This window comes from Carex rostrata, chromosome 33 (assembly GCF_964058835.1).
Source record: "Carex rostrata chromosome 33, lpCarRost1.2, whole genome shotgun sequence".
In the NCBI taxonomy this organism is placed as follows: Eukaryota; Viridiplantae; Streptophyta; class Magnoliopsida; order Poales; family Cyperaceae; genus Carex; species Carex rostrata.
The window spans coordinates 2,767,681-2,911,859 of record NC_135950.1 but is presented as its reverse complement, the minus strand read 5'-3'; the positions used below and the strand labels follow the sequence as shown (position 1 = coordinate 2,911,859).

General features: G+C 33.4%; 13 protein-coding genes, 1 long non-coding RNA gene and 2 pseudogenes across 16 annotated transcripts; 6 read left to right on the top strand and 10 right to left on the bottom strand.

The window, feature by feature from the left end:
- The first annotated feature begins 1,030 nt into the window (after positions 1 to 1,030).
- LOC144548354 (TPR repeat-containing thioredoxin TTL1-like) lies at positions 1,031 to 2,403 on the top strand. The gene is made up of 3 exons (XM_078297022.1): positions 1,031 to 1,299; positions 1,919 to 2,114; positions 2,221 to 2,403. Exons 1-3 carry the CDS (start codon positions 1,031 to 1,033, stop codon positions 2,401 to 2,403), a joined length of 648 nt encoding a protein of 215 aa, XP_078153148.1.
- Positions 2,404 to 11,760: 9,357 nt separating this feature from the next.
- Positions 11,761 to 14,105, top strand: LOC144548353 (TPR repeat-containing thioredoxin TTL1-like). Its single transcript, XM_078297021.1, has 6 exons — positions 11,761 to 12,029; positions 12,596 to 12,791; positions 12,922 to 13,106; positions 13,357 to 13,615; positions 13,724 to 13,735; positions 13,863 to 14,105. The coding sequence occupies exons 1-6, from the start codon at positions 11,761 to 11,763 to the stop codon at positions 14,103 to 14,105; spliced, it is 1,164 nt and encodes a 387-aa protein (XP_078153147.1).
- A 6,966-nt stretch (positions 14,106 to 21,071) lies between these two features.
- On the bottom strand, positions 21,072 to 21,309 carry LOC144548496 (uncharacterized). The gene is made up of 2 exons (XR_013509370.1): positions 21,236 to 21,309; positions 21,072 to 21,142 (listed from the first exon to the last, which is right to left on the bottom strand). It is a non-coding gene; the product is annotated as an uncharacterized LOC144548496 (long non-coding RNA).
- Positions 21,310 to 22,494: 1,185 nt separating this feature from the next.
- On the bottom strand, positions 22,495 to 25,144 carry LOC144548704 (G-type lectin S-receptor-like serine/threonine-protein kinase At2g19130 pseudogene; annotated as a pseudogene). The gene has a single exon (XR_013509428.1). The product of XR_013509428.1 is annotated as a G-type lectin S-receptor-like serine/threonine-protein kinase At2g19130 pseudogene (transcript).
- Positions 25,145 to 45,945: 20,801 nt separating this feature from the next.
- Positions 45,946 to 47,597, top strand: LOC144548729 (uncharacterized). The gene has a single exon (XM_078297454.1). The coding sequence runs from the start codon at positions 46,072 to 46,074 to the stop codon at positions 47,272 to 47,274; it is 1,203 nt and encodes a 400-aa protein (XP_078153580.1). The 5' UTR covers positions 45,946 to 46,071; the 3' UTR covers positions 47,275 to 47,597.
- A 6,250-nt stretch (positions 47,598 to 53,847) lies between these two features.
- Positions 53,848 to 59,751, top strand: ECB2 (Tetratricopeptide repeat (TPR)-like superfamily protein). The gene is made up of 2 exons (XM_078297361.1): positions 53,848 to 56,528; positions 58,992 to 59,751. Exon 1 carries the CDS (start codon positions 53,883 to 53,885, stop codon positions 56,451 to 56,453), a length of 2,571 nt encoding a protein of 856 aa, XP_078153487.1. The 5' UTR covers positions 53,848 to 53,882; the 3' UTR covers positions 56,454 to 56,528; positions 58,992 to 59,751.
- Positions 56,826 to 60,224, top strand: LOC144548646 (chlorophyll synthase, chloroplastic-like). Of its 2 annotated transcripts, XM_078297362.1 has the most exons (6): positions 56,826 to 57,331; positions 57,448 to 57,507; positions 57,703 to 57,769; positions 58,104 to 58,180; positions 58,465 to 58,513; positions 58,665 to 58,998. In XM_078297362.1, the coding sequence occupies exons 1-5, from the start codon at positions 57,239 to 57,241 to the stop codon at positions 58,492 to 58,494; spliced, it is 327 nt and encodes a 108-aa protein (XP_078153488.1). In that variant the 5' UTR covers positions 56,826 to 57,238; the 3' UTR covers positions 58,495 to 58,513; positions 58,665 to 58,998. The 2 variants fall into 2 exon arrangements, with proteins under 2 accessions (XP_078153488.1, XP_078153489.1); XM_078297363.1 differs by lacking the exons at positions 58,465 to 58,513; positions 58,665 to 58,998 and adding an exon at positions 60,030 to 60,224.
- A 9,846-nt stretch (positions 60,225 to 70,070) lies between these two features.
- Positions 70,071 to 71,836, bottom strand: LOC144548744 (protein SLENDER RICE1-LIKE 1-like). Its single transcript, XM_078297462.1, has one exon. The coding sequence runs from the start codon at positions 71,738 to 71,740 to the stop codon at positions 70,187 to 70,189; it is 1,554 nt and encodes a 517-aa protein (XP_078153588.1). The 5' UTR covers positions 71,741 to 71,836; the 3' UTR covers positions 70,071 to 70,186.
- Positions 71,837 to 77,818: 5,982 nt separating this feature from the next.
- Positions 77,819 to 80,837, bottom strand: LOC144548352 (uncharacterized). The gene is made up of 4 exons (XM_078297020.1): positions 80,284 to 80,837; positions 78,811 to 79,683; positions 78,229 to 78,367; positions 77,819 to 78,063 (listed from the first exon to the last, which is right to left on the bottom strand). The coding sequence occupies exons 1-4, from the start codon at positions 80,443 to 80,445 to the stop codon at positions 77,819 to 77,821; spliced, it is 1,419 nt and encodes a 472-aa protein (XP_078153146.1). The 5' UTR covers positions 80,446 to 80,837.
- Positions 80,838 to 82,722: 1,885 nt separating this feature from the next.
- Positions 82,723 to 84,957, bottom strand: LOC144548517 (pentatricopeptide repeat-containing protein At1g11290, chloroplastic pseudogene; annotated as a pseudogene).
- A 3,296-nt stretch (positions 84,958 to 88,253) lies between these two features.
- On the bottom strand, positions 88,254 to 89,678 carry LOC144548351 (UPF0481 protein At3g47200-like). The gene has a single exon (XM_078297019.1). It carries the CDS (start codon positions 89,676 to 89,678, stop codon positions 88,254 to 88,256), a length of 1,425 nt encoding a protein of 474 aa, XP_078153145.1.
- Positions 89,679 to 99,219: 9,541 nt separating this feature from the next.
- LOC144548264 (molybdate transporter 2-like) lies at positions 99,220 to 101,766 on the bottom strand. Its single transcript, XM_078296951.1, has 2 exons — positions 101,466 to 101,766; positions 99,220 to 100,640 (listed from the first exon to the last, which is right to left on the bottom strand). The coding sequence occupies exons 1-2, from the start codon at positions 101,683 to 101,685 to the stop codon at positions 99,451 to 99,453; spliced, it is 1,410 nt and encodes a 469-aa protein (XP_078153077.1). The 5' UTR covers positions 101,686 to 101,766; the 3' UTR covers positions 99,220 to 99,450.
- Positions 101,767 to 111,694: 9,928 nt separating this feature from the next.
- LOC144548486 (rust resistance kinase Lr10-like) lies at positions 111,695 to 113,967 on the bottom strand. Its single transcript, XM_078297173.1, has 2 exons — positions 113,249 to 113,967; positions 111,695 to 113,008 (listed from the first exon to the last, which is right to left on the bottom strand). The coding sequence occupies exons 1-2, from the start codon at positions 113,931 to 113,933 to the stop codon at positions 111,861 to 111,863; spliced, it is 1,833 nt and encodes a 610-aa protein (XP_078153299.1). The 5' UTR covers positions 113,934 to 113,967; the 3' UTR covers positions 111,695 to 111,860.
- A 10,247-nt stretch (positions 113,968 to 124,214) lies between these two features.
- LOC144548487 (rust resistance kinase Lr10-like) lies at positions 124,215 to 126,542 on the bottom strand. The gene is made up of 2 exons (XM_078297174.1): positions 125,731 to 126,542; positions 124,215 to 125,484 (listed from the first exon to the last, which is right to left on the bottom strand). The coding sequence occupies exons 1-2, from the start codon at positions 126,401 to 126,403 to the stop codon at positions 124,400 to 124,402; spliced, it is 1,758 nt and encodes a 585-aa protein (XP_078153300.1). The 5' UTR covers positions 126,404 to 126,542; the 3' UTR covers positions 124,215 to 124,399.
- Positions 126,543 to 132,608: 6,066 nt separating this feature from the next.
- On the bottom strand, positions 132,609 to 134,993 carry LOC144548485 (rust resistance kinase Lr10-like). The gene is made up of 2 exons (XM_078297172.1): positions 134,179 to 134,993; positions 132,609 to 133,938 (listed from the first exon to the last, which is right to left on the bottom strand). The coding sequence occupies exons 1-2, from the start codon at positions 134,942 to 134,944 to the stop codon at positions 132,791 to 132,793; spliced, it is 1,914 nt and encodes a 637-aa protein (XP_078153298.1). The 5' UTR covers positions 134,945 to 134,993; the 3' UTR covers positions 132,609 to 132,790.
- An 8,035-nt stretch (positions 134,994 to 143,028) lies between these two features.
- LOC144548545 (histone deacetylase-like protein) lies at positions 143,029 to 143,614 on the top strand. The gene has a single exon (XM_078297240.1). It carries the CDS (start codon positions 143,081 to 143,083, stop codon positions 143,495 to 143,497), a length of 417 nt encoding a protein of 138 aa, XP_078153366.1. The 5' UTR covers positions 143,029 to 143,080; the 3' UTR covers positions 143,498 to 143,614.
- The last annotated feature ends 565 nt before the right edge of the window (positions 143,615 to 144,179 follow it).

The window sequence follows — 144,179 nt, the reverse complement described above, 5'->3', positions numbered from 1 at the left end:
CTTCAATTCAATATGCGCCCCCCCACCCGAATGAGGTCGTAGATTGAATTGGCGGCCTGGGTATTTTTGGAATTCTTCAATTTCAGAGTTTTTTTTTTCTTGAAATGGTATTAATAAAAATTTTGACATCTAATATGCCAATTTGTTTGTTAATCGAAAATAAAATAAAACGCAATTGAGTGGTTGTTCTAGTGGAAATCGAAATATAAGTAAAATGAGATCGTTTATCTCGTCTCACGAGACATGACAATTTATTCCGTCCCACTGATGCAAATCCATAACTCCATTAATCTAATTAACTAAGTAGAGAAAAAAAAAATTGTGGGACTAGTTAGTCTATCTCATCCCACAATTTTCTTTTTTTCTCTCTTCATAGTTAAGCAAAGACCGTGCCAAAATATATTACTTACTGTATGTTTCCAATTATATAATTACTATGAACACAAAAAATATATATATATATATATATATATATATTTTTCAAATATTTCATATATTGTGATCGAGCATTAAAAAATTGATGCATGAAGATTGTTTTTAAAAAAAATTCCTGGACAATTAAAAAAATTGTTTTTATATTACTTTTTCACTATCTCGAGAAAAAAAAGAAAAAAAGAAAAGCAAATTGGTAAGCAAATACTAATAAAATTTCTTGTTTCCTATTTTGACAACTAACAATCTAAAGTTATATATTGATCAACAAATTAATGTATCTCATAACCAAAAAGCTGTTACGAAAAAGTAAAGAAAAAAGAAGTAAAGATCTTTGCAATTTGCATTGTCCAAAACAATATACACAGTTACATCAGAGCCCCTGTCTTAATGCCACGTGTATTCATTTTTTTTTTTACAATTTTGCCCCTGATCCTTCGTTCGTTAATCATTATATAACGGCCTCTCACTGCTCTGTTTCACATCATTCTTTGTTTTCTTTCTCTATCAGTTGCCATCCAAGAAAACAATCCTTTCTCATTCTCTCCAGTGATCCATTCAAAACCTCTCTTGTCTCTCAACCCCTGTTCAAACAAAAATGTTTCCAAATGGACGTCTTCCCACATGGAAAGAGACGGTAGAGTATGGAGATCATGCGTTCAACAAGGGCAAGTATGAAAAGGCATTGCAGGAATATGACAAGGCGTTAAAAACAACACCCAGAAATGCAAATTTGAAGATCTCTCGGGCTCAAACTTTAGTTTGTCTGGGCCGGCTTACGGATGCTTTGGATGAGTTTGGTGACGCATACAAAATTGATTCAACAAATGATAGACTTTGGTATCGAATGTCTTTGTTCCATCTAAGGCAAGTAGAACACTATATATATATACACACTCATTTCTTCTAGTTATTGGTACCATTCCATTTTTCTCTGTCTCTGGACTCAGTGGAAAATTAAAGAGATAATCTTTAAATTGAAGTGATTCTTGATATATTGTTAAACAAAGATTTGAACTTTATGATTCTTGATATATTGTTAAACAAAGATTTGAGCTTAATGCTTATTGATATTGTTGGAGTGCACAGAAATTTTATTTATTACATTGATTTAGCATTATAGGATTTACACTTTGGGCGAATTGAGTTACCGGAAACATTTTAGTGGTTCAGTTCTGTAAAAGTTTGATCTTTATGTAGTACTGGCATAAATATCTGTAATTGTCTCTTCCGGGTTTTATTTATTCTGATCTCTAAATTTGACGCTTTCCCAAATTGATGAAAAAAAGTGCAATTGAGATTTTTGTTGTGTGCAATATTTTGTTTTTCTTGGGACTTGTCTCTGGATATAGTCCAAAGAGGTTAAAAAATTTAAAGGCACCAAATGATTCCACATTTTTTTATGCAATCCAACGTTCTCCTAATTCTTCTTTATGAGTTATTAAGTTAATTTGTTCACATCATTGTTTTTAAATATCAATTACAGGCTTGGAGCGATTGTTCTGGCAGAATTTTTCATGCGTAAGGCAAGTGAAGCATCCAGGTTGGACCTACATGTAAAAATAGCAAAAGTGAAGGACCGCCTGGTAAGGGCTGAAAAGGCAAGAAAAGAAGACAACTGGATTGCCGCTCTCAGAGAAATCAATGCCATAATAGCAGAAGGAGTCGACTATTCTCAACTGGTAATTAACATGAGTTTGTGTACCGTGCAGTATTCAGTGGTACCAAAGCAAAATATACAAGTCTCTAAATCCTTTTATTAATTGCCAATTTATTTGAAAATTTCAGATCATGGCATTTAGGGCTGAGATGCTTCTTAGGATGGATTTAGTTGAAGAAGCCATGGAAACATTGAGAAGAGTGCCCGATCTTTACATGCAGCTTCTGCCATACGTATATTTTTCTGGAATGCCGCTTCTGGCATACTTATGGGCCGTTTCTGCGCAAATTCAGTTGGCACGAGGAAGGTAATTAATTAGGCAAACTATATATATTACCATTTGTTTAGGATGGTACCAGATTTTTATTGAATTAACAGAATTCTAATGTTGTTTTAAACCCTTTAGCTTATTTTATATATATATATATATGTACTAAGAACTTTACCTTCATGTACAGGCCTTGATAAATTAGCATTGGAATTAGATAAACAATTAGTATTGAGATGAATTGTTTTACTCTTGTACTGTACAGGGGTGAGATTGCAGTTGCAGAAGTAGCAAAGGCCCGAAGGATAGCCTCCTCGAATGATGAAATCTCTGCCATACATAAACATGTGCGACTGGTACACACGGGAAACAAGCATTACAATTCGGGAGATTACTTGATAGCACTGAAGGAATACACTGTTGCATTGAAATATGCCAAGCCTAATGTATCCTTGCTAATCAATCTCGCAACTTGTCACTGGCAATTGGAGATGTGGGAAAATTGCATTGAAATTTGCAATCAGGTCCTTCAAATTCGGCCGGACAACAACAACGTTCTCGCCCAACGTGCTGACTCATATGCCAAGGTGACTTATTGATATCCTTCTGTACTCATTTTCAAAACATTGTAGTTGGAACAAATGGTATTATACCATATGTTTACATGGCAGATACACACACAGACCCAAAACACAGTTCATAATTCCTGAATCTAGAATTGTTGGATAACAACTAATACTTTCTGTTGCCTAATTGTTGGATCATGAAAATGTGATTGTTCTTTTTTTTTTTTGTGGGGGGTGGAAATAGCTTGGAAAGTGGGCCGAATCTGTGAAGGACTATGAGGCAGCAAAAAAGATTTATCCTGGAAATGCGAAAATTTTCAAGAAAATTATCAAGGGATTAAAAGAATCACAAGCTGCGCTAAGGAAATCACAAGTTACCGAACTTGCCGAGACACTGGTTGAAGCTCAAGATGCAGTAAATGAACCACAAGTTACTGAACTTGCCGAGACACGTACCGGTTGAAGCTCAAGCTGCAGTAAAAGAATCACAAGTTGAAGATGTCCAGAGGATTGAATGACAAGACAAGGAGGATTTTCATTCATCTCAGTTTTTTGTTATAGTTTTTCTTCTTAATTTTTTTTTTTTTTTTGTGCCTGATAGATCATGAAATTTTATGAAGGTCACTCGTTACTAGTTACTGGTACATTGTTGTTTGTTGGATATTGTGGAAATATAAGTAGAAGTAGAAGAATTGTTTTTGGCATCAGTGTTGTTCTTATCCTATATAGTATAATTTGTTCATGGTTATACTAATTCAGAGGATTCATTTATTCAGCTTCTTACCCTGTACATTTTTTTATATTGCTCTACAGTTTACACACTGTATATTTATGTTAGTTTTTGAATGCATTGATACAGATATCCATCAATTCCTCCCAATACTGAGTAATAATTACAAAAATGGAATATTGAAAATATTAGTGTCTGTTCCTAAATAGTAGGAGACTTTGTGTAAGTCAACTAATTAATTAAATAAGAAAAATTGATAGCTTATAACTTTAAATTTCTAAGTAAAATTAAGGAATAATACCATTTCTAGTTATATAGTTATTCGAACATAGTTGGAGATTAATTTTTGGCAAATTACTTGTAAGCTATCAGAAGAAAATGGAATTATTATTTTGCTTGTGGAAAACTGATCGTCATAACAATGCGTACATATACGGTTGCAAAACCTGTGTGGCTTCAGTTTTTCTTACAGTGTATAGTCACCTTTTATGTAGTAGTGTATAACCAATGCACCGGTATTTTTAACCTGAATATATAATAGAAAATATTAAAATGTGTTAATAGATGAAAACATACAAGTAGTTAGATATGTTATTTAAATTTTATTATGAGAAGCTTTTACAATATATCGTTTTTTTTATACATGATGCATACATATACGGTTGCAGAATCTGTCTGGCTTTAGTTTTTCTTACAGTGTATAATCACCTTTTATGTAGTAGTGTATGACCAATGCACCGGTATTTTTAACTCGTATATATAATAGAAAATATAAAAATGTGTTCATAGATGAAATCGTACAAGTAGTTAGATATGTTGTTTAAATTTAATTATGAGAACTTTTATTTTGTATAAATAACTAAAAATATAATTGCAATTAAATAAGGAGTAGAAATATGTCGTTCTTAAGCTCACCAAATTCTTTGTGATATCTTAGCTAAAAAATGACTGGAATGACTTCATACGACGAATTTAAACTGTTGAAACCGATGTACTTCACAAATGATGTGTTTGCATACTAAATTTAAAAAGTTTCAAATTAATTTAGTATAAAATTAAGCAGTCAAAAAATAAATGCATGAAAGTTAACTTATAAATCTCTTTTTCTGTTCAAATAAATATTAATTAAATAAGGAACTTGAATGATAAAAAAAAATTATAATTTGTGAGCAACTATCATATCTAGCAACAAGAACCATAAATGTCAATGTCTTAATTCTTGATGTTTTCATTTGTTAATTAAACTTCAGCATTGATATGTTCTAAATAAATAGTTTTTTTTCCCTCTAAATTATTATTATATGAGGAAATGCCTTAATTTTTTTGGTTTCATCGTGCCTCCATTTTTAAAAAACTTTAATAACTCAAAATTTAAAACTTAGAAGTCAAAATAAAATCATTGGATATGATCTATATCATTTTATCTATGTCGTGTAAAAAAATATGACATTTCAACTTTGTTTTGATTGTCATCAAGAGCTTGTAAAAACGTACTAATGAAGATAATTCGTAGACGTTGATTTTTCAACTTATTGATTCACATATGAACAAAACTAATATGTGATAATATTTTATTTTGACGTTTCAACTTATTGATTCACATATAAACAAGAGCCATAAATGGCAATGCACATAAAGAAGATAACACATATAACATCTAACGCTTTTATTTTGACGTTTTATGATTTAAATTTTGAGTTATTAACGTTTTAAAAATAGAGGCATTTCAACCCTTCTCTTCTTATATATATGTACTGACAGTTACATCAGTGCTCCTGTCTTAATACCACGTGTATTCATTTTTTTACAATTTTGCCCCTGATCCCCCCTTTGTTAATCATTATATAACGGCCTCTCACTACTCTGTTTCTCCTCATTCTTGTTTTCTTTCTCTATCAGTTGCCATCCAAGAAAACAATCCTTTCCCATTCTCTCCACTAATTCATCATAACTTTCTTGTCTCTCAACCCCTGTTCAAACAAAAATGTTAGCAAATGGGCGTCTCCCCACATGGAAAGAGCTTGTACAGGATGGAGATGAGGCGTTCAAGAGACGCGACTATGGAGAGGCATTGCGGCAATATGACAGGGCGATAAAAACGAATCCCAGAAATGTAAATTTGAAGTTTGCTCGGGCTGAAACTTTAGTTTGGATGGACCAGTTTGATGAGGCTTTTGAAGAGTATGGTAAAGCATACTCAATTCATAAAACAAATGGTAGACTTTGGCATGGACTGTCTCTGTTCCATCTAAGGCAAGTAGAACAATATATACACACTCGTTTCTTGTATTCCTTGGTACCATTCCATTTCTCTCTGTCTCTGGACTCAGTGTAAAATTAAAGAGTTGATCTGTTAAAATGAAGTGATAAATGTCAGTATATTTAATAATCTCAGAATTGGGTTACAGTGCAGTCTCCTTTTGGTCATATTATTAAACAAAGATTGGAACTTTATGATTCTTGATATTGTTGTAGTGCACAGAAATTTTGTTTATTACATTGATTTAGAATTATAGGATTTACACTTTCGGCGAATTCAATTACTGGAAACTTTTTTAGTGGTTCAGTTCTGTAAAAGTTTTATCTTTATGTAGTACTGTTATAATTATTCTGATACAATGATTTCTGATCTTTAAATTTTGACACTTTCTCAAATTGAGATTTGTCTCTGGATGTGCTAAAAAGATCAGGTTAAAAAATTTAATGGCACCAAATGATTCCACATTTTTTTTTCATGCAATCCAAGGTTCTCCTAATTCTTCTTTATGAGTAATGAAGTTAATTTGTTGCTATCATTGTTTGCAAATTTCAATTACAGACTTGGAGCTATTGATGCGGCAGAATATTACATGCTTTGGGCAAGTCCTCCGTACAGGGAGGCCCTACGTGTAAAAATAGCGAAAGCAAAGGACCATCTGGTAAGGGGTGAAAAGGCAAGAAAAGAAGACAACTGGTTTGCCGCTATCAGAGAAATCGATGCCATGATAGCAGAAGGAGTCATCTCTTCTCAACTGGTAATTAACTGCTATTCTTCTAGGATACATGAGTTTGTGTACCGTGCAGTATTCAGTGGTACCAAAACAAAATATACAAGGTCTCAAAATCTGTTTATTAATTGCCAATTAATTTGAAAATTTCAGATCATGACATTTAGGGCTGAGATGCTTCTTAGGCTGGATTTACTTGACCAAGCCGAGGGAACAATCTGGAGAGGGTTCCAGCTTCGAACAATGCATATCCATTTATCCCAATTTCTTGGTATGCCGCTTGAGGCATATGTATGGGCCGTTACTGCACAAATTGACTTGGCACGAGGAAGGTAATTAATTGGGCAAACTATATATTTTTTAATTATACTATATATATTACCGTTTGTTTAGGATGGTACCAGATTTTTATTGAATTAACAGAATTCTAATGTTGTTTTAAACCCTTTAGCTTATTATATATATATATGTATGTATGTGTGTAGTATGAACTTTACTTTCATGTACAGGCCTTGATAAATTAGCATTGGAATTAGATAAACAATTAGTATTGAGATGAATTGATTAACCTCTTGTACTGTACAGGGGTAAGATTGCAGTTGAATCAGCAGCAAAGGCCCGAAGGATAGCCTACTCGAATGATGAAATCTCTGCCATACATACACATGTGCGACTGGTACACACGGGAAACAAGCATTACGATTTGGGAGAATACTTGACAGCACTGAAGGAATACACGGTTGCGTTGAAATATGCCAAACCTAATGTATCCTTGCTAATCAATCTCGCAACTTGTCACTGGCAATTGGAGATGTGGGAAAATTGCATTGAAATTTGCAATCAGGTCCTTCAATTTCGGCCGGACAACAACAACGTTCTCGCCCAACGTGCTGACTCATATGCCAAGGTGACTTATTGATATCCTTCTGTACTCATTATCAAAACATTGTAGTTGGAACAAATGGTATTATAATTGTTTACATGGCAGATACACGCAGAGACCCAAAATACAGTTCATAATTCCTGAATATATAATTGTTGGATAACAACTAATACTTTCTGTTGCCTAATTGTTGGATCATGAAAATGTGATTGTTCTTTCTATTTTTTTGGGGGGACATAGCTTGGAAAGTGGGCCGAATCTGTGAAGGACTATGAGGCAGCAAAAAAAATTTATCCTGGAAATGCGGAAATTATCAAGAAAATTATGAAGGGACTAAAAGAATCACAAGCTGCGCTAAAGAAATCACAAGTTACCGAACTTGCCGAGACACCGGTTGAAGCTCAAGATGCAGTACATGAACCACAAGTTACTGAACTTGCCGAGATACTGGTTGAAGCTCAAGATGCAGTAAGAGTACACCACAAGTTACTGAACTTTCCGAGACACGTACCGGTTGAAGCTCAAGCTGCAGTAAAAGAATCACAAGTTGAAGATGTCCAGAGGATTGAATGACAAGAAGACTAGGAGGATTTTCATTCATCTCAGTTTTTTTTTATAGTTTTTCTTCTTAATTTTTTTTTTGTGCCTGATAGATCATGAAATTTATGAAGGTCAGTAGTTACTGGTACATTGTTGTTTGTTGGATATTGTGCAAATATAAGTAGAAGTAGAAGAATTGTTTTTGGCATCAGTGTCGTTCTTATCCTATATAGTATAATTTGTTCATGGTTATATACTAATTCAGAGGATTCATTTATTCAGCTTCTTACCCTGTACATATTTTTTATATTACTCTACAGTTTACACACTATATATTTATGTTAGTATTTGAATGCATTGATACAGATATCCATCAATTCCTCCCAAAGCTGAGTAATAATTACAAAAAAGGAATATTGAAAATATTAGTGTCTGTTCCTAAATAGTAGGAGACTGTGTAAGTCAACTAATTAATTAAGTAAGAAAAATTGATAGCTTATAATTTTAAATTTCTAAGAAAAATTCAGGAATAATACCATTTCTAGTTATAGTTATTCGAACATAGTTGGAGATTAATTTTTGGCAAATTACTTGTAAGCTGTCAGAAGAAAATGGAATTATTATTTTGCTTGTGGAAATCTCAAATTACAAATCTATCTATGAGAGCCTAACGGGGCTGAGAATAAACAGATCGAAGAGCTGCTTTGTGCCAATATCCATTTCAGATCAATTGGTCCCAGTGGTAGAAACCATCTTGGGATGCTCAACTGCAAACCTACCGATCACGTACCTGGGATTGCCGCTTTCGGCAAAGAAACCAAGAAGAATTGACTTCCTTCCGCTAATTGCGGCTGTGGAGGCAAGGGTCGAAAGTTGGAAGTCGGTGCTATTGTCCTTTGGTGGCAGACTCACTCTCATTAAGGCAGTGCTATCGGCGTTACCGCTGCATTTTATGCAGGCGCTTCTAATACCAAAATGGGTATTCAACCAAATAGACAGAATTCGAAGGAATTTTTTATGGAAGGGAAATGAGCCGTGCAAGCCAATCAATTGCTTGGTCAATTGGAAAAAAACATGCTCGCTAAAACATAGTGGAGGATTAGGGATAATAAACCTACGGACGCAAAACGAAGCGCTGCTAACAAAATGGATTTGGCTAATGCATTCCAACAAAAATAGCAATTGGGCGAGGGTTCTGAGACTACTATATTGGTATCAGTTAGGTCGAGCAAATAGGAACAGGGGTGGACAAATCATTCTTTCTCAGGGAATTGGTAGAATTCAAATCCTTCTACGAAGTTTCAATTAATGTGCAACGGGTCTCATTGGAGATAACATGGAAATGGGAGACCACGGAGATTTTCTCAACTTCATCCGCAAACAGAATTTTACACGATAGGGGAATTCAATGCCGGTACCAAAAAAGAATTTGGAAGGCCAAAGCACCGACAAAGGTAAAAGTCTTTCTTTGGGTATTGTTACAAAATAAATTGCTAACTAGAGACATACTGAGGAGAAGGGGATGTCAGGTGCCTGAGGGGTGTGTATTATGTGAGGGGAATACTTTGGAGACAGCAACTCACTTGTTCTGGAAATGCGGCTACTCGGTGGGATACTGGGATGTACTGCTTAATACAATGAACTTGGGAGGAAGGCCTGATGGAATGCGGGACAATCAGTATCGACCATCGCCAAGAGAAGGATATGGAAGACAGCATGGGCATCGGGCCTGTGGGCCATATGGCGAGAGAGAAACAACAGAATTTTCAACCAAAAGATGAAATCAGTTCACATACTGGTAGACGAAACAATCGGGGATACAAGGAGATGGATACAAAACTGCTGAGTTAATTTAAACTGATTGAGAATAGGACAATTAAATTTATCATTAATCTATGTATATGAATAGGATTTTACTTTAAACTGTGATGTAAATATTCTTTTATTATCAATGGAAAATTGTAAGACGACATTTGCCATCTTACCATCAAAAGATGGTATAAATAAATATTTCGGGAGTACGTGGGTTGATATTCAATGCTGGTACACGCTTCTATTAAGTCACCCCTCTTTGTTTAGCTTATTTGGTTCATCGTCACTATTGGCAGATCTATGTTCAAATTGGGGTAGGCAAGTACCTACTCCTGGATTTTGAATTTTTTAATTCGATTCAGTACTAATTATTAAATGTACTTACTCCTGATTTGATGTAGTGCCTATGTTCAAGTTAGTCCGATTTTGAACCGATTTCTTCTGAATTTTGGTCGATTGTGTGTATTTTCTCATATGTGATACTTTATTTCGTAAATATAATTAAAGAGAATTTGAGAACAAGAAAGATTTGACGGTAGAATCTATTATTACAATTCTAAAAAATGGATTGGTTGAACTTTTGTGCTTTTTATTATTCAACACTAATATTTCGGTTAAATTTTTATTTAAACTTTGATTTCATTTTGCTAATTGGCTCAGAACAGTCCCACTTTAAATTATTCCAAACAAATTTTTGATTAGCTTACTATAAGTATTTCAATATTGCCTCACTCGATTTTATGATTATAACATATTTTATAATAAACATAGTTATATGGATGAAGTTCTAATTGTCTACCTAATAAAGGCTAGCCAGGCCTAACATTAAATTTTAATGGATTTGAATCCGATTAGTTATATGAATCCGATTAGTGCCCTACCTTGACATAAATCTTGAATCAGCCCATGATCGTCACTGTATTTTAATCTCCCCCTCTTGCAATTTGTACAAGATGAAGATGTATGAGCATAGTTTTTAAGTATGAAAACATTGATGCTTCTTCAATTAAAAGTTTCTCTGGTTTCAGAATTTGTGTGAATGCTTTTGGTTGCTTTTCAATATTTTTTTTGCTAAATTTGGTGCTCATATGGTTTCAGAATTTGTGTGAATTGCTAAATCTAATTTATTTATTTGTAGTAACTGTTTTCCGTGTATATAACTCTTATATAATGTTTAACAATACTGTGTATAAATCGCATATTTTAGCATCTTTTTTTGAGATATGACACGGTTCTTTTGTATGAATTGTGTATGTAAATTGTATATAAACACGGTTCTGCAACTGTGTACAATATATCAATTTTTTTGTACACAATGCATACATATACGGTTGCTGAACCTGTGGGGCTTTAGTTTTTCTTACATTGTATAGTCACCTTTTATGTAGTAGTGTATGACCAATTCGTAGACGTTGATTTTTCAACTTATTGATTCACATATGAACAAAACTAATATGTGATAATATTTTATTTTGACGTTTCAACTTATTGATTCACATATAAACAAGAGCCATAAATGGCAATGCACATAAAGAAGATAACACATATCACATCTAACGCTTTTATTTTGACGTTTTATGATTTAAATTTTGAGTTATTAATGTTTTAAAAATAGAGGCATTTCAACCCTTCTCTTATTATATATATGTACTGACAGTTACATCAGTGCTCCTGTCTTAATACCACGTGTATTTATTTTTTTTACAATTTTGCCCCTGATCCCCCCTTTGTTAATCATTATATAACGGCCTCTCACTACTCTGTTTCTCCTCATTCTTTTTTTCTTTCTCTATCAGTTGCCATCCAAGAAAACAATCCTTTCCCGTTCTCTCCACTAATTCATCATAACCTTTCTTGTCTCTCAACCCCTGTTCAAACAAAAATGTTAGCAAATGGGCGTCTCCCCACATGGAAAGAGCTGGTACAGGATGGAGATGAGGCGTTCAAGAGACGCGAGTATGGAGAGGCATTGCGGCAATATGACAGGGCAATAAAAACGCATCCCAGAAATGTAAATTTGAAGTTTGCTCGGGCTGAAATTTTAGTTTGGATGGACCAGATTGATGAGGCTTTTGAAGAGTATGGTAAAGCATACTCAATTCATAAAACAAATGGTAGACTTTGGCATGGACTGTCTCTGTTCCATCTAAGGCAAGTAGAACAATATATACACACTCGTTTCTTGTATTTCTTGGTACCATTCCATTTCTCTCTGTCTCTGGACTCAGTGTAAAATTAAAGAGTTGATCTTTTAAAATGAAGTGAGAAATGTCAGTATATTTAATAATCTCAGAATTGGGTTACAGTGCAGTCTCCTTTTGGTCATATTTATTAAACAAAGATTTGAACTTTATGATTCTTGATATTGTTGTAGTGCACAGAAATTTTCTTTATTACATTGATTTAGAATTATAGGATTTACACTTTGGGCGAATTCAATTACTGGAAACTTTTTTAGTGGTTCAGTTCTGTAAAAGTTTGATCTTTATGTAGTACTGTTATATTTATTCTCATACAATGATTTCTGATCTTTAAATTTTGACACACTCTCAAATTGAGATTTGTCTCTGGATGTACTAAAAAGATCAGGTTGAAAAATTTAAAGGCACCAAATGATTTCACATTTTTTTTTCATGCAATCCAAGGTTCTCCTAATTCTTGTTTATGAGTAATTAAGTTAATTTGTTGCTATCATTGTTTGCAAATTTCAATTACAGGCTTGGAGCTATTGATGCAGCAGAATATTACATGCTTTGGGCAAGTCATCCATACAAGGAGGCCCTACGTGTAAAAATAGCAAAAGCGAAGGACCATCTGGTAAGGGGTGAAAAGGCAAGAAAAGAAGACAACTGGTTTGCCGCTATCAGAGAAATCGATGCCATGATAGCAGAAGGAGTCATCTCTTCTCAACGGGTAATTAACTGCTATTCTTCTAGGATACATGAGTTTGTGTACCATACATGCAGTATTCAGTGGTACCAAAGCAAAATATACAAGGTCTCAAAATCTGTTTAGTAATTGCCAATTAATTTGAAAATTTCAGATCATGACATTTAGGGCTGAGATGCTTCTTAGGCTAGATTTACTTGACCACGCCGAGGGAACAATCTCGAGAGGGTTCCAACTTCAAACAACGCTAACGCATATCTGTTTTTCCAAATTTCTTGGTATGCCGCTTGAGGCATACGTATGGGCCGTTAGCGCGCAAATTCAGTTGGCACAAGGAAGGTAATTAATTAGGCAAAGTATATATTTTTAATTATGCTATATATATTACCATTTGTTTAGGACGGCACCAGATTTTTATTGTATTAACAGTATTCTAAAGTTGTTTTAAACCCTTTAGCTTACTATCTATCTATCTATCTATCTATCTATCTATCTATATGTGTGTGTGTGTGTGTAGTAAGAACTTTACTTTCATGTACAGGCCTTGATAAGTATTGAGATGAATTGATTAACCTCTTGTATTGTACAGGGGTGAGTATGCAGTTGAAGCAGCAGCAAAGGCCCGAAGGATAGACTACTCGAATGATGAAATCTCTGCCATACATACACATGTGCGACTGGTACACACGGGAAACAAGCATTACGATTCGGGAGATTACTTGGAAGCACTGGAGGAATACACCGTTGCGTTGAAATATGCCAAGCCTAGTGTACCCTTGCTAATCAATCTGGCGGCTTGTTACTGGCAATTGGAGAAATGGAAAAATTGCATTGAAATTTGCAATCAGGTCCTTCAATTTCGGCCGGACAACAACAACGTTCTCGCCCAACGTGCTGGGTCATATGCCAAGGTGACTTATTGATATCCTTCTGTACTAATTTTCTAAACATTGTAGTTGGAACAAATGGTATTATAATTGTTGAATCTATAATTCCTGAATCCATAATTGTTGGATAACAACTGATACTCTGTGTTGCCAAACACTGGATCATGAAAATGTGATTATATTTTTTTTTTTTTTTTTGGGTAAATAGCTTGAAAGGTGGGCCGAATCTGTGAAGGACTATGAGGCAGCAATAAAGATTTATCCTGGAAATAAGACAATTATCAAGAAAATTATCAAGGGACTAAAAGAATCACAAGCTGCGCTAAAGAAATCACAAGTTACCGAACTTGCCGAGACACTGGTTGAAGCTCAAGATGCAGTAAAAGAACCACCAGTTACTGAACTTTCTGAGACACCGGCTGAAGCTCAAGCTGCAGTGAAAGAATCATAAGTTGAAGATGTCTCAGAGGATTGAATGACAAGAAGACTAGCAGGATTTTCATTCATCTCAGTTTTTTGTTATAGTTTTTCTTCTTCTTCTTTTTTTGTGACTGATTGATCATGAAATTTTATGAAGGTTACTAGTTACTAGTTACTGATACATTGTTGTTTATTGGATATTGTGGAAATATAAGTAGAAGTAGAAGAATTGTTTTTGGCATCAGTGTTGTTCTTATCCTATATAGTATAATTTATTCATGGTTATACTAATTCAGAGGATTCATTTATTCAGCTTCTTACCCTGTACATTTTTTTATATTACTCTACAGTTTACACACTATATATTTATGTTAGTTTTTGAATGCATTGATGCTGATATCCATCAATGCCTCCTAAAACTGAGATAATAATTACAAAAAGGAATATTGAAAATATTAGTGCCTGTTCCTGCACGTTAAAAAAATCATGAAATTGTAACATCCTAGTTTTTGTGCATTTCAATATTATCCAAGTTGAAGTAGCAAATATTTCTAAGTATTTGACATATCTTTGTACTTTAAAATTAATTGAAAATATATTGCAAATATATAAAGTCGTTTTAAATGTCTGAGTCTTATTTCTAAATAGTAGGAGACCCTGTGTAAGTCAACTAATTAATTAATTAAGAAAAATTAATAGCTTATAACTTTAATCGGCGATGAAGAGAACAATGTGCAAAAGAGCAATGAATCTCTTGTAATATCAGATGAAGCCATATGTGCTACTTGATCGGCGATACAACTGAAATTAATTACCAGCATCCGCTAAGAAACAAACATAAAATCAGAGTTTCATATTCTGGCACAAAAAATGTGTTGTTGATGGAAATATACCTTTTTTTGTTCCAGTTGTTACAATTCTCTTTTTTTGTAGACCAAATATGATTCTTGTTATGATCCAAAAGAGCCATATTTCCAGTGGGTAAAATTCTAAGCTCACAAGTGTTTGGGTCTGAGATTGGTATATTTCTATTTGCAATCCAAACAGGAGTAAATTGGGACACCTTCTTGTACCAGATACCAAGGTAGTAACTTGAAGATATTGATTTGTTACCTAATGAGAAGAAACCGAGCTCAAATATTCCACCTTGAGAGATTATAGTCTTGTTTCCTGAGAGAGAGTTGTTGAAGGAGATATTTGTAACCATATTTGTAACCTAATCTTTACAACCACTGAGTCTGGTAACGTTTGGTTTCTTAACTTTACAATTTCAAATCTGGTAACACTCATAGATACAATAACATGTATCTGTCGTGTCAGGGCTTATACCATTCTAATTATTTGTTAACAGAAACAATACGAAATCAATATAACAATACTGTCATTATTGAAAAGAAAATCAATGATAAGACAGTAACCACAGTTCATTAGTCTCACAATCACAAATCACAATTTATTCAATATCCCCTATCCAACCGGTACTGGATTCAGTTGGGGTCATTCACCATATGCGCATAAGGGTTCTGGAGTAAAGTCTAGTAGCTAGCTAGACTTTACGTATAATAATCTTTTTTCTCCACTATATGGAGGTTCAAGGATTTCAGTATTCAATATTCATTCAATTCAATCACTGTAGTCTCAATCAATTATTTGCAATAAGAATCAACCAATCGATAAACAATATCAACATGACAGTCAACAGACTTACCTGTAATTCAGTTTCAGTTGCATTGGGCTATGCATATGATGCAACAGTTCAATCAATGCAGTCAATCAAATATTCAAAATGCACAGCGAGTTACGATTTAATTCCTAATTATGAATCTCAGACTAATCCAATAACATCGCACCTGATATTGTAGGGCAACAAGTGAGGTCACCATCAGTATGTTTGTCCTGAACATTCTATCTCATCAGTCTCTTTCATAATTATACCTATATCATAAATATATATTATGATCAATATTATCATTTAAATCCTCCTCCATATATTTAAGTACCTTAATAATCATATTTATTATGATATCTTTTGATTAATTATTTAATCGCTTCCTTAATTCTTTTCATATAAATTTCATTTCGGTAATTCTTTTCATATAAATTTCATTTCGGTTAAGTCTAATGTGTAAGTATCCAACAATACAATAGCATAATAAATCAAGGTCCAATTCTAAGTCCATGCTCAAGTTCACAGTCAAGTTCAATTTACTTTTATATCCTGAGCAGATCCTAACAGAGCTTAATCCAATTTACTCTTTAATTTATGAATTAATCTTGAAAGTCCATAATTTAAATCACCTTTCACCCTTAATTTCTAACTGGAATTTAATGTTCTCTATTTTATAATCTAATCCCTTTAATAAGAGTATATTACATATACATGACAATTTTACAAATTACCTCACTCTTTATTTCTATTCTTATAAATCCATCCCTAAACCAAAACAGTGTTTAGGACCTGCTGGCACCGATCAGTACTAGAGTCAAAATTTCCAAATCATTGATCGCGTAAGAGTTTTATAATCAACATAATAAGTAACCAAGACATTAGTACAGTGCTATATGGGGGCCGATATCAAACTTGAGTTTAACTCTATAAAGAAAACAAGAAGATAAGAAAAGGTATCACAAAATCTCTAATATCAGTCATGAACAAGCTTCCCAACTTAGTTCAACAGAAAATAGCATTGAGAGCTCAATTTATCAAAAACTATATAAAGCAAATACTAATCAAGTGAAAGAAGAAATCACAACTAATAAGAGAAACACAGGAGGTTACCAATAACGGAGAAGAGTACCATGGCCAATAACTCTAGAAGAGAGAGCCTTGTCAACGAGAGAGAGAGATTCCTCTCTGCTGTTTTCTGTTTTTTCTAGAGAGAGAGAGAGAAACCCTAATACCCTATGTTACTTGACCAAAGGAGAAATAGGAATAAACAAGAATGTTCCAGGAGTAAGAAGAAAAGGATACGTAGATGGTGAGAAATCAAAAGAGAAAACAAAGAATAAAATTGGATCCGTGGGTCCTATTTGCCAATTTATAATTTCAACCTTCAAACTTTCCGATTTTATAAAGCAGCCCAATTCATTAGATGACAATCAAAGATGGAGTAGAACAAAATACGGGCCCTATATTTCATATTAAGATTTTGATCTATATTAACTAACTTGAAAATTCTTATACAATCTATTTATTTAAGACAAATTCTTAATAATTGATTCTTGATTTGCTACAAGTTATACAATTCTACATATTATAGAATATCAACTTAATTGTACATATTATAGAATTTCTCAGTTGATAGCATATGTGTATATATATATAACAAATTTTAAGTAATCAATTTTATAGTAATTCAATCTTAAGTAACTTAATTATCTCCCTAGTATGTATAGAACAATGATATTTCACTTTAATTATTATTTATTTCACTGAAAAACACGTATAGATATTTTCTATGATATTTTGAATTATGAATTTTATAAGCATATTTGCATAGTGTTACAAATGCACGTAAAGAAGATAATACATATCACATCTAACGCTTTTATTTTGATATTTTATAATTTAAATTTTGAGTTATTAACGTTTTAAAAATAGAGGCATTTCAACCTTTCTCTTATTATATATATGTACTGACAGTTACATCAGTGCTCCTGTCTTAATACCACGTGTATTCATTTTACAATTTTGCCCTTGATCCCCCCTTTGTTAATCATTATATAACGGCCTCTCACTACTCTGTTTCTCCTCATTCTTTTTTTCTTTCTCTATCAGTTGCCATCCAAGAAAACAATCCTTTCTCATTCTCTCCAATAATTCATCAACCACTGTTCAAACAAAAATGTTAGCAAATGGGCGTCTCCCTACATGGAAAGAGCTGGTACAGGATGGAGATGAGGCGTTCAAGAGACGCGAGTATGGAGAGGCATTGCGGCAATATGATAGGGCGATAAAAACGCATCCCAGAAATGTAAATTTGAAGTTTGCTCGGGCTGAAATTTTAGTTTGGATGGACCAGATTGATGAGGCTTTTGAAGAGTATGGTAAAGCATACTCAATTCATAAAACAAATGGTAGACTTTGGCATGGACTGTCTCTGTTCCATCTAAGGCAAGTAGAACAATATATATACACTCGTTTCTTGTATTTCTTGGTACCATTCCATTTCTCTCTGTCTCTGGACTCAGTGTAAAATTAAAGAGTTGATCTTTTAAAATGAAGTGAGAAATGTCAGTATATGTAATAATCTCAGAATTGGGTTACAGTGCAGTCTCCTTTTGGTCATATTATTAAACAAAGATTTGAACTTTATGATTCTTGATATTGTTGTAGTGCACAGAAATTTTCTTTATTACATTGATTTAGAATTATAGGATTTACACTTTGGGCGAATTCAATTACTGGAAACTTTTTTAGTGGTTCAGTTCTGTAAAAGTTTGATCTTTATGTAGTACTGTTATATTTATTCTCATACAATGATTTCTGATCTTTAAATTTTGACACACTCTCAAATTGAGATTTGTCTCTGGATGTACTAAAAAGATCAGGTTAAAAAATTTAAAGGCACCAAATGATTCCACATTTTTTTTTCATGCAATCCAAGGTTCTCCTAATTCTTGTTTATGAGTAATTAAGTTAATTTGTTGCTATCATTGTTTGCAAATTTCAATTACAGGCTTGGAGCTATTGATGCAGCAGAATATTACATGCTTTGGGCAAGTCATCCATACAAGGAGGCCCTACGTGTAAAAATAGCAAAAGCGAAGGACCATCTGGTAAGGGGTGAAAAGGCAAGAAAAGAAGACAACTGGTTTGCCGCTATCAGAGAAATCGATGCCATGATAGCAGAAGGAGTCATCTCTTCTCAACGGGTAATTAACTGCTATTCTTCTAGGATACATGAGTTTGTGTACCATACATGCAGTATTCAGTGGTACCAAAGCAAAATATACAAGGTCTCAAAATCTGTTTAGTAATTGCCAATTAATTTGAAAATTTCAGATCATGACATTTAGGGCTGAGATGCTTCTTAGGCTAGATTTACTTGACCACGCCGAGGGAACAATCTCGAGAGGGTTCCAACTTCAAACAACGCTAACGCATATCTGTTTTTCCAAATTTCTTGGTATGCCACTTGAGGCATATGTATGGGCCGTTAGCGCGCAAATTCAGTTGGCACAAGGAAGGTAATTAATTAGGCAAAGTATATATTTTTAATTATGCTATATATATTACCATTTGTTTAGGACGGCACCAGATTTTTATTGGATTAACAGTATTCTAATGTTGTTTTAAACCCTTTAGCTTATTATCTATCTATCTATCTATCTATCTATCTATCTATCTATCTATCTATCTATCTATCTATCTATCTATATGTGTGTGTGTGTGTGTGTGTGTGTGTGTGTGTAGTAAGAACTTTACTTTCATGTACAGGCCTTGATAAGTATTGAGATGAATTGATTAACCTCTTGTATTGTACAGGGGTGAGTATGCAGTTGAAGCAGCAGCAAAGGCCCGAAGGATAGACTACTCGAATGATGAAATCTCTGCCATACATACACATGTGCGACTGGTACACACGGGAAACAAGCATTACGATTCGGGAGATTACTTGGAAGCACTGGAGGAATACACCGTTGCGTTGAAATATGCCAAGCCTAGTGTACCCTTGCTAATCAATCTGGCGGCTTGTTACTGGCAATTGGAGAAATGGAAAAATTGCATTGAAATTTGCAATCAGGTCCTTCAATTTCGGCCGGACAACAACAATGTTCTCGCCCAACGTGCTGGGTCATATGCCAAGGTGACTTATTGATATCCTTCTGTACTAATTTTCTAAACATTGTAGTTGGAACAAATGGTATTATAATTGTTGAATCTATAATTCCTGAATCCATAATTGTTGGATAACAACTGATACTCTGTGTTGCCAAACACTGGATCATGAAAATGTGATTATATATATATTTTTTTTTGGGGTAAATAGCTTGAAAGGTGGGCCGAATCTGTGAAGGACTATGAGGCAGCAATAAAGATTTATCCTGGAAATAAGACAATTATCAAGAAAATTATCAAGGGACTAAAAGAATCACAAGCTGCGCTAAAGAAATCACAAGTTACCGAACTTGCCGAGACACTGGTTGAAGCTCAAGATGCAGTAAAAGAACCACCAGTTACTGAACTTTCTGAGACACCGGCTGAAGCTCAAGCTGCAGTGAAAGAATCATAAGTTGAAGATGTCTCAGAGGATTGAATGACAAGAAGACTAGCAGGATTTTCATTCATCTCAGTTTTTTGTTATAGTTTTTCTTCTTCTTCTTTTTTTGTGACTGATTGATCATGAAATTTTATGAAGGTTACTAGTTACTAGTTACTGGTACATTGTTGTTTATTGGATATTGTGGAAATATAAGTAGAAGTAGAAGAATTGTTTTTGGCATCAGTGTTGTTCTTATCCTATATAGTATAATTTGTTCATGGTTATACTAATTCAGAGGATTCATTTATTCAGCTTCTTACCCTGTACATTTTTTTATATTACTCTACAGTTTACACACTATATATTTATGTTAGTTTTTGAATGCATTGATGCTGATATCCATCAATGCCTCCCAAAACTGAGATAATAATTACAAAAAGGAATATTGAAAATATTAGTGCCTGTTCCTGCACGTTAAAAAAATCATGAAATTGTAACATCCTAGTTTTTGTGCATTTCAATATTATCCAAGTTGAAGTAGCAAATATTTCTAAGTATTTGACATATCTTTGTATTTTAAAATTATTTGAAAATATATTGCAAATATATAAAGTCGTTTTAAATGTCTGAGTCTTATTTCTAAATAGTAGGAGACCCTGTGTAAGTCAACTAATTAATTAATTAAGAAAAATTAATAGCTTATAACTTTAAATTTCCAAGTAAACTTAAGGAATAATACCATTTCTAGTTATAATGTGCAATGTGCTACTTAATCGGCGATGAAGAGAACAATGTGCAAAAGAGCAATGAATCTCTTGTAATATCAGATGAAGCCATATGTGCTACTTGATCGGCGATACGACTGAAATTAATTACCAGCATCCGCTAAGAAACAAACATAAAATCAGAGTTTCATATTCTGGCACAAAAAAATGTGCTGTTGATGGAAATATACCTTTTTTTGTTCCAGTTGTTACAATTCTCTTTTTATGTCAATGCAAAATTCTGTTTGGTTTTACTTCTTTTACAAAGAATGGGGTTTGAGTTTAATGGCCCAAAAAGGCCCATAAAACCAAACTACAACTATAAAAACACTTCTTCAACCGCCATTCCTCTAAAAGTCTAAACATATCTACAGCTCAAGCCCTAATTTGGTGTAACCTACTGTGCAACAAAGACATTAAATAAGAGTGCTTTCTGCCATAGTGACAAATGAATTATTCGGGTTTGGTTCGGCGAGATCAAAAATTCGTGATTCGGGTATAATTCGGGAATTATTCGGAATTATCCGGATCAGAAATCTCAGTCTTGCAAGGGAGCAAAAGAACAAAAAAGTAAAAAAAATAATTGTTCTTGGAAAAATTCAAGAAAAATTCATGAATAATTCGTAAAATTCGAAAAAAGTTCGTAAAATTCGGGAATTATTCGGGTTTAATTCGGTCAAAGTTCGGTGAACCGAATAATTCGGCATTCGGTTCGGCATCACCCCAAAAAAGAATTAAACGGGTATAATTCGGATATCTTGTCACTATGTTTTTTGCACCTAAGATCGTTTGTTAAAAATTAAAATGCCTCTCATGAGATGTTCTGCACCTAAGGTGTTTGTTAAAATGCCTCTCATGAGATGTGCTCCTAATTCAAGTCTGGTGTCACCGGGGCAGCAATGACGTTCAATAAGAGTGCTGTAAGTAATCACGGATGTGCTGCTAATTCAAATCTTGATTATTTACAACACTCTTATTAAAGATCAAGGCTGCAAATACCTTCAATAAAAGTGTTGTCTGCAGATAAGGTGTTTGCTAAAATGCCTCTCATTGTATATGCTCCTAATTCAATAAGAGGAGTCCGGATTCTCAGAGAAACTCAAAATTTGATTTTAGATCCGGGCCGTCCGATCAGATCCCGGACCAATCCAACCCAAAAACAGATCTAAGGGTCAGGATCTAAACTTAAAATTTGAGTTGGTTTAGGTGATATGAATTCTCTCTTATTGTAAGTGATCAAATTAGGAGTGCATCCCATGAGAGAAATTTTACCAAACTTAATTTTGAATTTTGAATGGATAGATATCTAATTAAAGAAATTGTGACGGGTATATATCTAAATTTCTCATTTTATAATTGTAATTAATTACAATCTAATTTAAAGGGCACAAATGCTCTAACTTCACCGTACAGAAAAGAAATTAAAACAAGAAAAAAACATTCAAGCCACACTAATTAATGTCATATATGTAAATATATACAACAATAACAACATTGTACTACATAATATCAGCTCAAAAAGCCAAACAATAAGCATAGATTTAATACAATAGCTATAACAACAAAATTGCTATAAATAAAAATAAAAATGTGCATACTGATATTATATAGGAACAACAAAATTGCTATAACTAAAAAGGAGGCGATTTAGAATTGGAAACTACAAATTGGACATCTTTACCCTCCCAGGGAATGCTCTTCAAAGAAAACCAAATCCTCTCGGCTCTCCATCAAAGCTTTAAGCGATCTTGGTATAGGTGGTAGGCTCACTTCCAAAACACCCTCCAAAATTTGCACCACTTGACGCATAGTCGGTCGGTTGTTCTCTTCTTCTTGAATGCACCAACAAGCAACTCTACACACTCTCTCAACCTCTTCTAAATTAGCATCTCCATTCAATCTGGGATCAACTATTGCGAGCATATTTCCTTTGTTTAATTCTATTGCCGCCAGCAGAGGGAAGTAATTAACATTTTTTCCTTCTAGTTGCTCTGAATTTCTTCTTCCTGATATCAGTTCAAAAAGAACCATGCCATAGCTGTAAACATCTGCTTTTACACTAATTGGCACTCCGGATATCCATTCTGGAGCGAGATATCCAATAGTTCCCCTTAGAGTGGTCAAAACCCTACTGAATTCTCTCCCGACAAGTTTCGCCATACCAAAATCAGCTACCTTTGGAGCAAAGAGTTCATCGAGCAATATATTCTCAGGCTTAACATCACAATGTATTATGCAATCTCTACAACTCTCATGGAGGTATGCTAATCCCCGTGCTACTCCGAGGGCAATTTGGTATCTTCTATTCCAATTCAAAAAAGTAGAATTTACTCGGAATAGTTGCATATTTAGTGATCCATTGTCCATGTAATCATAAACTAGTAGCCTTTTGTCCCCCTCACAGCAAAACCCCCTCAAACGAACTAGATTTACATGATGAACAATGCCAATTGTGTCGACTTCATTTCTGAATTGTTTTTCCCCTAATTGAAGAAGCCCATCTAGCCTTTTCACTGCAACAGAAAAAGAATTTGGTAATGTTCCTTTAAACACTGAACCAAAACTACCTCCACCAAGCCTTTCGGAAAAATTATTTGTCATTCTTCGCAGATCACCATATCTATATGCAACCAAGCCATTTTCTGATCCACTTGTGGCTAGAACAAACCTTCTCCTTTGGTAGTTCCTGACCAATAAAAGAATAACTACCGTGCAAGATAGAAAGCCTATGAGAGATCCAAAGATAACACAAATGATCTCCTTTTTCATATGGCTTGGCTTCTTGAACTCAGATGCTGCCAGACGAAGAAATAGAATGTCTCCAGTAGACCCATTTGTTTCTTGATACAGATCAAGCAAACTACGGTACCAAATCGAGCAAGTATTACTATTATATGCATATGCATTGCAAGAACAATTTTGTAAACATGCTCTTTCACAATCTTTCATACTAGCATTGTTTAAAATATGCGGCTTATCTGGTAGGCTTACGCCTGATATTTCAAAGAATTGATCGTTTTCTTCCTTTGGCGTCGAATCATTTGTCATGCCACATTGCAAAGGAGAGTTTCTTTGGCAACCTTCACTTGGATCCCCAAGCTCCCAGTCTATGGAATTTACTTCTTTAAAACCTTTTAAACAACTGCAAGGCTGTAAGCTATTTGTATCACAATTCCGAAAAGGACCGCATAAAGCATAGACATCACACTGTGCTTGTGGTTGAGTCCATAAAAGGATCCATTGTTGTGATTCCTCCAGCCATATCAGTTGCTTTATTTGCCCCGATAAATCTATTATAAACATCGAAGTTATACTGTCATCCTGCAATGAATATGTAAAATAGGTCTCATTTTCATTTGAGACATACTCAAAGTTGTATAGATAATGTGAACTCATTTCTGGTAATTTACTATATATTTTTCCATTCCACTCACCAGTTGTCCAGTAATATTTCGATCTGTTCCAAGATAGGAAATATTGACTAGAGCCACTTGGGTCTATCCCATATGAGAAAATCCCTTCTGCTGGGTCATCAGAATTCTTCCATGAAATCATACTCTGTTGGCCCAATTCTTTGCTTCTCCCAAGTTTACCACCGGGCAACAATGTATTGGTCGGGTGATCCATGCTTTGCCATAAGTATGTAGCAGTTTGATTGGAACTATATTTTAACACAAGGTTTCCAGTATCTAACAATGTACAAATTGTGAAGTTTGAGCTTAGAGAGGTCACATTTGTAGACCAAATGTGATTCTTGTTATGATCCAAAAGAGCCATATTTCCGGTGGGTAAAATTCTAAGCTCACTAGTGTTTGGGTCTGAGATTGGTATATTTCTATTTGCAATCCAAACAGGAGTAAATTGGGACACCTTCTTGTACCAGATACCAAGGTAGTAACTTGAAGATATTGATTTGTTACCTAATGAGAAGAAACCGAGCTCAAATATTCCACCTTGAGAGATTATAGTCTTGTTTCCTGAGAGAGAGTTGTTGAAGGAGATGCGATCAGAAGCAAACGAGATAGAAGGTACGTTAAGGCAGAGGAAGAAGAGAAAGGGAAGAAAGCTGTAAGGTTTTGGAGAAGTCATGGCTAATGAAAGAAAAACTATAAAAATAATTGTATTGTTTCGGAGTGCATGCAACTTTGTAGGAGGAAAGTGAATTCAGAGCCATAATATTGAAATACATGCATTCCTTGAAGTCTTGTTTTTTCTACTTTATTGTGATTATTAGGAATTGGTTGGTCTCTATCATAAAGTTGTCCTTCCTTATATGTTGCCTATATATAGCAATTTTCTTTGTTTTTATTCTTAATTCTCTTACCAAAAGTTTGAATTCCACAGACAAAACAAATTTTCTCATCAAATTGATGAGTTTGTTTTCTTTTGAAAGTCGTTAGAAACTTAATTAGGTGTCACTATTAGGGTCAATTATAGATACATTGACCTCGACTCCCTAAATTTAAATCCACCGTTGCCTTGAATAAGACAAATATAATGTCTTTGATTTAGAATAATCAGCCATTGTAACAAAATTCTCAAGTTCAGAGTTTACAAAAATCCTCCACATCTCAAGTTCACGTGTTTAATTATTGGATTTCGAGATGTGAAAATTATTGAGGATGCATTTCTGAGACATTTGGATCATCATTTTTAATGGTTTGGATTAATGCAAGGTGCATCGAATGATCAAAAAGTAAAACACATAATGCAAGGTGCATTTGGATCAAATTATATATATATATGATCGAGAAGGAAATCAGAGATTTGAGGCAAGGAGTTTGGTACGTCATATTGGGATCGACATTCAATTGTTGACTTGGAGCTTCTGACTTTTCTGTTTAGAAATTCGGATGGACTACGTGTTGGAAATATTAAACTTAATTAATTAGTCAATAGTTAAATGGTCAGAGTGAATGTATTTGACTTTGTTTTAATCAATATCAAAAACTTACAAAAACACATTGATATAAATACACTTTATGTTAATTTTTCAACTAATTATGTCATATAACAACAAAATCAAAAAGTGATAATATTTTATGTGAAAATACAAAAATAATATACATCGCATCCAATAATTTTTAATATATAAATTTTAAAAATATTATTAAAAATAAAAAATAAAGATACAACATAGACACAAAAAATAAGATATTTAAATCAGAGTAAGGCTACGGTGCTATGGATTGTATAGAGGGCTACAGTGCTACGGCTCAATATTCAAGTTTTTAAAATCTTAACGGTCGATCCGAACCATTTATCTTGTTTCCATATTAATATGTGTTTGGAGACCAAATTTTACAATTTTTTTGAATTTTTTTACTATTTTTTTAGATAGGTGGAAAATCACTTGATCTAAAAAATTCTGCACCATTAAGATATTTGATTTTCTACCTATTTAAAAAAATAGTAAAAAATTTTCAAAAAATATAAAATTTGGTCTGCAAACACATATTAATATGGTATACAAGATGAACGGTTTGGATCAACCGTTAAGATTTAAAAAACTCGAATATTGAACCGTAGTACTGTAGTCCTCTATGCAATCCATAGCACCGTAGCCTTACTTGTTGAACCATCTCTAAAAGATTTCTCCTATGCTAATCTCCTCCTAAAATTGAAGGTAGCCTGTGTAGCTTTAGGCCTGATTTTCATGGGCCCAAAAACGGCCCATAAAACCAAAGTACAATTATAAAAGCACTTCTTCAGCCGCCATTTCTCTTTAAGTCTAAACATATCTACAGATAACGTAGGGTAGTGTATTGAAAACAGACCGGATCGGGCGGGTACGGGTCCAACCCACATTGACGGGGAGTTGGCATGGGTATGGATTTTTCGGGTCCATGGGTAGCTCGGATAGGGTATTACGGGTTTATTTTCAAAAACCCTTACCCGGCCCGGCTCAACCCCGAGTAGCACGGGTCCGCAAGTTTTTTTTCAAAATACCGGTCCCGGCCTGTTTTAACCCCTACCCGGATTACCCGTGTATCCGTTCCAAACTCGGCCACGAGTACGGTCTAGTCGAATGTGGACCACGAGCGGTCCGATCAGAATCCGACCCGGGCGGGCTATTTCAATACACTAATGTAGGGCATCTCAAAACCTAATTAATCTGGTGTCACAAGGGCAGGGCAGCAATGGTCTTCAATGAGAGTGTTGTAATGGTTACATAATTGATAACAAAATTAATATGTTTAAATACACCTATGTTAAAAATTGTATTTTATTTGTAATGTTTCTAGAGGAGGGTTCACATGTCTCCATTTTTTGTGCCTTCATCATACCTCCATTTTTAAAAACTTTAATAACTAAAAATTTAAAACTTAAATATCAAAATAAAACTGTTAAATGTGATCTATGTTATTTTCTCTGTATGTCAATAAAAAATTATCACATTTTGATTTTGCTTATATATGAATCAATTAGTTGAAAAATCAACGTCTAGAAATTATCCACATTAGTATACATTTTTACAAGCTCAAGATGATAACCAAAACAAAGTTGAAATGCCATAATTTTTTACACGTGCATAGATAAAATGATGTAGTTCATATCCAACGGTTTTATTTTAAATTTTAAGATTGAAATTTTGAGTTATTATAGTTGTTAAAAATGGAGGCATGATGGAGGTACAAAAAATGGAGGCATTTGAACCCTCATGTTTGTATTACATTATGTAATAAGTGGATATTTTGAGTGTAATATTTTGTTTTAACATAGTTTTTATACAAATTATTTTTTTATCAATTTGTTTCCTACTTTTTGGCTACAAAACAAGCTTCTGTCAAAAAAATCTGAGTTACCAATCCAATTTTTCCGATTCCAACCAATTCATCCGATTCCGATTTTACGGTCAAAAACCCGATTCTGATTCTGATTCTAAGTTTCAGAACCATGCATGCCTTAAATGACAAATTACTCTTTTTTTACTTGCACAAAATTAACTTTTCAATTGGTGTGTGAGTTGACTAGACGCTGATTACACGCCATAATATTTTTAGTTACAACTTCAAATTTTTATAATTCGTATTTTATCATTGTTTGATGTAAAATTCACAACTTGTCGCATGCGTAGACTGAGTTTCCGCATTATTTTCTGAGTATCCGTATTAATTTTTTTTCTCTCTTTCCTCTTCTGTTTTGTTCTATTGAGAAAGAATAATTGTGCGCAAACCCGGTCTGTGCACAAAATAAAAATGGTGTGAAGACTGGATCTGTACACCTGATAAGATCTGAATTTTTGAAAAAACAGTGATAAACTGTAAATTATGAAAGTTTGAAATTATAATTATAATTTTTTGGAATTACACGATACTTTTGAATGCATTGTTCATTGCATTGCTCTCTGTGATTTCATTTAATTGAATCATTTGATAAGACATTACATTGCTTTATTTTAAATCTCTCGTTGAGTAGTTCAATTAATGCGAAGTTTCTTACTACTAATTTTTCACATAAGCAAATTAAAAAACGAGGACACACCTTAAAAAGTAATATAAAACTATACGATGATTAAGAGATGCTGGTTCAGTCGTCAATTAGTACTGACAAGGGACCAGTAGTTCTCAGATTAAATCATATTTAACTCAAGAGGAAAAAAAAAATACCAACAATTGTAAAAGGTTTAGCCCAAGCTAGGATGCAAAAAAAAATATTCCTAGTCATAATTAATGTGTTAAACTTTTCAAGGGACATTTGGTAGATAATGTTCTTAATTCCAAAAATTTGTATGCTACTAGCGTCACCTTTTTATTATATTTTAAATTTTGGAGTAAAATTGAAAATGTTGTTTATTTAATGAGAAATGTAGGTAAGTACGTAAAATTATATAATTATAGAGTTTGTTTTGTACTACATCACAATAGTAGTCGATCATAAAATAAAAAAATTTATTGCATTTATTTTTCAACTAATTAATTAAGAATAAATTATCTCCAAAATTCATAACATTTTATATAGACAATCTTTCATGAAAATAAAGAAAATAATTAGTAGTTAGTATTTAATATCTAAATTTTAAATTTTAAAATAATATAACAATAAGATTAATATTTTATAATACAAAAACCTATAAAATTAAATTCTACTATACAAGTTTATTTTTTATAAGATATCTATTAATTTATTGGTAATATCTTATTGAGTTGGATTTTTTTTTTCTATCATTCGTTTTACTGATTGAATTAGTTGATAGTATTTGATTTACATCTCTACTGCTTATATAGACTAATTAGTCTACTAATAACCGCCTAACCATATCTCTAACAGCTTCTAACTATATTTCCTGTTCAACAGACTAGCTAATTATAATTAATGCATAACTAACTATCTAATCATAGTTTGACTAATTCGGTTCCTCTTTGACTGGAGCTCCAGGGACATTTGCTGTATTAGCCCCCCTACAAGCTAACGGTAACTCAGTGACAGTTAGCTTGGATCTGAGATGAAGAAAACGCGGGGAAGCGAGTGGTTTGGTAAGAACATCGGCAATCTGATCACGAGTGGAGAGAAACTGAATTTGCAAGGTCTTGTTCATAACTCGTTCACGCACAAAGTGAAAGTCAATTTCTACGTGCTTCGTTCGTGCATGAAACATCGGGTTGGAAGCTAAAAACGAAGCCCCAATGTTATCACACCAAATAGTGGGAGAAGAAGCTAAGAAAACTGAACCACAACCATATCTATTCCGATTTATTAGCTCTCTCCAATATCACAAGCACCCAATGTGCATCAAAATTTCGAAACCTCCGTTTAATTAAAACTAAAATTATTTCACTACTTATTTTCAATATTTGTAAAATATAACGAATTTTTTTAAACTCACACATTCTAATTTTCTATTTAAATATGAAGAGGTTAACTACCATTTAACTACATGCATGCATGTTTTATCTTCTTATTTGCAAAGAACCGAGAATTCATGCAATTGCTGTGAAAAAGATACAAAACACATGAAAGCACAATAAAGGCCAAGTGGGACCAGGTGGCCAATAAAGATTTTCCTATGATCTGAACCAGTGTTGTAAATAAAAGATATGCACGCATTCGATGGACAAGGTACTACCAAATAATTAATCGAAATGATTGGGAATAATTGAGTATAATCGAAAATAATCGATCGAGTAGTAGGAAAAATCCATGACAGTGATTACCGCCAACAACTAATAGGTCGATTAATCGGTCTAAACAAATGTTTTTTACAACACTGATCCGAACAGTTAGTTTCAAAAACTTGATGTGGGCTTAAGTTTAATCCCTCGTGGTGTAAAAATGTTGGAATCTTGGTGTATTTTTCTGCCTTTTTTTTAATTTATTTGTACAGTTGTCATTAAGTAACTTTAAATAACTTTATCTTTTTAACATTAATAACCAAGGTTCTAAATAGCGATTATAGCGGCATAGCAGGGAGACAAAAAAAAAAAGCTATTGCGAATAGCGTAGCTATAGCGGAAGCTATCACACATAGCAATTTTTTCTTTTCAAACTTTATATTCTATATTTCTACTAAGAGGAGGGTTCAAATGCCTCCATGTTTTTTGCCTCCATCATGCCTCCATCTCTCTCCATCATTTTTAAAATTCAAACAGTCGATCCGAACCGCTCAACCTAACCTCCATACTAAAATATGTTTGGAGACCAAATTTTATATTTTTAGGAATTTTTTTACTATTTTTTTAGATAGGTACAAAATCAGTAAATCTGAACCATCTAAAAACAGTATTTTTGTACCTATCTAAAAAAATAGTAAAAAAATTCCTAAAAATATAAAATTTGGTCTCCAAACATATTTTAGTATGGAGGTTAGATTGAGCGGTTCGGATCGACTGTTTGAACTTTGAAAATGATGGAGAGAGATGGAGGCATGATGGAGGCACAAAAACATGGAGGCATTTGAACCCTCCTCTTCTACTAATTATCAACATAATCAATATTAGAGAATTGATGTAACAACTAAATGACAACTAATCTAAGTCTATACTTTTTATCAATTACGCAAATAAGAATGAAAAAAATCTAAAAAGTAACATTATTTAATAGTTTATACTTCATAGTATTACATGTTATAATAGACAAAGAGCAATTAATTTTATAAGGTAAATGAAGTCAATATACATATTTAAACATTTTATAATTATAATAATAATCAAAATCAGCTTTCAATTGAAACGAACGATAATAATTTTACAAATGAATACTATAAAAAGAGTAATCAAAATGAATAATTAGTATTTGAATATTTCTCAATATAGAATGATAGAATAAATCACAAATAAAAATAGAAGCATATAGTTTGGTTTAGTATACTTATCGTAGAAGACCGTGTAGCATTAGAAATAAGAATAGAAGTACAGAAGTCCATATAAATTGCAAAAAAAAAAATCATGTAGCATAGCGGTAGCTATAGCGGGTCTCATATAGCGGTAATAGCAGTTAGCTATTATAGCTATAGCGGTCGTAGCTGAGTTAGCGCAATTTTATCTCATAGCTTAGCGTTTATGGTCCAGAAAAGCTATAGCGCCGCTATAGCTAGCTATTTAGAAGCCTGTTAATAACTTAACATTTAAACTTAAATATTAAAATAAAATCGTTAGATTTGATCTTTATTATTTTTGTTATGCACATATAAAAAATTACGATATTTTGATTTTGTTTTAATCACTATCAAGAGTTTGCAAAAATTCATTGATATGAATACCTTTTAAATGTTAGTTTTTCAACTGATTAAGTCATATAACAACAAAATCAAAAGTGATAATATTTTATGTGAAAATACAAAAAAAAAAATTACATATAAATTTTATAAAAATTTATTATTAAAAATAAAAAATAAAGATACAATAGAAACAAAAAAATATATATATTTGAACCATCTCTAGAAGATTTAGGCGAGATAACTAGAATGTCGGTGCGTCAATTGCTTAATGCAAGACTAATGGGCTCAGATTCTTTTATTAGCACCTTTTCTTATGTTGGCGAGGCCTGATTTTCATGGGCCAAAACACGGCCCATAAAACCCAAGTACAACTATAAAAGCACTTCTTCAGCCGCCATTCCTCTAAAAAGTCTAAACATATCTACTAGATAACGTGGGGCATCTCAAACCCTAGGGGCAGCAATGAGCTTCTTCGATGAGAGTGTTGTAATGGTGCAACTGTGCAAGTAATCACAGATGTCCTCGTAATTCAAGTCTTGATTGATTATTTACACCATTACAACACTCTTATTCAAGATCAAGGCTGCAAATTAAGATCTTCAATAAAAGTGTTGTTTGCAGGCATGCAGCTAAGGTGTTTGCTAAAATGCCTCTCATGGTATGTTCTCCTAATTCAATAAGAGGAGTTCGGATTCTTAGAGTAAGTCAAATTTTCATGTTAGATCCAGACCGTCCGATCATAATCCAGACAGATCTGAGGGTCCGGATCTAAACTCAAAATTTGAGTTGCTTTAGGTGATATGATATATGAATTCTCTCTTATTGTAAATGATCAAATTAGGAGTGCATCCCATGAGAGAAATTTTACCAAACTTAATGGGAGAGCTGCAATATATCTCTGGTACACTTCAAGCGATTTGCTAGTGTACCAGTCAGGTCTGTACCAATGCATTGTTATCTTGTCATATGATTAAACCTTTTTATTTTTCATTTATCTGAAATTACTCCTTAGTTCAAGAATTTTTTAGAACTAAGGTAATGATTGAACAACACAAGGCAAAACAGTAGGCTATTAATTTGCTGGTTTTTTTGTGGAAAAGAATGTAGGGTTAATGTGGTAATGAAGAAAATAGCGCAGTAAGTTAGGATTTGTTTGCTGGTATTAGACTATTAGGTCAAAACTATATTTGGGTTGCTGGTTTATGATTTTTGTAATTGTTGGTTTTCAAAAATATGTTAGGGTTGCTGTTAAAAATTGCGTTAGTGTTAATGTGGTAATGAAGAAAATAATGCACTTTTGTGATTACTGGTTTTGCAATCTCAGATTATGGATCTTGTTTAATATACTTGATTATGAATTCTGGCATGAGAGAACCTTAGTTGAGCACACTTATTTATTCCTTACAATTACTGGTAAATGGAAAATTGGCTTGTCCTTGATTGATGCAAATTGTAATGGAGGGCTATGGTAAAAAGGGCAGCAATTACAGTATACTGCTTTTTGCTTTTAAAAAAAATACAGTATACTGTTTTCAGTTGTGTCAGAAAATGTTTCATGGAGATAGACTTAAGTCTATCCCTTGTTTCTTTTTTTAATTATATGTATTCAGTAATCAGTATACTGCTTACAGTAAAATGTTTTCAGTTATTTCAGTGTTTAATATTTTGCATATATAATGTCTTCTCTTATTCCAAAATGAGGAGGGTTCAAATGCACCCAAATTTTTGTACACCCAAATTTTTGTGCACCCAAATACACCTTATCATTTTTCTTCGTTTTCAAAGTCCGAATAGTCAATCCGAACCGTTAGATGCGATCTATATATTAAGATGTGCTTGGAGACCAAATTTTACATTTTTTGGAATTTTTTTACTATTTATTAAGCCACTTTGAAAATCGCTGATCCAATGGTCCAGAAAATGTAAAATCAGCGATTTTCAAAGTGGCCTAATAAATAGTAAAAAAGTTCCAAAAAATGTAAAATTTGGTCTCCAAGCACATCTTAATATATAGATTGCATCTAACGGTTCGGATTGACTATTCGAACTTTGAAAACGGAGAAAAATGATTTGAAAGATATGGTGCATTTTGATGCACAAAAATTTGGATGCATTTGAACCCTCCTCTTCCAAAATTGCCCCTATATTAACATTGTGTGATCATTTCAGAAATTTTTTAACTGACACAATGTTTGATATTAATGTAATATCTTCTACAAAAACCAGCTTCCTAAAAAGTTATCAGAATAAATCACATTTTGTGGTCATCATTTGGTGGTACCAGTAAAACAGTAGATGATCCAACTGCATTTAAATACGTTTGTTTATCAATGAAATTGTTAGTAGGCATTTAAAGACACTTAACTTTCGAAAAGAAAAAAAATATATAACCAAAAGGAGTTAACACTGTAGTATAAATTAAAATCGTTATTGAAAGTAGACCGTTAAAAGCAGAAATGATCAATTATTGACAATTTCCTCTAAAAGTAGGGTTGATTTTTTAAATTTATCTTTCTCCGTGATTGTTTAAAAGCAAAATTTGGAGTGTACTGTGTACATGAGAAATCCATCCAGAGGGTCCCTGCTTCATGTACTATTGTCTATTGACGTGGTTTTTGTACTATTTATTCCTTACAATTACTGGTAAATGAGAAATTGGGTTGTCCTTAATTGATGCAAATTGGCTTGTCAGAAAATGTTTCATGGAGTTGAAACTTAAGTCTACCCCTTGTTTTTTTTTTTTTTATTATATGTTTTCAATATACTGTTTACAGTAAAATGTTTTCAGTGTTTAATATTTTGCATATATAATGCCTTCTCTTATTCCAAAATTGCCCCTATATTAACATTGTTTGATCATTTCAGAACTTTTTTAACTGACAATGTTTGATATTAATGTAAGAGTGAGTCTATGGTACTATACATATCAAGGGTTGTTACCGTGTTACAGCTCTATATTCGAGTTTTCAAATTCTAACGGTCGATCCGAACCGTTCATCTTGTTCTCCATATTAATATGTGTTTGGAGATCAAATTTTACATTTTTTGAAAAAAATTTACTATTTTTTTAGATATTTAGAAAATCACTTGATCTGAAAATTCTGGACCATCGAAAAACAGTGATTTTCAATAAATCTAAAAAAATGTAAAATTTGGTCTCCAAACACATATTAATATGGAGAACAAGATGAACGGTTCGGATCGACTGTTAGGATTTGAAAACTCAAATATAGAGCCGTAGCACGGTAACAACCCTTGATATGCATAGTACCATAGACTCACTCTTAATGTAACATCTTCTACAAAAACCAGCTTCCTAAAAAGTTTCAGTTTCACAATTTTTATCAGAATAAATCACATTTTGTGGTCATCATTTGGTGGTACCAGTAAAACAGTAGATGATACAACTGCCTTCTCAAATGATTATTATCAATGATAAAATATTTTCAGTTTTCAGTGTTTAATTTTTGCATATATAAAGCCTTCTCTTATTCCAAAATTGTCCCTATATTAACATTGTGCGATCATTTCAGAAAATGTTTAATTGACATAATGTTTGATACTTTGATATTAATGAAACATTTACAAAAACTAACTTCCTAAAAAGTTTCAGTTTCCCTTGTTCTAATCAACACATATCCTCTTGATTTTTTTCTTGGGTTATTTTAATTTGAGAATCAACAAATTGATGTCAAGAAACTCATTCTGTAGGTGCAGGTTGGAAAAAGAGCGGTGCCCAAAGCGGTGAAGGAACCGAAATTTTTAAAAATACCATATTTTCAAAAATGACAAACCAAAAGACCATGATTATGTGAAAATTCGAAAAATAGCATGGCTGCATCCCCAAAATGCGGCCACCTTTTTTTTTTTTTTGCCTTCTCGTGCAGATGCGGCCACCTTTTTTATTTTTGTAATTGTTGATTTTTGCTAATCCGATAGTCCAGAAAATTTTACTGTTTTTATTGTTTACAGTAAAACAACAATTTTCAAAACTACTTAATAAATAGTAAAAAAATTTCAAAAAATATAAAATTTAGTCTCCAAGCACATTTCAATATAGAGATCACATCTAACGGTTCGGATCAGTCGTTTGGATTTTCAAAATGAAAATACGGCGTGGAGTACAAACGCGTTTTACTCCATGGCCCATTCCAAATATATATATATATATATATATATATATATATATATATATATGAGATGAGCTACGCTACTCCATGGAGAAAAACGCGTTTGTACTCCACACCGTATTTTCATTTTGAAAGTCCAAACGACCGATCCGAACCGTTAGATATGATTTCCATATTGAAATGTGCTTGGAGACCAAATTTTACATTTTTTGGAATATTTTACTATTTATTAAGCAATTTTGAAAATTGCTGTTTTGCTGTAAACAGTAAAAATTTATGAACCATCATATCAGCGATTTTTAAAATTGCTTAATAAATAGTAAAAAAATTCCAAAAAATGTAAAATTTGGTCTCCAAGCACATTCCATCGGATCGGTCGTTTGGATTTTCAAAATAAAAATATAGTGTCATGGAGCACCAACGCGTTCTACTCCATGGAGTAGCGTAGCTCATCTCATATATATATATATATATAGAAGATTGATCCTTATATAAATAAATATAATTAATGGGTTGCTTTCGCTCTATGCGCACAGGAAACAAAACAATATAGATTAATTAATATCAAAGCATGAGCTTGTTCATTCATTCGTTTATTCAAATGTTGTAAGACAAACTCAGGGTTACTTTTCTGTATATTTTTAAAGATTTCTCTAATTTCTTATATACCTTTAAACACATAAATTTATCAAATTTATATCTTAATTTTTAAAATTCTTTTTTTTTTATATTTATTACACAATAATTCTGAAGTTAATCATAGTTAAATATCTAGTTCTTTATTCATTACACCAAATTTCTAATCTTGTTTTTTGGCTCCGCTTTTTTATTGCTCTCTATTTTATGGGATAACCTTGTTGCTGTTAAGTGTTTTGTTGATTTGTTGTCGAGTATTTTGTTGTTTTTGGTATGCATCAAAGAATGGAAATTTGTTTAGAAATTAAGAGAGCAAAAAAATTACCAAACCAATTTGATTGCTTTAATTTTTACAAAAACCATAAGAATCAGGGGCGGAACTAGAAAAATTTGATAGAGGGGGCAAACAATTGAAAAACATAAATGTGGTAAGTGGACATTGAACCCAAGACATTCCAACTATAAGACAAAGCTCTAACTACTAGATTATCTTAAAAAATATTTGATTATTATTGAGAGAGGCTGGACTATGTAGAAAGTTCTGAAAAGATAAAATTTAATTAAATTCAATATATATAACTAAAATTATAAAATCATAGGAGTGACTTAGCCACCTTTTCAACACACTAAGATCCGCCCCTGATAAGAATCGAGATGTTATTTTGATCCAAAGTATTTTTGTTCTCATACTGAATTGTCATTTCAGTCCGAGGTGTTTTCACAAGTTTTACTCAACGGCTACATCATTTTTTGATCGAAATATGTGAAAACAGCTCACGGAAATGGCATCTCGGTTCCGGAAAAAAAAAATTCGGACCGAAATATCATTCAGTTCTTATGATTTCTTAAATACCAAAGTAATCAAGTTGGTTTGATAAATTACTTTTTTATATATTTATGGTTTCTAAATTTTTTTTCCAAAGAATGTGGTGTTTTATAATTTTCTGTCTTATAAAGGGTAAAAGAGTAAAAGTGAAATTTTAAAAATAAAAGATAGTGATGAGTACTTGCTGGGACACCAAAAAGTGTTCTGTAATTTAATGTTTTATTATTATTATTATTATTTTTTTTTCATACATGCATGCATTTTTTATGTATATAGGCTACACCAAAAAAAATTATCCAAACATAACTATAACTGAGAGTGATACAATACTGTATCTATCCACATCCAAGGTCACTAAGATATATATTTGTTTTAGAAAAGCCATTTAATTTATGCCTTAATTTGTTAATATAATTATAAATAAAGGCATTAACTATCAACTCTTAACTAATTGTGCATCATTATACTTCCTATTTGATTTATTAATTACAAGAACTAATCTTCTTTTATCCTCTTAAATACCTTTGAGTCTCAAGTCATGCTTGTAGCCATATTGACAACTTAATGATTCGAAAAAGGTTCGTCGGGATCAAAATTTTGTGATTCGAGAATAATTTAAGTATAATTCAGAATTATACATTGAGTCCGGATTAAAGATCTTAGTTCCACAAGAGAGCAAAAAAGTTTGCGAATAATTCGAGAAAAATTCGGAAAACCGAATAATGCCGGATGATTCACCAACAGATCAAATCCAAATTATTCCCAAATCTTGTTACTATATTTCTAGCAGTATCATGCGCCTAGTGTATATTCAACAAGTGATGATGACATTCTTAATTAGATGAATCAGCAATCAAAACAAATTAAACAGAAAAACATACCTAATTCCTTTTCCTTGCCAGGAAGCATGTGACTAGTGTTTTATGCCTACCAAAAGGACTTTTTGTAGATGATGAGCATTTTTCAGTTTGGTCCCTGAATTGTTAAGTTTAGAAAAGAACATGATTGGAGACGGAGGTCATAGTCAGAATAATAAATTGTTAATGACTTGATTTAAAATTGTTAATTTAAAAAGGTTTGCGAGAGTTAGAAATTAAATAAGATAAAATAATGCTATCTGAAGTTGTAGGTTTGAAACTTAATTAGAGAAGATCAAATTAAATTTTAGTGAAAACACTTATGGAGAACTTTCTAACATGCTAAATGCTATCAAAATCAAATTTGAAACGACAGATATAATCAATAGTACAAAGATTAATTAGCAAAAATTGACTGAATTGCAAAATAAAATTAACCAAACCAGTTGGGCTGGTTTAAGCTTTCAAAAAAGAGCAAAAATTGACTGAATTGAAAGTAGACCATTAAAATTCACAAAGTGAAATGATCGAAATATGTGAAAACGGCTCATGGAAATGGCATCTCGGTCCCAGAAAAAAAAATTCTGACCGAAATAGCATCTCAGTTCTTATGGTTTCTTAAATACCAAAAGCAATCAAGTTGGTTTGATAAATTTTTTTATTTATTTATGGTTTCTAAATTTTTTTCCAAAGAATGTGGTGTTTTATAATTTTCTGTCTTATAAAGGGTAAAAGAGTAAAAGTGAAATTTTAAAAATAAAAGATAGTGATGAGTACTTGCTGGGACACCAAAAAGTGTTCTGTAATTTAATGTTTTATTATTATTATTATTATTTTTTTTTCATACATGCATGCATTTTTTATGTATATAGGCTACACCAAAAAAAATTATCCAAACATAACTATAACTGAGAGTGATACAATACTGTATCTATCCACATCCATGGTCACTAAGATATATATTTGTTTTAGAAAAGCCATTTAATTTATGCCTTAATTTGTTAATATAATTATAAATAAAGGCATTAACTATCAACTCTTAACTAATTGTGCATCATTATACTTCCTATTTGATTTATTAATTACAAGAACTAATCTTCTTTTATCCTCTTAAATACCTTTGAGTCTCAAGTCATGCTTGTAGTCATATTGACAATTTAATGATTTGAAAAAGGTTCGTCGGGATCAAAATTTTGTGATTCGAGAATAATTTAAGTATAATTCAGAATTATACATTGAGTCCGGATCAAAGATATTAGTTCCACAAGAGAGCAAAAAAAATCGCTAATAATTCGAGAAAAATTCGGGAAACTGAATAATGCGTGGATGATTCACCAACAGATCAAATCCAAATTATTCACAAATCTTGTTACTATGTTTGTAGCACAGTGATTTTGTACCTATCTAAAAAAATAGTAAAAAAATTCCAAAAAATATAAAATTTGGTCTCTAAGCACATTTTAATATGTAGAACAAGATAAACGGTTCGGATCGACTGTTTGAACTTTGTAAACGAAGATAGAGACGTGGGGTATGATTGGGGCACAAAACCAATGATGCATTTTAACCCTTCTCTTGTAGCAGTATCATGCTCTTGCCTAGTGTATATTCAACAAGTGATGATGACATTCTTAATTAGATGAATCAGCAATCAAAACAAATTAAACAAAAAAACATACCTAATTCCTTTTCCTTGCCAGGAAGCATGTGACTAGTGTTTTATGCCTACCAAAAGGACTTTTTGTAGATGATGAGCATTTTTCAGTTTGGTCCCTGAATTGTTAAGTTTAGAAAAGAACATGATTGGAGACGGAGGTCATAGTCAGAATAATAAATTGTTAATGACTTGATTTAAAATTGTTAATTTAAAAAGGTTTGCGAGAGTTAGAAATTAAATAAGATAAAATAATGCTATCTGAAGTTGTAGGTTTGAAACTTAATTAGAGAAGATCAAATTAAATTTTAGTGAAAACACTTATGGAGAACTTTCTAACATATTAAATGCTATCAAAATCAAATTTGAAACGACAGATATAATCAATAGTACAAAGATTAATTAGCAAAAATTGACTGAATTGCAAAATAAAATTAACCAAACCAGTTGGGCTGGTTTAAGCTTTCAAAAAAGAGCAAAAATTGACTGAATTGAATGTAGACCATTAAAATTCACAAAGTGAAATGATCAATAATTGGAGAAGAAAACTAGGTTATTTTAAAGTTCATCAAGCCTTAGGTGAATTCAAGTCTAAAATTCATTAAATCGGTTTCAAATGACAAATCTGAACCATTGAAACCTGTCTACTTTACGAGTGATGCGTCTACATGTAAGAAAAAATAATCCTAAAATTAATTTTGCAAAGTGTCAAGTGGTCAAAAAACGTTCAAAAAATGAATGCATTAAAATTAATTTATGAACCTTCTAATTTTGACCGCTTGACTTTATACTAAATTAATTCAAATGTTTAAAATTTCTACATGTAGATGCATCACTCGTAAGATAGACGGGTTTCAATCGTTTGAACTCGTCATTTAAAGCCAATTTGATGAATTTAGACTTGATTTCACCAAGAAGCTTGTTGAACTTAATAACACCTTGTTCTACTCCAATAATTGACAATTTCTCTAAAAGTATGATTAATTTTTTATTTTTTTTCCGTGATTGTTTAAAAGCAAATTTTAGAGTGTACATAAGAAATGCATCCAGAGGGTCCCTCATTCTTGTACTATTGTCTATTTAATTAATAATAAATTAACCTATAATATTATATTATCTCTAGTTATAGTAATAACATCATCCGACCGCCATTCTATAGTTTATGTTCTACTTTAATCTGATCTTATCTACAATTAGATCCTCTTTGCAATTTTTTTATTTACGGAAGGATTGAAAAAAGTAGAATTTCATCTAATTTACTTAATCGGTACAAATATCTAATCATTTAAAAAAATCATTTACTTAATGAATATTTTGTGTATTCTTGATGGTATAGTCACAAGATCTGTGAATTATTCGCGAATTAAATCCGAATAATTCATTTTTTTGGTGATGCTGAACCGAATGCCGAATTATTTGGTTGACCGAACTTTGACCGAATTAAACCCAAATAATTCGTGAATTTTACAATATTTTTACAAATTATTTGTGAACTTTTTCCGAATTTTTTCCATAACAATTTTTTTTTTGCTCTCTTGCATAACTGAGATCTCTTATATGAATAATTTCAAATCATTTTCGAATTATACTCGAATTATCCCGAATTATGAACTTTTAACCTTATCAAACCGAACCGTAATAATTCATTTTTCACTATGCTTGATGGTACCATAACCTATACATGCATGTGACGTCGTAGCCTTTTGAATACAAAACGGAGCCGAAAGATGAATAAATTTATTCATGTTTTCTTTTCTTTATTATTTTTTTTAGTAAGAAAAATGATTTATCTAATCATCATCTCATCCAATTATAGGAAGGAAAGAAATATGAATGAAGTTAAAAAAAGCAACATTTAATAAGTTGTCTTCTTTTAATTTGTTTAATTGGTAGCCGCTGCTTTAACGAATTGCTCCAGTCACTAGTGGAGATTTTTTTATCTATAGAAATTAATAAAATAAATTATACAGAAATAGAAAGAATGTTTGATTTGTAATATTTTTAGAAAGATTGAAATCATTAGTTCTGATCCATAATTTTAAGTATTAAAATTTTGATTTGGGACTAATGATCTCAATCTTTCTAAAAATGTTGCAAATCTTTTTATTTTCGTACATCTTATTTTATTAATTTCTACGGATAAAAAATTATCTCACTAGTGTCCAACAATTAGTCTTTTTTTTTTATAAAATAATTATATGATATCACCACAATTTTCTTATCTTTTGATAGGTTTGATTCTATTATTGTAGTTTCCTATAGACTATAGACTATGGCCCTTTGACAAGGTAAAAGACATATTTTTTTTTTATTAATTTATTAACATAAAATAATTATAGCAAACTTTAATGTCCCATTCAGTGTAGAAAACATGCCCCACATGAAAGAATGTTAAATTTTTTATCTTAAGGGGCGGTATTAATAAACATTTCTAAATTTGTTTGGTTGGTTATATTTTGATGTCTTAAATTTCTTACATAAGTTAAGAGGATCTAAAATCAGATCTACAATTCACAATTCAGCTAGTTAATTATTTGATTGGACAAAATATTGAATTTTGTAATCATTTGAAAGATGAAGAGGGTTCAAATATTTTCAATTTTTGTGCTTTCATCATTTTTAAAATTTATGTGGTACAATAAAACCGTTAAATATAATCTATATTATTTTCTCTATATGTCAATAAAATTATCGTTTTTGATTATAGTTTTACATGAATTAATAAATTGAAAAATCAACATTCATAATTTATTCACATTGATGCATTTTTGCAAGCTCTGAATTCTAATCAAAATAAAATTGAAATTTTGTAATATTATATGTGTGCATAGAGAAAATGATAGAGATCATATATAACTTTTTTTTTATATTTAAGTTTTATACTTAAAGTTATTGGAATTTTTAAAATGAAAAAATAATGGAAGCAAAAAAAATTGAAGACACTTAAAAAAATTGAACCATATATAGGGCCACCATTGCATTATGCTTTTATATTTAATTTCATAAAAAATAATACTGGTGTAGTATAATGAAATTTGTTGTTATATTTAGAGACATAATTAGTAATTATTTTTTCAACAAAATTCATCTATATATAGCTAGAAACCAATCTAGATTATGGATGATATAAGATGAAGAGAAAGCATGAAATTGGCCATTTGAACACACCAATGGACGCAGTTGTTTCTCAATGGCTGATCTTCGTGCATTAAAAAGTCACAAATTCCCTTTCAATTTATTATTCAGTGTGCTTGATTTGTCATCATTTGCTAGCTTCTTCACAAAATTGCCTTCTTTAGCTAAACATGCAAATCTAAGCCCCCTTGTTTTTATTCAGGGAGCAGCTAGCTGGTGACATATGCAGATCTAAAACTTAATTAAGAGTGGTTAAACCACTTTTATAATTTTAAAATTTTAATTATATTTATTGAAATTTAATTAAATTAAATTTTTTATTTTTACTATATACTCGAACATCTCTCATAAAATATTAAATGTTTATTTAGGCCGCACTATAGAAGAGGGGAAGAGATCTCCATTAAAGAAAAGGAAAAAGAGAGGAGGTGAAGAGCAACCAGACCGCAAGGTGTCCAGGCTCCTTCACCTTCTCAAGAAGAGGAAAATCGAAGAGGGAGCGGAGAAGAGCGGAAGAGAACTGACACTGTTCAGAGGTGACGACACTGTGTACTTTGCTGATATTTGTTACTCCCAAATCGGAGTGTACGAAATACTGTGCAGAGGTGAGCGACGCTCTAATCACCTTCCTCTCTCTTCCTTCTCCTTTCTCTTAGCGCACTATTTCTGAAACACAACCTTATAGTCTAGTGGTTAGAATTATATTTTGTATTAATAAAGAATTCGGTTCGATTTCCACCTACCACATATTGTGCATTTTAAATTTCAGTTTCCTATCAAAAAAAAATTTAGTTCAGCCCTGGCTGGTGATATTACCTTTTTTTACTTAATTTTCATTAAAAACATGCTATGATATGGGTGAAGAAATAAAGTGCCACTTTATCATAATCTCTTAACACAGAAGAAGCTATAAGCCTCTCACCTAAAAATGGGTCCCTCCTCTTCCATGTTCCACCTCCTTTGTCTCTGATTAAATCTGTACTGGCACAGTTAACTTGAAAAAGAAATTATCATCTCTATTTTTATATCAAAAGGTAAAGCAATGATATTTTAGCATCTAAAGTCCTTAATAATCTACAAACACTTAATTATGAAAAATTACTACATGTGCTCTAACTTTAATGAAAACAAAATTACTAGAATAAATTATCCAATTCCAAATACAATTGATAATAGAAAAATTTACAAAAAAAAAAAAAGATGATTAAATTTTTTTTACAAAAAATTGTATTTTGGTGATATTTTTGTTATGATAGCCACCTCCTCTCATTCTGTGGCTTGGCAAGTGAAATTTAGTCAACATGGATAACATGATTGGCATAATTATACAGCACAATAATGCAGTTTTAATTAAAACGCATTAAATACTGCCCCCCTTAATTAAATAGAGTCTGCATCAGTATACACAACTCCAATTATATTTCTTCTTAATTATTTTCAGAAGGAATAATTTTTTGTTTGCTTCATTGCATTAAAAAAAGTTTGTAAGTAAGTCTTGTGGGTTTCTTATTTCATCAAGAAATATAAACTATAAACTTACATAATTTCCTCATATCAGAATATAATTCTTGTTGACCGGGCTCTGCTTAGCAACATGTACTTAGTAGCAGTGTTGTAAAAAATGGCTCGTTTAAACCGATTAATCTGTTGATTAGTTATTGACGGCAATTAAACTATTACAGATTTTTTCAACTAATCAGTTAATTATTTTCGATTATTTTTTATTAGTCACTTGACAGTATCATATCCGTCCAGCGAACGCACACCGTTATTTACAACACTGCATGCTTAGTAGTCACAGCCAAAATTTGAAAAAAAAAGAAGAAGAAGAAGAAGAAGAAGAAGAAGAAGAAGAAAGAAATAGCTAACTAATAAAGGATAATTTGTTTTTTCATAAGAAAAAAAACTTAATAACATAATGATAAATTTAAATTGACAATATATAATAGGCAAAATATATAACAGTAGAAACAAATAATTGAGTATTGCTTGCCTCCCCTGCTTCAACATTCCTATTATTCCTATTATTCCTATTATAAAAGCCAATTTAAAGACCACACGCAAAAGACGGTCAACTTATCTAATCATAAAATTATATTATTTGATTCTTAATTTCCTCCCACATAAGAAGATTATTAGAATAAAATTAGAAAGTAGATAAGAGTACCGATAATCTAACTCGGATGAGCATTATTATTTTTTCATTTTGTTCTTCTGTGGCGCCAATTTAGGATGCTACCTGTGTAGTATGTACCCAACCAAATCTACATACAAATTATACAAATCCCCTCCCCCTTGAACAAAAGAACCCTTCCTTGTTCTGATCATAGTCACAAGATTCGCGAATTAAATCTAAATAATTCATTTTTTTAGTGATGTCAAATCGAATGCCGAATTATTTGATTGATCGAAGTTTGACCGAGTTAAACTCGAATTAGTTGCGAATTTTACAAAAAATTTCCGAATTTTACGAATTATTCGTGAATTTTTTTCATAGTATTTTTTGTTTTGTTTTTTGTTTTTTGTTTTTTGTTTTTACTCTCTTACAAGACTGAGTATAAGGTTGACCTTGCCGAACCTCTCCGAACCGAACCCATTTTTTTTTTTTTCTTTGTGATCCACTAATAGATTCATTGTACTTAGCCATGTATTATGACTTGTGTTAGACTTGTAACAGATTTCAGTTATGATGTTGTTAGGTTAGTTAGTGAAGCAATTGAGCTAACACAAGTCATAATACATGACTAAGTACAACGAATCTATTATTCACGTAATTCTGAATTATTTTCAAATTATATTCAAATTATTCTTGAATTATAAAATTTTTTTTGAAATCAACAGACCAAATCTGAATAATTCATTTATGAGCATGGTTCTCATCATTGATCAATTGACCATTCATGAGGAGGTGGCCCCCAACGTGTCCCTGCTGAGTGCTGATTGCTGACAATCTCTCTCTCTCTCTCTCTCTCTCTATCTATTAAAACCCCAACCTAACTTCCAAACCCCCCCCCTCACAGCCTCACTCAACCAACCACCACCACTATCATTCACCTCTTTCCCTTTCCCTTTCCTTTTCCCTATCCAAGAGGAAGAGGGGGGGAAAAGAGGAAAAACAAATTTCAATTAAACATGTATCCTCCCTGCCCAACTCCAACCCCTTCCACAAGTACTTCCACTCTGGGCTTCCTCCTCCTACCCTCTGAGCTCCTTCATGAGATCCTCTTCAGGCTTCCTCTTCCCGACCTTCACCGCCTTCGTTCCGTCTCTCATCTCCTCTCTTCTCTTGTTTCATCACCCGACTTCCGTCGTCTCTACCACCTACACTCTTCCCTCTCTTCCTCTTCTTGGCTCTTTCTCCTCTCTCGCCGCCCTCCTCGTGACTACTTCCTCCTCGGCTTCCATTCCCCATCTTCGCTTTGGTCCTTCCGTCTTCCTCTTCGCTCTTTGCCTCGCTTCGATGACCCGTACTTCCTCGCCTCTTCCGGTCCCTTCTTCCTTTTCGCATCCAACCTCCGTCGTGACCTTGTGTCGTTTCATCTTCCATCTTCCTCCCTCCTCCGCTTACCTCTTTCTCCTCTTGGTCCCCGTGGCACCTCCTCTTGGCGCCGCTCCTCTTTAAAGCTCTCTGCTGACCCAACCTCGCATCGCTTCCGTTTCCTCTTCGCAGAGATGTACAACCACTTGCCGTATCTCTTTGAATACCGATCTGATACCAACACCTGGCACGCTTCCGAAGCCATGCCGATCAATTCTGACCGACACTTTTCTCCCGACCCGCTTAACGTGTACCTTCATATGGCACACACCAGTACCGAGTCTCTGGTATTGTGTACCGGGCCCGGAACAAATGGTCCATTGTTGCTCCGACCTAGATTCACCGAAAACCCTTTCGGATCCGATCGGTTGCATGTGCATGGAGACGGAAACATGGTGATAATCAAATCGGTTCCAATTGAAGACGGTTTGGGATCACGGGTTCGGGTTCGCATGCGGGTTTTGATCGGAATCGAATTGTGGGGTATCAGTTCAGATGGTACCGAATGGGTTTTGACATCTAGGGTTTGTAATGAGATGATAGAAGAAGTGAAGAAGCCTTGTGGGGTGATGATGGGTTGCATGGCTGAGAGAGGAGGGGTTGTGAGAGTAGTGCTCATGTCTAACAGTAAAGGAGCTTGGGATCTAGTGTGGCTGTCATATAACCGAGCCAAGTGTGTGTGGAGCTGGGTTCCAGTACCAGATTGTGGTACCAAGGGGTTAAATATGGCTGGAATTGCATTATCTTCCACTTTTTCGAGGTTATGGCCTTCTCCTGCTGGGGAAGCATTCAAGTGAGATATTAAAGATTTTAACAGAGCTGATTATACTTCATACAGAGCACAAGGAATAGAGGCAAAATGAACATGTATGTAATTGGTGCGCTGTATAAGGTGAACTTAGCTCTGTCAATATTTTTACCCCAATTGTGGGGTATGTATATAATTAAGTTGTTGCTACTGAGGGACCTGAGGGAAATGTAAATATAATAAGGGGCTGTTATGAAAATAGCGGTGATGTAGCTCTGAGAAGATTTATTGTTTATTTTGGCGTTATGTGATTGAAGGTGTATGTATGACTTTTGTGTAATTGTAAATATATTGTCTTCTCAATTTCTCCACTAAAATAATTGCTTGTTGATTTTTGAATGGTGATTAGTTAGTGCTTTATTTCTATAAAATTGTATGCATTAAGGACTGCTAAGAATAATAAATTGTTATTACAATGAAACTAAAATCTTATAAATTTTTTTATATATAATTGAGATAATATGAAATACATTCAGCAGTTCAAATTTGTTATTTTTAAGTACAAATGAAATATTGGTGTCGTTTCCAATAAAAAAAAATCATTAGCATTGTATCCCATTATTTAATGATATGTATGTACTAAAAAAGGTAAACTACAAAATAATCTATTGTAGTTCAGTGTCTCAAGCATTGTTGTAAATAACGTATGCAGTTATCGGACGGACAGGGTACTGCCAAAAAGTTAATTGAGAATAATCGAAAATAATCGACTGATTAATCGAGAAAATCCAAAACAGTTTGGTTACTGCCAACGACTAATCAGCCGATTAATCGGTCCAAATGGATATTTTTACAACACTGGTCTCAAAGTAATTGGTTGGTTAATTTTAATATTATTAAGTTAATTTGGATCTCATTGATTATCTAATACGGAATAATTATACCAAATATTGTAGCACTATTACATATGTTCATGTTGGAATTGCAGCTAAATTGGAAAAAAAAATGCTAAGCAATTTCTAGTTTTACATAATTGCTAAATTAGCAATTGATTTAAAAAATTTACGTCAACTATTAATTAGTTTTGTAGTTAATTTGACAATTACATAATGTAAAACTATACTGATAATTAAAAGAGGAAAATTAGAATTAAGAAATTGACTGTGTATGAATTTAACTGAAAATTCATGACAACATGATACTCTTTTTTTTCTCTTTATTTTGAATGAAACTTATACTGTCTCTAGAGCCTTTCAAAATCCATTGAGTTTCATGTTGATACAATCGTTTGCATTACCAATCACATTGTTAAAAGAACCGCCTAGAAGTGAATTTATTGCTAATGCGCAAGGAGTTGGGAGCCGATTTTTTTATTTATATCAAAAAAAAAATTGAATTTTAAAAACTAACTGAACCGGTTGTGAAATTTTAAATCTACCCAAACCGGTTCACGGTTAACCGGACCAAATTTCCGGTTAACGGTTAACCGGACCAAATTTCCGGTTAACGGTTAACCGGACCAAATTTCCGGTTAACGGTTAACCGGACCCTTTGAAATAGTCCGGTTAACCGTTAACCGGAAATTTGGTTTGGGTCCGGTTAACGGTTAACCGGATTTGTGCATTTTCCTTTTTTTTTTTTTTTGTGAAAACAGAAATTTTTTTTTGTTTTTATTTTTTGTATTAAAATATTAGAAATGTTGAATATATTTCTTTGAAAATAGATGGAATACAATATAATTTGTTTTATTAGAAAGACTGCAACAAATAACCCGGATCAATATTTTTCAGATCGGATTTTTCGCGGCTGTAAGAAAAATTAATATATTTCTTTATGTGTTATTGGAAAAAAATAAAAATGCTTAGATTCCGAGTTATTGATCCCGGTTCAAAAGTCACTTTTAGGTAATCTAGAAAATATTATGATCTTTCTATTACATTTAATTTATTAAAAGTTGTATCTATTTTGAGAATTATTTTTGAATAACAATCATTAAATAAATTAAAGTTTTTATTTTTTTTTCAAAATAGATACAACTTTTAATAAATTAAATATATTAGAAAGATCATAATATTTTCTAGATTACTTAGAAGTGACTTTTGAACCGGGATCAATAACTCGGAATCTAAGCATTTTTATTTTTTTTCCAATAACACATAAAGAAATATATTAATTTTTCTTACAGTCGCGAAAAATCCAATCTGAAAAATATTGATCCGGGTTATTTGTTGCAGTCTTTCTAATAAAACAAATTATATTGTATTCCATCTATTTTCAAAGAAATATATTCAACATTTCTAATATTTTAATACAAAAAATAAAAACAAAATTTTTTTTCTGTTTTCACAAAAAAAAAAAAGAAAAAAAAAAAGGAAAATGCACAAATCCGGTTAACGGTTAACCGGACTATTTCAAAGGGTCCGGTTAACCGTTAACCGGAAATTTGGTCCGGTTAACCGTGAACCGGTTTGGGTAGATTTAAAATTTCAGAACCGGTTCAGTTAGTTTTTAAAATTCATTTTTTTTTTTTTTGATATAAATAAAAAAATCGGAGTTGGGAGCGTTCCAAAGGACATTGAATCAATCACACACACATATATATATATACAGGAGTCGTTCAATTTGTATTAAGATTTATAAGAACATTTTCTAATAATATAACATACAAAAGTACAACGGGTAAAATTACATTAAGCAAAATTATTTCAGTTTTGAGAAAGTTTATTTTAATTTCAAAAAAATATTTCAAAACTGACATTGTTCATAAAATTGGTCAATTCAGCTCGCACCAGAACGGTGGCAATCAAATTTATTTGTCAAACAAAATAACTTATGTGCGGTTATTGTCTTTTAATTAAGAGAAAAAAATTAAAATGAGCAAAAAAGAAAAATATTTATTTATAAAGCAAGCACCACATAATAACTTAAATGAACAAAACAGAGAAACACTGATCTCATTATTATCTTTTCGAAAACTTCACTTTTTTTAGCTACTTGCTTAATATTAATTACCTTAGTTTTCTCCAATAATCTAGAAAAGTAAAAGTAAATTATTTTCAACATAAACATATGCAATAGGCTTCATGATAGTTGGTCGATATATAAGGAAATTAGCATGCAATTTTCTAAGATTAATTGGTTTATTTTATATTTCTTTGTATTTATATATAAATGAATATTAGCATATATTTTTGTGTGAATTGAAAATGCCACTTGCATGTTACTAATTGAAAATGCATTTTGCATGTTAGACTTTTGAGTTAGTTCATATAAGCTATATATAAATTTATTTGAAATTATCAATTCTTTCGTTTGTTATCCATTAATTATAATGAGTAGAATACAATAAGACTAATATTTAACGGATAAGAATAAAATAGAATAAAATTATCATACTGAACACAAAAATGAAAAATATCGTCATACAACCTTATACTCATTGACACGTCCGAATATATTGAAACTCCAAACAAGAATTTGGAGATCCTGCAATTCCCTCCTCTGCCTATCTCTCTCCTCTCTATTCTTTTTTTCTCAACAAAGATTTGATGAGAGAGAAGAGAGAAGAGAGAGATAGGCAGAGGATGGGATTGCAGGGTCTTTGAAATTCTGTTTGGAATTTCAACGGATGTAAATTCTTCATTGACACCCTATAAACTTCACTAATCTTCTAGAACATAGTCATAAGATTCTATTCTTTTTTTGTGATGATGAATTAAACAATGAATTATTCGATTGATTGAACTTTGACCGAATTATTCATGAGTAATTTGTGAATTTTACGAATTATTTACAAATATTTTTTTGGCTCCCTTGTGAGACCGAGATTTTCGGTCTGAATTATTCTCAATTATTTTCAAATTATATCTGAATTATTCTCGAATCATGAATTTTTGTCATGCCGAACCAAACTCAAATAATCCATTTGTCACTATGTTATATAATAAAAAAAGGGGGTTTTGGTTTGGTCTATCCATATATAGTTTCATAATCCTTAAATTAAATGATTAAACCTAGTTGTGATATTAATTGGACCGTTCGGTATGAAATTTTTAGTGCAAAGCTTAATTTGTGGGTAGGTATATATGTATGTATATAAGTTGTTTTGCGTCGTTTAGGGGTAATAAACTAATTACTGTGCTACTGAGGGACCTGAGGGAAATGTAAATATAATAAGGGGCTGTTATGAAAATAACGGTATAATTGTTTATTTTGGCGTTATACTAAACTAATTCGAAAGTTTAAAAATTTCACATGTAGACGCATCACACATAAAATAGACGAGTTCCAACGGTATGGATTTGTCATTTGAAACCGATTTGACGGGTTTTGGAGTCAAGCTCACCAAATACTTTGGTGAGCTTAAGAACACCCTAGTTCTACTATATATATATAGAGAGAGAGGTTGGCTAAGATCAAAGTGGTAGTTCTTGAACTTTGGTGCTACCAATTCGTTTTTCAACTTTTAAAGTTCAAAATGTCGATCTGAACCGTTCAAATTGATTTCTATATTAAAATGTGCTTGGAGACTAAATTTTATATTTTTCTGAATTTTTTTACTATTTATTAAGCCACTTTGAAAATCGTTGATCCAACGGTGGGTTAACAAAACAGTAAAATCAAAAGTCACCGTTGGATCAGCGATTTTCAAAGTGGCTTAATAAATAGTAAAAAAATTCAAAAAAATATAAAATTTGGTCTCCAAGCACATTTTAATATAGAGATCAACTTGAACGATTCTGATCGACATTTTGAACTTTGAAAATTGAAAAACGAATTGGTAGCACCAAAGCTCAGGAACTACCACTTCGATCTTAGCCAACCTCTCTATATATATAGTAAAGCTAGGGTGTGATGTGCTCATTAAGAGAGTTTGGTGAGCATAACTCCAAAAGTATATCGGATCGACATCAAACGTTGAATCCAAATCGTTAAAATCCATGTATTTTATGAGTGATGCATATACATGCAAAATTTTAAAAGTTTCGAGTTTATTTGCTACATGGTTAAGCGGTCAAAGAAATAATAAAAATTGAATATATAAAACAACTTATAAATTAACTTAATAAAATATTCATTTCTTTGACCGCTTGACTGTGTAACAAATAAACTCGAAACTTTCAAAATTTTGCATGCATATGCATCACTCAGGAAGCACATGGATTTCAACGGTTTGGATTCAGCGTTTGAAGTCGATCCGATGAACTTTTGAAGTTGTGCTCATCAAACTCTCTTGGTGAGCACATCACACCCTAGCTTTACTCATATATATATATATATATATATATATATATATATATATATATATATATATATATATATGAGGTAGTCTACGGTGAGTTGCGAAGTAAAACGCGTTTCTACTTCACGCTGTATTTTTATTTTGAAAGTCCAAATTACCGATCCGAACCGTTAGATATTTCATCCATTTTGAAATGTACTTGGAGAACAAATTTTACATTTTTTGGAATTTTTTTACTATTTATTAAGCATTTTTAAAAATTGTTGTTTTGCTGTGAACAGTAAAAAAACAGTAAAATTTTCTGGACCATCAGATCAGCGACTTTCAAAATTGCTTAATAAATAGTAAAAAAATTCCAAAAAATGTAAAATTTGGTCTCCAAGCACATTTCAATATGAAGAACAAGATGAACGGTTCGGATCGACGTTTTGAACTTTAAAATCGCAAAATATGAGCGTGAAGTAAAATAGTGATGCATACACATTGCAATGCATGGCTGAGTTTGTGTATTGGACCATAATCTAAAATTAAAAATTCAAATGGCCGATCCAAACCGTTCATCTTGTTCTCCATATTAATATGTGCTTGGAGACCAAATTTTACATTTTTATGAATTTTTTTACTATTTATTAAGTATTTTACAAAATTGTTGATCCAACGGTGGTTGCTGATTTTACTGTTTTGTTAAGCCACCGTTGGATCAACAATTTTGTAAAATACTTAATAAATAGTAAAAAAATTCAGAAAAATGTAAAATTTGGTCTCCAAGCACATATTAATATGGAGAACAAGATGAACGGTTTGGATCGGTCATTTGGATTTTGAATTTTAGATTTATGGTCCAATGCACAAACCCCTCCATGGATTGCAATGCACCATAGCCCATCTCTCTCTCTATATATATATACTTTTGCTGTGATGTCCGTTTGTTTCATGCGTAAAATTTATGGGATTGTTCGGCAACAAGAAATTAAAAACTTAAGAAGCATGTTCGATTGTCTTAATCCGTATATTTATGGAGTTGTTTGACAAGAAGCGCTAAGAAACTGATATTTAGTTGTCTTAATCCGTATATTCACTGGTTGAATCAATAAAACTGTTTTTATAAAAATCAAATTCAGCATACTTTTTTCGTTAGAATATTTAAATTCCGTTCTATTTAAAAAATAAAAAATAAATAAAAAATCTCCGACTGCATAAGGGATCGTGGGTTATTTGTAGTCGTTAGATCAAACAAAATCAACGATCAGATAATCAGGATATATTGGAGCGTGTATGCAGGCTCTACCACCACTCCAGGCTTATCCACAAGACCACAATTCCACAGCCTTCTCTTAAAAGTTTAAACTACCGTTGCGCTGCTAAAACCCTGTTAAAACCTCTCTCCCAAATCATGCCTTCTTCCTCTTCAATCAATGGCACCTCAGCTACTCTCTCGTAACAACCCCTTAAACCCCCACCACCATCTCTCCTTCCCTTCCAAAGTTTATAAACCCAAATTGACAACTTTCCCTCTCATCCCTTCCAAGCCTTCAATCCCTTCCCTTCGCCTCACCTCCACACTAGCTTCCACTCAAGATCAAACCGTCTCATCAAATCCAGACGAAACCATCCGTGCCTTGTGTTTTTTCGGGCAATTGGACAAAGCAATCGACGTGTTTAACTTGTCACAGAATCATAAATTTGAAGAAGACACTTATATCTCTCTTATATTCTTATGTCGGTTGAAACATGCGATTCCGGAAGGTTGCCGGGTTTATGCGCATTTAAGCTCTTCACGTACCCATATCAACCTTCGTGTTGGAAATTGTCTCTTGCATATGTTAACGGGTTTCGAAAAGCTCCTCACTGCCTCCAATGTGTTCACTAAAATGCCTCAGAAAGATGTCTTCTCATGGAATGTCATGGTATGTGCATATGGAAAAACCGGTTTCTTAGTTGAGGCCATTGATTGGTACCAAGGGATGCTTTGGGCATGTGTTAAGCCCGACATTTATACCTTTGCATGTGTTTTGAGATGTTGTGGTGGTTTACCTGACATAAAAATAGGAAAAGTGGTACATGCGCATGTTATTAGATTCGGATTTGGATCAGAAGTGGATGTCTCTAATGCTCTGATTACTATGTATGGTAAATGTGGGGATTTGTTGAAGGCACGCAAGGTGTTTGATGAAATGCCTGTTCGAGATTGCATCTCTTGGAATGCAATGATTAGAGGATATTTTGAGAATTACAAAAATGCAGAGGGAATTGAATTATTCTTGACAATGCTTGAGCGTTCCTTGGAGCCAAGTTTATATGCCTTGACAAGTGTGATCTCCCAATGTGAGTTGGATCTAGGAGAGGCACTTCACGGGTACACCATTAAAACCGGTTTTGCACTGGATGATACAATATGCAACTCTCTTATCAAAATGTACAGCACTTCAACCCGAATGGATAAGGCAGTGAAAGTCTTTTCACGAACAAAAGACAGAAGCCTTATTTCATGGACCGCCATGATATCAGGTTATGAACAAAATGGATTGCCCGGTAAGGCCTTAGATATTTTCTTTCAAATGGAGACAAATAATGTTGCGCCAGATGAGGCCACTATAGCAAGTGTGCTAGCTGCATGTGCATGTCTTGGCCAACTCGATGTCGGTTTAAGGCTACATAAACTAGCCACACGTAAAGGGTTTGAAACCGATAGCAAGGTGGCAAATTCTCTAATATACTTGTATTCAAAATTACAACGCATAGACCAGGCTTTGGAGGTATTCAAAAGGGTGCCAAATAAAGAAGCTGTCCCTTTTAGTACCTTAATATTGGGTTTCAATATTAATCGAAGATATATGGATTCATTAAAGTTTTTTTGTGATATGCACCGGTACGTACAACCAAATGATGCCGCATTTATGGGCGCTCTAGGTGCATGTGCCGAACTTAGTGCCGCTATGTGTGGCAAGGAGATCCATGCTAGGGTATTGCGGGTTGGATTCGGGTTTGACGGATGCTTAGCTAACTCCATCTTGGCTATGTATGCAAAATGTGGTAGGATGGATAATGCATGGTCTCAATTTTGCATCATGCGTGGATGGAATGATGCCGTCTCATGGAATATCATGATCATGGGACACGCATGCCTTGGTGAAGCGACTCAGGCTATTAAACTGTTTAATAAGATGATAAGGCATGATAGAGTTAAACCTGATGATGTTACCTTTCTCTCACTATTGTGTGCATGTAGTCGCTCAAATATGGTTGTCAAAGGGCGTGAGTATTTTTCCATTATGACCCAAAAGTATTCAATTATTCCTAATATCAGGCATTATGGGTGCATGGTACATTTGTTAAGCCGTGCCGGTTTATTGGATGAAGCCCGGAAGTTCATAGAAGAGATGCCGATCAAACCTAATGCTTCTGTTTGGGCCGCTTTGTTGGATGGTTGTAGAATCCACAGCAGATTAGATCTTGGTGAATTTGCGGCTAAGTTTTTGTTCGAATTGGCCCCTGAAAATGTTGGGTATCTCTTACTATGTTGTAAATTTTATGCTGATTTAGAGAGGTGGGATGGGGTGGATAGAGTGAGAAAAATGATGAGAAAGAAAGGACTCGAGACGAATCCGGGTTGCAGCTGGATCGAGGTCAAGGGGTCAATACATGCTTTTCTTACACAAGATAACTCTCACCCGCAAATAAAGGAGATTCAGACTGTGCTTAACGGGTTGTACAAGAGGATAACGGATAATGGGTTTGACCCAGTACAGAATGGCTCTGACAAGGATGATGTGTTGTGTGGGCATAGCGAGAGGTCAGCACTTGCTTTCGGGCTTATAAATAGCGTACCCGGTACACCCGTTAAGGTAACGAAAAATCTCTATATGTGTGGAGAGTGTCATCGGTTTGTGAAGTTGGTAACAAGGTTTGTCAGAAGGGAAATTGTGGTACGGGATACGGAGAATTTTCACCAGTTCAAGGATGGCATATGTAGTTGTGGTGGTTAAGAATTTTTTTGTGGGATAAAGTGGCCTAAATTAAGGGGCATTAGAGGTATTAGCAATTAGATGAAAAATAATTAGGTTTTCTCTAGCATTGCTTCTCCCTAATGGAATTAGGTTTGAGTGTCATTCCAAGAAACTGTATCAATGTTAAAATAAATGGAAGATAGATATTGATTTAACTATGCTAATTCTTTCAAGTAATGATGCTTGTGTAGTAAACCTCCATTTATTTATTTTTTATTTTGCTATAATGTGCTTGTTGATATTGTGTAGGCCAATTTAAACTGGTAAATAACCTGAAAATGTATCATACCTAGACCAAAACTACATTTTTCTGTGTTTTTGCCTTTTGGAAACCAGTTTGGTACAGGTAGATGAACCAATCTCAGTGTACATTCTGGATGTAATTGTAGTGGAATGCATGTAAATACACTGATTTTACCGACTGTCAGTTGCTTATTACCAGTACTTAGCTTGATGGGTTCGGTTTGGTACCAGTAAAAAATGAAAAACAAATGAACTCAGTCCATCAGATGTGTATCAAAGTTTCTATTATGAGCTGGTACATTCTGGTACTTAGCCTGAGCAGCATGGTATTATCTAATACATAATTTAATGAACTGTTTATTTGTTAAGTACAGCTTAAACAAAATGGATGGATAAGAAAATTTTGCTTTGGGTGCCAGTTATATCAGTTTACCATAATATTATCCTATTATACTCTAGCATTATCAAAAGCAGTAACTTAAGATACAAACATTCAAGAAAGTTATATATTCTATCAAAAAATGAATGAATTATGTAGGTGGGCTGGTCAAGCTTTGTTTGGTACACTCACGCCAGACATTATAGTTCTCACACTGCTTTATAGCATTGCTGGGGTATTTTATTTTTTGCCCTTTACTTGTCTTTATGTATTTTGTGCATTAATAATTAAAAATTTCTAATTTTTGGTATCTCTCTCTTTTTTTTTTCTTTTTCTTTTTTTTTAATGTAGCTAGGGATTGCCATTAATGAATTCAAAAGCATTGAAGGCGATAGAATTCTTGGCCTCCAGGTTTTATATCTTTTGTGACACTGTTTTCTTTCTTATTATTTTATTAGGTACTATGAAAGTTATACAGCTTCGCACATGTTATTCAATCAAAGTGTAATATATATTTGTGCATACATGATGTATGTCTGTGTTATTTACTACTTTTTCATTCTGTGCATTTGAATGGGCTTGTTCTGATTTTTTTTTTTTCTGCAGTCGTTGCCAGTAGCTTTTGGAGTTGAACCGGTCAAATGGATTTTTTTTACTCAGCTCTCCATTGCAGGTACTTAAAATTAATACCATGCCCTATCACGTGAGGTACGGCACGTGATTGGCACACATTCCGTGACATAACTGATCACATCGTGACATTTTTTACATCCCTACCTGACATGCTTTGAGTTATTTCCAGTCCTATTTGAAATCAGCAAGGTATTGATTTTCTTGTTTGAGTTAGTTTGAGGAATTATCATACAGGACTAGAGAATCATGCTAGTCAGGTTGTAAACTGAAGTATTACACACACACACACACATATATATTTCATTTGCAAGGGCCTTTGTAAAATTTTGAAGGTTTGGATAATATAATAATTGTACCAATGTTTAATTTTTAAGCTGACTTGCTTGGATCTGGCAAACCATATTACGCATTAGCCCTTCTAGGTCTGATACTACCACAAGTGTATTTCCAGGTATAATACCTCACGCCGTATTGCTTTTCTTTGTTCCTAAAGTCATGCCGAGTATGTACCGGCTGGCTAATACCAAACCACTATACGGGAAGTAAGCAGCGCAGTATCGGTCATTAATAAAAAATGTGAAATTTAAACCGAAACTCTGTATGGTTTTGTTTCAAATTGTTCAGGTCTGTTCAGAATCCACATCAGAGATGACAGGTGTAGTGCTCAGACCTTTGGTTCTTTTTGTAGTCAGAAATATGAAAAAATTATGTTTAACCTTTCTATTATGCTTGCAGTTGAAATACTTTTTTGAAGGATCTGGTTAAATATGATGTGAAATATCAGGTACAAATTCTGCATAAAACAATTAAATTTTTTGCTTGTAAGCATCTGCTTAATTAGGATGTCGTGTGAAAATTATTCCAAGATGTCATTTCTAATCAAATGTGCTTTTGTTATTATAAATTTTGATGTATGAATTTTATCTGAATTTCAGGCAAGTGCCCAACAATTCCTTGTACTGGGTCTTTTAATGACTGTTTTGGCCACAAGCCATTAGAACAATTTCTAGTACCATAGTGTAATTTGTAGTTGTTAGCTTGTGTAATTTGTGGCAGTTAAGAGTTTTTTTGTGGGATAAAGTGGCCTAAATTAAGGGGCCATAATAAGTATTAGCAATTAGATTAAAATCAATTGAGACTTCAGATATAATGCTGCCTGTTTCGTTTGGTTTATAATTGCCGAAGGTCTGGAAGGGACCTTACCATCATGCTGAGCAACATCGATTTTTGACACGGAGCAAAATTTGAAGCGCTTACTCCAGGTTTTCTCTAGCATTGCTTCTCCCGAAATGGAATTAGGTTTGAGTGTTTTAACTGTCATTCCAAGAAAATGCAGCAAATCTTGTCTTAGAATTTGCAATTATTCTCACTCTGACAACTGTTGTTACGAAACCCTACCACCATTAAAATAAATGGAAGATGGATATTGATTAACTGTGCAAATTCTTTCAAGAAATGATGCTTGTGAAGTATACTCCAACTAATTTGTTTGATATAATGCGCTTGTTGATATTGTGTGCGCCAATTTTAAACTGGTAATGTCCTGATATGTACCATACCTAGACCCGAAACTATTTTTTTTCTGGGTTTTGCCATTTGGAAACCAGTTTGGTACCATTAACACCATTGTGTAGTTTCACTAAAAGAAAGAGCAAATTTCATGTATACCCCTCCAAAATCTCGGAATTACGTATTTTCCCCTTCAAAATTCATAATACCATATTTACCCTTCTAAATTTCAAAGAATCACAAACTTTTCTATTAAAACTCATTTAATAGACACACAAGCATATGTCTAAATTTATTGATTTTTCTATTAAAACTCATTTAAATATATATATATAAAGTACTCATTTTACCCTTTATTAAAAAAAATAAAAAAAATATGTACCATGTTAAAGAGAAGTATTTAATCCTCTCATTTAAAGGAATGAGAGGGTGTTTGGGGGCGTTAGCATTCACCGGAGAGCAGTGGCACAGAGAGCTTTGCACGAGGGGAGGATGTGGATCTGGTACTGTTAGAGGGTTTCAAGTGGAAATGAGAGGATCATACAGGGGATACCGGTACAGGTTTTGTACAGTAACTGGTTTTAGATGCTCTGTAACATAGGTCTTTTTGGAATGTAACATTTAGAGCCTGAATGTAACATAGGTTTTGTACAGTAACATAGGTCTTTTTGGTACAGGTTTTGTCCCTGAATGTAACATAGGTCTTTTCTTCCAAATCAGAACTCCCCATTTCACTATTAATGGCATTTAGAGCCTCTCAGGCTCTACATATTTCTTTGAACCATTTGCAGGAAGCCCCCTGGATCTGATAATCATTCCTAAATGCAACATATTTCTTCAAAACACATTTCTTCATTTTGTAGGGAGCTATCGGTAAAACGTGATAAGCTTGTCAGAAAAATAGTCTGATGTTATTTGATTACCAAAAGCACCTAAGAAGATATGAAAGATTTTTATATATATTTTGTCATTACATTTATAAATTTGGTCACATTGAGTATTTCAATTTTTCTTATGCTCATAATTGAAAATGGTATCAGTTGATCAAGTAGGTACAGATAAACGCAAACAGATGCTTATAAAATTCTAATTTTGACTATGCTTATAAACAATTCCAATTTTAAGTGGTCAAGTTACAGAAAAAGAAATAGATGCTTTGGTACCATTATAACATTGTATAGTTTCACTAAAAGAAAAATAAGAAGACTAGACTTGGACTGTAAACTGCACATAACAAGGAGACCTTCTTTACGGGCTAATGGAACTATCTAGGCCCAAATATTTTTCAATGTTCAAATAATGTATTCTTACATAAATCTGTTCGGATTAGTATAGATGTTATAATAAGTATTCAGAACCTAATGCCATACAATTAGAGGTGGTAAAAAAATTCATAGATCGTGGCTCGATCGTGATTCATACCTGATTCGCTTGCTAACAGCTCGTTTGTTATTGGACAACCAGCTCGCTACTAATTCAGTTCATAATTAACAAGTTCAAATTGGGGTTTAACTTGCTCATGAGTTAGCTTGGCTAGGTATCAATTTGTGAATTTGTATGAATTTGTGTACATTTGATACTGTCCAACTTGGTTTAGCTTGATTCAAAAGGTTTGTAAAATTTATTTTCTTCTTAAAACAAATCTAGTCAGACCCAGTAAGCTAGCTCGTGACGATTTCAAGCTAAAATTTCAGCTCAGACCTCTAAAATCAACTCACTCGTGACTCGGACGAGCCAGCTCATAACGAGTTTAAGCTAGACTCAACTCATGACAAGCCAACTTGTTACCACCCAACATGATACAATTTTCTTTTCTCTTCGATTTGGAAATAACTTGATAGAGATAAACTCTTATCTTGTATTCTAATGAGGGGATAATCTTATCTCTTGATATTAGCAAACTATACTTGGAAGAATAAAAGGGACATGAAATGTGTATACGATTGTAATTGTGTCCCATTTTAGATTGAAATTTATTCAATTGTAGCTCGTGACTCATACCTGATTTGTTTACTAATAGTTTATTTGTTATTGGACCAAATTGTTAACGAGCCAACTCGCTACTAGTTCGGTTCATAATTAACGATTTCAAATTGGAGTTTAATTTGCTCGTGAGTTAGCTCAGCTAGGTATCAATTTGTGAATTTGTGTGCATTTTATATTGTCCAGCTCGGTCTAGCTTGATTTAGCTTGGTCCAAAAGATTTGTAGGATTTATTTTCTTCTTAAAATAAGATTTAGTCAGACTCAACAAGCTAGTTTGTAATGATTTCAAGCTGAAATTTCAGTTCAGACCTCTAAAATTAGCTCACTTGTAACTCGGACGATCCAGCTCGTAACGAGTTTAAACTAGACCCAACTCATGATGAACTAGCTCGTTGCCACCCCAACATGATACAATTTTATTTTCTCTCCGATTTGGAAATAACTTGAAAGAGATAAACTCTTATCTTGTATTCAAGTGAGGGGATAATCTTATCTCTTGATATTAGCAAACTATACTTGGAAGAATAAAAGGGACATGAAATGTGTCCCATTTTAGATTGAAATTTATTCAATTTTAACTCCAAACATATTAAAATTTGATAAATCAATATATAATGATTGGCGATCATAATCCTGTTTTGATATGACTTAAATATGAACTAGACCCGCTTTTCTTGGGATTTTTTTTATCAATAGAAATTATTATTAAATAATATAGGGAAACGGAAAGTGGCTGGAATTTTTAATAGCATAGATGGATTCGAAAAAAAAATTGGCTCCAAACATGAAATTGAATTTTATTTTTTAATCCAAAACATTTTATTCTATTTCAGCTACTCTTTATGTTTCATAAGAATCTCAACTAACAGTGCACAAAAAAATTAATTACTCATAATTTGTTCAGAATCAATTTGGATTCAACTCACTAATAACTCGAGTCAAAACTGACTCAAGTTCATTGACTTAGCAAACTACGTAATGTTTTGTTAGACTTTGTACTTTTAATAATTTGATAAAATTTGTACTATTTAATTATATATTTGTCATTGTTTTTATTATGTAAAGTTTAAAATTGTGTACTATTTTGATAAATTATGTACCATTTATTTTGTTGAGGAGGGTTCAAATGCACCCCAATTTTTGTGCACCCAAATGCATCCTATCTTTTTTCTCCATTTTCAAAATCTGAATAGTAAATCCGAACCGTTAGATGCGATTCATATATTAAGATGTGCTTGGAGACCAAATTTTACATTTTTTGGAATTTTGTTACTATTTATTAAGCCACTTTGAAAATCGCTGATTTTACATTTTCTGGACCATTGGATCAGCGATTTTCAAAGTAGCTTAATAAATAGTAAAAAAAATCCAAAAAATATAAAATTTGGTCTCCAAGCACATCTTAATATATAGATCGCATCTAACGGTTCGGATTGACTATTCGGACTTTGAAAACGGAGAAAAATGATTTGAAAGATAGGGTGCATTTGGGTGCACAAAAATTTGGGTACATTTGAACCCTCCTCTATTTTGTTAGACGTAGTTTTGGTAATTTTTAATTTAATAAACTATGTAATATCTATGAGTCACGAGTCGACTCGAGTTAATTAACTCAGTTGTTTGTGAGTTGAATTCAAATTGAGGTGAAACTGGATTAGCAACTCGGCTCATGAGTTTACGAGTTGAATTCAAGTTGTCCTCGACTCATACTCAACTCGACTCATGAGCAATCCTAATCCCAACCACACATGTTTAACAAAAACCCAGCCACTCTTAGGGCCTGTTCGGTCGTCTAAAGGGAACGGGAATATAAATTTTTGAATTACCGAAATATTGTGCGAGTGAGCTGATTTTCGCGAAATCTAAATGAATATTTTTTTTCCCCACGCACAGTAAATGACCGGACAGGCTCTTCAGAAAAAGAAAAAAAAACCTCTAGGTCCGGAAAAAAAAGGATAATTTTTTTTCATAATACATCTATGCCTTCATGGAGAATCCCAGCCATTCATTATGTTTCATTGTATTATTTTATAATAATTTCCATTAATAAAAAAAAAATCTCCTTTTCTTTCTTTGTAGTAATTTCATAAGAAAATAAACTACAAACCAATGCAAACTAATTTCTTTATAAAATGTATAATGAACCCAGTTGCTTGCAATTACAAACTACACGGTGTTCCCTCTTGGAGAAACGGTGTTTGGTTTTGCTATTGTCAGAGACTCGCCACACTGTTTATTGTAGATTTTTGCCACAGATAATCTGGAAATTTCTGAGATTATGATCTCAGAATTGTGACGCCTTGGGGTTGCACACTTGTACTATCAAATATTTTATTGACAAGATATCCTCGCAATCTAGATTCCTTTGGTACTATCAAATTAAATTAGTTTATTAAAAAATCATTGTTAAATAATGCTTGGTCCGGATTTCCTGTGACATGTAGGATCACACCATGTTATTCTCAGAATTACTGCCTCCAGTCCTCCACACATTCATAATTACAAAATTCACAAATTATTTGCTAATTATTCACAAATAATTTATTTTTTTGTGATGACGAACAGAACGATGAATTATTCGGTTGACCAAACTTTGACCGAATTATTCATGGATTATTCTCGCATAATTCGCGAATTTTACAAACTTTTCCTGAATTTTTTCCATAACATTTTTTTTTACTTCCTTGTAGGACTGAGATATCTAATCCGAATAATTATGAATCATTCTTGAAATATAATCGAATTATTCCTGAATCACAAATTTTTTACCTCGCCAAACTAAATTCAACTAATTCATTTATGACTATGCTCACATTTGTATATATTTATACCTAAAACAGGGGTGCAAACAGATCGGGTCTGTATTTATTTTTATTTTTCAGATATAAAACCGTATCCTTTTTTCAAACTAAATAAAAAATATAAATATTATTTAAAAAAAATCGAGTTCATAAAATTTATCTAATCAAACAATGAATAACATAAATGTATTCATAATATATATTAAATTATATGATATATATCTATTTTTTTCAGACATAATTAAAATTTAAAATCTTATCGGAATTTGCACGGATATCTGTATATATTTTTCATATCCGGATCCGAAATAATAATATCCAATCCATTTGCATCCCTAATTATACAAAACTAGGCATTTGCTAAACCCGGAACGGGTAGAACCCGTTTTGCCCGGCCCGTACCCGTTACCCGTGGTACCCGTACCCGTTGCCAGGGTACAAACGGGTAGACGGGTAGACGGGTACGGGTAATAAACAGACCGGATAACATGATTTAAAAAATAACCCGTTGTACCCGTACCCGTCTACCCGCCAACCCGTACCCGCCTACCCGTACCCATCTACCCGCATACCCGTACCCATCTACCCGCATACCCGTACCCGTTACCCGTACCCGACCCGTTTCACTTCAAAAAAATTTGAATTTTTTTGAAAAAAACAGAAAAAAAGAGAAAAAACAGGAAAAAAAAAAAAAAAAAAAAAACGGGCGGACCGGACCCGTACCCGGATACTCGGACCCGTACCCGCGGTACCCGTACCCGTCAACCCGCAACGGGTACGGATAATAAACGGACCGGATATAGGTTTTGGCCCAATTACCCGTCTACCCGTTACGGGTTTTACCCGTACCCGACCTACCCCTTTACCCGTCCTACCCGTTACCCGTAACGGGTAACCCGGAATGGGTCACGGGTTACCCGTTAGCAAATGTCTATACAAAACTAGATAATAATAAAGCTTAGAATGAGCTATCACCTATCAACATCACATAATTAATGTGTTAATGATGTCATTGGTGACACAACTAAGCCATTGACCGTACCAAATTTTGATTGGCCAATTTGTTTAATTGTCATGTCCATTTTCCGAATTGACAATACGCTACTTGGAAAAGAGGAATCCATTAAATGTTGGCATTAAATGAACCATAGAATATATTAGTTAGGTCAAGGTCATGGTAACATCTTGTCTCTGTTTTGGATTACGCTCCTCTAGTTAACACAAATTTAACATACACGAGCATCACCCAAAGATGGATCCAAAACCACAATTTCAGTTAGAGTGGAAAAAATAGAATGGTGTAGTAGGTTCTTTCATAGTGTGTCGGTCATGTGTCGTAATTTACTTGTCACATGTCGTGATTATTCGTGTATGATGATTATTTTTAGAAAAATTGATACAGTACGGTATGTGATTAAGCAAGTCACATATAATTAGAATCATTAGATCTTGATCAAATGGTGAATCTTGAATAAACTAATCTAAATTATGATTAAATGATCACGTAAATAACATTTGGTGATGACACGTTTATGCATGGCATGATCATTCGCGTGCTGTGACCACCCACTAACATTTTAGTCACTGTACGTGAAAAAATAACTTGATCATGGCACGACACAACATGAGACTAAAGTCATGGCATGTTAGTCACGGCACGGCACGTTTTTTCCACTCTAGTTTCAACCTATATTTATCAAAAAGAGGTCATAATTTAAAAAAAAAAAAAAAGATAGCAAATGAAATAATTGTAAAGAGAGTGGCTAGTATGATATTAGTATTATTCCAGTCTATATAACACAAATTCTAAAATCTAGAATCAGTTTCAAATGGTGAATCTAAATCATTCAAACCGATTTACTTAATTAGTTGTGCGTTTACATGCAAATTTTATGATTTTTCAAATTTATTTAGTATCAAGTCAAGCGGTCAAATGTAGAAATTTTAAAGTTAATTTTAATATATTTATTTTTCAATATTTTTTATTGTTTGACTTGATACTAAAATAACTCGAAAAAAATAAAAAAAATTGCATGTATACATATCACTTATAATGTAAATCGGTTTGAATGGTTTGAATTAGTCGTTTGAAGTCTATCCAATTAGTTTTGAAATTAGTATCACATGATACCGATGTCATACTAGCCGAACTCTTGAAAAGAATTGAATGCATCTGCATTATAATTCAGAATGAAGAAGCAAACATTCATTAATTTCTGTCGAAAAAAAAATATGATTGGTTAATTTGGGAAAAAAAGTCAAACTGGAAATATTAAAATTAAACAATTGACACTGGATGTTATACTGATTAAATAAGAGGATAGATTTATTTCAGATAAATCAATCCTTAAAAATAATGGAATGGGAAAATTAAAAAATCAGTGGACCCTTGTCAAAGTTTTTTCAATTTAAAATACTATTATAATATTGTTGATAAAATAATACAACAGCTACAACAACCGAGAATATATTTGCTGGTGTCAGGAACCAAAACTATTTCCCAAACCAAGTGTCTCTAATTTCATAATCCAACTTGAAATTGATGTTAATATTATAAAAAATTAAGCTTGTGTGTTCGAATATTTATGCAGGCTGACTCAGCTATAAACTCTGGCATATATGTTGATTATAAGAAATTAAGTGAGAAACCAAAAATTTTATTAGTACCACTGTCCAAAAAAAAAAAACCCTACAAATTATGAGAAATCTGAAAAATACTATGGCCTCCAATTCAACCTGCGGCTTTACTTTTGGAGGAACGCAGATTGAATTGGAGGCCCCTCAAAAATCCAAAAATACACTGTAATATATTGATATTTAGGTTTTTTGGGGGGTCTCTAATTCAATGCGCCCCCCAGAAATGGAGTCGCAGATTGAATTGGAGGCTATGATATTATTCGAATTCTCCAATTTGATCAGTGGTTTTTTTTTTTTTTGAAATGGTATTAATAAAAATTTCAGTTGCCCAATTGTATAAATCTTGGTTAACTCTATTGTAAGCTGAAACATAAATCAAGCTATTCCATAATGTAAAGAAAGAGAGACTATATGATATCTTAAAACTTTTAATTATGTTTTTAATAGTATATTATTAATATAAGGGCAAGTTGTAGTTAGTCTAAAAATCATAAAAGAAAGATAATTAAGTCTGAAGTCTGGAGTTATTGGACCTGAAATTTTTTTATTATATTAATGTTGTTAATATTTAAAAATAATGTTTAAACATGAAATACATTGTTGAGATAATTTATATTATCCACATATCATTTTATTAAAAAAATGTTTTTTTTTTATAATTTTGATAAAATATGATAAACTTTGATATATGACTTAAACTTTCAATCTTAAATTCGAAATTAAATATTGTTAATGCATAATCAAACAATCTTAAATTGCATGAAATTTAATTATTAGGTTATCTATGTTCAATAACATACTTATAATATTTTTTATTTTTTAACATCTATTGTCAAGATTTATATTCAAAATGATCCCTCTTTATATATGTTGCAAGGACATGATGACGTGTCATTCTTTTATAAAAGAATCCTATGACAGTAAATAAATCCAGCCTAACATTTCTAACTCAACCTTTAAGTTCTATAAATCACAGGGATAACAAAAAAAGCTCGTAGCTCATGGCTCACATGTGACTCATTTGCTAACAACTCGTTCGTTATTGAACTGAGCTGTTAACGAACTAGCTCACTAATAGTTCGGTTCAGAATTAACGAGTTCAAACTGGGGCTTAGTTTGCTCGCAAGTTAGTTCAGCTAGGCATCAATTTTTGAATTTGTATGAATGTGTGTGCATTTTATACTGTCCAGCTCTATCTAGCTAGGTCCAAAAAAATTATTTAATTATTATTTTTTTAAATAAGATCCCGACAAATCCTATGAGTCAACTCGTCAGCTCGTGATAATTTTAAGTTGAGATTTTAATTTGAACATCTAAAGTCAACTCATTCGTGACTCGAGCCAACTCGTGATGAGCCAGCTCGTTGCCACCCTATTCATGCATGCAGTAAAAATTACGATATTTGGAGTTAACTTATTTTTACCGTGCAAAATAATTCAAGAAGAATACGATATTTGGAGTTCAGTTATTTTTACCATGCAAAAGAAGTCAAGATGTCAATCTTCAATTCTCTGAACTACCTGTGACAGGATAATATATATATATATATAGCTTTAAGTGTTTTAGATTTGATATGCATGAAAGATTGAAAGGATATTGATATTCTTTACCTCTCGTTAAAACCATCAAAACTCACGAGACAGGTAATAAACTGGTAAAATACCTTTTGCCATATGAATGAATGGACCAGCGAACTCGTGGGGCCCATAACACAGATGGCGACCCGACTTGGTACCTCTTGAGGGCGCCATGCTGCTTCGGGTCCACACATGGTCTAAGTGGACCCTGTTCAGAGAGCTACATCTGTCCCACCATGAATCCCGGGACCGTTTCACAGGTCCAACCAGTTACCAGTACAGTTATCCATTATAATTTCACAAACTTTTAGGGTTTCATTTGAAAGAATCCCTCTGCCGAACTCTTGCTCATCTTTCGTTGTCAAAGTACAAAAGGAAAAACGAAGTGCTTCATAATTCAACCGCTTACAGTTACAGCTGAGTGGAAAGATCGTGCTGTGCCGTGACTAAGTAAACAGTGATCTGTACCGTGATCAAAATATCAAGAGGTGGTCACGGCACGCGAGTCACGTCCGTGTCCAAACGTAACTAATCACGTTTCTCACGTTTAACTATTTTTTCATAATTTAAGTTAGTTTATTCAAGATTTACCATTTGATTAAGACCTAACGATTCTAATTACACGTGACTCGTGTGATTACGTGCCGTGCCGTGTCCGGATCTTTCGCGTGCAGTAACACGTGTCGTGCCGTTCCGTAACGGAGCCGGCTCCACCGTGCCATTTTTCCCACACTAGTTACAGCTATATTGCTAGGAGTTTTGACTTGTAACTGGAGTAACAAATAAATAGTTCAGCAGTTCAGGTTTGATTTGGTAGGGTCAAAAATTCGTGATTTGAGTATAATTTAGTACAATAAAAAAAAAGAAATAATAAAAAAAAATTAGATTTTTCTCGCGAATAATTCGTGACTCGTGTTTTATTCGTGTTTTATTCACGAATATAACGTATTATACTTTTTGCGTTTTATTCAGAGTTCGGTTCGAAAACATAAAAAAAATGAATAAAACGTGAATTATTCGCGTATATTGTTTAATATAGATGTAACCATAGTCACACGACTCGCGTTTAATTCACGAATAAAATGCGAGTCATAAATTATTTGCTAAAAAAACACGAAAAAAAAAAGCGAAATTTTTTTTTTAATTTTTTTCTTGCTTCTTTATTATACCATATTATTTTTCAATTATACCGGAATCACGAATTTTTGATCCTGCCGAACCAAACCCAAACTATTTAGTTGTCATTAACTCTCGGCAACCCAAACTATTTAGTTGTCACTAACTCACTATGCATGTAATAAGGATGTTTGAACTAACATATGTGGACCACACTGGTTGATGTAAACAATATGCCACAGTAAATCCATTAAGAGAAGGTCAATTCTTGTAAGCGCAGGAAGCTGTCAGGTACAGATCGGACGGTTATGACACGTGCAAATCCAATGGTCTCCGTGCAATGGAGAGGATATGCACCGGCAGTAAAATAAAGCGGTTGCAACAGTAAAAACCACACGTGAGATTCTCCCGGTCCCCTATTGCTGTCACGTGACGTCTACCGCCACCTGTCCTCTTCCTCTCTCATCTCCCAACTGTGCAAAGCAAAGCAGCTGGACCGCATTAATTGTATGCGCCGTTCGATCAGCATCGAACGCACAAATATCTTTATCATCTTGACACGTGGAAGGACCAGTAACTCATGTGATCTCATCTTACAGATGGACCCCACTTACGCCTTCCAAGAAGCATCCTCTTGTAACGCCGTGCCCGCTCACAAGTCATACCATTACCAAGCATTAATTAATCAGAATTAAAAATTAATTAAAGTATTGATTACGATTCCAAATGTTTTATTTCAACTAAAAAGGTGGTAATGACTATGAAATAATGAAACTTTACTCTTGCTTTATACATCAAAACGAGTCGCCGCTTATTTGCGCTTGCTTGCTAGCTACATACTAATCCTGTTATTATCATCACTTCCACTAATATTATTACTATTAATACAATTATTACTATTACTTGCTATAACGGAACTATCGTCGTCAGGTGACACGTCTGCATCTGGGACCCGCCAAGCAGACGCTGAAATGAGAGCCCTGTTATGCCAGCCAAGCGTTAAGCACCCGTCAACTTCTTCTACACAGTACCCTTCATCAGAGAAAAGCGTTAGCAACATGCTTGCTTGTCTAAACGCACCGGATCCAAGATGAACCGGGTTTAACCCCGCATTTGTCAACCGGGTCCGCCATTGGGTTAGCGGTTCGTGCCGCTCCACCCGATTCTCCCCCTCGCAGCACACGATATTGCAAATTTCCTTCTGAAGGTAGACCTCAGCCAAAGCCATCTGTCTCTGGTGGTGGGGCCGGCTACCTTCTAGAGAATCGAACATCGTAGAGTAGTAGAACAATGCCTCGGTGAACCGGTCGATGAATGTCGGCTTGTTATGATCCGCTTCTTGTTCGACCACCGTCACGACCTTGGGTCGGATTCCTACAATCCACTCCAAAACAGAATCCACTGGTGCTGGTGTTGTTCCTGGATCCGTTAACAACCGGTGAAGTTGTAACACCGAATTAACAGCTATTGCCTCTCCATGTGTTGCCTGAAGCATCCATGGCTTTACATCATCTAGCCGGTTCGCAGCGACCCCACGGAATGCGAACCTGACTCGAACCGACCGAGCCAGCTCGGCTAGCTTGAATCCGACTTCACGGAGCGCGTCCCGCCCGTCAGGTGAAGGTGGGCCTATACCTGTTATCCTCAGAAAAGGGGGCCCACCTGGTCGCAATGCAAGAGCCTGAATTAGAGCAGGCCATTGGAGACCCTGCATGAGGCTGAAATCGATGACATGCACACGATCGTAGCCCTCGAAAGCTTCTAATATTGCTTGATTAGCAGTAAAATGTGCAAATTTAAGATACGGGCAAGCCTCGTAGAAATGGTGGTATAGTACCTCATGGTCTGTCACTGACAGTGGGGTCTCGGTAGTGTAGAGACGGCGAAATAAGGCATCAGCAAAGTAACCAGCTACCTTACCAATGCCTGACAAGGTGTTCACTCGAGAAAGCAAAACCCGCATTTCATCAACCATGCCAGCAGCCAATCCTGTGCTACCATGTTGCACAGCATCAGCACAGGTCATGAGAAGGTGCACAAGTCGGATACCTGAATCCTCTTCCTCCTTCCTTTGTTGAGCGATGAGTGCATGGGAGGGGCTACTATCAGTTGGGTTAAGCGGCGAGCAGATCTGGTCAGTCCACGTGGCAGGGATTGGCTGTAGATGTAGATTCCCGGTTGAGGTGGAGTTGAAATCAGTGAGCATAGAGTCGACCCAGGTGGTGACATCGGAAGGATTGAAGGGGATGGAATAGTCAGGGTTTGCCACGTGGCATGGACCGGAGGTACTGAGGCCGTACCCGGTTCCAGTCAGTATAGCATCGATCTCGGGTCCGGAGCAAGCAGTTGAGCTGACGGTGGTTGAATCGGAGCCGTATGGACCCATATGGGGAGGGTTACCTCACGTGACTGCACGCTTAAGAGAAGAGAAGAGGTGAGGGAAGGAGGAAGGCGAGAGACGAGAGCCTGAGCCGCTGTTTGAGTTTGGTTTTCTCTCTCTTCAATATTTGAGAATCGCGAGGTTTGTTATGGGTAGAATCCTCTCCATTTAAAAATACTGGAGATATTATGGTACGGAGTACTGTTCTCCCCAGTCCCCATCTTCGAATGCGGTTGTCGCTGCAATGGAGATGAGTTTTAAAATGGACTGGCCACGTGGCTAGGGAGAAGACACGTAAGCGTTGGATGCGGAGTTTGGATACAGATTTTTATCCGGGATCAAAAGATAAAAAAAGATTAAGATGCAGCGATTTGTTTTCGAGTACCCAGAGTGTCCACATATTGTCCATTATACAAATATCATATTATATCATATTAATTATGTGTAACCGTCGTAATACTTCACATATTTATTTAATTCTTTTAATTTTTTTTAATGCTTAGAGAATTTAAACAAATTTACGACCAAATTTCTCTAATAAATATTTCTCTTATGAACTTATTAACTAAAAATAAAATAGTAAAACTTAAAATTGGAGAAACAAAACAAACTAGATCGAACAACATCATTTGAATATAATTAACTAAACATAAGTTCTAAGAGGATTTATTTTTTAATTAGAACTAAACAAATATCTTTGAATGAAAAAAGTACTGTGTGTTGGGATTTTACAAAAAAACAGATTTACTGAATCATTCGATGGAAGAAATGAATTTTTGTCTACCAAATCATTAGTTTGATGGAGCATTTCACATCCTTTGTTGCAAGTAAATTCACTGCAGAATCACCAAAGTCACCGAACCAATGATTAGGTGGACAAAAACTCATTTCTTCCTCCATCGAACCAATGGTTCGATGAAGCTGATTTTTTTATTTTTTGGTAATTTTTCACAACACAGTGCTCCTTTCATTTGAAGATTTTTGTTTAGTTCTAATTTAAAAAAAGTCTTCTAAAATCTTAGTTATCTTTTAATTGAAATAAAGTTTATTTATTGTTGAAACTAGCTAATAAGTCAAGTAATGTAAATACTTTCTTCTATAGTCATTTGAAAACAATGAATATTTTTAGTTAAAATTTATAAAATAAAGAACTAGAGATAAAATCTATCATCTTTTTTCTTTAAAAAAACCCTTTAAAACAGTGTTTATTTTTATTTTCTAAGATAAAAAGATATCAAAATTATTGAAAAAATAAGGTACATTCTGATACCAATTAACAATATGTATTATTTTTCTTTTGAAAATTATTATCTCTAAAGACGTTAAAATTTTCTATTAAAAATCAAACGGTTGATGTGAGTGAACACAAATTGGGGGACCCTTGACAATGGCATTTGTTTGACTTACTGCGCAGACCTCTGTCGAAATAACTAAATAAATAAAAAAAATATTACTAAATAGCATAAATTAATTTAAGAGTACACTGTTTTCATGTGATGCAAATATTTTTGTCAGAATATTTTAGGTTAGAGAGGGAATCCGGAGATGCTGCTTTAGGAAGGTTGTCTCTGCTTTGTGTCGACTCTTAAATATGTCTACTTGGGTAAATATTTTAACAGAGTGATTTTAGCTTCATACAGCGCATAACCGTATTCATTGTTCTTTCAATTCTACAGTCTGTGCTCTGCATGAAGTCATAAGTGGTCTGTTAAAAAATTACCCCCTGAACCAGGTTCAGAAAATGCCACAATGCGTATAGCAGGTTAGTTAAGATGGCATGCGTAGGAATGAACCCGTTACACGAATACATGCAGAGGAAGTGAATGCAGAGGAACTTGTGTAATGAGTCTTGCGTGGGCCTAAATTGTTTCCTTAAGAGCGGTTTGGTAGTAAATGTTTGGTGTTTCCTTCTTTGCTGTTTTTGGAGGCTTATTGAAAGTTTGGGCCTGGTCGGTCTTTCACAGATCAGGAAAGAAATTAAAGCCGAAACATCTGGGGCTTTAAATTCTGTTGATCTTTCCTATTTCTTACACCATAATTCAATACATTTTTTCTTTCTTTCGCACTTTTTCTGACATGTTTAGAATCCAACGGAATGGTGGAGCCAGCTCTGGTACAGAACGGCACCGCACGTGTGTCGATTACGTATTGTGACTTGCGTGTAATAATTCGCTTGCCGTGGCCAGTTTTAGAAAATTTGACACGACACGGTACAACATGTAGTCATGCGAGTCACGTGTAATTAGGACCGTTATATCTTGACCAAATGGTGAATCTTAAATAAACTAATCTAAATTATGATTAAATGGTCACGCGAGTCACATTTAGGCACGACGTGACTCACGTAGCGAGACCATTCGCATGCTGTGACAACACGACACGGCATATTTTTTCCACTCTAGTTGCTCTGCATGTTGTTGTACTAGATGATATGAACTTTTTTATTATAATCAAACTACAACATTAATTCGTACCTAGAGGTTGGCTAATATCGAAACTTTTGCTCCGGAATTGTGAAACAAACACTTCAGTTTTTAAATTTTTAAAGTCCAAACAGTCAATTCAAACCGTTCAACATTCAATCTAGTTTTAAAATTGTTGTTTATTAAGTTAGTTTTAAAATTGCATACCAAATTTTATTTTTTTAGAAACCTTTTACTATTTATTAAGCTAGTTTTAAAATTACTGTTTTTAATGATCTAGAAATTTTTCAATATTTATTAAAATCAGTGTTTATTAAAAGCAACGATTTTAAAATTAGCTTAATAAATAGTAAAAACGTTTCAAAAAAAATATAAAATTTGATCTCTAAGTACATTTTAATATAGAGATCACATCTAACGGTTTAAATCGACTGTTTGAACTATGAAAATTGGAAAACTAATTGGTTGCATCACGAACGTTTTGATATTATCCAACCTAGTACCTAACTAATTATTATTACAAGAAAGAACCCATTTAATATGAACTTTATTAGACGCCTTCATCATTGATTATAACACTAATTCGTATCTAATTAACTAATTTGACGTATTTCATCACTGAAAAAGATTTGTGGCTTGTTACAAAACACAAGTAATAATAAAATTATAATTGAAAATGTATAATAAAAGATACAACATATTCTCAATAATAATATCATAGAGTAAGCTAAAAGTTAAGGAACCAGATTACCTACTTCATGTGAGCAGAAAATTTCTATCTCAAAAGTCATTGCCGGATGGGACCGGAGTAGATTTTGATATTTAAATATTAAATATAATTTTGCTTCAGGCCCACTCTGACTTCGCCTGGCAGTGATTTTAGGAGTAGAAATTTCCTACCTACAGGAAGCAAGTGATCCGATTCCAAAAATTAAAACTAAAAAAGAAGTTTTACAAAAAAGAAATGCAAGAAGTAAACTACAACCTGACAGCCTTCTAGCCAAAGAACATCAACCTTTTATGCAAGAAAGCCCCTAAACTTTGCACACGAATATAAGAAACCTTGAATTCATGTCCTCTGAGTTAACTAAAATTTTAAGTTTAGATCCGAACCGTCCGATTTAAATCCACAAATGAATATTAAAGGCCCTCGTGCATCATAGTAGTTAGCCGAATTGATCCCGATTCTGATCGGAATGTCTGAAGCTCAGAGCATCCGGACCCAGAAAACCTTGGAAGTCAATAAGGTAAAAGATTAGAGAGAGAGAGAGAGTAAAAAGGAATAACAAGATGAGAAACAATGTCAATCATTTGATGACTTATTTGGGCTGTAAAAGATATTGTTGTTGGTTGTAGAATGATAGATGGATTTATGAATTATGAGAAAACTATTTGCTTTTATGCTTCTATAAAATCAACAGTATACCTGTAGTGTACCAGTATTTTCAAAAAACAAATAAAAAAACAAAACAAAGAATGACAGTTAAATGATGGCAGTCCATGATAAGATTGGTACAGGAAATGCCTAATAGACCTGATATCCTTGTGCTTCACTAACTAGTGCAAAAATTCACTAAAATGGAAAAAAAAGGTATCAGAAAAGCAGAATCTTGGTGCCCAATAATTCAAAGAAAGGAAAACCCATCATCATATAAGAAACCTTGGTAGTCAATAATGCAAAAGATTTGATAGAGAGAGAGAATAAAAGGAATAACAAGATAAGAGAAACAATGTCAGTCATTAGTCAATCATTGCTGTTTATCCCAAGTGTCATGTCACTGCTTGTTAAATATCAAATATCTTTCACTATTGTTAACCAGAACTTTGCATAAAAAAATATATATATTTCCATAAAAAAATGAAAAAAATAAAAATTCTTTGAGAGGCAAGGACTGACTATGTTATCTTAATTAAGTGCTGGTACATCAGCCCTTGCCTCTTAATTAAATGCTGGTACATAATGTCTCATAATCTACAAAAAAAAAAAAAAATCAAAGTATAACAAATCAAAAACAGTTTAATTCAAAATTAGATTTTCCCACCAATTTGCCTAGTGTGCACAGATAACATGAGATATGCACTGCCTATATTATGTTATTAACAAAACAATATACCAGTTACATTAAAATTTCTCAGGGCCACATGAGAAAGTAAGGGTCAGATTTATAAAAGAAACCCACATGGAATAATTTCTATAACATAAAGATAACTTCTCATTTAATTTACCATGAGCACATGAAATACAAAGCTCAAACTCGCATTAAAGCTTGTCAGAAACTCTAAATTAAACTATACCCTGGTGATTTCTCTATTCTGTTTCTACCCATCGCCTCTCTCTCTCTTCCGACATCATCCCACCTCCCTGATTCAGCATACAAGTTTGAGACGAGCACATGGGCCCCACCATCTGACATAGTTATGTTCTTTGCAATTTCCTCTCCTAGGTCTGGTCTACAGTGAACCCGGCAAGCAGCAAGCAGTGACCCCCATATCACATAGTTCGGCCCAAATGGCATTTTTTTTTGACAAAATCTGTTGCTTGCTCAATAAGCCCGGCCCGGCCCAAGAAATCCACCATACACCCGTAATGGTCTAAATCAACATTTACATCATATAATTTAGACATAGAATGAAAAATTCTAAAGCTTCTGAAACCATCCCTGAATGTGCACAAGCACTAAGAACTGCCTTAAAAGTCACACTACCAGGATTAAATTGATCTAATTTCTCCAATTTTTGAAAACTTTGAGAACTAGAATTTGTATTCTATTATATTAAATAACTTTTGATCTAAATGCGGTTAGCATTTAAATTGATCGTCTGGACCCAAAGTGTATTTTAGAATTACTTCAGAGAAAAACCCAAAAAATTGCTCTCTTGTCCATCCCTTTTATTTCTTCCATCCAATCCAGCAAACCTCGTTTATTGGATAAATAACAATATAATTGTAGGAACTTTTTATAATTGTTTCTTGTTTAGACCGCACACCCCTTTTTAATAAAATCATGTTAATAACCAATCCATCAGAACAACTGATCTCTTCTATTTAATAACCGGTTTGAACATGGTCCCCAATAAACCATGCATGTTATATTTTCAAAACAAAACTGTACATGTACACCAAGACTATTCAAAATTTAAATCATTTAATCTCCTTCTTTGTGAAACTCGACTGCCCCCTTTCTGAATAGCGACTCCCCCAAATCCTTTCCACTGCTTGTCAAAAATACAAAATTTGTCTGATTTGAGTTTAAAAAAACAAAAACTTTTGCTTTAGATACAAGGAAATGAGTGAAAATTCAACCAATTGTTTTGATTTAACCCCAATTTTTATCAATTTTCTACATATTCCTAGTTCAACCGAGATAACTCGGGAAACATCGGATCGCCTCCGGCTGATGTCGTTCTGATTCGGCCGAGTCAACTCGGACTAGGCTGATTTTCCAAACCATGAAATTAACAAAAACTTCTGCCCGTTCCAAAAAACATTCAGTAAAAAAAGAAACATGAATAATGAGAAAGTCCAACCAACCAAGTATGCACGTAGAAAAAAATGCTCTGACATAATATCATAAAGAAAAGAAATGCTTTATGATAATTATATTAACATTAATTATTTAGTACAAATAATACAAAAGTCAATCGAGTATGACAATGAAAATTAAAGAGACAGTAAGGCCAGACCGAAGATTAGTACGAGAGGCACCATATATCCTGCCACTATAGTCCAGTCCTTATCTAATATTATACGAACAACCATTCGAATATTGTCACTAACCAAAACATAAAGCAGGGCAGGAGACCCTAAAAACAGAGTGATAACAAGGAGGAGGATGGCGATTCGGAAACAAACTGGAGCAAGCGTCACATACAACCCCAATCCAAATGCCACAACCATATTGCTTGCTGCCGAAAAAAATAATACCATTGCAAAATCAATGAAATTGCGAGGCATATGCATTACAACAATAAGAAGAAGCGTAAATATGCTTATTAATCCTTGTATAAATGCGGAGGTGTTTGCTAGAATATATGCGCAGAACATATATCTCCTCCCTAGAATTGGTGTACCGTTGTCTTGGTTATAACCTCCGGGAACTGTGAAAGAGGCAGCAAATGCCAAAGTTATTATCAGTACAGAGCCCAATCCGATCACTTGAATTTGCTCCCACATATTTTCATGATCATCATCCTCGGAGATTTCATGTTCCTGTAAGAGACAACACAAGTGTCTATTACAACACAACTAATTGGAGGCATGTCACGTCTTAATTAATTTGCGACCTTACATTGTTGCAAAATTTAACAAATAAAACTTACGTACGTAACTAACAGATATCAAGTTCTAATATTAAAAAAAAATGCGAAAGCGAAAAGATATATATTTATGGTATTCATTGATACACTGTTACTCCAAAGTATCTATTGTTCTTAATGCCTCAGATAAAAAATATATGTAGACTGTGCCTATACAAGTAGCACTCAGTCGCATTGTGTTGACACCAAAGCTATTATGTATAACCTAAATATCTAATTAGCTAGTATGTGTTTCTTCTGTGCTTGGTAGTTCAGTAGTTGGTAGCAACACGCGAGTTAACTAAAAATAACAAGAAATAGTTTTCTGATGTGTTTGTTAATTTAGACATATCTTACCCTTATTAACTGGCGCCGCAACCTGCTGGAAAGTTCGTCCGGAGTCAAGTCTTGATTGTTTCGGATTGTTGTTGGTAAGCAATCGATCATGCGCCAAAATGACCTGTTTCCCTTCATTCTTGCAATGACCTCTGGTGTATTTCCTTCATAATCCGTTGCATCATACATTCTTGCTATCACTCCAACACTGATGATTTCACATAGATGCAAAATAATAATACCCTTGCTCTGTTCAGCAGCAAAATGAAAAACGTTTCTACCACGAGTATCCAGCAACTCGGCATAATCAGGGTACTCTCTGAAGAAATGCTTTACCAGAGACATGTGGCCCATGCGTGCGGCTACATGAATTGGAAACATTCCGTCAGAGAATTGGGTGCCTGCTAGAGTACGATCAACTTGTAACATAGTCAGTACCATATTAGTATTTTCTTTAACTATAGCCATGTAAAATGGAGTTAACATTTCGTTATTGACCTTATAAACCACTTCTGGATCCAACATCAGGAACTCGCAGCTGACATCACGGCCATTTTTGGCAGCAGCATGCATGGCTGTGTCTCCATTTTCATTTGTGACATTAAGAGCATCCTTCAAGATAAGAGAGTTAATTCGAATGAGTTTCTCGATAACCTCGTTGTTTCCGACCTTTGCAGCACAGTACAAAGGTGTCTCTAACATCTTGTTTTGTGCTTTCAACAGGGACATATCTTTTTCAAAAACCTTCAAAGCAAGCTCATTGTGCCTGTTAGTAACAAGTAGGTGAAGAACAGTGTCTCCAAGAAAACGTGTGGCACTTTGGAGCTCACATTGGACAGTCTGGTGTTCTGTGTATATTTGTTGGGGAGTAGAATCAAAAGCATCTATTTTAACCTGATTAGACAATATAAAATTTAATGAAGGCATCGAAATTGGACAAATTGTGAAATATATCATATTTTTAAATTGAGAAAATAAGACAGAGGTAATAAGGACACATCTGTCAGACATTTTGCTCTGACAATAATTTAGCTTAGAAGCAATGAATCATTTTTCTTAAAACCATCACCAAAACTCCAAAATACAAAATGTCTGGGTATTGGGCTAATTTTTCTTAAAGCAATGAAGGCATCAATAATTTTCATGCTGGTGGCATCGTGAATCAATACAAAATAAACTTAAAAATCATGGTTTTTGGACATGTATATGCATTAGTAATAGTCATTGGTGTTAAAATTAATATTTTTGTCATGGTGAATCTATACAAAATAGGTATTGGGCTATATATATTTGAAAATGTTTAGATGCGATAGAGAGATAACTTGTTCATGTTAAATGGGCCATATATATAGGATACGGTACAAAATAAAAGAGAGAGAGATTCTAGAACTTTCCATGAGCTCTTTCTATCTTCTACTAAGAACACAAATCCTAAATTACTAATTCCAACTAAAATAAATAAAAGCAAGAAATATATAGTTTGTGAAAAATTACCAAGATTTCTGTTTGTTGTTCCGGTTCTAGTCCAAGACGTTGTATTAATACATCACTGTTGCCTTTTATTGCTGCATTGAAAAGATCAATAGGCATAACTGGGCGTAATTCGGGAACCATTTTACTTTCAGATGTTATTGTTTGGGAGGATGGAGTGGCCATTACTATATATCGATCACGCTAAGCTTGAATTGCTCTTACTCAATATATAGTAAAGTAGTATAGGATATAGATAGTTGGGGAAGATTTTTTAGTGAATTAGCTTTGTGCTTGCGGATGGTTAGTAGAGCTGTCTGAGATGGTTATATATATATATAGATCTTGATTGATGTTTAAATTAGACAAAAGGAAAAAGGAAAGAAGAGACAGGCATCTTTCTTTGCTTATTTTTTTCTTTGATTGATGCGTGATACTGGGATAACAGATATTGGTATGTGAAGAACACTGGTTCTTTTCTAGCTTCCAGGCTTGGCACTTAGACAAAAAGGAAAAGATAAATAATAAAGTGAGAGAGGATTATTAGCTTTTTTTGTTCCTTGATTGATACACCCATACTGGTTCTTTTGTTCTTTGGATTATAGCTTGCTTGCTGCATGGGGTTATCAGAAGTGGGAATATAACTTTTCTCTGCAGGAAAAGTGATCTTATTATATTTATTTTTAGCTATCTTTGTTCAATTTGAACTTGCTACCCGTATTATTAGTCGATTTTATGTCCTAATTTTATATCTCTGGTACAAAGCGATACATTATAATGATTCTTCTAATCGGTATAATTATGTGAAAGGCTGTCAATTCTTCTAAAATTTGTGCTGCTCAAAGAGATACATATATATTTATGAGGAAAATTAGGATGGTTTCTAAGTCCACCTCTTCTCTTGTAGAGCTTAACTTCAAAATTTATCATATTGATTTCAAATGACGAATCTTAATCATTGAATCTACTCCAAAAGCTAGTGACTCATTTACATGTATAATTTATGAATTTTAGAATTAATTTTATACGATTTCAAATAGTAAAAAAATAATGAAAAATGAATGCATCAAAAATTAACTTATAAACTTTATTTTTTTACCACTATAATTAAAATTTTTATAAACGGATCACTTATGAAATAGATTGTGTTCAACAGTTTTAATTAATTTATTGTTTCAAGCAAATTTGATAGGTTTGGAACTTCAACTTATTTTGAAGCTTAATAAGCTTAAGAATGCATGATCTAGAGTTGAACTCTCCCTCTAAGAGCTCGGAAAAGTTAGAGCTCGGGAGGAAGAGAGAGACGGGATTGAGGGCCTGCAATTTATAGCGTACACTATAGAGAACAAAATAGGGGTGTACGTAAATGGATCAGATATGGTCGATGGACGGATAGTGATTAAATTATATTCTTATTCATTATAATTTTTCAGATACAGATATAAATATAGATAGTCACATATATGAATAATGTGCTTCACCGCCACTTGGCCTTAGTGAACAGACCCCGATTTCCCTCAGGCAAATACAACAACAGAAAAGTCGAGATCCCTGGAATAGGTGGGGCCAACTACGGTCCCTTCTGGCATAGTATCAGGAGGATTGCAGCAATTGAGCTCCTCTCCGCTCAACGTTTACATGAATCATCAGATGTTCACGCCAGAGAAGTCCAAGACATGGCTTGCCGACTCATGGCCGGCCCTAGTGCTGGGCACCCAGGGCAACCTCCCTGGACCCCAAGATCCAGGGGGGCCTAAACAAAAATAGTTTGTATATACATTAAAAAAAAATTGTATATATTAAAAATGAATAAAATATTATGACCCAAATTTTGTATATATAAAGGGCTCAAATTTTTCTATAAATAAGTTGATTTATTGGCATATCAATAAAAAATCAGACCGGCTAATTGCTTCCGTAAATAATTCAATACCATATGCTTATAAGTCATTTTTGCGTTTTAAAAGTCCAAATAGTCGATTCAAACTGTTCAACATGATATCTAGGGCTGCAAACGAATCAAACCAAATCAAACTTACCCTATTTTGAATTTGAGTTTGAATAATATTTGATCCGAACTGGTTTGGTTTGTTTCAGAACAAACTTCAATCGAATGAGTTAATAATTTGTCTCAGAGAAGCCAGAGCCTCACTTTTGTGTCAGGCAAATAACCCATGAACCATGATGTCTGAACACGGAGCAAAACGATGGTCACTATTATTGTCCTTTACTGTCTCAAACCACATGTGGTTAATACGTTGCATACTGATAAAGTGCATAAAGCTCTGTTGTACAGCAGATTTTAATCCGATCCTCTAAAGTAGCTCAAAGTTTGAGTCTGGATCAGGACACTGGTACATAATGTCTCATACTCTACCAACAAAATATCCGAAGATAACAAATAAAAAAGTGTAATTCAAAATGAGATTTTTCCACCAATTTGCCTAGTGTGCACAGCTAACATACTGAAGCAGTACATGAGATTTGTACTGGCACTGCCTATATTATGTTATTAACAAAACAATATACCAGTTACATTAAAATTTCTCAGGGCCACATGAGAAAGTAAGGGTCAGATTTATAAAAGAAACCAACATGGAACATATTCTATACCATAAAGATAACTTCTCATTTAATTTATCATGAGCACATGAAATACAAAGCTCAAACTCACATAAAAGCTTGTCAGAAACCCTAAATTAAACTATACCCTGGTGATTTCTCTATTCTGTTTCTACCCATCGCCTCTCTCTCTCTTCCGACATCATCCCACCTCCCTGATTCAGCATACAAGTTTGAGACTAGCACATGGGCCCCACCATCTGACATAGTTATGTTCTTTGCAATTTCCTCTCCTAGGTCTGGTCTACAGTGAACCCGGCAAGCAGCAAGCAGTGACCCCCATATCACATGGTTCGGCTCAAATGGAATTTTTTTGACAAAATCTATCGCTTGCTCTATAAGCCCAGCCCGGCCCAACAAATCCACCATACACCCGTAATGGTCTAAATCAACATTTACATCATATAATTTAGACATAGAATGAAAAATTCTAAATGCTTCTGAAACCATCCCTGAATGTGCACAAGCGCTAAGAACTGCCTTAAAAGTCACACTATCAGGATTAAATTGATCTAATTTCTCCATATTTTGAAAAAGTTCTATCGCCTCTTCAGCCCGACCATGGTTTGCAAGGCCCCCGATCATAGCATTAAATGCAAGGGTATTTCGATCATTCATCTCATCAAAAACCTTCAATGCTGTGTCAATGCACCCACACTTTGCATACATATCTACCAATGCACTCTGTAAACATGCATCCATAATTACATTGCTTTCGTTTATAAATGCATGAATTTCTCGACCTTTTTCTAAAGATCCAATTTGAGAACAAGCCGAGAGGAGACTAACCAGTGTAACTGCATTAGGTGCCATGTCAGCATGCCTCATTTCGTCAAAAATACCCAATGCCTCAGTATATCGGGCCCCATTCACAAACCCGCTAATCATAGCTGTCCAGGAGACCACATCTCTTTTTGAAATTTCACCGAATATTTTCTCTGCCATGGGTATATCTCCACACTTTGCGTACATGCTAATTAATGAATTACTAATGAAGGTATCACAAATATTATTATCTATTACATAAGAATGGAGAAGCCTTCCTTCGTGTATATCACGTAGTTGAGCACATGCTGATAAAGCACATGAAATGGTTATTTTATCAGGGGTTGAATTAGAATAAGATGACAACATCTCTCGCCATGTCTTGAGTGCTTCTCTATATAGGCTATTTTGCACATAACCCACAATTAGAGAATTCCAAGAAATGGTGTTTTTCAGTGGCATTTTTGTAAAAACCTCCAAGGCTTTGGGCATTGACTGGCATCGGGCATAAGTACTGATTAAAGAATTAGACACGTTTATATCTGATTCAAAACCATATTTTGAAACTTGACAATGAACCCATTCAGCTTGTTCAAAATTTTGACACTGGCCACATGCTGAAAGAAGGTTTATAAATGTAACCTTGTTTGGCTCCAAACCTTCCCTTATCATTTCATCAAACAGTTGAAGGACATCATCCCATTTGTTCAATTGACTATAAGAAGACAGAATTGAAGTCCATGTTACCACATCTCTATCAGGCATTTTGTCAAACAGATCTCTTGCAGCCTCGATCTTTGCACAACTCCCATACAAGTGAACAAAACCAGACATGACAAACATATCTGAGTTGAACCCTAGTTTAATGACCGTTGCATGAACCGATTCACCGGTTTGTAACCCCATAACCTGTGCACATGCTTTAGTAACAACAGAGAATGTATAACTGTCAGGGTACATCCCCCTGAATAGCATCAGCTTGTACATCAATAAACCATCCAAGGGGGATTGGCTGTTAGTGTAGCCTCTAATCATGAAGTTCCATGTTAAAACATTTGGTTGAAGCATTTGATCGAACACCTTACGGGCATAAGCCATGGAAGGCTCTGAAGAGGAGCAAATTAGGGAGATGATTCGACTAGACAAGAATGAGTCTGAGATGAGTTGGGTGCGGATCAGTTGTGCATGGATTTGAACCAGTTGGGATTTGCTGGAACAGGATTGTAAAAGAGAGTTTATCTGTTGCAATTTTGGAAGAGAAGTTTTGGTTTTGAAGTACAAGTAGCGCATAATGCATTTGATTCTCGAATGACGCCTTCAACAGAGAAGTTTTGGCTTCATGCAGGGCACCAACTATAGAATTAAAACAGCGCTGTATATGGTGAGTGAGCTGCATGAAGTCAAAATTACTCGGTTAATATATTTACCCCAGTTTGACTATGTAACGTTGTAATAAAATGCAATTGGGCCTGACCCTCGCGGTGGATATACAGTGAGGCGTTTCTGGTTGAGTCAACAGGTGGGGACCTGTTAACAGTCATAAAAGATTATCACAAGTTCCAGGTGTATAAGCTTGACCAGCAGTGTACCTGGGAGCTGGAGCAAATCGGGGACCAGGCTCTGTTTTTCGGGGTGATTCGATCTGAGTCGGTTTCAGTAAATCGGTTTCTCGGCCCGGGTCTAAGTTTGAGATGAGAGGCCCTTTGGCGTCGCGGTAGTTTATTCAGCCCTGTTATTTGGCATTGACGGTTTTTGGTCTTGTTCAACAGTAAGCTTTCCCTGTTCCGATCATGTAGAGTACAAAGGATGATTAAACTTTATATTTTAGAGTGACCGAGGAACTATAATAATTAAGAAGTGTAGCAAAGCGAAACAACAAATGACACAACACGAATACTGACATGACACGGTTTGGTTTGGTAAGACGTATTTTGACGTGACATGCTGGTAGTTAAGCATACTGTACCGGTTTTTCGAAATAATTTCCCGGCATGAGAACTTTCGAAATAAACTGAAATGTCCTGTGCATGTAGCATGTTCGCCTTATCTTTGCACTGCCATAAAATGCTGTGCCTACAAGCCACATCCTTGAAGGCTCTGGTTCTCTATGTCGTTCAGATGTATATATTTATGTTGCGTTTAAATTTGTAGCCTAAACTTCATCTGAGATGCATGTTGCACAAAAAAATAAAACAAAAAATAGCACGAGAGGTTAACAACGTCAGACCAATCGACTCTTCCTGGGCTTTTATCACACGAATTCTGCGGTTAAACAGTGGCCCAAAGACAGAAAGGTACTGAATTGGGCTAGGGTTTTAATTACTCACGACTCCTGAGCAAAGGAGAGCTATAAGATCCTTACCGTTGAAGACAATTGAGTCGCTGAAGAAGGGCCCAGCACTATGAGAACTGGAGAGGAGGAGCAACTGGAGAGCTTCGTGCTAAATTGTTGAAGGAGACGGTTAGAGCCAACTCGGTCAAATCAGATGATTTGGTGCTGATGTGTCGTGCGTGCAAAGAATAGAACCACTTAGTTAACGGTTTCTTGTAATTCATGATGCTATAACATTGTGTATAAATAGGGGATGCGTCTGTCGATCAATTTAGAGAATTACTAAATCACTGTTTTTTCAAAAAAAATTTTAACCATAAAAACATCCAAAAACAATAATTCAATTAATTTGCACCTATCTATAAAAATAGTAAAAACTTTTCAAAAAATAAGTAAATTTTGGTCTCCTAGCAAAAAGATATACATATTCTTGTGAATTACTTCATATTGAGCGGTTGAATCTTCTGTTTGAACTTTAAAATCAAAGATAAAGACTTAAGATATGATTGACGCACGAAAGCAATGAGATATTTCAACCAATTCTCTTTCCAAAAGTATCAGTGAATGTAATATAAAAAATAAAAATAAAATAGGATATATTACAGTAGAATTATTAAAAGAAAAAAAGAGCCACGCTTACCGTTTAAGTTCAATAGAAGAGTAAACTCTGTTTAATTTGAAAGGGAACTTAAGAAGAGGAAGGCCAACCATAGAAAACATAATTGCATCAAAATCTGTTGGTGAGTGTGGAGTTCGGATCTTCTAAAGTAACTTAATTCTCACTACTATAGAATTTCAAATATGCACAGCGCTGTTAGATTAAATGGGTCTCATGTGCTCCACCTCGGACGGTTAATTCAGATCTCACTACAGCACAAAAGGCTATTAGAGACCGGTTTTCCGGTCTCTGATAGTCACGTCGCCGGTCGCAGATAGTTGTTCCGGTCGCAGAAAGCTGATTCCGGTCGCTGATACTCTGGTCGCTGAAAGCATTGTCGCAGATACTTAATCGATGACGTCACCGGTCGCTGAATGACGTCAACCGGTCACTGATTCGTTTTCTAAACTAAAAAAATTGGACTACTTTAGGGGATCCGGACCCGCGAGTGTGCACCCAAGGACCAGAAAACGATAGATAGAGATACCTTATTTCATCCTAATACGGTCCGCATTAAGAACTGAGTTCTAATACGGCCCGTAACAGTGAATAAAAAATTTAATGTGAATGCTCGTTTTGTCCCGATTCTTGTGTTTTATGTTGTGTAATACTTCGATACCTACAGTAAGACATAAAATTTGGAGCAGCTAGTATTCTTTTTTTCAAAGAAATGAGAAATAAAATTGTGATTTTCTAGTAAAATTCAAACCAAAACACTGATATTTTCCTATATGATTTTCCAGTCCAGAAACATTAACAACCCTACTGTATTTTTTTACTCGGAAATTATGTAGCTTTAGTGCTGTGATAGTTCTCAAGTGTAGCTATAAATTCTATTATATTAAATAATTGTTGGTTAAGCACTTTTGACTTTGTACACATTTCGGCTGTACTACTTCTGAATAAATGATAATTAAGATAGTAAAATCCATATACCGGGTAAAAAAACTAGTACTTAATTAATTAAGATAGTAAAATCCAATCGTAGTCGGACGCACATTAGTTTGTGAGGTTAGGTCCACAATTATAGAAATTGAAGGCTTTGAAGAATTCTAGTTGACTCTTTTTAAATCAATTGATGAGTCAATTCCAGAATATATAGTACAACTAACTAAGACATGCATCTAAAATGAGTTGTAAGCAGTATATTTTCAATCTAGAATTATTGCAATAATTGGCACTAGTTACTGGCTGTAATGCTTTTTATTTTATTTTATTTTAATACAATTGTTAGTAGGCATTTAGCATATATGCTAACCTTAAAATAAACTAATTGCAAATAAGGAATATAACTATATCTTGGATCCAGCATCTGCAATATTGAACTAAGATTTCAAAATGAACAGGATAAGGTATAATTTGTATATCCAACATATTAATTCCATTCACAAAAGATATTGTAAAATGCAAACACAATACAAGGCAAAAGCTGATAATACTTGAGAAAACAAAATAAAAACAAAACAAAGAAATACATTGCAATAGAAAACAGCCTTAACGAAACTGTAGTTTCATGTTAAGAACTAGAAATAGTCTCTCAACCGACAGACTCACAACCGACATTGACGAGGTATTCTGTTCACAGACTCACAACCGTCACCGATGAGGTGTGTTGTACTAGTGACGGGGGGTATAATAACCTAGCATCGAGTAAAACGTTTGTATAAATGTTAGTACCAAGATGGATACACTGGCGACCGAAATAGGGATCCATATGTTGGGAAAACGAGGCCTGTTCTCTATATGATTCTTCACTTGCTCGTACAACTTGTAAAGATCATCCGGCGGAATCTTGTCTACCTGAACTCCATCGCGTATTGTTTTGTAAAAATCAATGACTTCTCTATCTGTCATGGTTGAGCTGGCAATGATGCCAGAGCTCCTCAGTATGCTTACATCCTTCTCGGTCTGTACCAGTTGTGCCATGCAGTCCACATAGGCAGTGAAGCCATAACCCCTCAACTCATAGCCTTGCTCAAAAGCAACAAGGTTTTGAATAATACTGCGACTATATCCATATAAATGTATTTTTGGAATGGAAATCACTCCTCTTGTTTTCAAGTTTCTCTTACAGAAATTAATATCAAGGAAGCAGTCTGATTCTCTCTTTTCGAAAATTACCGAGGAAGTTTGAAGCTCCGTCGCATTAGGAATATATAGGATAGGTTGTATGTAAGTTGCTCTATCTCTAAACCTATCGATTGGCATGCATGACCAGTGGAAGAGATCAAGAAGGTGGAGACAATTGAATGTATTCGTATCTCTAGATTCGACCCCCCTTGGGTAGAAGTCACCAAAGCAAGACAGAGCAACATCCTTGAAAGAAATTCCTTGCCAGATATCTATTTGGTAGCAATTTTCCCATAAATAATTGACCACAGAAAAAGGAATTTGGTTCTCTAGCATGAGCACGTCGGCCATAATTTTTCGTGCTTCCTTATTGGTCTTCATAATATGATGGTTACATATATTTGTTATTGTCTGTTGGTTGAAGTCTTCCATCTGCTGTTTGTGTAATTTAGGATACTCTGGGCCTTGTGAGAGTGTCGTTATCATACAGATTATGCAAAAAGCATCAATCAGCAGAACCTCAGCAAATTTTTCATCATCCATCTCAAAGGGATCAGCATAGCAGGCTCGAACTTCGTTTATCCTTGTAGATAACCAACAGATAAACTTTGTGAAGTTGAGTACACCCACTTTGGCTCCCACCATGGCCGCATCCCTTTTCTCAGATTCTGGATACATCAAGCCTTGAATCTGTTCACTTTTGTAATGGTTAATGTTGTACGGACCGAGCAGGATAGCACGATCCTTGTACAAGTCTTCGTCACCATTGTTGCTGCGCTTGAAGATGGAAGCCTTTTGATTTGGCACCTCATTATGCGATGGATTGGGAAAGTTCCAATTAGTAGACTCGTCTTCTACTCGAGTTGTCAGCCTCGCTGCCCATGGTGCCATATTGACAGTGGTCTGGTTTTTGACTGTTGAGTTCATCGACACTGTTAACTCAAGTTCAGGAATCGCAATGGAGTGATCCATTATTCTTGCTTTTTCGCTCTTTTCGGTTATATTGTTGGGTCCTTATTGGAGTCTGAAGGAAGAGGGAGGGGCTTTGAATTGAATCTATCTAAGATTTTAATTGGTGGTGCATGGTTAAAGATTTAAATGAGAATGTCATGTTCTCCGGTTTCCTGAGAGGCCTTTATATAACCCTTTCCTTCTGACATGTTCCCATGGACGACAACATTTTTTAGGTTAGGTCCCTTGCAAAGTGTGAAAATTAATATATTATCAACCTAAGGTAGGATAGGTACTCCATATTCTCTCCTCTACGTACCGATGTCCCGTATTTTTTCGTGACGTGACATGACTAAAATAATGGATCATAGTCACGTTATGTGAATGATTACATGTGGTCACGTGGTCACGTTTAGTTATTTTTTCAGATTTAAGTTAGTTCATAGAAATTTTTTTAGAAAAGATGCTAATATAATGCTAAAATAATAATTATTTTTATTATTTACTAAAAACATTAAAACACATTCATTTCACACATATATACGTGTTTCTAAGGTCTAAATATTATTGTTATTTGCTACAATTTATTTACGTATTTTAATAATTAATTAAGTTTAACATAATTAACTATCAAGAGTAGTCGGAAATGAATATTCATTGCTCATTAATATATATATAATTTTATTACAATTATCCGATCTAGAACCGAGAACCTATCCATAGAAGAAAAAAATTCAGAAAAGATGCTAAAAAATAAGAAATTATTGCAAAATAAATTAAAATATACAAAGCATGTTAAAAAGAATGGTAATGTAATATGTCACATGACGTGGTGTGCGTGATCAGGTTAGATTGTGTGATGTATCGTGACGTGCCATTTTTTATCGATTGGAGTACATTTTGCGAATGGATTACGTCGCACAACACATGAGTCACAAGACATGGCAGTCATACGTATCGTGATGTGCTGTGACGGAATTAGTAATAGCATGACTAATAATACTGACTCTCTGCTCTATTAGTAGATCCAGACCGTCCTTCTAGAATTAGTAGATCCGGGCCGTCCTTTTAACTTTGTACGAATCTTAAAGCACAAATAATACTGACTCTCTGCTCTATTGAGTTAATATGGACTATAAAGTTATGAATCCTGACCAATATCTGAGAGAATACTTGTCCCGTATTTCTTAGGTCCGAATTAGTCTGACAGGTCCAGCTCAGGTGTAGCTAGCATGCATGCATGATTCATGAACTAAAAAGGATAATACACATGCTTCATATCCCCACACTATATAATGATGATTCATGCCACAAATGCCTATGAAATTATATATCAGATACAAATCTTAGCAATAATTTTACTGTTATATATTATTCGCTGTGCTGAAATAACAGAGATAGTTTTACATTTCCAATCAGAGTTGCATCTTTTACATTTCCAACCAGAGTTGCATCTCCTTTGTATTTCTAATATCACAAAATTAAAAAGATAAAGCTACGTAAGCAAAGCAAGCAACTAATTAAGCATCAACTATACGTACATGTCCCTGCATGTCATTAGGAGGAATATATATATATTAATTGGACATGTAGCTAGCTAGATCATTGACTTTAATTTAGTTTAACAACTCATTTTAGATGGATGTCTTAGTTAGTTAGTTGTACTATACACACACACACATATACATACACTTCCTTTTATCTAAAGAGAATTTGCCAGAAGTTTGGGAACAATTAATATAAACAAAAGTACTGTTCTATAATTGACTCAATTGATTTAGGAGGACGGCTCAAATGCCCCATTTCTTCATACTCCAATCAAATTTAATTTTTTTGGAATTTTTTAAACTTAAAAAATAGTAAAAAAATTTCAAAAAATATAAATTTTGATTTCTAAGTACATTTTAATGTGAATATCATGTTGAGCGGTTCAGATCTTTTATTTGAATTTTAAAATTGAAGATAAAAATGTTGAGATACGATTGAGCCCTCTTCTTTATTTAAAAAAGGATCAACTATGAATTCCTCGAAGCCTTTCATTTCTATATTTGAGGACCTAACCTCACAAATTTATGTGCGTCCGACTACAATTGGAGGCATTATATTTATTGAGGGCTACCCAAAAACAGGTATATAAAACTTGGTACAAGGTCGTATAATTAACCTAGCAAACTAGTAACTTTTAGCTAGCTAGTTAGATAAGTAAACCAATTAAAGACATTGAGGTTCGTGGCTTCGTGCGCTGCATGAAACAAATTAAAACTATTACTCCCTTAATATTTTTACCCGCCGATATATATGTGTGTGTGTGTGTGTGTGTTTCCATTTTTAATAATTGGCAGAATATCTTAATCATTTATCCACAAATACAGCCGAATTGTGTACAAAGTCTTTTTTGAAATTAATTAACTATTTCACAGAAGCTGTCAAAGTTGTGTACAAAGTCAACAGTGCTTAACCAACAATTATTTAATAGAATAGAATTTATGGCTACACTTCAGAACTATCACAGCATTAGAGCTTATACTTAATTTCCGAGTAAACAAATACAAGGCCTTTTATTCACTGTTACGGACCGCATTAGAACTAGAGTTCTTAATACGAGCACACAACTTGACCCGTCAACAATCTCTTCTGAAGGTTAGTCTCCATTAACGATTAATTGCTTCATATATTAGCACCTTGACAACAAACAGTACTAAGTTCCTGTTGTGCAACTGACCGACTTTTACTAATTTCCATCAATTAACCTTCAATTTTATACTAATGTAAATAGTGTATATACAGCATATACTGATTGTAAAAGTAAAATGAAAAATTAGCAAACTGGCACCATTTGTAATACTGATTGTTATGATAATCACTTAACAGGCTAAGTTTTTGGTACTGGTACCGAGTATAACCGGTACAAAGGTTATGCTAATCATTGAGGTTTACAGAATCTGTAACCCCAGCTTTAACAACTCTGTGTGCCCACTGAGGATAAATGTGCACGCGATCTCTGCACCCTCGATAGGATAGTCGTGCCCACCGAACTACTGAGCTACCCTCGCTAGGCACGAAAGGCACGACAGACGCTAGGTAGATCGATAACTTATTAACACACAGTAATGTAGTCTATTGCAATTAGAGTATACAAGCATGCTAATAATATATAGCTAGTATAAAATATATATATATATAATGTTGTTATTATTATGTAGAAATTTTCCAATTTTTACATCATTTAGTTTCATGATATGTTTTTTAATAATTATTAATTTAGTATAAAAAGCAACTAAAACTAAATAATATATATTTGTAGCATGACTTTGATGAAGCTGGTGGTAACTAGAGTAGTACTTGTAAGTACGTTGCATTGCTTGATAGATACATCTCTTTTGTCTTTTGTACTGTGGTTGCTTGAGTGGTGGGGTCAGATCGTCAGGATATAATACTTCTAGCTAGTACAGTCAAAATTAATTTGGAGGCAATTTGAAAGGAGTTCACTTCGAGATTCGTGTCAGAATTAAAACAGACGACTCAGATCTCATTCTCTTTTTATGATACACGACCAGGTATTGTACTTTAATGGTATATATGCATGAAAAGAGACCGCCATTTCTCTCATCTTTTCAGTGACCTGTACTACTCACTATCATTTTGGCACATAATTTAATCATGTAAATGTTCAAATAAATTTTAATTTTATTATTTTATTTTCTATAATACTAGAAATATAAACAATAAATTAAACTTCCTTAGTTAACAAAACATAAATTATTTTATAAAATCATTCAATCAAATTATCCTAAACGTACTATCATAAAAAAATATTAGTATTTTTGTTTAATAAAACTAGAATTGTTCATGAGATTTGCTTCAAAAAGATTATATCTAATACAGTATAAATTAAGTCATGTAATACAAATTTCATAATATATATGTTGAAATATCAGAATAGACAAATTAATCTTACAAAAATATTTTGGCTTCATTAAGTCAACTAAATTTCATAATATATATTGTGCAGTTTTGGCTTCATGCAGAGCACAAATTATAGAATTAAAATAGTGCTGCATATAGTTGGTGAGCTGCATGAAGTCAAAATTGCTCGGTTAAAATTTTTACCCCAGTTGGACTATGTTAGTGGTTTGCTAAACCCCTAACGGGTTCAACCCGTTTTGCCCGGCCCGTACCCGTTACCCGAGCTACCCGTACCCGTTGCCCGGGTACAAACGGGTAGACGGGTAGACGGGTACGGGTAATAAACGGACCGGACAACCTAATTTGAAAAAAAACCCGTTATACCCGTACCCGTCTACCCGCCCACCCGTACCCGCCTACCCGTACCCATCTACCCGCATACCCGTACCCGTACCCGTTACCCGTACCTGACCCGTTTCATTTCAAAAAAATTTGAATTTTTTGAATTTTTTGAAAAAAAACAGAAAAAAAACAGAAAAAAACAGAAAAAAAAAAAAAAAAAAACCGGGCGGACCGGACCCGTACCCGGATACCCGGATCCGTACCCACGGTACCCGTACCCGTCAACCCGCAACGGGTACGGGTAATAAACGGACCGGATAGAGGTTTTGGGAAAATTACCCGTCTACCCGTTACGGGTTTTACCCGTACCCGACCTACCCCTTTACCCGTCCTACCCGTTACCCCTAACGGGTAACCCGGAACGGGTCACGGGTAACCCGTTAGCAAACCCCTAGACTATGTAACGTTGTAACCAAATGCAATTGGACCTGACTCCTCATTTTTTAGTGGAATTTGTTGAAGGCCTATATTATCTTTAGAATATTGTGATCTGGTAACCCAGTCTATTTAATATTTTATAAACCTTCTTCTCATCTCCGCAGTCACATCTAATTTTCCCCAATTCTCTCGACGGCCATGGAAAAATACAAATTGGTTCTATTTAATCATCAAAATAGTTTACTTTTGCTCTAAACACAAGAGAAATAGTGGAAATTTGACCGATTGTGTTGATTTACCATCAATTTTATCGGATTTATGCACATAACTCGATCGCACAGCCGAGTCAACTCAGAAAAAATCGGCTAAATTTTTCGTCTTTTTTTTTCATATAAGGATTCGTTATCTCTGGCGTCTAAATTTTATGTTTCTAGCAGAAACTATATATTTTTCTCTCTCTCTATGGAAACAAGATCATCTCATCATCATCTGTTTTATGCTTATATTAATTCTGTATCAAAGTAGTGCTGATTGTTGTAAGAAATAAATAAACAAACAAAACTTTAGAGACGCTTCAGACCATGCATTTCTGTATTACACTTGTTAATTCCAGTGAGAGAGTTGGGAGGCAAATGTAACTAAAATTTGAATTAGAATAAACTTTTGAGTTATCTTCGAAATTGTTAGTTTTTACAGTGAAATTGTTGAAAATTAAATTAAATAAAATATATTTTGGTCATATAATCAAATGTGTTTTAGTTAACGTATTTACATATTCTAGGAGATTATAATTGTTGGAATTGCTAGTCATGCACTTTGGTAATTTTAGAAAGTGAGTTGATTTTCTGTGTGAGAAAATGATAAAGATAAAAGAGAGATATCATAGTTAATTTTAGAATATAATTAAAAAGAAAAACAATTTAAGGATGATTGGAGAGCTTTTCTAATTTTCAATATCCAACAGAAATGCTCTTATATTGTTTCAGGATTTATAACTTTTGTTAGATAGGAAAGTTTAATTTGGTTAATTAGGAAATGAAAAATATATATATATTTCCTTATTATCTCGGTCCATTTTTGATGCTTTGTATATATGGTGTGCAATATATTTATTTTCATTTTGAGCAATGTTATTATAGATTCTGTTATAAATTTATTTGCTTAATTTCCTTCCCCATGGAGGGATTTCTTTTCCTTTCTTGTTTCCGTGCTTATATAAACTTTTGTAGTTTTTTTAACCGTCTATTGTCAAGCTAGAGTAAAGAGCAGAGTAAAAAAAAAAATTATTTTCTTTTAGCTTTATAATACCAATTAATGATTGATTCTTCAATATACTTTTATCATTTTATATACCGATTTTTGTTATTACTACACAGCTAATTTGATATATATATATATTTTATGTTTTGACAGAGAAAACTACTGGTGGAGTAAAGCTGCTACAGATGGATAAACAAAACCACAATGGTCAGTTTTGAATTTAAAACATGAATTGCTATAGCAAGAATTCCATTAGATGCATGTATTTGATCCATATACAACACAAAGTTGTTGTATTTGTTCTTGAATAGGGGTGTCAATGGGTACGATACGGGTCGGGTGGAGATATTTTCATACCCGTATCCATTATGATAACGAAAAAAAATCTTTACCCTTACCCGTCTTTTCGAATACGGTACGGGTCGGGTAAACGGATAACAAAATGTCATTAACATTTGGATTTGTGCTTTCGATAAAATACTTTTCAAAATAAGAAAAAAAATAATGAATACAACTAATTTGTATTATGAAAATTTAATAAAATATAAAATTTTATTGTATCATGTATCATCTTCATACAAATATATATTTATATATATAATTTTGTTTTTAAAAATTATTTTATACGAAAACGGGTAAGATAACGGAAAAAAATCATTACCCTTACCCGTACCCGATTAGCTAACGGAAAAAAAAATCTTACCCTTACCCGTATTTTTGGATACGATACGGGTAGGGTAAACGGGTAAAAGGGTGCCATTGACACCCCTATTCTTGAAATAAAGGGATTTGTTAATTATTTAAAGCCATTATATTAGACATTTAAAAGTTTTGCCAATTATTCAATTTTTTCTTTTCTTTATTCTATGTTTTTTTTTATAATGCATACATGATGTATTTTTTTCTGGGTCTTTTGGTAATGTATAATTTCCCTTTTCCACCTGAATTTTTTTTTTTAGTCTTTTTCTAAATTTTGGCTTTGATGATGCTTACCTTTTAGGCTCCCAAGGTGGCTCCAACTCATCCCACAATATTGCTTCTCAGTAAGAATTCCTTATTTTCAATCATATACAGTAACTTTTCAATGCAACAATATAATATCATTAGGAGAATTAACTAATTGTGGATAAATTATGTTCTATATAATTTAATAATTACACTAGGGTAGTCATGTCAGAACAAATTTTCCTTATTCAGTTCACTGGTAACAAAAATTAATTGAAAAATCAAACACTAATCTATTACTAGCGAAATCATTTTCTCTTATCTCATTTTTTTTTCTCAGGACCCAAGATAAAGCTCTACTGGATGCTGAGGTAAAATATTTTACAGTACCTTTGGCATTATCAATCAGACATGCATGTTTAGCTTTTCATGAAACTACATGCATTGTAATAAAACTTAATGGCGCATATTGAGGCCACTTCATGCTACGATACATTGCTACCGCCTACCAGGGAAACACTGGTACTGGAACTGACAAATAAATATCATGGCAATATGTTGTGCAGAGACTAAAATAATATACTGGTGCTGGACTCACATTACCAGTTGTTTCAGAAATTTTCATTTTTGTTTCATTCATTATCTACTTATTTATTTCATATTTTTTGTGTCGGGTGATTTCTTGACAGTTTTAACCCAAAATTAACTTGAACAATCACAAAACCAAATTCAACACACCAGTATTGGTAATTTGATATCCTTGATTAAACCTTTTCTCCTTTTGTACCAGGTTCAAAGGCACATTGATATCCGAGAGAAAGCAGAGGACAAGTACATGGATATGCTGCTAGAAAATGCTTTAAAGGCCGTATCCAAGCTCGAGAATGAAAATCGAAACATTTAAATTTGCTTTGAAACACAGTATATGTATATCTTCATGGTGACAATCAGAGTGTTGTTTACTCTATTACGAAAGATGATTCCTATAGAATGGTTATGTTTCTTTTTCTAATAATAGAAAGTGATTTGGTTGACATTAGGAACTGATGTTTACTGACATATATATAAAGGCCATTATCTTATTATACCAGAGAGCTTGAAAACAATAGAATTGGGAAATTTTATATATTGTCATTCGTTTTCAAAATTTAGAACAAACTACCCTCTCCTCAAAATTATTAACAAAATGCCCCTGTGGGCCCCACTTTTTCCCTCTCTTCCCCTTCTCTCCCACTTCTCCCTGTTTACTTCATGTTGATTGTCATTAATTGCCCCACGATCACTGCCCCCACAAGACTAATTAAGTAACAAACAAATTAGATTGCTTTCTAGACTTTGTTAAATCGAATTTTCTTAATAATATCATTTTGTTACACATCAAACATGTCCTAATTTTCTGACGAAGTAAAGAAGATCAATATATTAAAGTGATTAATTTGAAATTTAGAGTGTTGATAAAGAAGATCAATATATTATTTTGTTATTTTTCTTCTTCATCTTAGTCATTAAAAAAGTTAGATTTCAAGTGACAGATTTGGTAAATTAATTAGAGAAATGTCGTGATCTCTTGCAGTCTTAGTCAATTTAGAGAAGTGCAAACAACGCATAACCACATACGATATGATGCGTGTTTAAGTACAACTTTGCATGATTTGAAACTTGAAAGGGAACGTAGAATATTTAGGGGAAGAAAGCCAACCATAAAAAAAGCACAAACTGCATTAAATTAAACGTTGTGCACTGAAGTGAGGTCCCAATTAAGGACCAGAAAACGATAGAAATTAAGAGATACCTTCTTTTGTCTTTTCTTTCTTTTAATACCTTATTATTCCTTGGAATCTAAGATCTTTTTAAGTAGCACTCAAATTTATTATCAAACAGCCAAATTATCATTTACACTGAGGTCCCTTCTTGTGCCAGAATAACTAACCTCTTCATTTCTCAGATGCTAATGTTTGTTTGGTTTCAAGGACCTTTCCTTCTATTGCTTTTTTTTTTCCTAAAGATATCAAGTTTTTCAAAAGAAGAAATTTTGATTTTATTTTTATTAGAAAAATATATGTCGGAGTGGCATGTCGTCATCTGATCCTATACAAAAAACAAACGAAGTTGATTGAATAAAGAATTATGAAGCAGAGTAGATCAAAACCTTACTTTGGATAAAGAAAAGACACATATTATATATATATTAATAAATTCTCCAGCTACTCACCAGTAAATTAATTAACATATCCAATTCAAGGTTTAATTGTATAATCTATCTTCAGATGTGACCCTCTAAAGTCTGAACTGCCAGCGCCAAGTTCTAGCGTTTATCCATATATCTGAAAGAATATTATTCAAATTAAATAAAATAAAATGTAGATGCATTTTTTATTGTTAAGTAGAACGTGTATTAAATTTAGACCGATTTAAAAATTATTTAGTCTTTCGTCAAATATTCTAAAGAAATAACAATACATTTCAAATTGACTCAAAATTTGCACGCCCGTCTAAATTATCGAAAATGTGTCCATAATTTAAATAATATTTCCAAAAATATCAGTGAATGTAAGATATAAAAAATAAAATAAAATAAGATTACTCTAGAATTATTAAAAGAAAAAAGGAGCCAAAACACTGTATCAGAAGTATACTGCGAGATGAACCACAAAATTTCAGTATACAAGCCTTTTCTAATACTTGAAACAACAATTGTTGTTCATATATTACATTTTATACCCAATGTATACAAGAATCACGCCTATATTTCTAACAATTACAGCACTACTGTTCCAACAATACTTGTGTGTATATATATACCGTATTTAAGTTTAATCCAAATAATCCAATCTCCAAATTCTTACTTCTTCCAAAGAAAATAGTAAAGCAAAACAAATATGCATATATACCCCCCAAAAGATTAATTTTCTTCAACTTGATCATCCTTGGTCCTTGTCCCAAATAAACCAGAGAAGTCGAACTCTCTTAGCCTCAGAACCACATATAAAACAATACCACATAGAAACCCTAATGCAGCACCTGAACCAGTCATTGACACAGCTGCGCAAACCAACATGACAAACGACTCCTCTTTGCTATTCATATCCCTAGATGCCATGGCTAATTCAATACCAGAAAACAGTAGCAACACCCCCAAAATCCCAATTGGAAATTGACTTAAAATCGTGACAAAAGAATTGCCAAAAACCAACCCAAGAATAAGTTTCCCAATTGCTAGAAACAGAACCGAGGCACCACTCCTACCGCCAAACCGGTACTGCCCGGCAAGGCCACCTGCCCCATGACATACTGGCATTGCACCGAACCAGCACCCAACTAGGTTCATTAACCCGACACTAACTGATACCGACGTGGCGGAGAGTTCAGTGCTTTCCGGAAATAAATCTGACGAGAGTTTACAAACTGCTATAACTGAATTCAATACTGAAAGAGGGATTTGCGGTACAGCACCTTGTAAGAAACCGATCTTCCAATCGTCCCAGGAAATGGACGTTATTGTAACTTTTGACGGTCCAAATTTGAGATTTTGCAGAATTGAAGGGTCCCGAATGAAACAAATTAATATACCTAGTAAAAACACTATCAATGCAGAAGGGATCCGAGAACCAGGTTTACACGAACGGGTCCGGGTGCGATCCAAATCCCCATTTTCATTCCTCTCCTGATCATCACCCGACCCGGTACTGATTACGAGAAATAACAAAGCTACAAGCGCAAGAATTATGCCGTCCAAACCAATCCATGAGCGGGGTGATGAGGTTGACGAAGAAGTAGAAGAAGTGAAATCTTGGTTGTACATTATGTATTTAATGGCCGATAAAGCAAAAGCGAGGCCTTGGGAGAGTTGAATGCCACGAACAACTGGTAAGGGTAGGAGGCGATAGAGAGTAGACATGAGACCAGTGATTCCGAGGATAAAGAGAACAGCAGCAGTGGAGAGACCAGCAGCCATGATTTGTGGAATAGTGAAGTGAGGTGAGGCAGAAAGAGCAACTGCTGCTATGGACTTCATGGGTTGAACTGGCATGGGGATGCCAAAGAGGATGCCGGTTATGGCATTGTAGACTGCAGTGAAGATCAGGGTTGTGCCTGTAAAATTGGTGCCACTTTAATTGTTAGCAAAAAATCAACATAAAAATAATTCAGCTGGATTCATATAATTGGATTACAATACTGGACCCCAGAAAAATGTATATCAGGATTTCAATTGTTAGGATATAGGAAATTGGAAAAAAATTCTCCATAGTGTGCTAAAAATTTAACTCAGTACAATGAAAAATTGAAATTACAAGTAGCTTAGATATCAATATTATCACTTTTGCTGATGACTTGAAGAAATTGACTTGAACCTTTCTTTTTCTTTCTTTTCAAGTAGCATGCAACAAATCTGCTATCAAATTAAATTATGACTATGAGGTGATCAAAATCATCAATTCAACTAAACCTCAACTTGAACCAACTAAGAAATTCTATCGGGCTTGTTCGGAAAACCATTAGAATAGAGGAAAAGTGAAGAAAGTGGAATTTGAAATAGGCTTCAATTCCTCACTATTCCGATCGTGTTCGGTGAAAGAGTGGAATAATATTGGTAAACGAGATAAACCCATCTCTTGGAAAATGTCAATTCCTCTGTTCCACCTTTTCCATGGAATACGGAATTGGCCCATAAAAGAATAGAGGGACTAAAATGTAAAAAAAAATCACTGCAAAATTTCAAACCCAATTCCACTCACTTCTTTTTTTGCGGAAATAGAACCTTTTTCCCACTCTGTTCCTATTCCACCCTTGCCAAACGAGCAATGTTCTTTTCTCACTTAATTTGTACAGTTCAACATAGCAAATAATATTGCGTTTTGAGGTAAATCAATACAATCTGAATAACAGTGATGTAGATACATCAAGGCAAAGCAATACCTAAATCTAGGTGATTGACAAGAGTGAGAGCCAAGACGATCGGGATATAGGTGCCAAGGTCACCAACAGCTCCGCCAAGCTCAGCCCAGACGCCGTTCTTGATGCGGAGGCTGGTGGTGAGGGAGGGGATGGGGAAGCGCCAGTTCCAGCGCCAGAAGCTCCAACCGGATGCTTCGTCGCCGGAGATGAGAGGCGCGGAGGCTCCGTCAATGTCAGCCATGGCGGAGAGAAAGAGAAAGAGTGAGTAAGAGTTTGGGGTTTTGAAGCAATGGAGAGAGCTTACAAATAGTCTTCTCTCTTCACTCTTCGACTTTTGGATTAATTGACGGGTCCGGATTCCTACAGTATCCCAACTTTTGCGTTTAGATCCTGTCCGTCAGATCCGAATCGGGTCATTTAATCGGACGGCCAGATTTTAATCTGACGGTGTTGATTTAAACACAAAAATTAGGTTACTTTAGGATATACAAACTACCAATTGACCGGATTGGTTGTAATCCAAGACCGTTGGCCTACTGTAGAGGTTGGATGGGCTTTGGACCGTCTGATCGGTTTTAAGATTCGAATACTTTCTTTAATATTTGTGCGTCCTTGTGTTAATTTTCGTGGAACTGAATCTTAAAATAGATTGGACGGTCCGATGTCCATCAAACCTATTCCAAGAAAGAATTGGATTTTGTCCAAAACTTTTTTTTACACATATATTTAAACCTTAATAAATTGGGACCGTCCATTTAAATATGCACTCTCTGAGTATGTTACAAACTATCAATCTATAATTTTTTTTCGGGCTTCTTTTGAAAGAGAAATGTTTATTTTCTTTGAGAGAGAAAGAGAAACATTTATCATATAATATACTTTTAAGTAAGACAATTTTAACAGTATCTGATCTTCTACAAAATTTTCAACACAACTATTTCATGAGCAACAATGATTTTTTTTTTTCTAAAATGAAATATCCTTTAATCTAAAATTTCTCATCATTCACATGATCAATGGGACAAAGATAAAATTAATAGAAAAAAAATAATTTGTAATTTTAATCTAAAATATGTTAGATTGGATTTAAAAAAATGAACTATATATATCATCATGAGAACTAGTGTAAAATTTGTATAGTCATTTTTCCAAGCTATTAAAGGTTAATAAATAATTTTGATGCATTTATTTTTTAATAACCTTTGTAATAAATATTGTTTCGGTATTAAATCTAATATTATGTTGATAAGATCTTATATGTCTGTGACATATTGTTGTTCACTGATGCACCAAATTAGTAACACTATTTTTAGTATAAATTAATATACATTTCATGCTGTAATTTTACTTTCGTTTGGATCGCAAGCGCATGATCCTACCGTGCAGTAATATTGGGTGTCGATCCACATGGATAGTATCTTAAATATTTAAAACATATATTAGTCTAGATTTTCGGGTTTATAATAGTTTTGAGGTCGCATTAATTATGATTAATTCGCAGAAGTAAAAATTTCGGTACACTTTCTTACCATGCATTCAACGGGCAATTACCTACTTCTTATTAGAATTATTTATTTGTATGTTAAATAAAACTACATAATTATTAACAATTATATATTAAAAAAAACTACTTTATAATCATGCATTCAACTGCGCAACGCAGAGTATAGCTTTGTTGGGCCAAGTGAACTGCCACTTTTTATTGTTTTGAGTTTATTTCTTTTTCAGAGTGGGCTTGGCCCAGCAACAAGGAACCATATAAACTATTTTCAGTATGTTGCATTGTTGATTCAGTATTTTTTTTCTTTCTTACAAAATTTAGCATATGTTGCCACGTGACGGGAGCAGTGTTGTAAAAAATAGTATGCGGTCGTTGAACGAATAAGGTATCGTCAAACGATTAATCGGTAATAATTGGAAATAATCGGTCATATTTAGAAATAATTATCTGATTAGTCGAAAAATTTATGACAGTTTGGTCACCGCTAATGACTAATCGACTGATTAATTGAGCTAAACATACGTTTTTTACAATACTTGATGGGAGATGAATCATATAAACAATGAAACATATAAACTAATTTTTTTTTTTAAACTAATGTTCAACGGTTCTAGTCTTAATGTTTCAATATTTACGAGACTTTAATTTATAGTGGTTTTTTGTTGAGTGCATGTTTCATTCGGTAAATTATTTATTTGCCGCTTTCTGATAATTAGTTTCAATGTTCTAGGCAATTAATATGGCGATAGTTTGATTAGACCTTTGTAACCATTTTGTTTCGAAGTTAAACACAAATATATTTGTAGCTTTCCTTTTTAGAAAAAAAAAAACATTGAACTGTTTTTTTCAACAATTATGAAGTTTAGTCACTATATCTTATCAATTCATCTAACAATTGTATGACTCCTTTTTTTTAAAGTAGAAGTGAATAAGAAAAACAAAAAGAAAAAAAAAACGACATTATCTCGAACATAAATTAAAACTATGTACAGAGGGATTCCAATCACACGAGACATAATCTTTCTTATGGGTCAATAAAAATCTAAAGAGTCTTTCTCCTCCTCTCAGAACAACACATGCATTGAACCAAATTTAATCTAATGTTTGGTAAAAACTATTTTATCAACATTAAAATAAATCATCCACACAAATATTAAAGCAGATCAAACAAATAGATATAATAAAATCATAACGTGTCTTTCAATTATAACACAAGCAATCCAATATCCATAAATTCAAAATAAAATAACAAAAAAATTTAAATCTTATAGTTTTGAAGTGACGACACTGTTAGGCGGAAGTGTAAATACTGATCATCAATGGTTTTCCTCAGATATGATAATAGAGACCTTAGGCGTTTTTCTTTTTACTTCTCTTTCAGTAAATAAGTGGACGGAATTTTTCAGGATAGGGTGCGTCCAAATAAGAGAAGATGTCTTTTTAATAAATCTGAGACAACCTTTGAGACCAGTATATTTTATAAATAACAATTTTAACTTTTTCATCAAAAATTCAAATGCCTTTTCATTAATTATTTAAATAAAATTGATGCACAACAATAACATATGCCACATAATAAATAAAAACTAACACAATTAAACAACTCCGATCAAATATCAGACCAAATTTAATCTGATATCCAATCACGTAGGATGTTGAACGACCTCTTGATTTTGAACAATATCATGATTATTATTGTCACAATCAAGCAGCACCTCCAAAGCAATGCGGAGAAAAACATCGGATATATTGAAATGGGCACTCATATATATATCAAAACATATATATTCTCTTTCTCAAATCCAAATCAGTTGCGCTTTGTTCGATCAACTTCTGAAATGCTTCCTTTGAGTTACTGAGAAGGTGATCATTGAATGGTGTTTGCTGATGAGGTGGAGCAGATGGGGATGCGTTTGGAAGAGTAAAATTTGGAGTGTTGGGATAATCTAAAATCAGAATTACAAGTTGCAGAAGAAGAATTAGGAAGAATTTTATACGGGAGCTAACCATTGTTGCGGTTTCTAGGCGAGTTGGAGATTGGAGAGGTGTTGTAAATTGCACACAACACAAAGTAGCAAACTCCCACCAAGATTTAAATAATAGATGCTAATTAACCACCGTTTGAATCTGCTCCAACTTATAAGCAAGCATCCGAGAAGTTGATCAAATTAAATAACAGCTCATTCATGTGACAAAGATTTGTAAAATGGTTATTAAATTAGTCTGATTGAAAAGGGTTGGATTAGATTAATCATTGAGCTGGATTCTTTGAACTAGCACAATTAATTAATTAGCATAAAAATAATAGAGAATTAATAATCATTGATCACCGGCATATTCTTTGAACTAAAGACAGTATTTGAACTATTTGTTTCGAATAATGAAAGTTAACTTATATTCGTTACAACTGTATATATATCAATTAGACGGTTCAAATATTGTCCACTTCACTCAAAATATACAAGAAAATAGAAACAAAGTTAGTCTTTCAAAATATACAGATCAAATGTGAATGAGAATTTAATTATATAAAAAAATTATGATAATAATAATATTAATTTTATAATACTGATAATATTTTACTCTAAATTTATAAAAATAAATACAAAAAGTTTTAGGAAAAAATAAACGTTAATTGACCTCATTATTCATTTTGCTGGCTTTCGCTCCTGCAAGAAGATAATATCGATCCAGACTAAAAAAATAAAATGTAAGATGATTATTATATAAGATATTGGGTATCATACATTGATGTTGTATAAGAATTGTCTGTAATAATTAGAGGTTTAAATAGCATTTATTATTTCATAGCTGAATAGCTAAAAAAAATAATATTATTGCACTATACTATAGCGTCAATAGCATCATAACATTTATGGTCCGAAAACGCTATAGCAGCGTTATAGCGCTATTTAAAACCATGGTAATAATTAATATATGTAAATCTCATGTGCAAAGCCTTGAAAATTTTAATGGTTGTAGATTGAGATTTAAAAACTTGAAAATTTAAATTGCTCATGAGTTTTATTTTAAAAAAAAATGACTCCAAAATGACTCAAAAGTATTTCGTCATAGATCTTATTTGAAAGATAAAATTGAATAGAAAATGTTCGTATTTTTAGATTCGTAAAATTAATCATGGATCGTCAGAAAAATGGATTATAATGATCAAAGAAAAATAAAAATAAAAAGTGGGTGAAAATAATTTTTAATTTTTTGGCTTGAAAACAAAAATAGTTAAGAGTTAAAACTATCCAAAAATTAGATAGAAGTTTAAATGTTTGCGAGTAATATTTTAAAATGTTATAAAATAGTTTTAAATTTTTGAATATTAGTGTTGGAAATGAAAGTTAAATGATATTGGAATGTTTTTGCTATTAAACTACTTGGAGAACGCATTCAGATATAATGGTTGGGTGGACTATAACATTTCTCTTATTATATAACTAAATATTAAAAAAAGTTTAATTAGTGCCTTGGAGCTCGGCTTACAAGGCAAATTCCAGGTATTCATATGTTCGATATCACCTAAGGTATCTCAATTTTTAGAAATAAATATGTTGGAATGTTCGGAAATAATATGAACATGTTTTTCTGATCAGTGTTGTAAAAGCTGTCTGTTTAGGTCAATTAATCGGACTAATTGTTGTTATTTTTTTTTTGATTAATCGGTCGATTATTTGTAATTATGGTCGATTATTTCCTATTAATTGTTTGGCGGTACCTTGTCCGATTCGCACATAAAATAATTTGAACGGTTTGCAACTGGAATAACATGTTTCACAAAAGAGTAACAACAGATTTACTTCCCAACTTTTGAGTTTAAATCTAATCCATCCTATCTATTGTGTTAAAATAATAGGATGTATTTCATATTGGATTGAATTGATCTGAATTTCAAGTCTAAACTCAGAATTGGATACCCAAAAAAGGAAAAAAATTATACAAGATAAATTATGATTGTTGTTAAGGGGGAGGGGATATTATTTTTCGGAAAAAAAAAACAGATTAATACTTTCAATTTTAAATATTTATAAAAATAATAAATTTGGATTATAAACTTACCACCTTTCATTCTAAAAATATTATCTTAATCATTAGAATAAAAGTTGATTCTTATATGAAAAAAATATTGTAAAATTCAATTTAAGAGATCAATAACATCTTTTTGCTTTTTCTTAACAGTATCGTAGTTTATAAGGTAAGTGCACACAGAATTATTTTCATTACTAGATAAAGATACAAATAAGAAAAAAAAATTAGCTTATCAAATAAAAATATGGATAAGAACTATGTAGCTTAATAGAACAGAGATCCTAGACCTCGGCATTTTTACTTAAAATAAATAAATAAATAAAATAAAATAAAATAAAATAAATAAATAAATAATAAATAATAAAATAATAATAAAATAATAATAATAATAATAATAATAATAATAATAATAATAATAAAAAAAAAAAAACTATGTAGCTATTACCTTAGATCGTATTCATCAAATTCCAATTTATATTAACGTTATTTTACCGTTGTTCACTTCATCCTTCTCATTTTTGACTCGTATATTTTTTTAGAAACTTCATTTTTCTTTCTTACTATGCATGTGGGCTTTGTCTCCATTTCTTTTGCTGGAATTTATTGTGTTTTTATTTTTTTTACATCAATTCACAACTTGTGCCAAGCATCAATTAATTAGTAATGTGAATGTAGTATGTGTGAGTTATCTCCCAACTATTCATTCCTAACGATATTAATTAAGAATTAGGAAATTTTAATTAAATGATAAATATGTCGTCATTGGTAAAATTATAACACACAATTCTCACATGACTTGACCCCTAACTTTTAATAATTTTTCAGCATTTTTGGTGTATCTACAGCACTGATCTGATTGTTTATAACGAATTTATGTAGCTAAGTATGTCATAGATCATTGACGCAGCTAGAGTAGTAACGCCTATATAGCTTCTATTATTCACGTGGTCTGCCCAGGTGTTAGTTATATAGTTTCGGCCACATATAACTTATAATGGGGTCCGCCTTTGGTCTAGGAAAATGGCTCCAATATAATAGTCCTATGCGAAGGGAGTCGGCAAGAATTCGCATCCTCTGAGATGTCATATTTTGCGCGACTTTCTGGAAAATCTCAACCGTTCAAAGACATTCTGCACGTACGAATCACAAAGCTCAAATAATCCTGCCCCCTGCGCTATCCCCGAATAGGAACTGGACACATAGGTCACACAAAATATGAGATATCTCAGGAGATGCGCACTCAGTCGGCATCGAGATTGCAGAAGATACGAATTCCTACGAAGGAGATTCCTGTACAACACATACACAGAAAAAGGAACCTTATATAGGGACGAGTATATAGGACTCTGATTTGGTTGGAATTATTGAAATTCAAACAACTGATTTGGTTGGGATTATTGAAATTCAAACAACACAGACCCCGCCCCGCCTCACATGATAATATTCTAAAAAAATGATTGACGCTGGTCACCTTGTAAGTTTGAAATACAGATAAATAAAATTTATTAATAGAGCTGACAAAATTAAAAAACCTGTCCAGCCTGAATGTAAACCTGACTCTACAATATTAAAAAACCTCAGTATACCTTATCGAAACCTATTTTTGAGACGCAAAATAACCCTAAGCTAAAATGTCAGAAATCCAATTTTACTATGATTTAACCTCTTATTTGTCTTTAACCCACTTACAGATTTCTTCCAAAATTTTACAGAATTAACAAATCAGAATACCAATCACCCTTCACTCATTTACAAGCAATACTAATTAATTTGCAATGGTGCCTGTGAAATATTTCACATGTACACTGTGAAATTATATAAAACATTAGCTTTATCTGACTAATATTTCAGCTAAAGGTGATTTGTTGATTTGCTTGTATTATTTGTACAATGAGACAAGGAACTGACGCGCTGAGAGAAAACTTTCAAAAGAGGTCAAGAAAAGACTTAGAATTAATAAAACAAAATTTTATTTTGTTTAGAATTTCTTTCTAATTAATCCACTCATTTCCATTTTTGCATATCAAACGAAAGAATAATTTCTCTCAGAGCCCACTCTGTTTCTTAGTTAAATTTGAAAAGAAGATTTTCCTTGGGGCCCACTCTGTTTCTTAATTAAATCAGAAAGAGAGAGCAAGGACAAAACTGGAATTCAATGACAAAGTTTTCTCTCAGCTCTCAAAAATTCAATTTATGCACTTAATTTAGCGCTTCAATTTTTTAGAAACAAACATTTTGGAAATAACATGTTATTTCGATCTCATCCGTTAGTTTTTGTTAAAATTTGTGCATGAAAAACTTATTTAATTTGTTGATATTTACGAATGAAAAAAAAATTTAATGGTTGAAATGAAAATAACATGTTTATGTTATTTACGAGGAGTAACAACATATTTATTTCCCAACTTTTGAGTTTAAATCTAAACCATCCTATCTATTTTGTTAAAATAATACAATGTATTTCACTTCGGACCGAATTGATCGAGATTTCAAATCTAAACTCAGAATTTGAGTTATTTCAGGGGATACCCAAGTAAGAAAAAAAATTCTACAAGGTAAATCATGATTGTTGTTAAGGTGGAGGGGATAATCTTTTTCAGAAAAAAAAAGATTAATACTTTCAATTTTAAATATTTATAAAAATAATCATATAGATTACGAACTTAACACCTTTCATTCTAAAAATATTATCTTGATCACTAGAATAAAGGTTGATTCTCAGATGAAATAAATATTGTAAAATTCAATTTAAGAGATATCTTTTTGCTCATTGTTTCTTTTTCTAACAGTTCGTATTTTATAAGGTAAGTACATACAACCTTTTTTTATTACTTATCAGATAAAGATACAAATAAGAAAAAAAAATCTTTATCTTATCAAATAAAAATATGGATAAGAATTATGCAGCTTAATATAGAATACGGAGGCTAATTTCTACTTAAAAAAAATGAAACTATATAACTATTACCCTAGATCCTGTTTATCAAATTCCAATTTATATTAACTTTATTTTACCGTTATTCACTTCATCCCTTTCATTTTTTACTTCTATATTTTTTTAGAAACTTCATTTTTCTTTCTTACTATGTATGCATGTGGGCTTTGTCTCCATTTTTTTTGCTGGATTTTAATGGATTTTTCTTTTTTAAAAAAATACAGACCTGGATTTTAATGAAATTTTTTTTCCCAATAAATAATTTAGAATCTGTATCAGAAAAAAAATAAAATATTCTTAAACATGAGAATAAAATCTCCAACATTTTTTTTTCTGAATTTTACAAACTATTGCAATTGTTTTATACAATTTTGGGACTCTTTTCAAATTTTTCAATGACCAATTTAAATTCAAACAATTTTTTTTTTCTGTACGACTATAAAAAAACTCGTAATTAGTAGCTCATTCGAAATTAACCCAAAGAAAAATTTGGAAAATAATTTATTTTTCTATACTATAAATAATATATGTAATTGTTGAAACTTTTTCAAAGAATAGAAAGTCTTTTATATTTCACGAATAATACAGCCACAAATCTTGTACGATACATAAATTTAAATTTAAGAAAAAGAAGAAGAAGACAAGATCGTGTGAAAAATAAGTTGAAGGAAGTGGGCTGGGCCTAATTTAATTAATTGGATAATATAGAGGTTAGGAAATATATAATTTTTCAGTTCTGGGCTGAAGGTAGGTTTTGGGCTTCACATTTTTTTTTTACAAAAGGTCTGAAATTTCTCAAATTTATGGAATATGCCTAGATGCCCAAATATAAAAGAGATCCAAATTCACAAAATGCCGAAAATGGCGAATAGTCACAAATACCAAGAATAAAGAAAAACAAACCACTAAATCGGTGGTTTAAATTTGATCAATTTTTTTTTTTTTGGTTAAGAATAATATTGTATATTAGGAGTACGTATCAAACACATACCTTTCTAATGAGAAGAAACAAAAACTAAATCGGATGGATAAAAGGAGATAGTCTAAGGTCAAAATAGTAGTTCTTGAGCTATGATCATACTAATTATGTTTTGCAACTTTTAAAGTTCAAACAGTCGATCTAAACCGTTCAACATGACATCTATATTAAAATGTTATTGGGGACCAAATTTTACATTTTTTGGAATCTTTTTAATATTTATTAAGTTAATTTGAAAATCACTATTTTGAATGGCCGAGAAGTTTTTTTTTACTATTTATTAAAATCGGTGATATTCAAACTATCTTAATAAATATTAATTTTTTTTTCAAAAATATAAAATTTGGTCTCCAAACATATTTACGGTAAAGATCATATCTAACAGTTTAGATCGATTGTTTGAACTATAAAAATCGTAAAACCAATTGGTAACACAAAACTCGCGATCTACCATTTTGATAATAGCGGCCTCTGGATAAAAGACTTAACATTTTTTTCTGGACCATAAATATGTATCACCTTTTTATTATAAAAAGAACTCGGAAGATAAGTAACAATTGATAACCACAAGACGAAGATTATAGTTTTAACCACAAGACGAAGATAAGTAACAATTGATAAGCAGTCCATATATGATTTTTCTTGCAGCATTGACATCCACAAGACAGCATTGCCTTAAAAGTTAAAATTGACAGCTCTCAAGCCGAAGACTTTGACCAGACAACCACCACAAGTATGAGTTTCAAGGAAGGCAAAATATCAAACAAATTAAAGTAATATTGGAAGGCAATATATTGAAATTCACATAAGCAAATAATGTCCACATATATTCTCATTTTACAAAAGTATATATATGTAAGCTTAATATAACATAAACTACGCACAAGTTTCTATATATCATGCATACAATACGTTATTACGTAGATATAATGGATTTAACAAAATTAAAATTAGTGTATTCAAAGACTAAAGATAACTAGGGGTATATTCCTCACTCGAGAACTCTGAGATAACAGGTAGCTGATGAGATGAATGAGCCGTTTCAAACTGAGTTACATCGGTCGAACTATCCGATGCAAAAAAGGGCCTCGGTGGCATTCTGAGTGAATCAAGATCTGATTCCAGCATCTCAATAACCCTACTCATATCAGGGCGATCTGAAGACTTGATTTGTATACACCATAGTGCTACTAAACAAAGCTTCTTTTCCACCTCAGATAGATCTAAATTTTCACTAATATCATCATGTTGATCTTTAATCAGCTTGTTATATATCCACGAAGGATAGTATACCTGGCTCTGCCTATCCATATTGCGATCAGCATTTCTTCTACCACTGACCATTTCCATCAGAAGCATTCCAAAACTATAAACATCAGACTTGTCTGATATAGCACCAAAGCTCCTGGATATTAACTCAGGAGCCATGTAACCAATGGTTCCTCTTGCAGCACTTATGGACACAAGGCTGTGCTCCTTAGGATACAGCTTTGCCAGACCAAAATCAGAAATTTTGGGGGTGAAATTCACATCAAGCAAGATGTTGTTTGGTTTGATATCGAAATGCAAAATTTGCATGTTGCAGCCTCGGTGCAGATACTCGATACCGCGTGCAATGCCCAAGGTTATTTCATTCAGCTTTGCTACAGTAAAAGTGTGGTGGCCACTTTTATTACTGCTAGCAGTGAAAATGCATTTGTCAAGTGATCCATTCAGCATGTACTCATAGATGAGAGCCCTTTTTGATCCTTCAGAGCAAAACCCAACGAGCCTTACCACATTGAAGTGATGGATTCTACCAAGAGAGGATACCTCATTGATGAAATCATCTCCATTGCAACTCGAGTTGCCTAGCACCTTCACCGCTACGAGAATACCTCCAGGAAGCACGCCTTTAAATACACATCCGAATCCACCTTGCCCAAGTTTTTGTCTGAAGTTTCCTGTGATTCTGATGATGTCGGTATATGCATACCTTGTTGGCATAAGGCTTTGTAGGTTTTGAAGGAATCTCTCTACATTGTCAGTGGATGTCTTTGATTTAAGCACTATGTAGGCGAGGAACACCAAAATAGTAGGCGGCATGAGGAAAATTCTCATGAAAAGCATCCTATCTGCAATTGACATCATCAATACTCTTAATCAGATCAAATATTTATAAAAAAAAAATATATGATATTAGTTAGGCTATCATAGGCATCAACCAAATCATTTCCAATTTTCTGTAATAATATATCGTTGTGCTGGTGTGTGAAATAAGCTTTTTTGTTTTTGTTTTGGAAATTGCATCTCTATCTTTCTGTACCACAAAATGAAAATAAAATTTAACAGAATATTTACAAGTCATGACATACATAGCAGCAGTAGCACTCCAAGTTGTAATGCATAATATTCAATGTTTTCAATCCATGGCAAGGTAAAGGTACCGGTAGTAGTACTTTGCCAACTATAAAGAAGTGGAAATCCTTTCTGGAGAAGCTCGAAAGCACTGCCTGTAATATTATATGATATAGGAAACATGGCAAGATAGGAACATGATCGCTGGAGGAATTTTACCTGGTATGCATCTACTACTAGGTAAACAAACGAGTTGTTTGTACTCATACAGCTAACTGGCATATACATGGAATTATTTGAAATTGATTCTCCACACTTCACTAATGATCCCCACGAAAATGCGTCGTAGGTTCCTTTCAACATTGAAGGAGTTGGCGATACTGTCGGAACAGTGCAACTGCCTTGGACAAATCTTTCAGTCACGACATTGATATGGTACAAACCTATTTCAGTAACGATATACTTCTCTGGTTGAAAGATTTGAAGAATAGTTCGGTTCCCTTCACAGTTTAGCTCGTATTCAGGACCAGTAGTATTGCATGCTGATGCATCGGATTTGAGGTAGAATGGGTACTTTATTTGCAGATTTCCACATGAAGATTCATAGCATTTTTGGTTTGTCCCTGGGAGACATGAGGTTTGTTCAACTAGGGACAGAAGAAGCCATGAGAGAAGGAGAAGAGAAGAAGATAGAGGTTGCATTTGTATGGCTGAAGACAAAATAAAGCAGCACGAGATAAAACTAGTTCTATATAACAGAATAATACACTACTCTGAGGTCCCCAATCTTCAATAAATTCGCCCCACAAAATAATACGCTACTCTGATTTTTTTCTCTTGAAAACTATCATAATTCTAATATATTTCAAATTTTCAATAAACATTTGTCATGTTAGCAAAGCACAAAAAAAAATGTCTAAATCAATTAAAAAAAATCAGATCAACACACTCGTGGAAAAACTGGAATCAGGATCGGCCTATCTGGATCAGCTATACGAACCAACCGATACTAATACTTATCTGGATCGATTTTATTAATAAAACTGATCCTAAAAACAAATAAAATCGGATTTTTTGGTCAACCAATCCTAATTTATGAACTTTTAGGATTAGTTCTCTCTAAAAACCGATTATGATAGTATCAGAATCGGTTCTAAGCTAATATCCGATCCTAATTATCATATATTTGAATCGGTTGTTATAAAAAACCAATCCTATACTATCAGGATCGGTTTTTAGATTAGAACCGATCCTAAAAGTGCATATTAAAGGTTAATTCAGTCCGATTCTTGACATAATCTTTGCGTTTCTTTCTTCCTTAGGCCTCGCCTCCATTAATTATCGCAGCAGCTATCTTATAGGACATTAATTTGGCTATCTCACCCTTCTTTTCTCAGGTTCATTAATTGATCATCTCTTTTCTTAAGTTTGCTATTAAATGGAGCACCATTTAGGCTCTAATCCGGCTCAAAATATAAACCCTAAATCTCTCTTTTAAGTTTTAATACATTTTTTATTTCAAGTTTTTCTTTATATGTGGAGATTAGCAAATTCATGCTATATATGAGCTTTTGATACCTATATTTGCACATGCATCCTATATATGAGCTTTTGATACCCATATATACTCTAGCATGCATCATATGTTACATATATACATCTCTTAATTAGGTTCCAATGGTTTAATTTTATAGATTGACTATTATTAAGGGATTTGGTGCAATGATTTTCATCTCACTTGATTCGACATCGAAAAATTAAAGTTGTAAGTACAAAACATAGAACTCATGTTTAAATATTAGGTTTGCTTATATGGTGCTTATATGGATCAAAAAACATAAATGCATATATGGTGCTTATTTTGTCATGGTAAACACAACTACATCCCATAAATGCATATGGTGCTTATAAAACACAAATAAATAGCTAATAAATAGATCAAAAATCCCATAAATGTAAAATTTAGGTCCATTTTGTTTGTTCTTATGTCATATGTATTTTTCTTTTGTAGATATATAATTGACATTAATTATATATAGCTCCTTATTGTGAAATATTCTGAATTTTCACACATACTAGCTAGTAGATTGTAGTGCTATATGGATTTTCATATAAAAAGTCAAAAATCTTAATTTTCTAGTTTGGCTATTATTGAGAGATTTGGTGTAGGAATCTTCATCTCACTCGGTACGGCGTCTAAAAAAAGTTGTAAGTACAACATAAAACTCATTTTTAATTAGTTTTATGCATGAATGTGTATTTTGATAGCTAGAGTAAATGTATTTATATTAATTATGTAGCTAGAGTATTGTCTTATGAGCAACAACCACATGATTAATGCATTTAGGTCATGATACCCATTCAAAATTAATTTCTTAGGGATTAATTTTGAATAGTCCCCGTTTTGGGACTGCTATTTGAATACTTTGTCTCAATTAGGATGTGACCACGTGTTAGTCGTGTTTTAGTATTTAAGAAAATTTCGGCAGCATTTCTCCTTATTAGTTCCCCGAATACTCGGGGAACTAAGGGAAAATGCTGCCGAAATTTTCTTAAATACTAAAACACGACTAACACGTGGTCATATCCTAATTGAAACAAAGTATTCAAAGAGTGGGATAGGATGGTAACCCAGCCCCATGTAAGCCCTATTGTGAATAGAATTTAGTACCTCAACCTTGTTCTGAATTAATTGTGTTTTAATATAATTGCAGATGAATATATGACAGGTGTCGAGAAATTTATCAGAGTTGTTATGGAAGATATGGTGAATAAGGGGAGTGCACTGATTCACGTCTATCGGATTACCACACCGGTGGAGATGACGAGAATGATCTACGGGGATTGGAAATCGACATAGGTACTCATACTGAGCATCAGGAATATCATACCGAAGAAAATAATGATATGGTGGTAGATAAATGTGATAATTTTGATCAAATGTTACGTAATTTAGAAGAGGATTTTGATAATGATAAGCAGTATTGTTTATTTGAGAATTTGTACGAAGATTCTAACAGGGAATTGTATCATGGTTGTTCTAAATTTTCAAAATTGAAAGGTGTATTAAAATTGTATAACCTTAAATCATCTAATGCTTGGAGTGATAGAAGTTTTACTGAGTTATTACAAACTTTAAAAGAAATGTTTCCGGATGAAAATGAGATACCACCCAATGTTTATGAAGCGAAGAAAATATTGTGTCCAGTGGATTTGGAAGTTCAAAGAATACACGCGTTTCCAAATGATTGTATATTATATCGAAATGAGTATAAAGACCTTCACGAGTGTCCAAAATGTGGTGCATCACGTTACAAACCAAAGCAGTTAACCAGCGATAAAAGTGATGATTATAAACTGAATAAAGGACCTTCGACAAAAGCATTGTGGTACCTCCCCGTGAAATCGAGATTCAAACATTTTTTCGCAAATGCTAAAGATGCGAAATTAGTGCGTTGGCATGCCGATAACCGGAAAAAAGACGGAAAATTACAGCACTCCGCTGATTCTCCTAAGTGGAGAAATATTGACAGATAGTTTCTGAATTCGGACGTGACCCTAGAAATCTTAAGCTTGGGTTGAGTGCAGATGGAATAAATCTGCACAGTAGCATGAGCAGTAAGCATAGCAGTTGGCCGGTTCTATTGTGCATTTATAATCTTCCGCCTTGGTTATATATGAAATGCAAATACATCATGATGACCTTGCACATATTAGGATCCAAACAGCCCAGGAACGACATAGATGTGTATCTAGCACCATTGATCGAGGATTTAAAAGAATTATGGCAACTCGGAGTGCAGATATTTGATGCATATAGCAAGGAGAAATTCACTTTACGGGCCATGATTTTCTGCACCATTAATGATTTTTCGGCTTATGAAAATTTGTCGGGTTATAGTGTCAAAGGAGAGAAAGCGTGCCCTATTTGCCTGAACGATACAGTCGATGTGTGGCTACCTAACTCCTCTAAAAATGTGTACATGGGTCATTGTAGATTTTTTCCTGCCAACCACGTACATCGAAAGAGAAAGAAAGAATTCAATGGAAAGACCGAGAATACCATAGTAAATTATCCGTTGACCGGTAAAGCTGTTTATTCGCGAGTGAAGGATATCAAAGTTTAATTTGGGAAATTTAAAAAAAAAGGTGGTGAGAAAGAAAGGGGCACCGAAAATTAGTTGGAAGAAGAGGTCAATATTCTGGGATTTATCGTACTGGCAGCACTTAGATGTTTGACACTGTCTCGATGTGATACATGTGGTTAAAAATGTGTATGATAGCCTGGTTAGAACATTATTGAATATTCCGGGTAAGACTAAGTACGATATCAATGCTCGGAAAGATATGTAATTCTTGAACATACGACCGGATCTACAACTAGTAGAGAAGGAAAGAGCAAATGGAAAATTTTGTACATATCTAAAACCCGCAATGCATACGTTGTCGAAAGAAGAAAAGAAAAACTTATGTGAATGCCTTCATGGTGTCAAAGTTCCATCTGGTTATTCTTCGAATATTAAAAACCTAGTTTCACTGAAAAATTTAAAATTAACAGGAATGAAGTCTCACGACTGTCATGTTTTAATGACACAGCTTCTTCCTGTTGCAATTCGGGGCATATTGCCAAAGTGTTTTAGGCAGACCATCATGAAGCTTTGTTTTTTCTTTAACGCCATTTGCTGCAAAGTAACTGATCCTGATACGTTAGATGCTCTGCAAAAGGAGGTTGTAGTGACTCTTTGTCATCTTGAAATGTATTTTTCGCCATCTTTTTTTGATATTATGGTTCATTTAATCGTTCACCTAATTAGAGAAATCAAGATGTGTAGATTTGTTTTCTTGCGGTACATGTATTCGTTCGAGAGATACATGGGATTGTTAAAGATATATGTCAGGAATCGATATCATCCTGAGGGCAGCATTGTAAGAGCTTATGCTGCCGAAGAGGTTATTGAGTTTTGCACTAATTATATGGGTGATGTCAAAGCTATCGGCATCCCTAAATCTCTACACGAGGGTAGGCACAATCGGTGCGAAATTATTCGTGCCCGATAGTAAAACGATGTTATTAGCACATTTCCATGTTTTGCAACACCTCACTGACGTTCATCCTTTCTGGGACGAGCATATGACTCTCTCGCAACAATAGAATCCTAAGAAATCCGACAAGTGGTTGATCAGCGAACACAATAAAAAGTTTAAATGATGGTTTAAACGTAGAGTCATGCAAGCTTCGGAGGGAGAAAATATTAAAGAAACTGTCAAATTGTTGGCTCTTGGTCCAGTCCATGTTGTGACCTTCCAAGGATATGATATCAATGGGTACACATTTTACTAACACCAGGCGATGGGAAGAATGCAAGTTATTCTTCAACATTTCTTGTAACTTATTTTTTTTTTTAATGTTATATGTAATTTATTAGCTTATTTTAAAATTATTAATATTATTTTTTAGTAGCTTATTTTATTTCATGTTATAAGTAATTTTCAAGTTATTAAGATAATATACTAAAATAATTTATAAGATAATATACTAAACTAATTTCTAAGATAATCTATTAAAATAATTTATAAAATACCATACACATACACATTCTGTTTTTAATTTTTTAAAATATCATACACATACACAAATATAATATAATAGACATACACAAATATGAGACAACAGAATTGGTTCTTAGATAAGAACCGATCTTGATACCTTTTTAAAATTTTAAAATTAATAAAACAACATGATCGGTTCTTATAGATATTGTCATTCATTGAAATTAAACTTTAATTTATTATGTTATAACATGTTGTCATTTCACGATGAACAAGAAGCAGCTTTGAAACAGGGCTTGTTGGCCGTCGAATGATACGACAATGTTCTGGGAAAATATCTGTCAAATCCGGAACATCCTGGGAGGGTGTGAGGAGTGGGAGGTCTGGTTCCAATCATAAAAACATACAAGAAGAGCTCAATAAAGAAGATACACACTCCCTCGAGGTTCGAAGCAGAATTTGAAGCAAGAGTGGATAGGAAGGTGGAGGAGAAAGTAAGAGGAATAGTGGAGACATTACGGAGAGAAATAAAGGCTAAATTTGCAATGTTGCTTCAGCAGACGATGGGCCAACAAGAAATGACGTATATCCCAACAGTCGTTTAGAGCAGCTGCCAGTCAGTCAAACGATGTTCAAATCTTTCCGATTTTACTGAGGTAAGAAAATTCATATTTTAATTTATTTTCCATTCCATGTACGTCTTAGTTTCATACATATCATTTTATTCGAGTAAATACATATATTTGTACATGAGGCAGAACTGAGATGCAAACTCCAGATTGCACTCGATAGGAAAACTGTTGTAGTGGCCTTTGGGACAATTCATGTTCCAGTTGTACAAGGTGGAACAATTCACAGTAGGCCTATGCCGTCCGACCATGCAAGAGTAATGGTGGATGGTATTTGCGATGCAGACTATTTAGACACCCCATTACTTGTACCAACTGGCGAGCTGGAAACCCTAAAGGATGTCCTTGGCAGTTTCATTACATGGCTGATGTCCATGATATTGATAGGTTCAGATGAGGTGTATTATTATTAAGTTCTTATACTTCTTAATTTATATCTATATGATAGAGTTATAGTTAATTCTGGATTTTATTTCAATTTATTATGAAATTTTGCAGGAACCAGGCAAAAAGTTACAAGTTCATAGAGGTGGGAACGCAACGAGTCACTCCAAGGTGTTTGATGGTATCAATTTTGACAAATTGGGATGAACATTCAAGCAGCTGCATGATAAATTTTCGGAGTAAGATGGCAGACCATTACAAATCAATCTGCTAGTTGACCTTTTCCATCAGGCAAAGTCCATATGCGTTTATGCAGATGATTATGCGGCCTTGCTTACACCACGAGAGTGGCTCATTGTACCAGTTATTCATATCTGGATGCGATGAGTTAATATTCATAATAATTGCAGAATTTAGTACTTTTAATTCAAATTTCACAAATTTATCAAGGAGGAATTTTCCGATGAGCAGGTTGGTTTCACGGACCCCAGCGAACGAATGCCACCCTGTTGATTGATAACTGAGGAGGTACACTTCAATACATAGGAAAAACACTTAAAGAAAATCAGGACAAGATATTGATATTCATACTGTACCATCAGATGTTAGTGTTATATATATATTCTAATTTTTTTTATATTTCTTTCAATTCATATAAATTATAGAATATGACATGCTACAAACCTAACATGCAGAAATCATTGGATATTGGTCGTGCTTATGCCAAGAGAAAGTGGATTGTACGTGTACGATTCCGATAAAAAGAGTAAAAAAATGCTAATAATCACTGCTGCGGTCGAGGAGTAAATGTCTTCCTAAATTTTACGTTGGTTTAGAATGCTAATAATTTTTTTATTGTTTTATCATTTCAAATATCTCTCGTAAGTACTGATTGTTCAATGTGTTCATATTTCAATAGTGTCTTCATCAGGGAAATGAGTACTTTTTTAATGGTTTATAACAATTGCAAGGTATAGTTTCTATTGAGATATTGGTAAGAGGGACCTAAATGCAAAAAATTGTGAATATCTAGAAATGTAAGCCATTTGTATGCTCATTATTTCCAAACTTGTTATATAGTGCCCACAACAACTAACCGGCTGAGAATGTGCATATTATGTCATGTTGCTCATGCAAGACATAATAAAGGAATTCCCTGAGGATTTTCTGAAGTTAAAGGTATATATGCATTTATATATTTTCCAAAAGTAAGCATTGTTGCTTCAAATATAATAAAATACACAATTAATTGTGCGTGCTCTTCTATCTTTTAAAAAATGTAGGATATTCTCGCTAAACATATTGTACAACACTTGGCCGACCTTTGCCTAATGTGGGTTCAAATTTTATTAAATGAGGTAAAGCTGAGAAGAAGTACAACAATTTAGGATGTGATGTGTAAACTTAATTTACATGAACATGAATGTTTTGTAATAATTTAGGATGAACATGATTTTTTTGTAATAATTTAGGATGTGTATGATATTTAATTTAGGATGTGTATGTGATATTTAATTTAGGATGTGTATGTGTATGATATATAATTAATTAGGATGTGTATGTGTATGATACATAATTTAGGATGCGTGATATTTAATTTAGGATTTGTGATAATTTAGCATGTTAGCCAGCAAAATATATATGGAAGCTGGTCATTTAATAAGAATGTTTTTTTTTTATATTCAATAAAACAACAGGATCGGTTCTTAGCTAAGATACCAATTTGTTTTAAAAAAAAGGTTAAAATAACTATCTAGATCGATTCTATTAAAAACCTCTCCTAATAGTTATTTTCTAAATTAAAAAAAAAACAAAAACTAATTAAAAATAACAATTAGAATCGGGTTGTTTAATAGAAATGATCCAAATTATTGACTATCTGAATCGGTTGTTTAATAGAACCGATCCAGATTATTGACTATTATGATCGGTTCTATTAAACAACCGATCCAGATAGTCAATAATCTGGATCAGTTCTATTAAACAACCGATCCAGATAGTCAATAATCTGGATCGGTTCTATTAAACAACCGATCCAGATAGTATCTATTAGAATCGGTTGAAGAACCGATCTAGATTTGTTTAACATCTATATCGCCCTGATCAGAATCGGTTGTATTCCGATACTAATATGCGTATATAACCGATCCTGATTCTATTTTTTTCACTAGTGACAAACAATATCCGCCTCACCATACCATTGATTTTTCAATGGAGCAATCTGTCTCATTTGGTGCCGTACGTACATGACTTGGGCATTTGACTTGTAAGCAATTATTCCTTTTGAATTCAATTCTCCTTCAGTTTTTTGGAATGATGATAATTTCTGTTTTTTTTGGAAAGATGATAATTTCTCCAGTTTATAAGGATAATAACGAATCTACGATATTGTTTTATGGCAATCTTATTGGTAATTTTCTTCTCTTTAGAAAAAGGTATATATGTCAGGTAAGTTCCAAGTTCTTCTGCAATCCACATTAAATTAAAACTACACATTAGAATAGGGGCGGAACTAGACAGTTGTTTGAAAATCCATATATAGTTTGCTTGGATCTGGATCTTGCCTATTCCTTACATGAATTTTGCCTACCATGACTGAGTCTCATTCCTTGGTGAAATCGATCAGCATTTTCGCTACAAATTTGCTGGAGTTTTCTATTTTTTATTTATTTTTAAATAGAACAAGAGAGGGAGGAGGGTTTGACAGTGGGACTCCGAAGAACCTATTTTTTTTTCAAAAGAATGAGTCAGATTCTTTTACAATGGAATGGACCGAAATTTAATATAGAACATTAAATTATTTTCTAAGATTGAACTGTTCATTCTGAATTTCAAATGAAGGATGACTATGTTACGCTTCAAAGTAAAAGTTAGGCATTAATGCTTTACATTAATAATTTTATCTTAGTTTAATTTTGCAAGAAAATTTGAGTTACGATCTGATTCCCTCAATTCCTAACGATTTTCCCGATTCTGCTTTCGAAGAAAATAAAAAAAATGTTTTAACAATAAATTAAATTAAATAAAAAATTAATAATAAAAATAGTAAAAAAAAATTTGCCTATTCCTTGTAAAAATTTTGGCTACGCCCCTAATGACAATGGTTTAATATTTTATTTTATCTATATTTTTAGTTACAAATAAAGCAGGGTGGAAGGCAACCAGTCAAGATAGAAATAATTTTCTATACAAATAACTAGCTGGCTCTGCCTTTTATACAGAAATAACTAGTTGGAGATGGGAGGAGGTAATTCCATCCTCTAAATCTATTGAAGGTGGTTCCCAATTGGTTGGATTGGAATTTAGTGATTACTTTTTTTTTTAAGGGTCAGTTGAAGTTGTAATTACGCCAACTCATTGGTTTCCCTAAATAGTTTATAATACAATTAAATACTAAAAAGAGTTTAGTCACAATAAAGAACCACGTCTAAAGCTATGCGGAGAAAAACATCGTGGACAATGTCATGATTATTATTGTCACAATTCTAAAGCTACGCGGAGAAAAACATTGTGGACAATGTTATTAATTATTATTATTGTCACAATCAAGAAGCATCTCTAAAGCTATGCGGAGAAAAACATCGGATACATTATAATTATCACTCATATGAGCACATATTCTCTTTCTCAAATACAAATCAATTGCGCTTTGTTCGATTAATTTCTGAAATTATTCTTTGAGTTACTGAGGAGGTGAATACATGTTGGCATATAATAAAGGTGGTTGAATTGTGTTTGGTGAGGTGGAGCGAATGGGGATACGTTTGGAATAGTGAAATTTGAACTGCTGGAAAATTCTAAAATCAGAATTACAAGTTGTAGAACAAGAATTAGGAAGAATTTTGTACAGATCTAATAATAATATTATAGTATAATTCGGAAAATAATATGTACAGATCTAAAAACAATCTAAAAGTAATATTTACAGATCTAATATTTATGATTCCACTATAATATTATAGTATAATTCGGTAAATAATAAATTTTCTATACTATATATAATATATGTAAGTGTTAAAACTTTTGGAAAGAAAAGAAAGGTTTGTATATTTCACGAATAATACAGCCCCAAAATCTTGTACAATACATAAATTTAAATTTAAGAAAAAGAAGAAGAAGACAAGATCGTGTGAAAAATAAGTTGAAAAAAGTGGGCTGGGCTGGGCCTAATTAATTAATTGGATAATATAGAGGTCAACAATTGATAAAAAAAGAAGTCGGAAGATAACTAGGGGTATATCAGACAATTGATAAGCAGTCCATATATGATTTTTCTTGCAGCATTGACATCCACAAGACAGCATTGCCTAAAAAGTTAAAACTAACTACCACAAGTTTCAAGGAAGGCAAAATATCAAACAAAGTAATATTGAAATTCACATAAGCAAATAATGTCAACATATATTCTGCTTTTACAAAAGTATATATATATATATATATATGTAGCCACAATTATATAACACAAACTATGCACAAGTTTCTATATATCATGCATACATTACGTTATTACGTAGATATAATGGATTTAACAAAATTAAAAGACTACTGATAACTGGGGGTATATTGCTCACACGAGAACTCTGAGATAACAGGTAGCTGATGAGATCAATGAGCCATTTCAAACTGAGTTACATCGGTGGAACTATCCGATGCAAAAAAGGGCCTCGGTGGCATTCTGAGTGAATCAAGATCTGATTCGAGCATCTCAATAACCCTACTCATATCAGGGCGATCTGACGACTTGATTTGTATACACCATAGTGCGACTAAACAAAGCTTCTTTTCCACCTCAGATAGATCTAAATTTTCACTAATATCATCATGTTGATGTGTAATGAGCTTGTCATATATCCATGACGGATAGTATACCTGGCTCAGCCTATCCATATTGCGATCAGCATTTCTTCGACCACTAACCATTTCCATCAGAAGCATTCCAAAACTATAAACGTCAGACTTGTCTGATATAGCACCAAAGCTTCTTGATATTAATTCAGGAGCCATGTAACCAATGGTTCCTCTTGCAGCACTTATGGACACAAGGCTGTGCTCCTTTGGATACAGCTTTGCCAGACCAAAATCAGAAATTTTGGGGGTGAAATTCACATCAAGCAAGATGTTGCTTGGTTTGATATCAAAATGCAAAATTTGCATGTTACAGCCTCGGTGCAAATACTCGATACCTCGTGCGATGCCCAAGGCTATTTCATTGAGCTTTGCCACGGTAAAAGTGCGGTGTCCCCTTTTATTACTGCTAGCAGGGAAAATGCATTTGCCAAGAGATCCATTCAGCATGTACTCATAGATGAGAGCCCTTTTTGATCCTTCAGAGCAAAACCCAATGAGCCTGACCACATTGAAGTGATGGATTGTACCGAGAGATGAGACCTCATTGATGAAATCATCTCCGTTGCAGCTCGAGTTGCCTAGCACCTTCACTGCTACGAGAATACCTCCAGGAAGAACTCCTTTAAATACAGAGCCGAATCCACCTTGCCCGAGTTTTTGTCTGAAGTTTCCTGTGATTCTGATGATGTCAGTATATGCATACCTTGTTGGCATAAGGCTCTGTAGGTTTTGAAGGAATCTCTCTACATTGTCAGTGGATGTCTTTGATTTAAGCACAAGGTAGGCGAGGAACACCAAAATAGTAGGCGGCATGAGGAAAATTCTGATGAAAAGCATCCTTGCTGCAATTGACATCATCCATACTCTTAATCAGATCGAAACATTTACAACAAGAAATTGATATTGGTTAAGCTATCCTGGGCATCAACCTAAACATTTTCAATTACACAATTTGGTGTGGTCATCATATCCTTTTGCTGGTGTGTGAAATAAGATTTTTTTTTTTTTTTTTTTGAATTGCATCTCTATATTTCTGTAGCACAAAATGAAAATAAAAATTGACAGAATATTTACAAGTTGTGACATACATAGCAGTATCACTCCAATTTCTAGTGCAGCAAATATAATGTATTCAATCCAGGTTAGGCCGTATACAAGTGTAAATCCTTGCTGGAGAAGCTCGAAAGCACTGCCTGTAATATTATCTGATATTGGAAGCATGGCAAGATAGGAACAAGATCGCTGGAGGAATTTTACCTGGTATGCATCTAATCCAACTGCTAGGTAAACAAACGAGTTGTTTGTACTCATACAGCTAACTGGCATATAGTTGGAATTATTCGAAATTGATTCTCTGCACTGCACTAATGATCCCCACCTAGATGTAGAAAAAGGTCGGTAGGGTCCTTTCTTCAAAATTGAAAAAGAAGGCGATACTGTCGGAACAGTGCAACTGCCTTGGACAAATCTTTCAGTCACGACATTTATATTGTACGAACCTATTTCAGTAATGATATACTTCTCTGGTTCAAAGATTTGAAGAATAGTTCTGTTCCCTTCACAGTTTAGCTCGAATTCAGGACCAGCAGTATTGCATGCTGATGCATCGGTTTTTAGGTAGAATGGGTACTTTATTTGCAGATTTCCACATGAAGAAAGATAGCATTTTGGGTTTATAATACATGGGAGACATGAGGTTTGTTTAACAAGGGACAGAAGAAGCCATGAGAGAAGGAAAAGAGAAGAAGATAGAGGTTGCATCTTTATATGGCTGTAGACAAAATAAAGCAGCACGAGATAAAACTAGTTCTATATATGTTGGGTAAGTTTCTTCAGAAGTTCCCAATCTTCAATATGTATAAATCCGCCCCAAAAAATAACACACTACGATTTTTTCCCTTCAAAACTACCATACTTCAAATATATTTCAAATTTTCAATAAACATTTGTTCATGTTAGCAAAACACAAAAAAAAGGAACTGTCTAAATCAATTAAAAAAAAAATCATAGTAGCAAACAATATCCGCGTCACCATACCTTTGATTTTTCAATGGAGCAAGCTGTTTCATTTGGTGCCATACATGACTTTGACAGTTGACTTGTAAGCAATGATTCCTTTTGAATTCAAGTCGGCTTCAGTTTTTTTTGGAAATATGATAATTTCTTTGTTTTTAAAATTTGCGCTAAGATCCATCATTACCTTTGAATTTTATATCTAAAAAATCTAAAATATTAATTTGATTAAAAAATTCAACGATTTATAATAGTAAATACTGTATTTAATACTCATTAGTTTCTATATCGCCAAAAAAGATAATAGCAAGCATAGCAAAACTCATCTTTTTAAATTTAGAAGTTTGTGAGAACAATTTTGTTTTAACTCAACTTGTAAAATGTGATATTTATAACTACAGGCTTTTAAGGATCTTAACATGAGCACTAAAAGTAATTATTTATTTTCCCAAGGTATATAAATGATAGTTTTTTTTTTCTTCAAAGAGAGGAATATTGCAGATTTTCACGACAGCAGACAGCAGCAGTAAACTACTCTTTTTTTTTAATATGAACATTTTCTCAATTTTTCTTTCGAATTATGCTAAATAAGTTATTCACCAATAAAAAAAGCAGTTATTCAAATAATATCAGCATTTGTGTAGAGAGAAAAGAGCTTTTTGTTTGCATTTATCAATTTTATCTGACGGGCATAAGATCTAGGAGGATAAAATTGGAGTCCACAAGAGCATTTTGACAAAAAAATAAATGAAGGGCATTTTGTTTGATAACTTTTGAAATAAGGCTATTTTATAAAATTTTCCGTTTCAGATTATTTAGCAATTAAATTGAAAGAACATCTCTCTTCAGTTACACACTTGCACGCAAAAAATCTTGCTATCTTGTTTAAATGGTCTTACTAACAGATTGGAATTAAAAATAATTTGTACAGATCTAATATTTGTGATTCCACTATAATATTATAGTATAATTCGGAAAAAAAATTTCTATATTATAAATAATATATCTAAGTGTTGAAACTTTTAGAAAGAAAAGAAAGATTTTGGATTTCACCAATAATACAGCCAGAAATTTTGTACGATACATAAATTTAAATTTAATTAAAAGAAGATGACAATCGTGTGAAAAATAAGTTCAATGAAGTGGGCTGGGCTGGGCCTATTTAATTAATTGGATAAAAATACAGGTTAGGAAATAGATACATTTTCAATTCTGGCCCGAAAGTGTGTTTTGGGCTTCATAATTGTCGTGACTCGCATGTCTCGTGTCTGACCATTCACATGATGTAGCTATCAATATTTGGTCACGACACGGCACATGGCCACATGTAATTAGGACTATTAGATCTTAATTGAATAGTGAATCTCGAATAAATTTACTTGAATTATGAAAAAAATAGTTATAACATAACTAGTCGTCTGGTCACATTTGAACACACGTCATGTGTAGTCATAATATGACTAATGTGTTGTAACTATTCACGTATCGTCATTTGTATTAATACTTTTTAGTCTCTCTAATCTCTATTTTTTAATTCCGCTCCTACTGATAGGAGAAAGGAGAAATCAATCATCAGACAAGGGAGAGGAGGATTAGGAGAAGCAAGCTTTGTTGGACCAAGTGAACTGCCTCTTTTTATTGCTTTGAGTTTATTTTTATTTTTTTCAAAATGGGCTTGAGCCAGCTGAATTTCACGAACCAGCAACAAGGAACCAGCTGAATTTCCAATGCAATCACACGAGACTGAATCTTTCTTACAGGTCAACACGCAGACAATTATAAAAAAGTTAAAAACCTAAAAAGCCTTTGTCCTTCTCTCAGGTAAAATAAATTTGCTGTAATTATCGGGAAATTACAAGACTCTATAATCCCGATCTCAACTATTAGTCTTTCTCAAGATGCGTGCATGAAAAAATTATTTTTCTGAAAACATTTTTGAGATCCGTGCAAGGAAAAGTTTGAACGATTGATATCAGGATTCATGATCCTGTAATTCCTTTCGGAATTAACAGCATATTCGGACTCCTCTCATAACAAATTATTTAAAGAAATGAGCATTTCAATAGACATCGAATCAAATTCAGTTTGAATTCAATTTGATGTTTGATAATACTCATTTTATGAGCATTAAAATAAATTATATACATGAATTTTAAAGCAGATCAAACAGCTCCGAACAAATATCAGACTAAATTTGATCTGATGTCCAATCACGTAGGTTGTTGGACAACCTCTTGAGTTTGGACAATATCTTGATTATTATTGTCACAATCAAGAAGCACCTCCAAAGCTATGCGGAGAAAAACATCAGATATATTGAAATTAGCACTCATATCAGCACACATTCTCTTTCTCAAATCCAAATCAGTTGCGGTTTGTTCGATCAATTTCTGAAATACTTCCTTTGAGTTACTGAGGGGGTGCTTGATTAGTGGTGTTTTCTGGTGAGGGGGAGCACATGGGGATGTATTTGGAAGAGTAAATTTTGGAGTGTTGGGATAATCTAAAATCAGAATTACAAGTTGAAGAACAAGAATTAGGAAGAATTTTGTACGGGGGCTGACCATTATTGCGGCTTGCGGGCAAGTTGGAGATTGGAGATGTTGTAAGATGTGTAAATTACACACAACACAAATAACTAGCTGGTTCTGCCTTTTATACACTACTAAAAGAGTTGTATCTCGACATCTTGTGAAGTTTAAAAAAAGAACAAGAAGAAAAGAAGAAGAGAGGAGTGTACCCGTTGAAAGTCCCTGTCAAGTTTTGTAAAATAAAAACTTGCGTTTAGATCATGATCCTAAACATGACAGCAGCAGGTTTCCTTGCTAAGTATGTCATAAATGCAGCAGCGATCTGATTCTTTATAACGAATTTATGAAGCTAAGTATGTGATAGATCATTGACCCAACTCCCAAGCATAGTGACAAGGTGCGCGTTTGATTCGCGTTTAATTCGTGAATAATTCGTTTTCTTGCTATTACCGAACCGAATAGCGTATTTTATGTTGACCGAACCTTTGGCCGTATAAAACGCGAATAAAAAGCGAATTTGACGAATTTTACGAATTAAACGCGTTCTTTTCACTAAAAATTCGGGTGGCTTTGTTGGGAATAAACGTGAGAGGAGAGATAAAAGTCAAAAGTAATTGAATTAGGTGGGCCATGCCCACGTGATTTCTTGATATGCTGCCACTTATAGAATTTGAATGGGTTTTATGATGTTTTGTGCTAAAAAATTATATAAAGATTGTATGGCAACTTGAATTTGGACGTTTTTTTTTTAATTTCATTTTGGTTGTACCGAATCATTTCCCAATTATATCCGAATTATACCCGAATTACAAATTTTTGATCCCGCCGAACTGAATCCGAATTTTTCATTTGTCACTATGCTCCCAAGTCCCAAGTCCCAATTGGTAACGCCTATATAGCTTCTATTATTCACGTGGTCCGCCCAGGTGTTAGTTATAGAGTTGCGGCCACATATAATGGGGGTCCGCCCTTTTTCAAGATCCTATAATTCCAAGCAGGAAATAACATGACGATTCCAAGTTGATTCCAAGTTGGTTGAATTGGAATTAAGTCATTATTTAATTTTATGACGATTTCAAGCAGGACTCCTCACAGCCAAAACGAAAGTTTTGTCGCGTAGTGCCGTAGTTTATCAATTGTTTTAATGGTGATTAGCATAAAAAGGAAGCACTGAGAGCTATTTGCTTTGAAATTTATTATTTGACTATTTTTTTTTTTTTAGGGTTGGTGCAAATTTTCCACTAAGAAATACATTGATATAGAAGAGTACTTACATAGCCATTATGTCAACTTCTAAATGGTTTACAATATAATTAAATACTGAAAACAGTTTGGTGATTACTAATTTCTGAATACACATGTGGTAATCACATTTCATCACCAAAGGAAACTGCCTTGCAGCTCGGCCAAAAGGCAAATTCAGGTATTCATATGATATCACCTAATTAGGTATCTCAATTTTTTAGAAACAAAAATTTTGGAAATGAAACTATATAACTATTACCCTAGATCCTGTTTATCAAATTCCAATTTATATTAACGTTATTTTACCGTTATTCATTTCATCCCTTTCAATTTTTACTTCTATATTTGTTTAGAAACTTAATTTTTCTTTCTTACTATGTATGCATGTGGGCTTTGTCTCCATTTTTTTTGGTGGATTTTAATGGATTTTTCTTTTAAAAAAAAAATACAGACCTTGTTCCAAGCAACAATTAATAATGTAGTATGTGTGAGTTATCTCCCAAATATTCATTCCTAACGATATTAAGAGTGAGGAAATTTTAAACGATATATGTCGTCATTGGTAACATTATAACAGGTACAATTCTCACATGACTTAAGACCCCTAATTTTTAATAATTTTCCTGCATTTTTTCAATAATTTTCGACTTCTATTTTTGCAATTTGTTTCCCAATAAATAATTTAGAATCTGTATAAGAAAAAATAAAATATTCTTAAACATGAGAATAAAATCTCCAACATTTTTTTTTCTGAATTTTACAAACTATTGCAATTGTTTTATACAATTTTGGGACTCTTTTCAAATTTTTCAATGACCAATTTAAATTCAAACAATTTTTTTTTTCTGTACGACTATAAAAAAACTCGTAATTAGTGGCTCATTCGAAATTAACCCAAAGACAAATTTGGAAAATAATTTATTTTTCTATACTATAAATAATATATGTAATTGTTGAAACTTTTTCAAAGAATAGAAAGTCTTTTATATTTCACGAATAATACAGCCACAAATCTTGTACAATACATAAATTTAAATTTAAGAAAATGAAGAAGAAGACAAGATCGTGTGAAAAATAAGTTGAAGGAAGTGGGCTGGGCTGGGCTGGGCCTAATTTAATTAATTGGATAATATAGAGGTTAGGAAATATATAATTTTTCAGTTCTGGGCTGAAGGTAGGTTTTGGGCTTCACATTTTTTTTACAAAAGGTCTGAAATTTCTCAAATTTATGGAATATGCCTAGATGCCCTAATATAAAAGAGATCCAAATTCACAAAATGCCAAAAATGGCGAATAGTCACAAATACCAAGAATAAAGAAAAACAAACCACTAAATCGGTGGTTTAAATTTGATCATTTTTTTTTTTTGGTTAAGAATAATATTGTATATTAGGAATACGTATCAAACACCTTTCTAATGAGAAGAAACAAAAACTAAATCGGATGGATAAAAGGAGATAGTCTAATTACGGTCAAAATAGTAGTTCTTGAGCTATGATCATACTAATTATGGTTTGCAACTTCTAAAGTTCACACAGTCGATCCAAACCGTTCAACATGACATCTATATTAAAATGTTATTGGAGACCAAATTTTACATTTTTTTGGAATTTTTTTAATATTTATTAAGTTAATTTGAAAATCACTATTTTGAATGGCCGAGAAGTTTTTTTTACTGTTTATTAAAATCGGTGATATTCAAACCATCTTAATAAATATTAAATTTTTTTTTTCCAAAAATATAAAATTTGGTCTCCAAGCATATTTACGGTAGAGATCATATCTAACAGTTTAGATCGATTCTTTGGACTATAAAAATCGCAAAACCAATTGGTAACACAATACTCGCGATCTACCATTTTGATAATAGCGACCTCTGGATAAAAGACTTCAGATTTTTTTCTGGACCATAAATATGTATCACCTTTTTATTATAAAAAGAACTCGGAAGATAAGTAACAATTGATAACCACAAGACGAAGATTATAGTTTTAACCACAAGACGAAGAAAAGTAACAATTGATAAGCAGTCCATATATGATTTTTCTTGCAGCATTGACATCCACAAGACAGCATTGCCTTAAAAGTTAAAATTGACAGCTCTCAAGCCGAAGACTTTGACCAGACAACCACCACAAGTATGAGTTTCAAGGAAGGCAAAATATCAAACAAAGTAATATTGGAAGGCAATATATTGAAATTCACATAAGCAAATAATGTCGACATATATTCTCCTTTTACAAAAGTATATATATGTAGGCTTAATTATATAACATAAACTCTTCACAAGTTTCTATATATAACATACATTACGTAGATATAATGGATTTAACAAAATTAAAATTAGTGGATTCAAAGACTACAGATAACTGGGGGTATATTGCTCACACGAGGACTCTGAGATAACAGGTAGCTGATGAGATGAATGAGCCATTTCAATCTGAGTTACATCGGTCGAACTATCTGATGCAAAAAAGGGCCTCGGTGGCATTCTGAGTGAATCAAGATGTGATTCCAGCATCTCAATAACCCTACTCATATCAGGGCGATCTGAAGACTTGATTTGTATACACCATAGTGCTACTAAACAAAGCTTCTTTTCCACCTCAGATAGATCTAAATTTTCACTAATATCATTCTGTTGATGTTTAATCAGCTTGTCATATATCCACGACGGATAGTATACCTGGCTCAGCCTATTCATATTGCGATCAGCGTTTCTTCGACCACTAACCATTTCCATCAGAAGCATTCCAAAACTATAAACATCAGACTTGTCTGATATAGCACCAAAGCTCCTGGATATTAATTCAGGAGCCATGTAACCAATGGTTCCTCTTGCAGCACTTATGGACACAAGGCTGTGCTCCTTGGGATACAACTTTGCCAGGCCAAAATCAGAAATTTTAGGGGTGAAATTCACATCAAGCAAGATGTTGTTTGGTTTGATATCAAAATGCAAAATTTGCATATTGCAACCTCTGTGCAAATACTCGATACCACGTGCGATGCCCAAGGCTATTTCATTGAGCTTTGCCACTGTAAATGTGCGGTAGCCACTTTTATTTCTGCCAGCAGCGAAAATACATTTGTCAAGAGATCCATTCAGCATGTACTCATAGATGAGAGCCCTTTTTGATCCTTCAGAGCAAAACCCAATGAGCCTGACCACATTGAAGTGATGGATTGTACCGAGAGAGGAGACCTCATTGATGAAATCATCTCCGTTGCAACTCGAGTTGCCTAGCACCTTCACTGCTACAAGAATACCTCCAGGAAGAACACCTTTAAAAACACAGCCGAATCCACCTTGCCCTAGTTTTTGTCTGAAGTTTCCTGTGATTCTGATGATGTCGGTATATGCATACCTTGTTGGCATAAGGCTTTGTAGGTTTTGAAGGAATCTCTCTACGTTGTCAGTCGATGTCTTTGATTTAAGCACTAGGTAGGCGAGGAACACCAAAATAGTAGGTGGCATGAGGAAAATTCTGATGAAAAGCATTCTTACTGCAATCGACATCAGCTATACTCTTAATCAGATCAAAACATTTGGGAAAAAAAGTAATAATATTGTTTAAGCTATCCTAGGCATCAACAAAAACATTTCCAAATTTGGTGTAATCAACATATCCTTTAGCTGGTGTGTGAAATGATAAATTTTTCTCATTTTTTTAAATTGCATCTCTATCTTTCTGTAGCACAAAATGAAAGTAAAAATTAACAGAATATTTACAAGTTGTGACATACATAGCAGTATCGTTCCAATTTCTTGTGCAGCCAATTGCATGTAGATCCAAAAGGGTCGATTGTTATACCTAAGTGTAAATCCTTTCTGGAGAACCTCGAAAGCACTGCCTGTAATATTATGTGATATAGGAAGCATGGCAAGATAGGAACACGATCGCTGGAGGAATTTTACCTGGTATGCATCAAATCCAACTGCTAGGTAAACAAACGAGTTGTTTGTACTCATACAGCTAACTGGCATATACATGGAATTATTCAAAATTGATTCTCGGCACTTCACTAATGATCCCCACTGGCTAAAAGTGTAGGGTGTATAATTGGCATATGGAGAAAAAGTTTGGTAGGGTCCTTTCTTCAAAATTGAAAAAGACGGCAATACTGTTGGAACAGTGCAACTGCCTTGGACAAATCTTTCAGTCACGACTTTGATATAGTACAAACGTATTTCAGTAACGATATACTTCTCTGGTTGAAAGATTTGAAGAATAGTTCGGTTCCCTTCACATTTTAGCTCGTATTCAGGACCAGTAGTATTGCATGCTGATGCATCGGATTTCAGGTAGAATGGGTACGTTATTTGCAGATTTCCACATGAAGATTCATAGCATTTTGGGTTTGTCCATGGGAGACATGAGGTTTGTTCAACTAGGGATAGAAGAAACCATGAGAGAAGGAAAAGGGAAGAAGATAGAGGTTGCATCTGTATGGCTGTATGTAGACAAAAATAAAATAAAGCAGCACGAGATAAAACTAGTTCTATATACATGTCGGGTAAGTTTATTCAGAGGTCCCCAATCTTTAATAATTAAACTCAAGGCACAAAATAATACTTTTATTTTTTCCCTTGAAAACTACCATACTTGTAATATATTTCAAATTTTCAATAAACATTTGTTCATGTTACCAAAACACACAAAAAATGTCTAAATCAATTAAAAAAAATCAGATCAACAAACAATTTCCGCCTCACCATACCATTGATTTTTCAATGGAGCAATGTGTTTCATTTGGTGCCATTCATGACTTTGACATTTGACTGTAAGCAATTATTCCTTTTGAATTGAAGTCTCCTTCAGTTTTTTGGAATGATGATAATTTCTTTTTTTTTTTGGAAAGATGATAATTTCTTCAGTTTATAAGGATAAAAACGAATCTACGATATTGTTTTAAGGCAATCTTATTGGTAATTTTCTTCTCTTTAGAGAAAAGTATACATGTCAATTAAGCAAGTTCCAAGTTCCTTCTGCACACCACATTAAATTAAAACTACACATTAGGGCAGGAGCGGAACTAGACAGTTGCTTGAAAACCCATATATAGTTTGTTTCATAGTAGGAATTATCGGTATCGGGATCGGTCCCGGCCAATGCCGATACGGAATCAGGGTATCGGCTGGTATCAGCCAATTCGGATCGGAAAATCGGACTTTTTGGTCAGAAGTTTGTTTTACACTAAAAAATAGAAAAAAATTGATAAAAAATTAATTTGCCAATAATTTATGTTTAGATAAATGATTATAATTAAATAATTCACTAATACAATGTAATACAAGCATTAAAACTATAAACACACTCTTTCACTGTCAGAAACTATGTTGTGCTGACTGAATCACTTCATCATTTTGTATTATGATAAAAAAAGAGATATTGTTGTCTGGAATAAATAAAAGAAGACAGTGAAACCTTGGCAGCTTATTTTTCCTTTTAATAGACCGCCACATATTACAGTTTTATGCACAGGTCACAAAACAGGATATCTAGAAAGGACAAAAGTTCCCTAAAAAAGAAAAACAAACGCCAGGACAGATGCCCAGATCCAAGGGCCTAGAGAAAATCCAGTTCTCCACTAAAAAGTATCGGAAGGTCCTCAAGCGTTCATACCTTTAGTCCCCTCTACGTGGCACCATCTCATTGGCCTTCATTAGTGAAGCCAAAGAATAGACAGACTTTGACGCATAAACTTTAGACCAGTTTCAAAATAAGTTAGAACCCGTTACATAATTTTTACCATAGTTCGTGCCGCATTTCTTTTTGCAGCAAGATGGTGATAGATCTAAGCCAGTGGATCAAAAATATGCGCTGATCGAATAAAAATTAATGGCGCAGATCTTACCGCAGCTTCATCTCTCCCAATTCCCAATCGACCCTTTCAATTTTCGCCCCTTTCCTTCGCGAGCCGTGGCCGTCGCACAATCAAATGCCTTCCGTATTCTGAAAAATCGCTCCCAATAATGAGAATAGGTGAGAATCGGCCCTAGATGTCAACAATCTCTGAAAAATCACTTGATTTGACTGGTTTAAACTGGTTTTGTCGTTAAAAAATTGGAAACCGAGGAAATCTGTCCAAAATCGGATCGCCGGCGGCCGATTCCGATCCAAATCGGCCGTATCAGATCGGTATCGGCCGATTTTTCCTACTATGGTTTGTTTGGATATGTGTTTTGCCTACGTACTCCTTATATATGAATTTTGCCTATCATGTCTGAGCTTCATTCCTTGGTGAAATCGACATAGTCGCTACAAATTTGCTGGAGTTTTCTATTTTTTTTAAAATAGAACAAGAGAGGAGGGGGGTCTGACAGTGGGACTCTGAAGAACCTATTTTTTTCAAAAGAATGAGCCAAATTCTTTTACAAAGAAATAGACCGAACTTTAATATAGAACATTAAATTATTTTTTGAGATTGAACTGTTCATCCTGAATTTCAAAGGAAGGATAACTATGCTATGCTTCAAAGTAAAATTTAGACATTACTGCTTTACATTAATAATTTAATCTTAATTTCATTTTGCAAGAAAATTCGAGTTACCGATCTGATTCTCCCGATTATGCTTTCGAAGAAAATAAAAACAATATTTTAACAATAAATTAAATTAAATAAAAATAATAATTTTTTTTTCCTATTCCTTGTAAAAATTCTGACTACGCCCCTAATGCATTGGTTTACTATTTTATTTTATCTCTATTTTTTGTTACAAATCAAGTAGGGTGGAAGACAGTCCTGGCAACCAGTCAAGATAGAAATAATTTTCTACACAAATTCTTAGAAAAAAATATTCACAATCAGCGGTCTATGTTTTCTTTAGAAGAAGTGTAGATCGCATTAATTTTGATATATATGATAAAGACATCTCTTGGTTAGAAATTTCTCCTTAGTCTTTTGCACTTTAAGCTTGTTTCAATTGCACTCTGCCTGTTTTTTTCTTATAAGGTTCCGGTTTTGCCACTTATAGCCAACTTTATTTGTGCATTATGTTACAAAAAATAGTGAATTGGTTGCTAAAACATATTCCATGAACTAGTAATGCATGTGCAGGGGCGGAGTTAGAAAGTTTTGATAGAGGACTAAAAATGTACAAATTGTGATTTGTGAAAAATTGAACTCAAGTTCTCTACCAACACAAAATAAGTTGTAAACACTAGACTAGTGGTAGATATGTGATATTTATGAGGGAGGCTAGCTCTATATAAAATGTTATAAAAAATTAAATTTCCATTAAATATTAGTACATATAACTAAAATTTTAAAATCATAAGGGTCGCTTAGCCACCTTTTTAATGGCTTTAGATCAGCCCCTGTGTATGTGATGGAGAGAACGAGGGGATATAACCAACCTCATATATCTTCTCTCTTTCTCTCTTTTTCTTCAAGATTTTTCAAAAAAAAGAATGAGGATATATGAGGTTGACTATAAGCATCAAACGACTTCGCAGCTTCTGCGAAGATTTTCAAAAAAAAAAAAAACTATAATCGCCAAAATCAAACAAAAAAAACCGAAAAAAAAGCTTAAAAATATAAGGACTAAGGCGAAATGTTAACAAGAGATGTCATTATTACTTATTACATCACATTTAATGCAGGCTAGACTTCTTCTAAAGATATATAGACCTTGATTTTAAAAATTCTTTCTAAAAATTAGGCTAGAATTAATTTTGAAAGAGAAAGAGTTTAGTCAATTAGACTTGTAAAGACCCAGTAAGTCTTAATTTGCATTTCTGATCTATATCGGAAGAGATGATTAGGAAACAAAAATGATGGAGTATTGTTGAAATATAGAAAAGGGTTCAATTTTATTTTCAAATATAGAAAAATAACGGCTAGCTTTGTACATCATTACTAGAATAGGGAATAGTGTTATAGAATAGGAAATTAGGCTAACGGTTAGTTTTAATTTTTGATGGAATAGATTATTAGAAACAAAAATGGAGTATTGTTGAAATATAGAAAAGAATTCAAATTTATTTTCAAATATAGAAAGATAACTGACAAGTTCTTAACATCATACTAGAATAGAAAATAGTGCTATAGAATAGGGAATTGGGCTAACGGCTAGCCAGTTTTTAATTTTTTTTAATTATAAATAGAGAAACTTGTAAGAAGAAAAAAAAAAGATTGCAATATAGTTTATTTCCTCCAAGCTCTTCTCTCTTTGTTTTACAAAAAATAACAAGTATAAATTAGACAATTAATTGAGCAAATGTGTGTGTTTTAAAATTTAAAAGGGTAAATATGGTATATGAATTTTGAAGGGAAAAATGCATAATTTCAAAAAAAAATGGGGGGTATACCTGAAATTCTCCCAAATAAAATTATCAATGGTAACCCGAAAAGAGTGGTGTGATTAGGGGTGGAAACGGAGCGGATAATGCTGATACCATATCCGCATCCGTCGGATAATGAGCGGATACGAATACGGATACGGATAGTAAACGGATATCAAAATTCAAAATCAAATCCACCTTAAACGGATACAGAACAGATAGTCCACGGATACAGATTCGAATACGGATATAAAACAAATAATGATCGGATAATTAAGATATATGAACTTCTAAGATACAAATATTAATTAAAAATTAAATATAAATATTAATGATAACTATAAGTTAAAGGAGGGGGGTAATCATATAATGTATTGATATAATATATAGACAAAACAAAGTATTGATGTGGTGTAGTGGTTCAAACCTTAGTCACTAAAGCTCTCTACATAAAGGTAGAGGGTTTGAATCTTGTTGGGAGCAAATTTTAGTCCTCCTTTTATTGTTTAACGGGTCTGACATACCAATAGGTTTCATCCAAATCCGAATCAGGGAATTATATGCGGATATCCGCCGGATAATCCGGCTCCGTTTTCACCCCTAGGTGTGATTATATTTCTGATTTGATTCCGAAAATATAATAAATCTTGAACTTTCTTGTCATCTTATTTAACAAGCGTGTGAAAGATTTTGAAAAATAACATAATCAAATGTAATTTTCTAAGATATTCTTACTATTACCAAATATCAAATAGGCGATGCTCTCAAATTCGAAAAAAAAACATTAATTTTGATATGTTTCTGCTTCTATACTTGCTACAAGATAATTCTAACAGGGACAAAAAATTTCATCGGCCCAATATAGCCCACTTGTAACATTCATCGGCCCAAAATAGCGCACTTAGCTGGTTAATTTGGGTTTAAATCTCAAGTTACATAGCATAAACCAAACTAGCCTAAGTTGGAAATATTTCACTCCTAATCCTTCAGCCTTTGTTGCTATCCATTGAACCAGCTAGCTCAAACTGCATAATTACTTCCTTTAGAGAAGCTTGAAAATCGAAAGATTGATAGCGCCATGATTCTTCTTTTCTCGCACCAGGAGGAGAGATAAAAACATGCATAATAGTTACGTTACACCGTCGTAAATTCATTCTTACTCCATCTTATTCGGCTGCTTTCATTCTTTGTTTGGCAGCTTAACTGTGGAATAAGTCTCTTATTCCACCACTTAATCTGAAACCAAACAACTAATTCATTTAAGGAGAACAATTTTACTGTATTAATTCAATACTAATTCATTTACTTGTTTCACAGAATATCAATTAATGTTCAAAATGGTCTAATATTTACTTCGTTTTAATTTTACTTCACTTGCTAGACACATGTTAAATTTCGAATTTCCTAAATATGATTATCATAATTTGTTCATTATTTCAATTTTAATTATGTTAATCCAGAAGATATTCGGCCATAATTTGTTCAAGTCTACTATAAAACACTACATTCAAACCTGTCCTTGGTGATGAAAGAATTCATATCACCTAAGGTACCTCATTTTTCGAGCTTGAATCCGGTCCATTTATTCTATATTAGTACAAATTTTAAAATGGGCATGTGTATTATAATTTGATTCGGATTGGTGTGAATTATGATATAACTGTCTGGATTGAAACTCAAATAATGCATTACCTCAAAGGATCCGGATTCAGTGATGACAAGAGACCAGCAAAAGTCGTATATATCCTCTGCATTAACTCAAAACTTCTGAGTTAATGAAGAATGAATTCGGACCATCGGATCTGTGTTGGCATGAATATTAAAAGAGTTTGTGCATTCCACCTTAGATCGGATTGGTCCGGATCCTAATCGGACGGCTGAGTTACATTAACTCAAAGTTTGAGTTAATGCAGAGGATAGGATTTCAAATCTAACCGTGACTACCAGCCCATATAAACTGAAATTTTCAAATTGGCCCAACGAGAGCCCAGCTAATTAGGGAATTTTTTTTTTTTTTTAGAAAAAATATGGATTAGGTCCATATTTACTTCATCAATAATGGTAAAAAGATTACAAGAGTTTTGTAATAGTAAAAACACAATAAAAGGTAGGAGGTTCAAACAGATGAGCAAAAATAACGATTACATGAAAACGAACGAGAATGGCAGTAAAGTAATAAAAAGATTTTGTTTTATTTTTCCAAAAATAAAACAGAGAAAATTTGGGACTGTAAATTTTATGAAAAAGGCCCCTAGTTTTTCCTTTTGCTGCACCAGTGATAATTCATCCAAAAGCTTGATGCGCTTCCTGCTGCGTACCAGTAAGCGTACCAGTGACCTCCGGACCCGTACCAGCAGCCTCCTACTACCCGTTATCTCTTGTTATCTCTTGTTAGTGCGTCCTTGACAGCCCCCTATTTTCTTTATCTTTGCCGCCTATGCTGTGTGGCTATTTGTCTTCATAGTGATCATCCATTGATCACGCACTTGTTGTATGAGCGTTTCAGTTTCGATTGATTTGTCAGTGAAATTAGAGAAATTTGTTATAATGAACAATTTCTCTCGTTCTGAATGATTCATTCTTAATTGTTACCAAAATTTATTTAGAGCAATGAATTGAGATATGGAGTAGGTAATATAATAACTATTGGTTGATAAATATCTATGAATTAAATAATTTTAAAATTAAAAGAGTATCAACAACGAATAAATTAATTAGCAAAGTTGTGTAATCAAATTACATGATTCTCTATCATTTATTAATTCTGCAAGCAATAAATTAAATTTATCCGAAAGGCAATAGGTCTCTTACTTTAACTTAAAAGGAATAGGTCATCACAAACTATCATGAACAAAATATTGGAGAATTTGTTCTCTCAAAAAAAAAAAAAAAAATGGAGAATTTGACAATATTCAAGGAAGAAAATAATAATTCACAATTCTACTTTCTTCCAGTATGCAGTAACAATTTTTTTTTAACCATAATTATAGTTGACTTAAAAAAATATATTGCCTGTAATTTTTTTTATTTGGAAATATCATCAAAATTGATATATATGTTGTTATTGAAACTAGTAGTGCCATTTATAATAATAAAAAAAATGTCTACTAATTTTCTTGCATAAGTCAAAATAACTGATTTCTTTTTTTCTTTTTCTTTTTTGAATAAGTGGCCCGCAGGCAAAAATATAACTGAATTGTTACATTTTCAACGAATTGCGACCATAGTTATAAGATTCACGAATAATTCGTTCTTTTTTTTCTGATATTGAACTGAATGTCGAATTATTCGGTTGTTTGAACTTTGATTGAATTATTTATGAATTTTATGAATTTTACGAATTATTAGTGAACTTTTTATAAATTTTTCTCATAACATTTTTGTTTTTGTTTTTTTTTTTTGTTTTTACTCCCTTATAGAACTGAGATTTCTGATTTGAATAATTTCGAATTATTTTTGAATTATATTCAAATTTATTCTCAAATCACGAATTTTTGATGTCACCGAACCGAACCCAATTAATTTGTTTGTCAGTGTGATTGCGACTCTTCTGAAATCATGACTATAATTTTGAAGCACGTTATATGAATATGAAACCGGTAACCATTTTTCAATTAACACATGTACCGTACCTACCTCAAATTCAAACTGTTCAATGCTTTAAGCTTCTCCAATCCAAGTCTAAGCTGACCTCTCATCAATTCAGAAACAGAACAAAAGTAAAATACGACCATAAAAGTTACTACGCACTTGTTAATCTCCCTTAAATTTCAATCCAACGGTGATCAAACCACGGAATCTCCAATACGTTAGGTCTTGCGCTACAAATATCTAACTCTGTGGGTCCTCCCCATCTGACGTGTCATCATGCCTTTTTACGCTATTGGTAACTGTACACGGCAAGCAAGAAAAGTTACAAAATAACACGACCAGTCAAAATTATTCCCTACACCCGGTCTATCACCATTTTGTGAACCTACGATTCATAGAATATGGCCCCCACTTTAACTGGGTCTATTCCAAAGTTATAGACCTATTTCATCAAACTGGTCAATATTGGGGTAATGATATTAACAGACTAATTTTTACTTTATGGAGCGCATCAGTCATAAGCAATGCTTCTTTAATTCTGTAGTCCATGAGCTGCATATAGTTAAAATTACTCTGTTAATATATAAACCAGAATCTTTGTTGAACAGGGATCGAGCTCGCCACGTGCCTAAACAAAGATCCACTGTCCATGTCACAATCGACAGCCGTGATCAAACCAACGACCTCTTTACATAAACTCGCCATATGCCATCATCTCTCTACTTATTTCTCCAGATCTCTCTCTCTCTCTCTCTCCAAAAGTAACACACATGGCACTAACGATCAACTGCTGTCTAAAGCCTTCTCCTTCTCCTTCTCGTTTTCCCCAAGTGCCATTGAAGGATCAAAGCGAATGGAGAAAGAGATGTGTTGCAACAATGGCATGGGTATTTATTTCATCTACAGCTGGAATTACAGATGGTCATGATTTTGCTGCCACAGCTAAAGAAATTACACCGATCGTTGGATCTGGTACCGGTACGAGAATGGTACGGTGGAGCGACAAGAGATCATGTCCACCATGGCGTCAGAATTTACTAGAGAATATTGTGCCGGAGAACTTGCCGAGGCCGTCGAATAGCCGGAGACCAAATAGCGTTACGACACGTCGGACCGGTGGTGATCGTGATGCTGCTGTCATTGGTGGAAACTTGATTGTCTTTGATAAGGGGTGCTTTTCTCTTTGAGAAGAGAAGTGAAGAGAAGGAGATTGTTTCATAATTTGTAATTAAATTGGATAGAAAGATGAATAATTGATTAATTAAAGGGGTCCCTATTTGAATGAATACTGTTAACTAATTTAATATTAAACTCAGGTTTAGGTACTAGAAATATTTTGTTTTTTTCTGCAATACATATAATAAAATTGTTGTCATAAAAAAGAGAGGTTTATTTATTTATTTTGTTGTTGTTGAATTTAACAGAAATTCACTGATGTCCATCGAATCTATTTTTATTTCGATGGTCTTAATCACTGTTAAATTTGTATTAAGATGCATGTGTTCTGCTTTAAAATTCGTGCATATTTACTTCAATTTTCGGACGATATTGAAGTCCATTCAACACAAAAAATTGTTGTCATAAAAAAGAGAGGTTTCTTCTTTGTTGAGTACAAGAGATGTCGACATCCGAGAGAGAGATGAGAGGAATCTGACAAAACTTCAATTTTCATGCAAATAATACGGTGAAGTACGATTCTAAAAAATAAAAAAAGAGAAAGAAGTACGATCCTCAAAATGAAAAATCAGTTGCAGTACAACCTTGTACTGCTACTTTTGCTTTGGTACTGGAAGCAAGTAAATTATTTTCTAAAGAACTAATGAGTTGTGTTAAAGTACATCAGGAAGTAAAAATATGTCGAAATTTCGG

Bases quoted from the DNA above. Each gene is read 5' to 3' on its own strand.
- LOC144548729 (XM_078297454.1), top strand. From the start codon at position 46,072: ATGTATCCTCCCTGCCCAACTCCAACCCCTTCCACAAGTACTTCCACT.
- LOC144548646 (XM_078297362.1), top strand. From the start codon at position 57,239: ATGAATGAATTATGTAGGTGGGCTGGTCAAGCTTTGTTTGGTACACTC. The intron at 57,508-57,702 runs GTTTTATATCTT...TTTTTTCTGCAG, and splicing joins ATAGAATTCTTGGCCTCCAG to TCGTTGCCAGTAGCTTTTGG. The intron at 57,770-58,103 runs GTACTTAAAATT...TTAATTTTTAAG, and splicing joins TACTCAGCTCTCCATTGCAG to CTGACTTGCTTGGATCTGGC.
- LOC144548352 (XM_078297020.1), bottom strand. From the start codon at position 80,445: ATGGCCACTCCATCCTCCCAAACAATAACATCTGAAAGTAAAATGGTT. The intron at 79,684-80,283 runs GTAATTTTTCAC...TTGTCTAATCAG, and splicing joins AACAACAAACAGAAATCTTG to GTTAAAATAGATGCTTTTGA. The intron at 78,368-78,810 runs GTAAGATATGTC...TGTCTCTTACAG, and splicing joins TGCGGCGCCAGTTAATAAGG to GAACATGAAATCTCCGAGGA.
- LOC144548351 (XM_078297019.1), bottom strand. From the start codon at position 89,678: ATGGATCACTCCATTGCGATTCCTGAACTTGAGTTAACAGTGTCGATG.
- LOC144548487 (XM_078297174.1), bottom strand. From the start codon at position 126,403: ATGCAACCTCTATCTTCTTCTCTTTTCCTTCTCTCATGGCTTCTTCTG. The intron at 125,485-125,730 runs GTATGTCACAAC...TGTCAATTGCAG, and splicing joins AATTGGAGTGATACTGCTAT to CAAGGATGCTTTTCATCAGA.
- LOC144548354 (XM_078297022.1), top strand. From the start codon at position 1,031: ATGTTTCCAAATGGACGTCTTCCCACATGGAAAGAGACGGTAGAGTAT. The intron at 1,300-1,918 runs GCAAGTAGAACA...TATCAATTACAG, and splicing joins ATGTCTTTGTTCCATCTAAG to GCTTGGAGCGATTGTTCTGG. The intron at 2,115-2,220 runs GTAATTAACATG...TGAAAATTTCAG, and splicing joins GAGTCGACTATTCTCAACTG to ATCATGGCATTTAGGGCTGA.
- LOC144548744 (XM_078297462.1), bottom strand. From the start codon at position 71,740: ATGGGTCCATACGGCTCCGATTCAACCACCGTCAGCTCAACTGCTTGC.
- LOC144548545 (XM_078297240.1), top strand. From the start codon at position 143,081: ATGGCACTAACGATCAACTGCTGTCTAAAGCCTTCTCCTTCTCCTTCT.
- LOC144548485 (XM_078297172.1), bottom strand. From the start codon at position 134,944: ATGTATATAGAACTAGTTTTATCTCGTGCTGCTTTATTTTATTTTTGT. The intron at 133,939-134,178 runs GTATGTCACAAC...TGTCGATTGCAG, and splicing joins AATTGGAACGATACTGCTAT to TAAGAATGCTTTTCATCAGA.
- ECB2 (XM_078297361.1), top strand. From the start codon at position 53,883: ATGGCACCTCAGCTACTCTCTCGTAACAACCCCTTAAACCCCCACCAC.
- LOC144548486 (XM_078297173.1), bottom strand. From the start codon at position 113,933: ATGCAACCTCTATCTTCTTCTCTTCTCCTTCTCTCATGGCTTCTTCTG. The intron at 113,009-113,248 runs GTATGTCATGAC...TGTCAATTGCAG, and splicing joins TGGAGTGCTACTGCTGCTAT to ATAGGATGCTTTTCATGAGA.
- LOC144548353 (XM_078297021.1), top strand. From the start codon at position 11,761: ATGTTAGCAAATGGGCGTCTCCCCACATGGAAAGAGCTGGTACAGGAT. The intron at 12,792-12,921 runs GTAATTAACTGC...TGAAAATTTCAG, and splicing joins GAGTCATCTCTTCTCAACGG to ATCATGACATTTAGGGCTGA. The intron at 13,107-13,356 runs GTAATTAATTAG...TGTATTGTACAG, and splicing joins ATTCAGTTGGCACAAGGAAG to GGGTGAGTATGCAGTTGAAG.
- LOC144548264 (XM_078296951.1), bottom strand. From the start codon at position 101,685: ATGGCTGACATTGACGGAGCCTCCGCGCCTCTCATCTCCGGCGACGAA. The intron at 100,641-101,465 runs GTATTGCTTTGC...CCAATTTTACAG, and splicing joins TGTCAATCACCTAGATTTAG to GCACAACCCTGATCTTCACT.